This window comes from Necator americanus, chromosome III (genome assembly GCF_031761385.1).
Source record: "Necator americanus strain Aroian chromosome III, whole genome shotgun sequence".
NCBI lineage: Eukaryota > Metazoa > Nematoda > Chromadorea > Rhabditida > Ancylostomatidae > Necator > Necator americanus.
Genome location: NC_087373.1, coordinates 40,924,844 through 41,031,674, shown reverse-complemented (window position 1 = coordinate 41,031,674; position 106,831 = coordinate 40,924,844). Strand labels below are relative to the sequence as shown.

The 106,831-nt window shown below is 39.7% G+C and overlaps 12 protein-coding genes across 25 annotated transcripts; 4 read left to right on the top strand and 8 right to left on the bottom strand.

Annotated features, from left to right (window-relative positions):
- Positions 1-393: 393 nt before the first annotated feature.
- On the bottom strand, positions 394-10,651 carry RB195_012497 (uncharacterized protein; the record flags this gene model as incomplete). Of its 2 annotated transcripts, none has more annotated exons than XM_064194383.1 (13): positions 394-534; positions 649-783; positions 4,444-4,582; positions 4,819-4,922; positions 6,570-6,667; positions 6,730-6,813; positions 6,889-7,069; positions 7,959-8,045; positions 8,104-8,247; positions 8,317-8,415; positions 8,473-8,569; positions 9,547-9,725; positions 10,583-10,651. In XM_064194383.1, the coding sequence occupies 13 exons, from the start codon at positions 10,649-10,651 to the stop codon at positions 394-396; spliced, it is 1,557 nt and encodes a 518-aa protein (XP_064051966.1). The 2 variants fall into 2 exon arrangements, with proteins under 2 accessions (XP_064051966.1, XP_064051967.1); XM_064194384.1 differs by having other exon boundaries at positions 10,583-10,606.
- A 1,634-nt stretch (positions 10,652-12,285) lies between these two features.
- RB195_012496 (uncharacterized protein) lies at positions 12,286-26,810 on the top strand (the record flags this gene model as incomplete). 3 transcript variants are annotated; one of them, XM_064194380.1, is made up of 46 exons in its annotated part: positions 12,286-12,330; positions 12,562-12,686; positions 12,780-12,852; positions 12,905-13,049; positions 13,103-13,236; positions 13,311-13,367; positions 13,690-13,874; positions 14,059-14,164; positions 14,245-14,352; positions 14,409-14,503; positions 14,558-14,639; positions 15,173-15,299; positions 15,427-15,536; positions 15,619-15,699; positions 15,804-15,905; positions 16,102-16,248; positions 16,330-16,521; positions 16,796-16,915; positions 17,153-17,263; positions 17,419-17,583; positions 17,650-17,760; positions 17,993-18,064; positions 18,186-18,284; positions 18,341-18,431; positions 18,547-18,646; positions 18,882-19,008; positions 19,067-19,228; positions 19,279-19,400; positions 19,668-19,801; positions 19,869-19,980; positions 20,041-20,158; positions 20,521-20,602; positions 21,276-21,464; positions 21,527-21,618; positions 21,674-21,831; positions 22,572-22,717; positions 22,775-22,872; positions 23,946-24,386; positions 24,452-24,547; positions 24,603-24,797; positions 24,849-24,972; positions 25,542-25,657; positions 26,152-26,283; positions 26,347-26,457; positions 26,512-26,623; positions 26,806-26,810. In XM_064194380.1, 46 exons carry the CDS (start codon positions 12,286-12,288, stop codon positions 26,808-26,810), a joined length of 5,655 nt encoding a protein of 1,884 aa, XP_064051963.1. The 3 variants fall into 3 exon arrangements, with proteins under 3 accessions (XP_064051963.1, XP_064051965.1, XP_064051964.1); XM_064194382.1 differs by lacking the exons at positions 21,276-21,464; positions 21,527-21,618; positions 21,674-21,831; ... (9 more) ...; positions 26,512-26,623; positions 26,806-26,810 and adding exons at positions 20,882-20,939; positions 21,006-21,081; XM_064194381.1 differs by lacking the exons at positions 12,286-12,330; positions 12,562-12,686; positions 12,780-12,852; ... (27 more) ...; positions 20,041-20,158; positions 20,521-20,602 and having other exon boundaries at positions 21,332-21,464.
- Positions 26,811-27,389: 579 nt separating this feature from the next.
- Positions 27,390-27,716, bottom strand: RB195_012495 (uncharacterized protein; the record flags this gene model as incomplete). Its single annotated transcript, XM_064194379.1, has 1 exon — positions 27,390-27,716. One exon carries the CDS (start codon positions 27,714-27,716, stop codon positions 27,390-27,392), a length of 327 nt encoding a protein of 108 aa, XP_064051962.1.
- Positions 27,717-27,887: 171 nt separating this feature from the next.
- On the bottom strand, positions 27,888-28,223 carry RB195_012494 (uncharacterized protein; the record flags this gene model as incomplete). Its single annotated transcript, XM_064194378.1, has 1 exon — positions 27,888-28,223. The coding sequence occupies one exon, from the start codon at positions 28,221-28,223 to the stop codon at positions 27,888-27,890; it is 336 nt and encodes a 111-aa protein (XP_064051961.1).
- Positions 28,224-28,709: 486 nt separating this feature from the next.
- RB195_012493 (uncharacterized protein) lies at positions 28,710-30,667 on the bottom strand (the record flags this gene model as incomplete). Of its 3 annotated transcripts, XM_064194375.1 has the most annotated exons (4): positions 28,710-29,603; positions 29,733-29,872; positions 29,956-30,519; positions 30,622-30,667. In XM_064194375.1, the coding sequence occupies 4 exons, from the start codon at positions 30,665-30,667 to the stop codon at positions 28,710-28,712; spliced, it is 1,644 nt and encodes a 547-aa protein (XP_064051958.1). The 3 variants fall into 3 exon arrangements, with proteins under 3 accessions (XP_064051958.1, XP_064051960.1, XP_064051959.1); XM_064194377.1 differs by lacking the exons at positions 29,956-30,519; positions 30,622-30,667 and having other exon boundaries at positions 29,733-29,897; XM_064194376.1 differs by lacking the exons at positions 28,710-29,603; positions 29,733-29,872 and having other exon boundaries at positions 29,918-30,519.
- Positions 30,668-30,860: 193 nt separating this feature from the next.
- RB195_012492 (uncharacterized protein) lies at positions 30,861-36,618 on the top strand (the record flags this gene model as incomplete). The annotated part of the gene is made up of 13 exons (XM_064194374.1): positions 30,861-30,935; positions 30,988-31,080; positions 31,369-31,515; positions 33,360-33,508; positions 33,783-33,869; positions 33,922-34,066; positions 34,166-34,281; positions 34,463-34,552; positions 34,831-34,981; positions 35,040-35,192; positions 36,125-36,250; positions 36,362-36,526; positions 36,583-36,618. The coding sequence occupies 13 exons, from the start codon at positions 30,861-30,863 to the stop codon at positions 36,616-36,618; spliced, it is 1,533 nt and encodes a 510-aa protein (XP_064051957.1).
- A 500-nt stretch (positions 36,619-37,118) lies between these two features.
- RB195_012491 (uncharacterized protein) lies at positions 37,119-43,078 on the top strand (the record flags this gene model as incomplete). Of its 2 annotated transcripts, none has more annotated exons than XM_064194373.1 (8): positions 37,119-37,202; positions 37,386-37,550; positions 40,600-40,700; positions 40,788-40,834; positions 40,933-40,978; positions 41,528-41,590; positions 41,654-41,725; positions 42,964-43,078. In XM_064194373.1, the coding sequence occupies 8 exons, from the start codon at positions 37,119-37,121 to the stop codon at positions 43,076-43,078; spliced, it is 693 nt and encodes a 230-aa protein (XP_064051955.1). The 2 variants fall into 2 exon arrangements, with proteins under 2 accessions (XP_064051955.1, XP_064051956.1); XM_064194372.1 differs by having other exon boundaries at positions 40,912-40,978.
- Positions 43,079-45,592: 2,514 nt separating this feature from the next.
- Positions 45,593-63,330, top strand: RB195_012490 (uncharacterized protein; the record flags this gene model as incomplete). Of its 3 annotated transcripts, none has more annotated exons than XM_064194370.1 (11): positions 45,593-45,626; positions 54,006-54,132; positions 55,076-55,173; positions 56,341-56,440; positions 56,950-56,998; positions 59,871-60,014; positions 60,077-60,168; positions 60,244-60,325; positions 60,424-60,519; positions 60,576-60,710; positions 63,262-63,330. In XM_064194370.1, 11 exons carry the CDS (start codon positions 45,593-45,595, stop codon positions 63,328-63,330), a joined length of 1,026 nt encoding a protein of 341 aa, XP_064051952.1. The 3 variants fall into 3 exon arrangements, with proteins under 3 accessions (XP_064051952.1, XP_064051953.1, XP_064051954.1); XM_064194371.1 differs by lacking the exon at positions 63,262-63,330 and adding an exon at positions 61,653-61,925; XM_064194369.1 differs by lacking the exons at positions 45,593-45,626; positions 63,262-63,330 and adding exons at positions 52,571-52,616; positions 61,653-61,925.
- A 672-nt stretch (positions 63,331-64,002) lies between these two features.
- Positions 64,003-65,868, bottom strand: RB195_012489 (uncharacterized protein; the record flags this gene model as incomplete). 3 transcript variants are annotated; one of them, XM_064194368.1, is made up of 5 exons in its annotated part: positions 64,003-64,106; positions 64,209-64,260; positions 64,319-64,443; positions 65,664-65,802; positions 65,857-65,868. In XM_064194368.1, the coding sequence occupies 5 exons, from the start codon at positions 65,866-65,868 to the stop codon at positions 64,003-64,005; spliced, it is 432 nt and encodes a 143-aa protein (XP_064051949.1). The 3 variants fall into 3 exon arrangements, with proteins under 3 accessions (XP_064051949.1, XP_064051950.1, XP_064051951.1); XM_064194367.1 differs by having other exon boundaries at positions 64,376-64,443; XM_064194366.1 differs by lacking the exons at positions 65,664-65,802; positions 65,857-65,868 and adding an exon at positions 64,500-64,551.
- Positions 65,869-68,819: 2,951 nt separating this feature from the next.
- RB195_012488 (uncharacterized protein) lies at positions 68,820-94,138 on the bottom strand (the record flags this gene model as incomplete). 4 transcript variants are annotated; one of them, XM_064194364.1, is made up of 18 exons in its annotated part: positions 68,820-68,878; positions 69,454-69,510; positions 69,593-69,657; positions 69,757-69,835; positions 70,412-70,469; positions 70,558-70,653; positions 70,882-71,003; positions 71,640-71,750; positions 71,889-72,021; positions 72,104-72,253; positions 72,346-72,482; positions 72,900-73,074; positions 73,157-73,280; positions 73,371-73,489; positions 74,672-74,821; positions 75,699-75,845; positions 77,074-77,197; positions 94,104-94,138. In XM_064194364.1, 18 exons carry the CDS (start codon positions 94,136-94,138, stop codon positions 68,820-68,822), a joined length of 1,941 nt encoding a protein of 646 aa, XP_064051945.1. The 4 variants fall into 4 exon arrangements, with proteins under 4 accessions (XP_064051945.1, XP_064051946.1, XP_064051948.1 ...); XM_064194363.1 differs by lacking the exon at positions 74,672-74,821; XM_064194365.1 differs by lacking the exons at positions 74,672-74,821; positions 94,104-94,138 and adding an exon at positions 82,366-82,424.
- Positions 94,139-94,237: 99 nt separating this feature from the next.
- On the bottom strand, positions 94,238-95,474 carry RB195_012487 (uncharacterized protein; the record flags this gene model as incomplete). Its single annotated transcript, XM_064194361.1, has 4 exons — positions 94,238-94,276; positions 95,118-95,252; positions 95,306-95,370; positions 95,456-95,474. 4 exons carry the CDS (start codon positions 95,472-95,474, stop codon positions 94,238-94,240), a joined length of 258 nt encoding a protein of 85 aa, XP_064051944.1.
- Positions 95,475-95,532: 58 nt separating this feature from the next.
- Positions 95,533-96,669, bottom strand: RB195_012486 (uncharacterized protein; the record flags this gene model as incomplete). Its single annotated transcript, XM_064194360.1, has 4 exons — positions 95,533-95,618; positions 96,177-96,253; positions 96,518-96,603; positions 96,667-96,669. 4 exons carry the CDS (start codon positions 96,667-96,669, stop codon positions 95,533-95,535), a joined length of 252 nt encoding a protein of 83 aa, XP_064051943.1.
- Between the last annotated feature and the right edge of the window lie 10,162 nt (positions 96,670-106,831).

Genomic DNA, 106,831 nt, shown 5'->3' with positions numbered 1-106,831 from the left:
ACGGTAAACAACTGCTAGGGTAGACAGATAATAACACGTCTTACTTTTTTTTTAACAATAAAAAGGATCTAATCTTTCAGCTCTTTTTTATGATGAACTTGTTAATTGTATCACGAATAGTAGTAAAGCTCATAATAATGCAAACTAATACCTATGTCCTGTCTCCATAATTTCAAAATAAAGAAATAACATTTAGGAAAGAACACAAACCACATGCACCTAAAAGATTATCAATCAATTGAATGTAAAGAGAAAAAACACAAATAAACACTTTGGCTATTTAAGAAAAAACTTTGGTTGATGAGAAATGCAAATTGAGTGATTATGTCTGCTGAGGAGAACTATCGGAGTCACAACACGAAGAGACAAACATAAAGAGATTCGAGAGAGATTTCAAGCTGATTCGGTGACTGCACTAGTTCCAGCTTCTTTATCCATTTTTGTTTCCAGATTGGTGGTATCAAGTAAAGCCTGAGATGACGGTCCTCCACCCCCCATCTCGAGTGCAACTGGAGGCAACTTCCCCTCAGTAACCTGTAGAGATTTGTAAGTAATGAGATAACAATGCTGAAATCTATTCTAATACGATTACAATGCCAAAAATGTATTAAATATCCAATCGTTCCTGAAAATCGCGCAAGAACTTACGTTTGTTGAACGGTTCTTCAACGCTTTGAAAGTCATATGCACAGCCGCCCCAAGTAAAAGTGGTCCAGGTGTAAAACATGCAACAATCACGGGAATTACTGCTCCAATATCCGCATCCGGTTGTGCAAACGAGGCCTAAAAGAGTGAAATTTACGAACTTTTCTTAATTACTAGTTACATTTCTTCCTCTCAGTAACGAACCTTTGTTAATAACTTCAATAATCAATCGCTAGTACATGTTACGTAGGTTCTTTCACAGCAATTCTTGAAGGACTTAATCTTGGCATTTTGCTCAATTCGTTCAAGTAATCACTTTGTGTGTGTGTGAATGGTAATAATATCTGAGAAGTGTTTCCCATCATATGATAAATTCCGTCTATGGTCCTCTTTGACGCACCCCCAGTAGCATGTTTCAACTTCAAACGGATTTTTCAAAGATTGGAACCCGTCAATATTTCTTTTGCTTTTATTATTACTTATATTGTGTATTCCGGTTACTGGGGATCAACTCTTTGTACACTACTACTGTCCTCCAGTCTGTATTCTATTGAAAAGTGCTCACTATTGCAATTTCTGGGCTGACAAGGCCCCCGACATGTTACAGGGACACAGTAGCAGTGATATTTTCATGGTATAAAGAAATGTCAGAAAAAAATTGTTCGCATGGCGAAACACAGCAAATAGCTAAAAGCACGCCTTCAAGTAAAGTTCCACAGATTCTACTCAATTGGACATTCACGTATTGTTCTCAAACTCCTAACTGGCAATATAGGACTATTCTGCCGTTTTCCTAACAATTTCAGTAAATATTCGCTGTCAGCGTAAAAGAAGTGCATTGAAATCTTGCCAGCAAATTTCATCAACTTTTTGGGAATCCTCTTCTTTACTGTATTTTACTGGGTCACTGTTTCCTAGTCACAGTTGCAGATATTTGTCATTTTCTTGATGCTGCACTTTTTAAAAATTTTATTAGAAAAAGTGAAGGAAAGGGAAAAAGAAATCCAGAAGTCAACAGCGAACAATATGGAGAAAACTGCATATTAGAGGGTCATTCACGGGAAATCTCAAACGAGGAACGAAGATCCATTCTAGAAAACCCTCTGAATGACATTGCTATCATTCCAGCGCAACATTCGTAAGGTATGCGAGTAATTCCAGCACTATTGCCTCGTCGGCACAAAAAGCTATCATAGGGCATTAGCGTAATACCTACGTAATCCAGTTGCTTTTAGGGAAGAAAAAATGTCATTACTGTGAAGACATCTGACTTCCTGGATTCAAGCAGCCAATCCACATGCTAATTGGGTTCACCGTAAACCCGTAATCACTAATAATATATCCCTCTTGCTAATCCTCCTTTTACACCCCTCGGTCCCATGTGGGAGTGTATAGCGCGGTACCTAAGAGGTTCGCCTACAACTTCACATGATTCGAAACTCCATTTGTCTAACTTAGATTTTATCCGAGCTGGGTCGATAAATTCGTACAAGCTTTGTTTGGGGGGATAAGAGTACTGACGTAATACGTCAGCTTGCCTAACGAGTCATGGGATAGGCAACGCAGGTGTTCGAAAAGTACAAACTATTCATAAGAGACGTCTCAATGATTGCAATCAACTTCAAGGGCTTCTTTTTGTACTCATTCGACACTCATCCCTATTTAAGGCGAATTAATTTATTTCCGCATAGCGTGAGCCACAATCATTAAGCTTTCGACTAATGCCTTCCTCACTCGTCCACCTACATTAGTGAACACGCACGTGATCCAAAGCGAATACCTCACCGGATATATTAGGAATTCCACGCAAATATCATTAGAAATTCGTATCCACGGCAACTATTAGGATTGCTTATATTAATTGCAGGTGTTAGTTGCAGTTAGGTAAAAAGAGCTTAGATTAGAGATTCGGAGGCTGAGGCTAGCAACTAAATTCTCAATAAATAAAGGCAGTGTGCATACTAGACTTTTCTTTTTTGAAGAATTTATTCATTAGTTCGCAGTAGTTTTGTTAGTGAGTAGTGAACAACTGCCAACTGTGATGTGCTTCACCTGTTTCCAACACAATATGAAATTGATACGTTGCTTTCGTAACAAAATCCAACGGAAACGTGCGTAATTCAACAAAAGGTTTCCGTTTTTCATTGGGGTAAAAAGTGACTTCTTTTGCCGCACAAAGTACGCTTACTAATGAAAACAGACTGTTGCCCGTTCACATGAAAAAGGAGAAAAAACTAAGAATTTCTTATCAATACACTGAAACAAATCATTTATGTTTCGTGGTGATCAGACTGCATACTCGAAACAAACCAAACGATTTAGAATACAAGTAATTTTAATCAAGCTTTAACACTGAAAAAAAGTCCAGCGGTTCTCTGTATAGTCGCCAATACATGTTAGATGCTAGCTGTTGTTGTTGTTGTTCTTTTATAATCATTATCAGGGAAAATTCGTTGTAGTGATGACTTAAAATGAAGGCCCAGCAGTTTCGATCTCCTGAGGATATAATAGGTTGAACTCTACTAGAAGTGCCGAAAACAACGTTGATATTATTCTCTTTTTCATTTCCATACATTTTGCTTTCAATTAGATTTTTTTCCAAAGATCATGCATCAATGTTCTTATCGTGGAATACTATTTTTTTACACACGCATACCACTTACAGTTCCATGGTTTCTTAATCATGCACTGATCATCTGGCGACATATTCACCCTGAGTGTCTATCACAGTGTTCCATGTTTCTGGGAAGACTGTAGTCGCCACCGCGCGCATATCGCTGGGTACTCGCTCGGAGAAGGTCCTCCTTTACACTACTCCCCAGACTTCGTCCACCTCAAACTACCACTTGTTTCGGGTTCTTAATGGCAGCGCATCACGATTTTGACGTGGGGCGAAAACCACAGCGAAAGCGTAGGGTTCGGATAGTATATTGCGGAACTCAACGTGATTGAGCTCATCTTTCCCCAACTGTCGTAAAAAAACCCGGCCTAGAAGACGCCTTTTTTGAGGACGATTTCAGTTGCAACGCCCTACTCTTTGCAGGAGCCTCATCCAAATGCGAGCGATCGAAGATCAGTGACGTCTTCTCAGCAGCCCATTCGAGTGAAACCAGTGAATAGGCTACTGAGGGGACTGGAACACATACACAGAGCCACGTTCTAATGTATCTCGTACGAACTCAGCCCATTTTTCACGACGATTAAGGAAAGACGAGCGGAACCCAGCGTGGTTCCGCACTCTACTACCCGAACTCTACGCTTTCGCTTTGGTTTGCGCAGCACGTCGAAACGGTGATAAGCTTCATTTAAGTATTCCCTGGAGCAAAAACTGCTCAATCCTTTCACTGGCCTGAAATTTGCTGTTGAGATGTCCTTTCAGTTTCAGCCCACCACCTGGTTGCAGGGGATTTTACCCCACCCCCTATTTCATTTTATTATTTTATTTTAAAAAATTTAGAAATTTTAAATAGTGTGCGTGTGTAAATAAAAATAAACTAATAATAAAATAGCTTAATACTAATCAGCAACAGCCAAAAATTTACATTTTGGTAGATCCTTACTCCAATGAACGCCAATTTTACAAAATCTTGAATGTTTACTTGTTCAAATGAAAATGCTCACCGCCATTGTTTAGCTCTACAACTCTACGAATATTACACAATTCGCTTAGATAATTTTTTGTTTGAAGATACATGTCAACTAGATAAACAATGGATATCTTTCTCAGTAGTTCAGTTCTACTTATAGCCCTCTCCGAGCTGAGAATTTGCCCATCCTTTCAGCAAAACAGGTAAATACCTTCAGTACAAGGATCGCGATCCCCGTGTTCTGAATCCCGGTTTCTATGGCGATTGCTGTCACATCGGGAGGGGTACGACGAGTAAGAATTGACGCAAAACATCCGAACATAAATCCACACCAAGGAAGTAGAAGTCCACTAAATATGATTATTAACAGTCGAACAAAAATTTATAAGATATTCGACTTCCTTTCAACTAATGCTACATTACGAAGGGATCCTGAAGGAATGGCATTCAAAATTTTGATCACTCAGATTTTATAGTAAGGTCAATATCATACAGATAATTCTGCTTTTTTTAGATTTTAATCGACGAAATGATGTTGTCTGTGTAATTTGTAATCAATGATGTAATTTCAATAGTGCTGGCTCACCCCAACAATGCTGGCACTGTCATCATGCGAAACATGTACCAATTTGCAATCGCTCCAAATGCAATCACAAATATTAGCACAAATATGATGAACGGACGCATAATCTGTAATACAAGTAATAAAATTCATTCTTATATACACTAAACCTTTATGAACCAAACTTTTTATAGTTGTTACCTTGCTCTTAAACTACAGAAATTCAAAGCCTTGCTAATTAGATCAATTATACACACCTGCAGTAGTTACTCATGTCGGTCGCAAATTTTCTACATGTGAGGGTCATAGACAGAAACAGTTTTTAATTCCCAATATAATGAAATGTGTTGGGTCTAATTTCTTATGTAGTCGATATCAGCGCCTCCAATTCTGTGAATCCATCTCAAGGACATTGTTAAATGCAAATAAAATTTCTTTTCATGGTTTTCACCAACATTTCTCTATCACAATGTCTTTGTCTTCCTTCAACGAAGACCCGAAGAAAGTAATGAACCAAAAAAGAAAATAATAAGGAAAATAAAACAGACAGATTCTTCACATTTTTTCTGTTTTCCTGGTAGGAAAAAAAAACCTTTGGTTGAGTTCATAGATCAAACTGAATGGAGATGTGAATATATTCACCACAAAATACAGTTTCCAAAGAGACCTTATGACACTATGCATATTTTAAGAAGAATTAATTATCAAGCTGTGTTATCTTGAAATCAGCGGACATATAGTAAGGTCAAAACGACGTGAAGAACGCTACAGTTGTGTAAACGACAACACTCGGAGCGGTGCAGCGGAGCGTAGCTATTAGAATCTAGGGAAGATCCTTGCTGGCACCATTGCCTAGTTCGTGCTTACGCAACTGCACCGTGGTTCATGACATTTTGATCCTGCTATATCTCTATCTATCTATATGTATCTATGTCTTGGCACGACTTTCGTTCAACCAATACTTCAAAAGAAAACTTGTGTTAGAGAGCCCTGCTGAGCCCCTCGTGTTTATAGTAACGTGATTACATACATATACACACATCCGACATAAAATATAAGTAGAACCCTCTTTTCAAGTGATCGATTGATACGCAACCGCTTCAAGACTCATCAACCCTTTCGATCAGCCACTATGCAATTAGTCAACTTGTTCTCGTTCTGAGCGTGCAGTGAACAATGTTTTATTCTCCGCTCATCAATTATCACTAAACCAGAAATGCCAGGTCAGGACAATGAACAGTGTTTGTACATCTACACCTATAACAGTATAACAGTAGCTGAGACCCGAATTTCGCAGGCAGTTGGTCACAAAAAGAGGTCATAAACGACTGAAAGAAACATTGCATTCCTTCTGCAACGCTTTTTTGCGACATGAAATTCTTGATTTTTCTTTAAAGGCATCACCCCATGAGTCTGGGGTGGTACGGGTTTCATGCGAGTAGAGCCTATACAGCGTCGCAGATTGTGGGAAAGAGGGTGATTCCGTTCACCTCTCCCTGTATCAGTGTAAACGGACGACCCGGAATGCTGTTCTGTAAAACGAAAACCCATTCGGACGAATCGCAGGCGGGGTGATGCGCAAAGGTTCAGCATTGCAACAGAAACCGTCCTAAAAACAGCTCCGGGGTCGTCCTTTTACGCTGATACAGGGAGAGATAAACGGAATCATCCTCTTCGCCACAATCTACGACCCCGCATAGGCATTACCCGTTTGAAACCCGTACCACCTCAGATTCGTGGGGTGATGCCTTCAACAATTACTGCGCTAAACCAACCTTGCGCGACTTCGCTGCCCATTCTGGTTTCCATTTCTTAATGGCGACTCCAACGAGAAGTGGAAGAACTAGCGAAACTAGTGAGCGCGTAACTTTAGCTGTAACAGAACGAAATAAACAATAGAATATCATGAGCAATCAATAAGCAAGGACCACTCGCCATAAGGTATGAGTATTTTCGACTCTGTAGAGAATCCCTGTAGGAACTCTCTGCCGCAGACTGAAATCCAGAGAGGCATCATCACTGAAACGAGCAAAACAATCAGTTGCTCAACAAAACCACTCTGTAAACGTCGAAAATTAATCAAATATATCTCACCTAATGAGGCAAGTGTGGATACAAATGTCATTGTAACTGACAGATTCACATTTCCATCCAGAAGAAGCGTCCAGAAATTCGACGCACCACCTCCAGGCGAGCAGCCAGTGATAAAGACTCCCAAAGCCATGGAGAACAGCCCACGCGAGACGAATACTGACTTCGCAATTCCGTACGCAAGCTAAAAAAACTTTAGCAAAAATGAAAACGCTCCCACACTCTATATACTTAATTTTCAACTCATATAAAAATTTTCCGATTATTGAGCTGCTTATTGGCCTCTGTGTACCATTACACCAAAGTAAAAAAAAAAAATAGCATGAGATAATAACAAGAATAAAATGATAGAGATGAACCTGTTGTATCCTTGTTTAAAATAAAAGAACCGGAAGGTCAATAGCTTTTAATTATAAATGATATGGGATATAGTTCATAGGATACAAGCGCAAATCGGATAGGTTTTAGTAATTCAACGTTTTACAAAGATGATATTTAGAAATTTCAGACAATATACAGGGTACACACAGAGGTGGTACTCTGATTGAACGTAAAAGTGGCTCTGTCGAGTACTCGATATGCTATTTTTAAGAGCCTTGCGTAACCGCTTGCCTTCCACGAACAAATCACATAGTAAAACAATTAACAAATTTATGAATTAGCAAAGGAAACAGCATCGCTGCAAAGAAATAACTTGTTCAAAGCCATCTGCACAGATGTCCAGACTTTACTAACGTGAGTAGTTCAGAAGAAAGTGAAGCAAACTTCTGCGCTCATAGAAAATGTATGTGTAATAGCTTGAGTGCTGAGAATTGGAAGGAAAAATCTTAAGAATGCAAAGAACGCACATCCGGACAATTATACAAATAGAAATGAACGAATTGCGAACAGCTGTAGCAAGATTTTTACGCCAAAGGCTTTTGCAAGAGCCTGATAATTACGTGATTAATCGAAAAATCGAAAGAATATGCGGAAAATTACTGATAAATTGGAGAAAAGACAAAAGTAAAGAAGCTTATTAGTATATTAAGATAAACAAATGCGACTTCATCCAGAATCTAATAACCACTCACCACAGGCATTATGAGGAATTGGGCAAGGAATCCAATCGCAGGTGCAACTGGTCTTTTGATAGTGTTGAACACTGCGTTCATGTCCAACTGAGCAAAAATTCATTCATTCAAACTCGGTTTCTTGCCATATCTCGAATTTTCTCACCTCACATCCCATCAGTACGTTTGCAAACGTTATAAGTATCACGACAGATGCGACGAATATATGTGTTAATCTCTCAGATTGCAAATTCCTCTTCACCCACACATCAATCACGTTGATTTTGCTGCCATCCAATAATTCTGGTACCTTAATTCCTGCACTTCAGTGTCTCTCACAACATTTAAAGGGTTTGCAGAGGATGAGAAAAACTCCCACCTTCCACGATTCATCGACCTCGTCCCAGTTTTCTGCACGTACAAGACGCAGGCGCAATCCTGTTTTTCCAAGAGTCCCTCCATGAATTATTACCTCAGACTAAATGATAATATGAGTAATATAATGAGGTATGACGATAAGAAGAAATTGTCTCACATTTAATGTATAATAATTAGAAGCGTTGTCGTACTGAAATGATGACTTTCTGACTGCGATATGACTAGGGGACGAAGCAATGTCGGGATGAAACGATCTAGAATGTTTGCCTATTTAAAAAGAGGTTAGAGCTGCACATTAACAGGAAGGCCAAGACTAGGAGTGTATTAAGTGAAGAGGAAATTCGGTAGTAACTAAAAACAATCATATAACTTATTAAGAAGAGGAAGCATAAGGAGAATATAGAATATGCTGGAAAAAACATTAATTTACTCGTCCCAAGAAGACTTCAAGACTATCAATTATTTATGATGCGAATTTCATCAATATCTAGCACTTACTGTTCTGATTCTCAATTCACCTTATTCTATTCAGGTCAATGTACTATTTATTTCTTTAATGATCAACTCACAAATGAAGATCTCTGAATACCGCTCTACGTTGTGCAAAAAAACAAATCTATAGCAAAAAACAGCTTTACAGCAAAACATCTAGCAAAACGTGTGGAATCTTCATATGCCTTATACAAAATCTCACCAAAAACAAAAAATTCTGCCTGCTACTTTCCTTTGAGCATTCACATCGTTTGACCGAGCGGCTGCAGAGTTGCTGTGAAATTCTTATTATAAAAGAATAATTACAAACTACTTGGGAGATTACGTTGCAAGCTTTTGCAAAAACAACATTCATCCTCTACATATATTAATATAATTAATATAATAGAAAAATGCATAATATTTCTCTAAACCATCCGTTTGCATATACTACTACAATAAACTTTGTATTTTCTGACTGACAGCAACTGAAATTCCCTCAGATAACTACTTTCAGAAACCGACAAAACAAAATAATTTAATTTCCATCTTCTCTTTTTGTTTTCGATCGAACATCAACACCATGTAACTTAAACATTTTCAACCAACTCCTTAAACATCACAAAGACACTTAGAAACTTGTTTGTGGTTTACTTCTCACACGAATAAAAAAGAATTATCGCAAGGCTGTACAAAATAAATAGATATGGATTTGCACACTGCAGGGAAAAGTGCAGAGCGAGAAATGGATGTGACGTACCCTATACTCATCTGGTAGGTCCAGTCAGGTATGGAAGCGAACTCGTTTTGAGGAATTTTCAAAGCAACAGAAACCGTACGATTCCCATCTTCAACAAGATCATGTACCATCGGCGGCTCAAAGGTAACCACAACTGATTTTGCAAGGTGGTTCAAACTGTGAGCAGTGGTCAACGAGATCTGGAAAACGCTCGCCTTTATGAAAAACATTTCAGATCAACTAAAGTCACTTCACTGCCAGAAAAAAAGATAACACAGTAAATAACTTCAATTTCCTGTAGGATTTTAAATAAAGATAATTAAACAAGGAAACATTTATATGGCTTAAATGTGGCGTTAATGAAATGTCACCGAGCGAACACATTTCAAAGAAACAAGCAGAATTAATGCCAAACCGCCAAACCAAACCAAACAGCCAAACCTCTGATAAAAAGCCCATGATTACACATTAGAATTTCACGAAAAGACAGCCTTAAACACACTACAGAACAATCGCTCAATGTTTAAGTGTTAATAATGGAGACAGATGGCACCTTAATACAGGTTAATAAATTTCTTTTTAATTTAGTCTCAACACCACAATGTTGTCCAGAAGCTTCGCCAGATGTTAGGTTAAATTAAACTTGAATTTAAATTAACTATCGAGTTTATCATCTGAGGTCATTCTTTAGCACTAGCCCAAAGGTGTTACACTAAGGAAAACAAGACAGACAAAGAGTTGGGTTGGCAGTTTGTTGGTTTTTGTACGACAAATCTCAAATTTCTGAATATAATTTCATTTCAGCGAAAGACCAAACCAGTTTATCTACAACGTTCTCACATTCCTGAGGGTGGGAAAAAGCCGTGATAATAACACTAATCGTGAGATAACACTGGCAGTGACTAATAGCAAACGAATCCCCATAGACTAGTTGTCGCCTTATTACCGTGGTAAACATCTGTTTCACAGGAATAATACGACAGCTTGGGATATCAGAACATAAAGGAAAATTTGAGAATACGGGAAAGCTAGGAAATATACAAAAATTGTTTCTTACCTGAAGCAGAAGCTTCAACAGCATTAGAAGAGGGCAACCCTTTCGCCTAACAACAACGCCACAACTCATTGACGCTCAGATCTATCAAAGCACTGAAATGTTATTAGATTTTCAAGCAAGGAAACATATACGCGAAGAACATGTGCCTCCACAACGTACAAGAAGTGATCGACTGAATGGAACAAGTTTCTCCAAGGACGAGTGATCGCAGAAAATGACGCTAGGACAGGAAAATTAGTTAGAGCGCAGCGTTCGACCACAAAGTAAAGTGCCTTCCTCAAGATTACAATCATGGAAGTTGAAAGAAGCTAAAATCCGCATGGGATGTAATCCACACTCCAATCCACTACCAAAATATTAGTTCTAAGCAAACTTTCTATGAGGAGGTGCAAATACAAATACTAAATACGCCAGGATGAATGAATCCAAAAATTCCCTCATGGAGGACGATATCTTCAGATTTCGATCAGGAAGTTATATGCGCGGTGCATGCACAAGAGACGGACGGCCGTAAAATGCCACACGCGACAGCCGCCCTGGAGGGCGGAGCCTGCGATGACGTCACTCGTGCGCAGGTTCGACACTGACCCTAAAAGCGGCACATTCACGAGCTGAATGAACGAGTTGGCCAGTCCCGGGAACAACGTGTATGCAAATATCTGGAAAAGTCGCTTAAGAACGCAGCAGATATTGAGAAGACACCAAACGAGAAACCAACTCAAGCCACCCAAGTTAAAAGGATAAAAGGCGGTTGAGTCACTCACTCACAGGCGGTCTTATTTCTGGAAGTAAACAACTGAACTTGGGACCCTAAGATATTTATAGTAGTCTTAGAGAATCTACGATATATAAGCTAAAAATACTAAGGGAAAAGACGAAGTTGGAGTCTTCAGAGATAAGAGCGCCACAGAGTTCCCGTCTACAACTATATTTTCCCACTTAAAAAACCATCTCTAACTACAGCACTGGAAATCAATGTAGTTCTGATGCGCTTTCATTCCTAGCCCCTATTACCCTCAATTCAACACGATACCCACATCCAAAAGATTCGATCCAAAAGACTCGTCGAATTTATGTGCTGCGTACGTTACACATTATCACACGAGCATCTCGAATTCAAAATGAACTGGGATTCTTTCCTTGAGCTTTGAGCCGCTCTTTCGGAGCCGAGGTTCAGGGCCTATGGGTAGGGTTCATGGGGTATTGTAGTATGTATCAATTATCTATGATTGAAACCACTTTTTCTGTTTTATAGTCATGGTTCTCGTTGGTTTCAGTTGATTGTATTGCCTATGCATCCTAATAGTACTGTAGTGTAGTTCATGCTGTTGTAATTGTTCAGTGTTATCCATTATAGTTTTCATAGTCGAATGAGAACGGATGGCCTCATTTTTGCATGTTACCACGTACGCTCTAGATTTCGTTGCACTGTTTGCTGGTGAACTATGAAGAAAGTTTAAAAAAAAAGTGGGAAAAACCGTCATCCTTGAAAGTGAAGAGTTCTCACATGGAAATGCTATTGCTATTAAGATCAAAATTAAATAAATTCAACACGTACGTCTTGGCTCTGGAGTTTCATCGCTCTACTAATTGGTTTCTATTACGCCTAAATTTGTTCTTTATTCTAGCAGGTACGCTCTGAACCCATTTTCCGCCTAATAATAATTTATTACTTTGACCTACAAGACAAAAAACATAAAACGATGAGTGGAGGTTCGTCAAATGTTGCAAAACCAATGCCATCATACGTGAGTTGCTTGAAATCTTGTGCTTTTCTCCTTTTCAACTTCAGCCTCCCTTTCAGTTATACAATTCATGTTTTGTATCCTTTTTTACTTTTCCTAATATTTTGCTAGCCTATTTCTATTTATTTTCATTCTGTAGCTTAAGGAAGTTTATGCAAGATTTCTAATATCCTCATTTTTTTTCAACTGATGGCATCGTAATTTTATGATAGATAAGATCTGGTCTTGTGATAGGCTGAACTAGGACAAATGGTCACAGAAGGTTTCATCAACACTATAAATGACCCAGCCACACAATGGGATGTTCTCACTGACGAAGAGATTGCTATTATCAAGAAAAGATGCGAGGAGTTGTTGGAGTAAGTCGTGTTGTGCTTATACTGTCGAATAGGCTAATATTTTTCGGACTATGAAGTAAGCACTTCAAAGCTTTCCATTTTTTTCCGTTTTAGTTGGTTCACCTACTTAGATGTTGACGACATAACGGACTATGAAGTTGTCATTGGGAAAGAATATCTGAATAAGGTTCGAGTTTCTACGACCTGGTATTTTCAATAAGAGTAATTTTTGGTATTAGCGTCAGAATAAACCATGCTTCGATCCGCATATGATGAAAACAATCGCAGATCGTTTTGAAGAGCGAGGCGATGTTGATTTCGACAAAGAGTTCAAAATGACACAAGAGCAGTTGATCTTGGCAATTCTTTGCGCGACTATGGAAGGTATCGCCCTCATTTCTGACTCCCATCGTTTCTGTTTACGTTTAAAATTTAAGATAACAACAGACGAAATATAAAATTCGAAGTGTTATGTGAGGCGCTGCAATTCGATAAGGGCACCTACCACATGGTGAAGAAATTTCTCTGTGACAAAGTTGATCGGAATATAACGCCAAAGGATTTGATTTTGGTGTGATTTTTATAGTATTATTTCGTACTTTCTTGCATTTTCTGTGAAACATTGTTTGATTTAAGCAATTTCAGCAAACATTATGTACTCCTATAGACTGCTGCCTTGCTCTTACGATGGCTTATTGTGAGGTTAGTCTCTTTTATAACATTCCAAACTAGATTCTATCTTTTCAAACTCTCATTTCACATGTATTTTCGAAATATAAGTTGTTGTAGCACTTCTGAAAAATTGCAGAATATGCCATGGTTAAAAAAGAGAAACAAAGGTTCAGTCTGCTAGTTACTTGTTCGAGATAAAATTGTAACAGTGGTTTTTGTGTATATGTCCTGTTTATTTTTTTCTGCTTTAAGCATTAACTGAAATAAAATATGTCAGTTGTTTTATGCTAGCTTAGAAGACTGTGAGCAGAAATTCTTTTGAATTGTTCCTGCACGGGCCGTACTTTTGAAGGTGTGCGGATGGCCGTTCGCGTGTAACTGGGATGTGATAACCTATGCAAACGACACATGGACAGAAAAAGAACAGGACGAGTTTGAGAAGTTAACGCGAGACGAAGCAAAGAGACAGTGGGACGCCACAAAGGCGTTTCTTATGGATGGGACGTCGAGTGGACCTGAACCAAACGAACACTTGAAGTGAGAAATTTTACACAGCTTTGATTGTTTTCCTCATTCGAATCCGTGTCTTCTTTCCTTTTGATGTTCGTAAATTAGCTCTTTACTCATGAAAACTGTCTGCGTAAAGTTTTTGTTTTGTTTTCTAAAGAAAGGAATTCAAAACTTCAGATCTAATTCCATTCAAACACATGGACATTTACAGGCAATGTGCTATAATCGAGAATCAGCTGAAAGCCTCTCTCGCAACTGCGGACAAGATCCACACTGAAATGCAAGAACTGATTGCAGCTATGGATAGAAATGCGTTGGTCAGTGTAGAATGCACGACCATGGAAACTTATCGTTCAAATCTGTTTGTTTTACTCTGGGAGTTGATTTGTGAATTCAGCTAGAGAAGCATGACGTTGTTGTGAAGGAGCGCAAAGAAGCAATTGGAAATCTGATTCCGCCAAATTTACGCAACCGCCCGGTAATGACTGAAGAAGAGATTGGACAGGTGAAAACGGTGTAAGTTTGTTGAATCATCTGTGCTCTAAAGTGTTTTTTTTTAAGTTAGAGAAAGAAATTGATGGTGTTCGAATCCGTATGCAAGCGGTGAAGAAACCAAGTGAATGGCCGCCGCCACCAGCTGAAGGTTTACAGGGAAGGTAAGCCGTATGCTAGCGTTGTAGGCGATTTCCGGATGCTTTTAGCTATTTCAGGCTGCATCTGAACCAAGGAGAGCTTTGCTTGGCTAGGGGCGATGATAGCTCAAATCTTCTCGTGGCACAGGTTGTATCTAGGGTCGGTGTAAAGTTTTATTAACTTTTGTCTTCTACAAATTGACTGTGTACGTTGTGTGTAGACGCGAAAAGTTGTTTTTATGGTTAATTTTTGCGTTAAAGTTTTTTTTTTACAGAAAGCCTCTCTTTTTTCTAATGAGAAGTCCCAAAAAAGTAGGGTATTTGTGAGACTGAGGCTCTAAGAGTATTACTTTAGTGCTGCAGTAAGACTGAATATGGTGTGCTATTTATCACTTTCCATAGCATTTCATCACAAGAGCCGTATATGCAGTAAAACTGTACAGGAGCCATCAGTATTTTTTATGTTGTTCTATGAATGTTCCGTGAAGAAAAGTCAGCTATTAATAAGTCCATAGTGGTATGTTGGAAAAATAAAATTTTAGTTTTTCCAAGTTGATAAGTGGAGCGCCGGTTCTGCCCATACTTCTCATGTACGGTCTTTTTATCGGCGGCGCATCTATAATTTTTCCCTTTTTCTTTTCTCAGACGAAGTTTTTAAGTCTTTTAATAATTCCTAGTACAACATGCTTTCAGACCTCCTCAAATGCGTATTCTCTCAAATTTGCTGACAGTGAAGTCGTGGAAGAGGTAGAGGCAGGAGACATAGCCGTACCTACAGTACCTATGTACGACCCAGACATCAAGAGGACTAATTATATAGGTGGGTGTCAGTTTTGATTGTGCGAATTTCATTACATTATATTATTTTATTTTATTTTTACAATGTGCTTTAAGTTAATCCATGCATGACAGTGTGAAGTGACTGAGATTTTCTTAAATGTGTTCAGGATTGCGAGTGGCAGCATTAGTTAAGAATGCGTACTATTATAAAGGACCAGTATGGAGTACGGGAACGATTGGTACGTTACCAAATACAGCACATAACAAAGAATTTTTGGTGAGTGCTACGTACTGTAATGTGTCGGAGAAAGTTATGAAAAACATTGCCTTTAGAGTATTCAACAAATTTCTTTTTTAAGATTTTCTTCGATGACGGTTTTGAGGAGTACGTCCAAGCAGCATTTGACTCAAGCGATGACGTAGCAATGCGGGCCTCAGTAGTAAGTATTTTCTTTCTTTTTTTCTTCGATTTTCGTCAAACTTTCTGTACGTGTTTTTCATTTTTTTAAAGCCAGAACTTTCTTTCATCTGATTTTTCCTTCAGATAATGGACGACAGGACTGTTGTTCAACAATTCCGCGAGAAAATCAAGTTGCTGAAGATTTTACCCCTAGCAAGACAATCAATCGCTGCAAATGGGATTGATGTGAGCATATCATCCCTCGTGTTTATTATGGTTTATGATTATGCCTATCATTCTTAGTTGTCTTTTTTAAATGGATGACGAACTACATTTGTCAGGAGCTGTTGGCATTCTGCATAAAAAAAGACATTGAATAGAAAATTGGCATTCTTTTCGATAATGCTTCGTTAATGTTTTGGTATTATTTAACATATTTCAGATTGATAAAGGTGGGGTTTACCAATTGATCAGGCAGAATCCAGAACGTCGACGCTTCATTCAGAAATATTTCGAGAAGTATCCAGATTGGCCATTAGTTCGTATGAAGAAGCCATCACCTCCTGAAAGACCAGCGCAAGCCATCGTGGTGAGTATAGCTGCACTCACTGGACGATTTCATCGCTGATTTTGATCATTTCACGCGGAATAAAAGTGCAATAATTTTTAGGCATACGACCGTAATCAGGATAGAGTGACCGCCTATGTAGTTGCCACTGATAGGGCTTTATGTGTTCTGAGATTTCCACCGAAGAACTGTTCCGTTAGTGGTGCAAACTGTTTTGAATATCCTTGTACGACAACAGGACATGTACACATTGATGAAACGATATTCAGAGGATCGTCGAGGATTCATGCTGTTGTGAGTGAGCCGTTTTCTATAGCATTCGAGCCATTTAATCTTTCAATGAACTAAGAGGAACTTTTAACCAAAGAGAAAATGGTTCTGCCTTCTCTTGCGACACTCACAGTTTTTGAGATGTTCTTGAAATTGAGAACAAATGAGCATTGTTAATTTAGAATGTCCGAGGTGATTGCTTTAATCCTTCAGAAAAGAACGGTATTACTTTCGTGTGACAAAAAAAAATGCGGATAAAATATATTGAGGACGTTTGAATGATCTAATTTTGCTTCAGAATTTGGAACATTTCGGCAACAATAATATGTCGGCGAGGAGAATGGCGAAGAATCGGTCTCACTTTGATGTTGTTCAGCCCAGTCCATGCCTCGATAAATTGAAGACAGCAACGACGACGGTAATCCTCATGATTATATTTGTGTTCCTGCCACACTGCTAAAAGCAGTTAGAGTGGAGCGTCTTTATACCTACTTCCTAAGGTTTGCCTGAGGTCATGGATTGGCAATTTTTGCTGCCGTAATTCCGCATTTCTTAGGGAGGCCATGGAATAACAGCAGCCTAATTATATCGAATGTAAATTGGAGTGTATATTCTAAAATTTGCTCATGAAAACAATCCCCTTTCATTCTTAAAGGCAAGGAAATCTTCACTTCCTGTAAGAGCTGATGGAGGACCTGAAGGGGATGTTTTATCTTATGAAATGGATCCACAATCACTGGCCATCCGAAAGAAAAAGGAAGCACAGGTTTAAGCATTAATTCTCTATTGCGCTTAGATATGTAATAAGCCTATAGATTCTTTCTTTTAGTTCTATTTATTTTATTCTCTATAGATTTCATTGATTTTTCAGTAGATCAACAACCCTGTTTCCGTTTTTGTTCTTTAGAAAGATCATTGCAGTTTGAAATACTTCCATGCACAAGAAAACTTCCCCAAGTCAGTTGGCAGTACCACACCGAATGCTCTTCAGTTTGCCTTGGAGGATTGGAGCGCGACCCATCAGATCCACAATTCTACAACTGTTCTCCTCTTCACATCCCAATTCTCTGTGGGTGGAGAAGAATGGTAAGCTTTCATACACGTTCAGCAAAAAAGCAACAAGCGAAGTATGCTTATTTGTTGAATTTGCAGTTATACGTCTATGAAAGCTCTACGAGGAGAGCAAGCGACGGTAGGATCATGTACCGTGCACCATGTGGGCGTTCTTTGGCATCGAAAAGGAGTGTGGCCATTTACTTGAGGGTGAGATGCGAAATAGTTCTATGCCTCACTGTAGTTTGACTCCAATATTAAAAAGGAAGAAACAGCTCTTTCCGCTAAATCGGGAAGAAATGCTTGCCACAACAATGACTTGGATGAAGTCTTTTGTGTGCCCGTACTCCAGTCGTTGATTGTGATGTTCTTAATATGCACTAATAAATCCCCTAGATGTATTGTTGGTTGGTGTATTAGAATCCTCTTACATAGCTTTCAGGAAGTAGGCAGTGAACTCACTATCGACTTATTCTGCTTTGATCCTGTGGTAGAGACGAAAACTTTTGTTCATGTGAGTTTAAATGGTGCATGTTTCACTGCTTGCACGCTTTTTTTTTAATGATAATGCCAAAGAACTGAAGTTGGTATTACGACTTTGTTATAGAAGCATTTTTTGAAGACATTTGTTACAGGTAGCCGATTCAAGCTTGAAGACTCCAGATTTCACCCAAGGATTGGAGCATATGCCAATTCCTGCGATAAACACTGTTGACGATGAAGAACCGCCGAAGGTTCTTTTGTTAACTGTTTTCATTTCGAATTCTGACGTCTGAGGTGTTTGCTGTAGATGTTCTACTGTGCTCGACGATTTCCTTATAATCATCAAGTAGATGTGAAAACGATTTCGAGGGATTTCTGTTCGGGATGTTCGTGTACTGGTGAGTTACATGATCAGATTGCGCACCTACTTGAAGCTTTTGGTGTTCCTCATGAGCGAAAGAGTCTCGCACTACATTTAATTCTAGTATTTTTCTTCAATGTGAATTTTTGCAGACGATTGCTCTGATCCACTGAAATGCGAATGCCAACAGCTGACGGTGTCGAATGTGCAGAGGCTAGCTAAAAGTTTTCGGCCACCGGCAGGAGAGTATGGGTAGGTTTGGATACTTACGAGAGCCAAATATTATATGAGTACTCTGAATTTTTTCACAATCTTTAACTTTTCGAACGACATTTTTCGTCAGAATATAGCTGAATACAGTGGTGATGTTTTAATCAAGAGTTTTTTTTTTTAATTCAAGGACTAGAACTGCACCGCAGATCAGTAACAAAGTTTAGTTAGTTTTTTTCCTTCGTGATCCTTTGAACCCACAGTACCATCTTTTCAGGTACAGTTACCGTAATCTTCTCGGAAAAACTATCACAGGTGTCTTCGAGTGCAATGACAACTGTGGATGCCAACAGAAGCGTTGTTATAATCGTGTTGTTCAGCAACCAATTAAATATCCGATACAGGTAAAAATGATAATGCTTGCAGTAGTATTGGTACAGTAGAAGTATGTGAGTCTGTCAGATTTACAAAACTGCACAAAGTGGTTGGGGTGTTCGGGCGCTGTGTGACATTCCGGCTGGCGCATTTATAGCGAACTATGTTGGCGCCCTACTGACGGATAGCTTAGCTGATGCCCTCCAAGGGGAGGACGAGTATTTCGCCGACTTGGACTTGAATGATGCGGTAAGTATAAAACGCTGAACATGTTGTAAACGACAAGTTTTTTTTTTTAGGTTGAAAATGAGAAGGCAACAACTCTGGAAAAATGCGGATACTTAGATATGGGAATTGGGAGTTCAGACGAAGAAGAGGAACCGATGAAATCAGGAAAAGATGCTGACGATGATGGTTTGGGGTGGGTTTCTGGACCTTCGGTGCGTAATATTCAGTGAACAGATGAAATTTTTGTTGTGTGTATAAATGAAAATTTGGAAATTTATGTTAAATGTATGTAGTTTGCAAGGAAGATAAATTATTCCTTGCATAGTTTTGCTATCTTTTCTGCCTTTTTCCTCATTGATAGCTGTATAAAGATCAGACAGACACAAATTACCAGCGTTTTTTCATCAAGAAGGTCATTTTTTTAGAAGGCCTCTTCATCATTGATCGTTCGTTTTTGTAGATCGGATGCATCTTCTTCCTCATCAAACGAAGATGAGGAACCAAGATCTAAGAGAAGTCGCAGGCGTAAACCAAATGAAGAGGAAGGTGTGAATCCACGGCGTAAGAAGCTAAATGCAGCGGAATTAGAAAAAAGTGAGGGATTTGCTTCATTTAATCGTGAAATCCTGCTAATTTCGCCATTACTTTTTCTGGAATTTAGTTGATGCTGCTGCGGCAGTAGGAGATGACACAGTATTTAAATGGGCAGACTATTTTGGCGAGAACAATACACTTTTTGTTGTGGATGCCAAGAAGAAAGGGAATGTTGGAAGGTTGAAATAGTTTAGCTACGAACAATTTTTGGGGTGAATAGAAAAGGAGTTTCTTTTTAGATTCCTAAATCATTCGTGTGATCCAAATGTGCAAGTGCAGCATGTTTTTGTCGATACGCATGATCTTCGGTTACCATGGTCGTCGTTCTTTGCCATAAGAAATATCAAAGCGGGCGAGGTAAAGATTTCAATTTTTTAAAAATTAAAATGCGTGATAATCCTTCATTGTGTTCTCTAACTTCCTCGTACGTACGTGCAATGTTCCCGTATTTTTGTTCCTTAATTCTTTTTTTATTTTTTTAACGGTTTGTCTCACTCGTACTCTTGTATGTCAATTAGTATTCCTTCAATTGTTCTCCTATCATGCATTATTTATGTGTTCAAATTACTTCCTACGCCATGTTTGCCATGTCTTCCTCCCTGTTTTCTACATTGATGCGACTATTTCTGCCTGATTTTCGATTATATACTCAAAAAGTATACTGAATGTTGAAGAGGATTCATCTGACTACCTTCTGACTTTTATTTATCATTTTACAGGAGTTGTGCTGGAATTACGGTTACTCTCCTGATGCTCTCGATCCAGATCGTCCACGTCATCGTCAGCTATTCTGTAAATGCGGTGCGAATTCTTGTCGTGGGCGGTTACTGTAGACTGGAGTTGTTGAAATTCATATTGATATCCATTCATATAGAAGTTGGATCCAAAATTAGTACTATATTAAATAAATACTATCACAGGTTCTAGGGAATTCTTTCTATCAGTCCTCTCAATTTTTTAAATGGTTCCCAAATCTTTATTAGTGATTCAATCCCAAATATTTCCGTGATTAATTATTTCATGATGTCTTTGCATATTCTGTGAGGTAGTTGACGCTTTCATTTAATTGTGCGGTCACAGATCTGAGATGTTTATTCTTCTACAGGAAAGACTGTGTTTCTATTACGGTAAATTACAGGTACGGTATTGTGCTATCTAATTTCTCCCAAATATTCTCAAACTAAATATTTCTTCGTTTCTGAAGAAACAGAAGACTTCAGTCTGGTACCGCCGACGACTCTCTTAAATCTTGGACCAGTGCACGAGTTTATCTTAATTGACTGTTTGATAATCATGTTATTGATCTTAAAGGTTGTAAAATTGATATCGAGATCGTTATTTTTCCTTTACAATTTCTTCTGTTTATGTTACACCCTTCGAGAAAATAAATTTTATGTATGGATTCGATCGGTATTCATTGATCTCATGTTGATCTGCCTCTTAATATTGTATGAGCTGAAATGCTGAATCTTAGTACTTCAAATTGATCTCGAACAGATACTCCTGTCGGATGATCTATGCGTTCTAAGGATGCGACGATGTGCTATTAGCGCTTTGCGTTATTCTCCGATTAGTGCGGTATATGGAGCAATCAGGCCTTTAAGTGCATCATCTCTAAGATTACTGGCGAAGGTAAAAAAGAGCACGACTAATCCAATCGTTGGTGGGTTTATACTTAGCGGTGGTCTCGAGACTACTGTAGATTACTAAACTGGACCCTTTAAGAGAGTTTGCGTTATGAGCGAAAATCACCAATAGAACATATTCTTCTACGACCGGATACCTATGTAGGCTCTACAGATATATCTGAGGACACAGTGAGCAGTCAAATTCTGATCCTCGGGTCATTTGAAAGGGTGTGATGGGTTTCAGGATGCGTGGGTGGTTCGTGGCGATGGTCGGCATATGGTGCAAAAACGGTTGCACTATTCGCCTGCTTTATTGAAGATTTTCGATGAAATTCTTGTCAACGCAGCGGATAATAAGCAAAGGGATCCAGAAATGAATGAGCTCCGTGTAGATGTCGATCGGTAGGTTACGCGGCTACTTCTTAATTATATTTCAGTTATTGCTATTGAGTGGGCGGGTGTAGCGCAGTCGGTTAGAGGCCCGTTGTAGCCGCATGGTCGATGGTTCGAAACCGTCTTGGTGCAAACCAAGCTTTTCATCCCTCCGGGGTCGACGAATTCGTACCTGACTCTAGGAGGATAAAAGCACTGAGTTGATCAACGGTCGGACCCCGTAATTCGTTGTATAGGCCAACACGCGTTCCAAAACCTCAATGATTAGGAATCGCAGTAAAGCGCGTTACGCATCCCGGTTGGACTGACTGACCAGTGACTTTATCCCTTTGTCCTTTTTTGAATACGTTTATTTATTTACTATAACAGGGTGTGTATGGATAATCATTATGGCCAAGTAAGAGCTGACTTACTATGGACCTTTCATGAGATAGGTATCTGTTTCTTTATTATGTTCGCTCATCCCAATAGCTAAGCACAATATTACCGTTTTGAAAACACTTATTATCTACCAGCTGAAGAACGCTCATATATGATTATCATAGAACACTTTTGTTTTGCTACTTTCCGTACAAAATCTCTCACTATATCTTGTTTTTATTAATTAAAATGCCATTATTTACCGCGAAAACCTCGATTACTCCACAGTTGTCACTAAGTTTTTGTGCTTGCTTTTTGAATTTATAATTCTTGCAAGACTGTTACTATCGATGTGGAAAAACAATCATTACAACCTACTCCCATTGTAGAGAACGTGGGAAAATTACATTATTCAACAATGGGCGTGGCTTACCCATTGAAATTCATCCGAAAGAGGGGATATATGTTCCAATGCTGATTTTTGGAAATTTGTTCACATCATCCAACTATGACGATAGAGAAGTCAAAGTTGTTGGTAGGTGTACTATAACTATTGAAATATGCAAAATAAAGTCAGTTATTGATATTCTAGGTGGTCGCAATGGCTATGGCGCTAAATTGTGCAATATTTTCTCGAAAGAATTTGTGGTGGAGACGTGGTCCCAAGAGACTGGTCGAAGCTTTAAACAGGTCAGCTACATTAATTTTATTTCTATAGAACTTACATCACCCTTGAAAATACGTTTTAAAGCATTAATAGACATATTCGATCGCAGCTTTTTTTTAGCTTTTTTTAGCTTCTGTTTTGTGTTTGGTGAGAAACATATACATCTGATGTGGTCCATCTTTACTTTTCCTTGAATTAGTTGAAATAGACATGTTCTTTCCATCTTTCATGCTTTCTAGATTTTGATAGTTTCCTCGTAGTGTCTATTTTCGACTGTCCCTAATTGTTGGCATATTAAATGCGCATCTTTCACAGATTCGAGACGGAAAGGATAGTGCATTGCGATCACAATCAAATTAGTCTCAACCTCTCCAAGTTTTGATCTACGGGGCGGGCCGCTAGGGTCCCTCACAAAAGCCGTTCTGTCTAATAGTTGTGGTGTTAAGTGCTCTGCTATGTTGCAATTATTAATATCTTATGAGGTAAACAAGAAAGGATATGACAGTCACTGAGTATGGAAATTTAAGTGTGTTTAAGTGCTTTCTGCAGGATGATGAGGAGTTTGAGAGGATAAATCAGTTATAGCTTTGAGTTTCTCAGACTTCGACGAAGGCGATAACGCTGAAACGTCAGCTGTTAATAAAGATCGGTACTAATCTTGGTTACAACTCAAGCAAATTAATGGAAGTCCTTATGTAGCATTTCGAAATTCATTTGAACAATAGGGCGATACTTTGAAAGTGAATATCTCTCAATTTGCTACCACTATGCCGGCTTGAAAATGTGGGCCTCTTTAACGTCTTCTACTCTAAAATACATAGAAATTTAAGCTGTTGAATGGTAAATCAAATGTAGTACGCAGAAGTTAACTGATATGAAGCGCTCTGGAATGGGTGCAGAATTTGCTAGAGGATATTTTCTTTTCTTCTTTTGGAGGAGCACGTGTTGACTTCCCACAAAGAAGTGTTGTTTCTTTTCATTTTTAACAAACCTGACAAATCCCAATTTCACATTGTTATTCTCCTTCTTTTTTGGAGCAATCTTAGTGTATGTGATAAATGAATAAAATAGACACATAATTTGTCAACATATCTAGATCTGGAAGAATAATATGCGAGATTGCGATGAACCAGTAGTGAGCGAGGGTCAGGATCTAGTAGATGGCACGAGGATAACATTCAGTCCAGATCTGGCCAAGTTTGGCCTTTCTAAACTAGATGACGACATTTGCGAAATGTTCAAGAAGCGTACTTTCGACGTAGCTGGGACTCTCCGTGGGGTGGTCGTCTACTACAATGGAGAATTGGTAGAGGTAGGGAACACAACATTCAGAAAAATGAGATGGCTTACCATTATTTTCGTCTTTTGGGTGCCATCCTTTCGAGAATATGTCAACTTATATTCCGATGATTCCGATGACGTCAGTTCGAACAACGTACTGTTTGTGAACGCAAGTAAGCGATGGCAGTGGGCAGTAAAAAGATCTGGAGCTGGTTTCCAGCAAATATCATTCGTGAATAATATTGGAACTACTGGTGTAGGTCCTTTTTTCTGTATTCGGTTCAGTTTTTCTTAATGAATACATTATTACCTGATTTCCAGGGTGGAAAGCATGTTGACTACATTACCGATCAGCTTTTGAATATAATAAAACCGCTAGTTGATTCTTATCTGAAAACTGGCATAAAGAAAAATGCAGTACGTATTGCTGTTTGGGAAGAGTTTATCAGTTTGGTTAGGCAGATTTTTTCAGATCAAGAACAAGATCTGCGTTTTCGTTAATGCTCTCATCGAAAATCCAGCGTTCAGTAGTCAAACGAAGGAAATATTGACGACGGCAATTGCTGACTTTGGCTCGAAATGCATTTGTGACGTCACATCCGTTCAAACATGGGCGATGGAGTCAGGTTTGGTGGACGAGCTGACCTGTGAAGCCCTTGCTAAAGAGGTGCTCTTTAATAGATGAATGTTGATTCATCTTATTTTTTGTTCGTTTTAGGGACGTCCAGCAAAGAAGGTGAAGCCAAAGACCGAAGATTTGTCAGATATTGTGAAGCTGGAGGACGCTAACTGGGTTGGTGACGCCACACATTCACAAGACTGTCGATTGCTGGTTACTGAAGGTAGTGATTATATGAGAGGGAGCAGACTGTTCAAGAAGCAGAGAAGCAAGCAATAAACAGCCCTATCACAGCTACGAGATAAAGTGAGAAGTAATAGAAAAGTACAACTTGAGTACAAAAAAAAAGTTTGAGACATGGTGTGTGCAATGAAATTGAGCTAGCAATAATTCTTCACCACTGCAATAAAATTTTTGCTCAAGACAGAAATTGGAATGAATCTGACAAAAACACATGAAATGTAACCGTCAGGAGAAGTAGAAGCATGGGCAGCATTTGGATTGATTATTTTTGCAGCGAACTCGGATGGGTGTAAATGCAAGAATACGTCCTAAGAGGCGGTGGTAAACCGCCGCTGTGCCTCCGTTTTAGTATATGCGTTGAATATTCTGTAAATATTTTTCTGAACATGACTTCGATATCAAATACTGATCCAGCAGAGTTTAGTTAGTATGAACGGTAGGAGAGCGAATACTAGTAGGACAGATGTCAACATTACTCGACTTCCAATGGCGAGCAGTGATGAATCTGTGATTGACAAGGACTCAAACAGTCAAAAACAATTATTTCAGGAGATTCTGCGAAAGCGTTAGCCGTCGCTGGCCTGGAAGTGGTCGGACGTGACCGTTATGGTGTATTCCCTGTAATGGGGAAATTTATGAATGTCTCAGGCTTAAAGAAAGAGAAGGTATGACGTTTTAATTTTATGTCACTAATCCAATGCATTGTTTGCCAGATCATCTGGTTCATAGCCAGAATAGACACAGAAAGGGAGCGGAGGTGTGGAGAAAAGTGGTAAAAAAAAAGTGTTGTGGAACACAGAACCCTAGCAACGTTCCTCGATGATACAACAATTACCCTTCGTAGAGAGACAGTTCGAAGCTGGACACCTATTTTTGCTGTCAGCGATAAGAATTCGAATTACTGAGCATAGAAGATACTAACAGACTCCCTTTATTCCGCACAGAGGAAAATTATCGCATTTTTTGCTGCGAGTCACGAGATATTTAAATGATCAAATGATTGCTCAAAATAAATTAATAAGTATTACTTTCAAATTCTTATTAGAAGTTTTATTCTACATAAATAAAAAAATAAACTACATAAATGAAACAGGGATTTCAGGCATAGTTAGTGTTTGAATAATCTCAATTTTTAATTGAATCACCTTTTCTTGTCTAGCTTGAAGCAGCAGCTTCAAAGGAAGTGAATCAGCTAATGAGGATACTGGGTCTAAAATATGGTGAGGACTACTCTATCCCTGAAAATCGTGCTAAATTACGGTACGGCGGAATCATTATACTAACAGATCAGGTTTGCGTAAATTCTTAGCTGCAATGGTGAAACTATAACGTTACGCATTGTTTATCCATCTAGGACGAGGACGGGTCCCATATCAAAGGTTTAATTATCAATTTTTTGCACACTTTTTGGCCTGAATTGCTTCGCAACGGATTTATACAGACATTTATTACACCTCTGCTCAAGGTAAGAATCTTTAGATATCGCTTCAATTCTCCCTCGAGATAAAAACCTTCTAAGGCACGTCGCGGCTCGGAAAGTTACAGCTTCTACTCTATGGATGAGTTCAAGAAATGGGAAGAATCTACCGAAGATGCAGCGAAGTACACGGTGAAGTACTACAAGGGTCTCGGTAGGAGAACATTTTTTGAGTTTCTCCTATTCAAGGATTTGGTGGTAATAAATGCGCTTTTTCCAAGTTATGGAGGGGGTAAAAAAAAACAGCAAATATACGAAAAGCTATAGAAAATACAACAGAAAATTGGGAAAAAGACGGTCTTTCGGATTTCACCAACATTCTACGAGTGTTTTCAGGTTGAGTTTATATTTACATTATACGCAATAGAGTAATCCAAAAAAAGTGAATGGTGGGAAACATCATTATGTGGCAGCAGGGATTCCGTAAAAAAAGAATGTATCACGTCGTAGATGAACGATTAGTTGCCAGATTTATGGCATGCATCCTTAGCGGCTTCTAAATCCAACGACGAGGGAGCACAGTGATCGTAATCACACAGACCTTAGCCAGAGATGGATAAGTGGGGTTAAGAAACCAGTCTCAATCTGGAGCTGGGTTAGCGCGAACTCGCTTAGAGATCCACTAACTTTTTGTAACTTTTTGCACTATTTTTTTCTCTTCTCAAATTTTCGATGGTGTTGTGCACAACTGAACTCTGAACTTAGATAGACATGACCTCATCTCAGACTAATACATTAGTTTCTCACTAAATCTTCGCTAAATCGTGAAGAAACTTCTTTAATATTCCTTTACCTCTTTTCGAAGAGTCACACTGTTGTGTGTAAAAAATATGGCGACGTAGTAAATACAAACCACATCACCTTGATCACCTTGACTCCCGTTGACCTTCGAACTGGTCGAGCGGGCGCCAGTAATTCTTTCATTTGTCCCGATCGCGGGCCAGAGTAGCCCAGTGGTTCCTCCTTTCGCGTGGGACACGAAGGGCATCATATTTTTCTTTGAAGGACTTCGTGAAGAAATCTGACCATCGGGCCGGCGGTCTTCCTGTAGTGCGCTTAATATCGCGGGGAACCCAGTCGTTCGGCGCTCTGGTACAACGGTTGTCTTTGAGGCGCATCACGTGTCCGGCCCACCTTGCTTTACTTTCCTTGGAGAACGCGGCGGCGTCTCTAATCCTCGACCGCTGAAGTAGGGGAGAACTTCGAATCCCGTCCCTCACTTCCGTGAAACGGGATACTCCTAGCATCACTCTCTCAATTGCGCGCTCAATGACGCTCACCGCGTTTTCTTCCTGCTTGCGAAATGCCCAGGTTTCCGAAGCATAGGTCAAAGCAGGAAGTACGGTGGTGTTGAAGAGGTGAGCACGGAGCCGGGTGTTCCTGGTCTTCTTCACTACATCCTCGATGCTCTTGTACGCTTAACATGCCGCTCGTCTCCTCCTGCCCAGCTTGAGGGTCAGGTCGTTCATCATGTTCAGTTCCCGATCCAGATAAACGTAGCTGGTGCATTCGGATATGTTCGTTCCGTTGAGCGTGAATGGGGCATTCGAAACCCATCCGTTCCGCATGAACATCGTCTTTTGTAGATTCAGCTGAAGACCGATGCATCCACATGTTTCGTCGAATTCGGTCAGCATTGGTTCCGCTTGGCTGATGGTAGGTGTTATCAGTACGATGTCATCAGCAAAACGCAAATGGTGTAGCTGCCGACCATCAACCTTCACTCCCAAGTCGTCCCATTCCAACTTTCGCATTGCGTTCTCGAGGGTGGCTGTGAATATTTTGGGTGAAATTGTATCACTCTGTCGGACCCCCTCTTCACGTCAATGATGATGTTCTTGTAGAATGGCGAAATTCCGGTCGTGAAGTTACTGTACAACTCTCGAAGTACCTTTATATACTGAGTAGGAACGCCTGGTTGTCCAAGGCTTCCACGACCGCTTCCGTCTCAACCGAGTCGAAGGCCTTCTTTAAGTCGATAAAGGTGAGACAGAGCGGCATCTTGTACTCTCATGATACCTCGATGAGTTTCGAAACAGTGTGAATGTGGTCAATCGTACTGAAACTTTTCGAAACCCTGCTTGCTCGCATGGCTGTCCTTCATCCAAGACTTTTTCAATCCTATTAAGGATTACTCTTGTAAAGAGCTTGTAGATGACGGACAGTAGGCAGATTGGACGATAGTTGCCGATGTCATGTGGATCTCCCTTTTTATACAACAACACGGCCTTGCTGGTCTTCTACTGTTTAGGAACCTTGCATTCCGACAGATAACGTGTAAAGCGCCTCGCCAGGGTGTTGATGAGTACTGGCTGAAGGCTCTTCAGGTGTTCTGGTCTTATTCTGTCGGGACCGGGTGCCGTACGATTTCTTACCGACATGATAGCATGTCGTATTTCGGACAGGAGAACCTCTGGAATGACTTGTCCATATTCCCTCAGATGGTGAGGAGGCAAGTGGACATGGCTGTCGAAGAGATCAGAGTAGAAGTCGTAGATGATTTTCTCCATCCCCCTTCGCAATGCAATGGCTGTTCCCTTTGGGTTCCGGAGAGCAGTCATCCTCGTCTTGCGACTGGCGAAGTCTCGACGGGCATAGCGGATGCTTTTCCCCGCCTCTGCAGCTTCAACCAACACTTCTGCTCTTCTCTCTTTAAGGTCTTCCTTTATTGCCTCTCTGCAAAGCCTTGCGAGCTCGGACGTGAGTTCTTGGTTCCCTGCGGCTCGTGCGGCTCCACGCTGGCGTATCAGCTCAAGAGTTTCAAGAGACAGGCGCCTCTTGGTGGGTTTAAAACTCTCAGCCTTCTTCGCGCAGTCGTGAAGGTGTTCAACAAGCCGGTCATATTCCTCGTCGATGTTGTCCATTGCGGAATCTTCACAAAAGCCGGCTAGCGTAGCGAAGAGATCCCAGTTGATGGTAGTCCTGGGATTTCTCTCTCTGAACTTGGCGGCTTTCTCTGCTCTCCTTGTGAAGGAAAATCTTCCTCGAAGGAGGCGATGGTCCGATCCCGTATAGAACTTTGGTACAACACCGACGTCCGTCAGGCAGAACCTTTTATTGACGATGATGTGGTCTATTTCATTACGGTACCCTCCACCGGGTGACTCCCACGTCCAGCGTAGAGAGGAGAGCTTCTGGAATTGCTAGTTCCCATGGATGGTCTTAGTCGTCATGATGAACTCGGAGAGCCTCTCTCCCTGGTCATTCCATTGTAGGCCGTGGGTCCCGATGTGAAGTTCCTCCGGCGTTCTTCTCGGGCCAACCTTGGCGTTGAAATCGCCAATTATGACCTTGTAGAAGGCATGGTCTTCTCGGTAGAACTTCTCCAGGTCCATGTAGAAAGCTTCGACTTCTTCTTCTTCGTAGCTTGATGTTGGAGCGTAAGCGACGAAGATAGTCAAAGCTAGTGTTGGGCCACATCTTCTCATCCGCAGACGTCCGATTCGGGTCATAAGTTGTTCAAAAGAGTCGATGTTCTTTGCATACTCGTGTTGACGAGGACGCCAACTCCACCAACACCTCTACTGTCGCATGTTCCTAAGAACAGTTCTTCTCCAGTTTCATACACGGCGTTGAGAGGGTGACGTCGTCTCGTCTCGGTCAGTCCGATGACGTCGTACTTGATCTTCTTAGCTTGCATCATCAGATCTTCGATGGCCGCTTCCGATACAAGCGTACGTGCCTTATAAGTACAGATCGCCATCCTAGTCCTTTTCCGTTTTGGTAGCCTACATGACTCCTGCAATCCCATCCTACCTGGTGCTACCGTACCAGGCTTTCCTCCGGAATCAGGAGACTCTTTTCTATTACTGTATTTTGCATAAAATTTGAAACCCATGGGCAGGTTGCAATCCTCTAGTCCCATGAGTTTTTGGGAGAACTTCCGTTCTTTTGGAGTGGATATGTGGAGCTTATTTGTTGGAGGCGACTCCAAACCGCCTCCCTTGCACCTCCCAGTCACTTGATTGCAGGCTTTTGGCCGGACCGACGTGCGGGATACAAGGATGTCATGAGTCAGTCCTGGCTCAGCAGAAACAGGGAGTCCATCCCCTGAATCCACCTGCGTCTCTGGGCAAGCGCAAGGTCGCTTTTGGTCCGCGATTAGCCCCCTATCCGCCACCCAGGGACGCACCACGTAGCCTCGCGACTAACCGGGCTGTGATCCCTCTAGTGAGGGAGATCCGTGGACAAACCACATACTTAAATAAAATGGCGCTGTATTAACGGTAATACTGAGAAATTGATTGCCGTTACTAAGAATGACATCACGGAAAAAAATAGTTTTCTTAGGAACATCTACGTCAAAGGAGGCTCGCGAATATTTTTCAAATTTCGAAAAACACCTAGTGAGTTTTCGATATGACGGTGAGAACGACGATGAAAAAATCCGAATGGCGTTTGAAAAACGCAGATCCGACGACCGGAAGCGATGGATTAGCGAGAGGCTGCGGTCGGTGCAATCGCCAGTAAGGGGAGAGATCTTATCTGTTTTTCTCCTCAAGGTGAACTTTTTTACAGGAAGCAACGCAGAACGGTACATCTGCGAATGAAGCGACATTCTCAGAATTTGTGGACCATGAGTTGTTTCGATATTCACTGCTTGACTTAAAGGTTAGACTAGGTTTTATATTTCATATTTATTTAGTTATTTAATATTTTAATATTTTTACCAGGTTTCAGTGCTATTAGAGTAAAATTACTGCTTTTTGCTCAGTTAGTTTTCTCATTAGGTGGTCACCAAAGTTGCACCTCTTTGTTTTAAAATTTATCTTCAGTTGATCTCAACTAAATCTAGTGTGAATTTTAATTAGTAACGATGCTTTTTGGAGATTAATTGCGAAACTGATGAGCTTTTTGCTTTTCTACTTCAACCCTCCATTTGTACTACGTGGATTTCAGCGATCAATTCCCTCCGTTGTCGATGGTCTAAAACCATCACAACGAAAAGTGATGCACACGTTACTACGTAGAAATTCCAATAAGGAGATTAAAGTGAATCAACTTGCTGCGGCTGTCGCTCTCAACGAGGCTTATCATCATGGAGAGGTTGGTTAGTGAGGCAGAAGACTTGTGTTGGTATCAGGTTGTAGGGAAAGTTAATCTGAGAATAATGGTAGTGTTTGGACTTAACTTCCAATGTGTGTTTTTGTGATGTCGGCACGTGCTACTTTGTTTAGCAAAATATTTTTCATGGTGGATTACGATCTTGCCGGTGCAAGATGCCACATTGAGAGAATCCGCAGGGAATGCTAGAGATGTGGTTGTAGTTTGCGGGATCCGGGGTGTTTTCGCTCATTTCTCCCTAAACGGTGTAATAAACGGCGTGGGAACCACTTTGGTTATCACGAGGTACGTTAGAACAGTCCTCTATGGTTTTATTTGACCAGGCAGTCGAAGAAAACTCATAGGCTTTTGACTGCTCGATCGTGGATGCTGCGCGTTAGCGGGTTGCAATTGAAATCGTCGTAAAAAAAAAAACGGCACCACCCCGCAATCTAAATTCCCATTTCTAGCTTTTCCGGCGGGTTATCTCATTATGAGACGCTCTCTTTAAAAGTCCCAAACACAGAACGTTCGGAAGGACTCAAAGACAGTTCCACTACCCATCCCGGTTTCAAATAACGCAGTGGAATTTAACTAGGTAGAGCTGTCAGACTCATCCTGTTGATATACTTGCTTGTGTTCCATTTGCTCTATCAATTGCCACTGCAGGCACAGTGATGGCTACTAGAAGGATAGAATCTCAAAGAATGTGGATAAGCGAACAACGGGTAGAAGCCGTCGATTAAAGGTAGCGTATCACAAAATTGACGTAGCAGGGAAACCTCATGGAAAATGTATGAGCTCAGGGTGTTGATTACGAATATGAGCGTGACCACGCTCAGTTCCCTTGACCCTTTTAGCGCTTATGATGTATATGTCCGTCATGGAGTGCACCACTTTTTTACATGTGCGCCCCACTTAAGAGTTTACTCCTCCTGAAAAAAACGCCATGTGAACGGCGTTTGCTCCTACGCAAACGAGGTACGGGCCGCCTTATACACGCTCCGGTCCTCTCAGCAGCCCTTCCGTTGCTTTTGCTTGAATCGGCTGCTAAAGAGACCTTATCACTTTCGGACCGCTCGCACATGGATGTGGCGCGTACACAGAGATGGCACCAACCTACTTCATAGGAACGAACGCTGTTTTCTAGGACAAGTAGGGTTGAGCGGGACTACGCTCTTAATTTTAATCTACATTATAATTCGAACTTTATTATTATTAACTTATTCCAATCAGGTTTCCACACTACGTCGTACGCTGCCTTTAATTCTTTAGCATAAATCATGAGTGATTCGAGTAATTAAAATTCGTTTTTGTTTACACCTTAAATGAATGATTTTAAGGAACAAATTCATATGATAGGGTGGATTCCGACTGGTTTGATTATGAAACTGAAGCAGCATTGATTAAACGATTCGAAACGCTGCACCAAACAGGTGTAGGTTTCACTAGCTTCTTATTTTACCTATATTTATTCCCTGCAGTACTTTTCGGACTGAACTGCAACTGAGTAAACCAAGTGAGCAGAAATCGCGCATTTTCGTTTTATTTCCTTATTCCAAATTTAAATACTGGGAAAACCCATAACAGTGATCAGAAGGAGCACATCATATTTTTATCCATTTAAATCACAACGGATTTTTCCGAAGCTCTAGGTTTTAATAAGGCTCTCTTCAATTCGAATATTGAAGTATTTCCATGGAAAACGAAGTTCAAAGTTACATCCATGAGGGTCCCGTAATAATAGATAGAGATAGGTTCTGTAATAGAAGTGATAGATCCTGTATTACTTTCCCAACAACCTGATAAGTATCTGCCAAGTTCTGGACCGAATTTATTATTTTCAGGCAACTTTAGTAACAACTATAGTGAGAATGGCACAGGATTTCGTAGGGATGAACAATGTGTGTCTTCTGGAACCATTGGGGCAATTTGGTACCAGACATGAAGGAGGCGATGATGCAGCCAGTTCACGATATATCTATACTTGCCTAAAGTACCGTTGCGATTCATGACTTGCATTTTCGTTTCAATTTCTACCATTTTATTAGTGTCTAGTTTCTACTTCTCCGTGTGCTTTTTATCCAACTTTTATTTATTTATTTATTTGATTGCTATTTTCATTGGATCACAACATCATCAAATGGGAAAGGATAACAAAATTTGAAAAGTGTTGCTCGGAATACGACTTCAGATTTCAGCTGTAGCGTTGTGGTTCTATCGAAAAACAACTTTTCTTTTCCCCACTTTTCAGTAGACACATGTTACAGACCAATAACACGTTTGATTTTCCCAGCAGCTGATGACGGATTGCTCAATTATTTACAAGAAGAAAATCAGCAAGTCGAACCTGACTGGTAAAATATGCTCTACCACTATTATTGGTCAGTTGTAGATCAAATTGTGCAGGTACTGCCCAGTTATCCCCGTAGTTCTTGTGAATGGTGCAGATGGAGTGGCTACAGGCTGGTCTACCCATGTGCTAAGCCACAGCATCCTCGAAGTAATTGATAATGTTCGCCGTCTAATCGATGGAGATGAAATTGAGAAAATGGTACATTTATTGCTTTCATCTAAGGTGCAATGGTGCCCCTAGACAAAAGTTCAGGGACTATTAAGTCAATAATTGATGGCGTGATAATGTTAATTGCAGATCCCATCGTTCTCCGGTTTCTCTGGGAAAATCGAGGAGATAGGCGAGAATAGCTACGAAATTAGAGGAAAATTCAAGATTATTCCATCACATCGCAAAAATGCATCAAACCTGAGGTAGAAATCTATAAGAATTGCTCTTGTCATTGCTTTGGTAGCTTATTTCATTTCATTTTTCTTTTGGATGACCTTAACTATATAGATGCGAATCTGCTACTTTATAAACTAATATCAAAGTCTTAGTTCCATTATTCCTTGTAATGCTTATTAAATCCTCCTAATGTGGTGTTTATTTCAGCATTGAAATAACTGAACTGCCTGTTGGCGAATGGACGAACAGGTATAAACAAAACACTCTGAATGATCTGCAATCAAGAGGACTAATAAGGTATTTGCGACGATTTTTGATCTTGTACCAGTGCTGTTTTTGGTCTAAGTCCAAAAATGACTAGAGAAAATGAGAGAGATGTGGCCGCTGCAAGCATCCCAGTTCTTAGTTGTCAGCAAAAAAATCACGCAAGCTAGGCACAAGTCGTTAATAAGCAGTCAAAATGGTTAGATTCACTACAATTGAGAAAGGATCGGACTCACTGGAATTGAAATTTTCCGCTGAAAAGTTCCGGAAGAAGAGTCGTGAACAAGCAGCACAGGTTCTTTTTTTTTCAGTGGATTCAAGGAGTATCACACTGAAAGGGGTGTTCGATTCGTGGTGGAGTTAGGTAGAGATTTCACCGCGCGCTGTCGAAAAACTGCTGGTCGGCATTCGGAACTTATGAAAAAGTTCAAACTATCCACGACGATAACGACAAAATCGATGGTAGTGATCTATGCTTCATGTAGACCCCGCCTTAAATATATAATCGAGCACTTTTCAGGTCCTATTCGACCCATACGGTCATCTCAAGAAGTACACTTCAGTAGCAGATGTGATGCATGAACATTTTCAAGTTCGAAAACAAAAATATAAGGAAAGGAAACAGTACGAAACAAAAATGTTAGACGCTCAGAAGAGACGAGTTGAGAATCAGGTGAAAACTTAATCACTTATTATTAGGTTCTTTGATTTCACAACATTGAAAAGTCAGTGGTTAGGTTAATGACTGCTAGCAATGTTCGCAACATGAGCTAGACCCGTAGAGGTTACTGCAACCACACTTTGTCCTGTTGATGATCGTGTGTCTGCAAAGCCGTACAAATAACGCTCGCATGTTCCCGCCAATCAACATCCAAATTCGTTATCGATTGCGGAAGAATAATGGCGAGACGAACAGAGGAAGCCAAAGCAGAGATCGTATATTATCGCGGAATAATATCAGTAACTTTGAGAACGAACCAGAGCCCGTATCCTGTGTTCATCCTCGGCTGGATAAATACGAATGAACTGAAACCAGCTACGACTCCCTTTTACAACGTGATATCCATCACCACTTTGTCAATCTGCTGACCCACACACGATGCAATAGTATTTCGTTGCGAGACGACTGTTTTCTGGTCAAACGCCTTTAATGGTGAAACGATTGGGTATCTACTTCCGCTGCGTGACACACTTATTCGTGGACAAGTCCCTCATCATGCATTCTATTCAACTCAGATTTATTTATCTGTCAGAGCGCATTTCTTCAGCTTGTTAAACGACATTGAATATGGGCGCAGATTTCTTCCAGCGGATTCCGGTGGTAGTTTTCAAAGCCGCTATAAAGTTGCCGTGTACGTCATTGCACCAATATTTGTCAGAGATTTCAAACATTTTGGAATTTTGTGCTTCAGATAAGAGCAAGTCCTTCTTCACCTTTTTCATCCGATTTTTTTTTCGCAAATAGTTTGTATTTCCTGTAGTTAGCATGATGCAGTTAAAATCAGGTGTTGTGTGCACGGGAATTATTCAGACTATTTTGTCGCATACATGTATTTGATGATCAACCCATCGTGCTACCTTATTTATTGTTTTCTAAATGTTTAGCTAAGATTCGTAGAGGCAATTGTCAGTGGTGATGTTCGTCCAAGTGGAAAAAGCATGGCGGAATTGGAAAATGAATTACTGAGCTTGGGTTTTGAAGTAGATCCGATGAGAATATGGAAGGATAAGGTGGACTTGTTTTCTTTCTTGTGTCTTTTGTTTTTATTTTATTTTTCTATTATTGTTTTGCAGTTCAAGAGTCCTCTCAACTTTTTGAGACATGATCGGTGGTCATTTCAGGAAGGTGATCTTTCATATCTAACAAACCTACCTTTAAGTCGACTTACGGCAGAGGAGATAGACAAGCTCAAAAATCAAGTAGAGACAACACGAAGCAAGTTTGAGAAGACTGTCCAAACATCGTGGCAAGATTTATGGATAGCTGACTTGAGAGCTCTTCAACGGGTTTGAGTTCCTTGGCTTTGCCATGGTTTAGAAAATTTCTCTAACATTTTATTTAGGAGGTGGACAATTCTTCTCGAAACGCATTATATTGAAGTTGCTGCATATCTTTCTTTCGTCACTAGTGTAATTTCCTCATTTTTCTAAATTTCATCAACAGTCCTTTTTTTTATTCTGAGTACTTTGTTTAAAAGATTTCTGATCACTCATGATTTTCACTGATCTCAATCGCGACTTGAAAACTCAATCCTGTTACCTCGCTGAGGTGTATATGTGACTAGTTCGCCGGGTAATCCTTCTTTCTTAAAAAGTTTTTGAGAGTCATTTTTTACTCCATAGAGGATAACAGAAATTAGAACATGTAGTTGAATTAAATTAATTACTGTGACTTCTTTTTTGATGCTCTTTTTTTTTGTTGATTTTACTTGTAACTGAGCCTCAATTCTCGTTAATAAAATCTTAAATCTATATTCTTTTTTTTTTATTTTGATCAAATAGATGTTCAAGTCAACCAGGGGTAACCCTATAGTTCAATTGTGTCATGTCTGTTTTATTGTTTATTTGTCATTTTTGAACAGCTGCTTATTCCTAAAAGATGGATGAAGGAGATCGTACATGTTATGTTAGCAATTTCTCACAAGCAGTCACAAGTGATTTACTGGAGGAGCTGTTTACTCAGGTGTGTATTTTTCTATTACAGTTGCATAGGCTCCAAACTATTCCGAGAATACATTATTTATTTGCTCGTGTCTGTTAACTTAGCATGTCAGTCAGTGCTTGTTGTTGTTTCTTTCGTTTTATATTTACGGGCTCATCAGAGAGTACACCTCAAAGTTGTTGTTATGAAAGTCGACTCTTTAAGGTTGGTCCTCTTGAAAGAGTAGCGGTTACTGAAAAGAACGGTCACCGTTTTGCCATGGTGGTGTTCGAAGACGAAGAGAGCGTCCCATTTGCCGTTGAAACCCTCGATGGTATTCACATGTTCGACATCCCCTTAATGGTGAAGCCCAGAAATGGCTCGAAACATGTGAGTGAAGCGATTCAAAAGTTTTGCTTGACTTTTTTTTTTGTCAGTTTCACTTAACAGCATTCACTAAACTCATCCATCGAATTTTCTTTTATCATTTTTGTCCCGTTCATGCTGCATTTTAGTGTTGGAACTTCGCCGGATTTCTTTTTTGTGTAGTCTGTTTGCGTATTTGACTTTCCAAGTCTTTAGTTGTATAATAGCGTTCGCCAATTATAAAATTTATGTTGTATTTCTGAATGATAGGGTCGCATTAGCACAAAATCACTGGCATTAAATAAGCAAAGAAAATTAACAAAACCAAGTAAATAAAGCGGTGTGAAGTTGCAGAAGCTGCAGAGGGTTTCATCTTGTAAAGCAAACTGCGATCACTTTCTAATTTTATCTAGATCTCGTTTTAACTCCTTTCGCTCCCATTGATCCGAGATGTGTAGTTCTATTCTTATTTTTCTTTTTTTTTTCTTCCTTGTCCTTTTCTTTACGCAAGAGACGAGAAGTTAGTTAATTATTTACTCACCTTAATGCATCACTGATTCTCTTGTTTAGTACTTGATTTTCAGACATCTATCTACTAGTCATCATTCTTTCCTTCTCCGAAATGTGTTTATAAAAAGTTGGCTTCTATTTGTTTACAAAAAGCGATAGAATGTAACCATTCCTGTGCAGTTCTAGAAAGAGGTTAGGAACATTCACTTCTCGCTTTAGTACTCAGGCTAATGTAGAAATCATTGTATTGGAGGAACTTTTTTTTCGAGAATTTCTTTGACTTTAGTTTCGTGAGAAATCTCAACATCTTTGCTTAGCAGGGAATCCATCACCAAATACTGCCACGTATGGTTAACTGATGCCTGAAATTGAAATCTGTTTAAATGTTCTTCTAAATGATGCCTGTTTCTTCTTTCCCGTAACGTAGAAAAGTAGACAGGAGAAATTCCTTTGCTGTTCTTGAGCCTTTCGTTTCGAGTATCACAACAGAAAGCAATATTCTCTTGTCTAAAATTTCTTGAATAGTCTAAATGTTTCAAGTTGAAAGCAAGGTGTTAAACATTCGAACTTTGCATAACGCGTGCGATCATACAGATGAGTAACGTTGTTAGTATATTAGATTGGACACAACAATCGTAAAAATGTTTGTCATGATCATATTGATCACGATATCATTATCTCTGTTTATGATCTTGGCTGTAGGATAAAACAATGATGCTGTCATACTTTTTCGCACATTAAACCGTTGCTTTAATTTTGTATCTGGTTTGTCGTTGTTTTGGTTCATTAACACAGTTCTTCCTTACCTTGGCTAAACAAGTTCCATAGGTCTTTCTTGATACCTTCGTACTCGAAGAATTGCCCAAGACAATTCGATCGAAATTTGTCGCTTATATGAAATTAGTTATAAAGAACAAAGAAGTGTATGGTCGAATAACTAATCTTTAGCTTATCTAAAATTCTAACCGTGTTGAAGGTAAATGATTTTGTTAAAATAATAAAGTTTATGTTTTCAAATAGCGTGCCTGCGAGGTTTTTAGATGGAACTTTTATTTGCCTAACGCTTCGACCTTTTCACCGTCTTCAGGGGCACTGGATGAGTGTTCCACTGGATGAGATGCAGCTGATAGCGCCCACTGGTCACTGCTCAGTGACAAGCCAATCACATTACCGAAAACCTGCACTGTAAATAGCAACGTTACACGCGAAAACAAACTTTCTCTTTGTCTTTCCTCTATTTCTGGCAGTGTCAGTGCCGCTGTCCAGCGCATTATTGTTCAAGCACAATTACAAAATGACGTGATCCTGATAAATATCCCAAATGCGAACATCAAAAACCTGCTTGTTAGGAACAGATTATAAGACAGATACTGCATTTTTGAAAGATATGCTACTTACTCTTATACAAAAAACAGGCGACTGCGCACAAATAAGGAAATATACGAGTGCTTGATGTGCAATGCAACGTAAATTGGGGGAACCGGTAGTAATCTTGAAGTGAGGATTATTTAACATATGGCATGAAAACGCCGTAATAGTTTGATAACATCACTTGGAAGGTATAGACTAGATGCCAACAACGGAAACGATTACGATGTGAATCTGCTATACTGGCTCATGAAACAGAGATATCGACAAGGAACATGTTGGAGGCATTCTTGAAAGAAACCCTCAATGAATGATAGAACCGAATGCTCGCCGATGCCGAATGAGTTCTTGCCACTTGTATCGCTCTGTGATCTATGACAGCCTGATATTGTGTGTAGATCAAATAATCGATATCGTCCCTAGTGATCCATTCACAGCAATACTCATTCGCTGGTACACTAAGTAGTGACAAGTACGTGCTAACAACTCTCCCACATCCGGTGGAGCACTACGTTACACTATTTTCAGTGAATATGGGTTCCGTTTCCACTACCTACCACCTTCAATGATTATCGAAACACTGACCCAGGGTATTGTGCAACTGAACGGAGTAAGACTAGGGTTGTTCAATCAACCTCTATTTAGGTCTTCGAGAACGGTGAAAAATCGGAATGTCGGCCAAATAAAGGTTCCATCTAATAAAACTTCGCAGGCACACTATCAGAAAACGTAAATAGAAGCTTGCCGAGGTTTTGAGAGACGAGAAAGCTCAAACTACAATTGTTTTTGGTGATTACATAGGATGTACGAAGATCACTAGTCATTGCATTTGCATCGATTTGTTGTCCAATTACTTATTTTGTTTATCAATCAGTAAACCGATTCGTCCATGTCCACGCCGAAAAATCCAAAAGATTACGTAGGATATGGACCAATGCTGTTTCTGATAAACAGTTCGTATAAGGTCTTTCCTCTTACTTAGTTTTTATAGTCAGATAGTTTTTTTTTCTTTTGTTCTCCTAAACCGTCAATTCTTCCCAACTCACTCCATGGGGTGCTTATTTATTTTCAATTATAAGGAGTGAACTTTCGTGCATTTTCATGTCATATAAGGTTTACTAGTATTGCTTTCATAATCACGTATGGATGCATCATCTTTCCCATAAAAGCAACTGCAATGTATTCATTACTTCAGAGCACCTTATCTCGAAGGTCATTAGACTCTAAACGGCGGGAGCCTTATCCGGTTTCTCACTCATCCTCGTATCCGGGTAACCGTAGAAATGATTATGCAAGGTACACACTTGAATTTTTTGTCCAGGTTTTCGAAAAAGTGAATCACTGACGTTATGACTTATTTCACTATTTGAAGTTTTTTTTCAGACAAAACAGTTACGATGAACGTTGGAGCGGTCATTACCATTCCTCTCGTGAGTTTTTTCTTTTCATCAAATTGGTCTATAGAAGCTCTTCTGATATGTTAAATTAGAGCTAATTTTTTCTACAGCACAATCGCCCAGTGTTGCAGTGTTGACCCCACCGCCGCCTCCGCCTCCTCCAAATTCATATCCTAGGTTAGTTGAGATTATCATTCATAGATTCGAAGGTGTGTTATATAATGGTCCCGGGTGGCTAGTAGATGACTAGTAGATGAGGGTAGATGAGTTCTAACAAGTATTGGGTCGTAGGTCTTACATGAAGAAATTATGCTAACTAATCGCTGTGAATGCTTATTGAGTGATACAACTGGATGTAAGTGATTGTGAAGTTTGAATGGATACAACCCATATATCATATATTAGTCTAATGTAACGATTCAGATGGACGATGTATTAGTATCCTGGTTTAGAGAGGAAAACAGTAGAATGTAGAATGTAGAAACTTCCATCACGAAGCTATAATATGCAGTTGAGCGCACACTATAATAACGAGAAACTAGAAGTGAAAAAAAGGTAAAATGATTTTTATGGCTGAGATTATCATTTTCACCTCTCTGAACCTTCAACCTGTTTGCGAAATTAAGTACAGAGAGAAAAAAACTCCACTGAGTTTATACTAAACTAACTAAATTAATTTATACTAAACTGAATTCAGCGTCGAATTTCAATTTGTACGTGTTATAGCTTCAAAATGCGCACCAGCGCACCTGGACGTTTCGACACGCCTAGATCGAGTTTTTCAGGAAGGTTGTTTCTTAATAACTTTAAGGATTAAACCGTCGTGCCATCTGTAAATTCCACCACTTCTAGGCCAGGTGGTGAGCAAAGAAGAACATTTCCATCAAAGCCATCAGACAACAGAATGTTCGAAAGTGGCGATTTGTAAGTTTTTTTTCCCCGCAGTTACACTTAATTTTATATGAAGCACCTGTAGGTCTTATAATAGTCATACAGATTCCATTCAGTTTTTTTTTGTGAAGTTCAAGATAGTTCGTTCGCCTTTTGGTACGATTTTCCCAGCTGGTTAACTAACATCAAAACTGTGTTTGGTATATGACAATTTGATAAACCACCTCTTTCATAAGTTTTCAATGTCATCGTAAACAACAGCGTAATAGCTCAGTTAGAGCAAATCAGTCCATTCAGTGAAATTTATACAATTGAGAGAAGCCTTTCTTCACTGTTCAGCAGATACACTAGAAAAAAACCTTCCTTTATTAACCGGAGCTCATGGGAGCACTTTTAGGTAGCTCTTTTAAAGGGCCTCTATTTTTCTTTCGCATTCTGCAACCATTACAGTTCTGTTAATACTGATTACTTAGCAGCATTTTTTAAACTACACATCTAATTTGAAGTGATTGAGCTCTGATTTATCTGAGATCATGGTTGGATCCTCAGGCAGAGCAAGTATGCTTCATCCAAGTGGTGTTTCACATCAAGAAGAGACAAAAGGGTTTTCATCACGAGCAAATCATACTCCTAATTTCCTGTAACATTTAGCTGTCTTTTGTGCAGGAGGTCTGAAAAATTACCACAATTAGAAACTAAGAAATGGAGATGGGTGTCTCCGTACGCATCATTAGGTTTTCGGTTCTGGTATCTATTTACTCGGCTGTGTTGTTGCCGAGTTCAACAAGGTGTTTATATTGCTGAATTCTATAGTCGGTCTTAAACATTTCACTGGATCCCCACACATATATTACACATGTGTTCTATTATATTCGTTGTTTACGCTTTACCTCTTATGCATTCTCTATCCGAATTCGTCCAATTGTCCCATTTTAATTCACTCGGGTTTGAATCGATTGGATTTCGAGACGCGGACCTTCCTATTCTATTTGATGGATACAGAGTAGAAGAGTCTTTGTTGGTATTTCGCTTTACTTTTGCATATTTTCTCTCTTGTAGTCTCTAGTAAAAATACAGATATTTACAATATCTGTATTTTTTTTCTTTCTTGGTTTTAAGAAACTTTAGCTTCCCTAATGAACAGGCAGATTTGATTTGAATTGTATTGAATTGTAGCTGTCTTCATATCTGAACTTGCTAGGATTTTTTTTTTTGCTGCTGAAATTCTCATTGAAGCACGTGCTAAACAATGTCCTAATGCTTGAATCCAGGAGTAGTGGCGACAGATGGCGAGAACGTGGGAGAGATGGTCGTTACACGTACCGCAATACGAGCGTTTCAAGTGGATCAAGCAGTAGGTCGAGTCGTGAATACAGAAGATACTGATTTGTCGTTCGTAAATTCATTAAATTGTTCGATATTCTGCCTCTGTAACCGTTTTATTGCATTCGTGGATATTGTTAACTTTACGACATATCACAACTTTTGTTTTGTGATTTCTGAGCGGGTGTTAGAGGTATTGTAGCTTGTTTTGACGGTCGAGATAGTGTTAGAGGTACAAGGCAATCTTCATTATGTACTACCGCATGCAATGGAGTAACCTGTAAATCTGCAACAACAAATTTGGAGCTTCTTTCCAAACTCACCTAAGCCTAGAATGAGTACGCTGTGATCGAATCTATTGCATCCACCCTGTTTTCGATATTTCGAGTCAGTCTTCATGTTGATGTTCGAATTTGCCGTCTGTCCCAAAACTCGCTGCATGCTGACCGAGGAGACCGAAACTACCAATGAAATGCCATAAGATGAACGGTTGGGTGCTCAGTTTTAAAATCCGCTCATAAGCTGCACTGGATTTGGTTCATGCGAATGCAGCTCCACTATATCCCTCTGTCGTCTTGGATTGGTTTTATGGGATTTTGTGCTGATTTCTCAGAAATTGGTTTCTTGGGATTTTGTGTTGATTTTTTGGAAGTCGATAGAAAAAAAAACCATAAAAACTGGCTTTTGGTAATTTTTTTGTTGCGATTCTTCTCATATCCCCCATTATGCAATGATGTTACTCGAGCACTCACTGATAAATAATCGAAATTTGTTGTAGCTGAGAACCGTAGGAGTCATCTATTCGGAGTTCGTAACTCAAGGAGAATGTTCTCTCTGGCTTTTCACAGACACATGAATGCAGTCTCCACAGTAATGATTGTGATAGTAGCTTTCCAAAGGCGCTTCGACGAATACTTCCGACGTACTAGTCAGTCGAATTAAAGAAAAAGACGTAAAAGTTTACGTCTGTCTGCTTTTGCACGCCTGCCATCGCATTCTTTAGTAAATATAGCCGGTTTGGCAATCCACTGCTTCGTAATTGTCGCAATTATTACGTGTAATAATTTTTCAATTGTAGCAAAGAAGTGTAGGGTTTCCTATGCTGTTTGGTCAGTAGAGAAAGAGTTCCTTTTTGTAATTTTTCTGTATAGCACTTAAACGACAGTGTTCTTACGTTGAAGCTATGATGTTATTTCGTGCTGCGCAGTTATTTGCTCCATTTTAAAGGTTCATTTTGGACCATATGTGATTGAACACTCCAACTGCTACTTGGAAGAGCGGAGTCACAAAGAAAGCTGACCTGCTATCGAGTTCTGGAAACTCTCCTTTCCGCAGGTTTTGATTCTGAACTCTTTCTGTCCACTAGGGGTGGAGCCTAGATTGTTATTGAAGATTACGAAGGTGAAGAAAATTATCCTTTTATTCGTAAGATTCTCTCGTATGACGTTAGTGTCGGTTGAGGCTCCGCATTGAACCAGTGCTTTTGAGACACACTGCAAATTCTGCATTAGGATCTCTTTCAAATTCAATCAAACCTCCTTGCTCCAAAAATGCTTATGTCTCCTACTACCTTTTCATTTTTCCAACAGAAAAGTTGTTGTTCTAAACGTTCTCTTGTATTTGTTGTGTTTCGATCGATGTATTCTGAGTTCATCGTGTCTGTTTGTGTAAGCTGGAGCTCTTGCTATCGTCGCATTTCGTTTCACTTGCTCTATATATATGACTCACTGATAGCGGGTTCTCTGGCAGAACGCACCTTTACTCCCTCTAATTTGTATTGGTTTGCTTTGAACTACGTGGCTATTGCTTTGGTTGATTGATTTGATCACTATTAATTCTATTATTTTGAATAAACAGCAGATAACCTGTGGATGCCAGGATTGTTGCGGTATGGAGTGCATTTCCACTGGGAAATTGGCAATTTTCGCTGTTCCAGGAGCATTCTCGCTCTGGCGTGGTTTTATCGGAGGAATTTGTCCATCTAGTCCACGATGACGCAAGTGTTCCCACCTTTTTTCTTCCCGGCGCTCTTGTGACTACCGTATCTATTCTTGAGCTAAGCTCCTTAAAACTAATCCCAGAGAGTGGCTGAAATTCTACCTTAATGTCTTGAGGTCGCACGGATAAGTGAGTTGACGCCATCACACCGTATTTGCACATTTCACGTGCTGCCAGACAGTGCTAGCCGGCTGGGCAACAATCAGTGCTTTGAGCGAGCGTCACCCATATCGCAACATTCCAATTGCGCTACTTCACAGCAACTAAATATTGACCACGCATACGGTCAACAAATGACAAGTGTGTGTATTGATTAATGAGGAAGGGTGATGTTGCCCGTTGTACTATCTCACTCTTTTTGTTTCTCTTTCCACTTATCCGAATAAACACTGCTGCGCAGCAAAGTTTACTTCTTTTCGACTGTCTTACTAATTGTAGCACATTGCTTTCGATTCAGATTTCCAGATTTCTTCACGATTTTCTCAAATTACATATTTTCATGACATGCTTTTGTAGAAATTTCATTTTACAGTATAATTTAGTGGGAGAGCTACAAGACAAAAGGTCATGTTACGCTAAATGCTAGTGATGGCTAATGCTCTTCATGATTTAGGTAAGTTTACGGAGTTTACTGATTACTCATGTTTTATTCCATTTTATAAGTTGTTAAGCTATGCCGATTTACCTTTGAAATATTGGCTGCGAAGTTTTTCGGCCCTTAGCCAAAACATTTCTTTTCTGGAAAATTTTAATGCTATAGTATTTGATAAGTTATAGTGTTATTTGTTGAGCGAATCTCTACTAAATGTAAGCTGTCTTCTGGCAAAAATTTTCCGTTTAACTACCTTTTTGAGCATTTTAGAAGATGAATTTAAAGGCAGCATATCACGATTTTGACGTGGTGCGGAATCCATAGCGAAAGCCTAGAGTTAGAGTAATAAATTGCGGAACCCAACGTGGTTCCGCTCATTCTTCGCTAACCTTCCTTTGAAAAACGCCGTTGGAACCGCTTTAATTCCTACGAGGTGCGTTAGACTGCACACCTTTGTGCGCGGACCAGCCCGCTCAGGAGCCTCAGGAGCCTATTCATTGGTATTACTTGAATATACTAGTGAGATCTTACTGATCTTCGACCACTCGCTCGTGGACGCTACGCTTGCGCAGGGGTGGTGCGTTGCAACTGATTTCGTAGGTAAAAATGCAATTTTTCACGCCATTTTTCTGGCTAGGGGATATTGAGCGAATTCACGCTCGTTTCCGTAGTCTACAAGCTGAACTTCACGTTTGCTTTTTAATGCAAAATTGTCTTCACAATTTTGTGCATGATTCCAATAATTGCCCTATTGCTGTTTTGTTATGGTTAGGTGAGTTTTATTCAAAATTTCAAAACAAACACTAATAAGTAATGTTGCTGTATTATCATTGCTAGAATTGTTGTCTTATATTTTTTTGCTACAATATTACATGAGATACCTTGTGTGCATTTTCATCTGTCAGTTATTAAATGCCATTCGAAGTCCTTTCTTAGCTAATTTACAATCCCAATTCAGAATTTCTTCCCAACTCTTCTCAACACAGCTGGCCCTACCTGTCCGTAGTTAATTAATCACTCATTTAGTCTTTATGTTCGAGTATTTTTTGCTTTGTTTAATTATAGGAACTTCATTTATGCTGTACAAAGTAGCAATGTATAAGCAAAAAACCTATAAGAAGGGAGAAAAGTGAAAGAGGAATAAAAACAGGGTAAGTGTAACATGAACTGCTAAGGCTTATCATCATGCAGGATTTTTCATTGTGGGTTGCTATTCGCTTTTACATCTAAACAGATTATCCCATCACGAGAAATTTTTTTCTAGAAAGTACAGCTACGGTAGCAATTGATCGTTCAACCAACATTCTCCTAAAATTCAATGGGAAGCACGTCAACTTTTTTTTTAATGAACTACGTTTTAAATGTGTTAAATGTGACAAAAAGTTTGCTCTACGTGAACAAATGGCTTTGTCCAAGTTCGGATGTCTCTGCCACGGCCATTTGTTTTAGATGTTTAAGTGCTCCCATTGAAATTGTTTGGGTGTTATGGACTATCCTGCTTAATAGTGAAATGAAGTAGACGTGGTTTTTATTTTTGTGGCTCCTTTTGTCCTTTCTGTGTATCTATATTGCAATTAATTATTATTATTTTATTTTTACTAAATAGTTATCCTGTTTAGCACCAGACTGCTTCATGTAATGCCTCAGTCTTGATATCCACGTAATGACTCTGTAATTATTATTCTTGGTATTCACTTGATGCGCTAAGCATCTGATTCTCTTGCATTAAACTGTTGCCCTCTGCTTCTGCGGTTGCACTTATAGGTTTCTTAGCTTTATAATAATGATTATTTTCATAGTTTTGCAGAACGTGCTCCTCTTTTTTCATGTTCGATTATCCTAAAGAAGTGTTTGAGTTTTGTATGGGCTTGAATGCATTTGTAAAAGAATAGCAAAATGCAGTTTGGACAATACATGAAAAAGTAGGATACATTCAAGCTGTTTTTTATACCAGTTTTATTTTGTTAAGGAAGATTTCGATAATCTGCACACCTAAAATGAGATATGTTCATAGCACTTTAGCATGAAAGTAAGAGGCATAGAGTTTCAGCTCATCAGCTGTGTACAATGCGTTACAGTAACTGTTACAAGAATGTTTTTTGGAGGGGCGTGAATCAAAAATAGACGGGAAGATGCAAAGAAGATATGTGCTTTGCTAGAAACGGATCGACAAGCAAAATTAAAAGTGCGGATTAGGATAATTACATTGCAAGTATTAAAAATAAGAAATAGATGAGAACATTTTATTTGTATCACCCTGCAAAGTCACGAACTATGTTGCTCATTTTTGTTGACGAAAGGGATGGGCACCTTCATATCAATTCGATTACTACGGTTTGCCACAATGCGGCTTTTTTGTGGCTTTTTATGAAACTATTCAAAAAAGACGTGATCAGAGTTACGCTTGGATTAGCTCCGAGTCTTCGGAATTCTTTCTCAGTTAGTCAAATTGAATCATCAACAAATTCGAATTCTTTCGTGCTATTATATCCGGATTTTGCTACGTTCCTGGTTTTTTGTTTTAAAGATAGGAACAGATCGATTCTGCTGAAGGTCTGATCCTCTAGCGATATCGACGTGATGTTATCTCAACCCCATCTGCTGTGACTATTCATGTTGACCCAACGATTTTTGAGTTTAGCTTCTGGACTGATTCTTCGTTTAGTTTTTTTAGTCTCCCGTTTTTTAAATACGAAATTTATAGTTTTTGCCTACATGTCTACTCTTGTCTACTCACACATCTTGTCGATTAATTGTAATACATTGAGGGAAAACTCATTCTTCAACTCTTATCAAACAGGAAAACCACTGCAACTTAAAGGCATCATTCCACGAATCTGATGTTATATGGATTTCGATGGTCAAAGACTATACGGAATCGAAGATTGCAGAAACGGGTGGGATCCCGCTCATTTCTTCCTAATCGCCGTAAAAACGGCCCAGAAGATGGGGCTTCGAGCGTTCCGAGGCGCTATTTTCTACAACGGGTGCTATTGGAGCGCGCCAGCTTGTGAACGCGCCGCATCTTCGAAGCTGTTTTTTACGCCAATCAGGGAAAAGTGTACGGAATCACCCTCTTCCCCACAATCTACGTCCCTGTACAGGTATTACCCATCTGAAACCCGGAGCACCCCAGATTCGTTGGGTGACGCCTTTAGTCAATAGGATTCTATCAATAGGACTCCATTGTCTTTCTTCTCATTCCTCTCAACAATTTTTTCCTTCCGTTCAGCAGCTTTTTGATACTTATTGGATTTTCCGTGTGTTCTTTTTGCCCTTCTCTTTTTTAGTTTTTTTTCCAATCTCTTTTCTTCTTTTTTGAGGTTTTCATGTCTCATTCCATGTGTTGCTTACACAAATCTTTCATAGCAGCTCTAATGACTTTATAATCACTACTGAATGCAAGAAACCGGAGGTGTCAAAAATGCTCCATTTTGCACAGCTGACACTACACTTTAATAATCTGGAAGAAATAACGACCAGGAATCGACAAACTTGAATGGTGCCATCTTGCAGAGTGAGGAATTCTCTTTGTCGAACAGTGTATAAAGTTTTGGAAATATTTTTCGTTGTTATTTATTATTATTATTATTATTTAATAGTCATTATTGTGCATAGTAAGTGGTAGTTTTATATGTTTTCTAGGTGATGTTTCCGACAAAAAAGTTTCCGACACATTCTCATCCTCTGCGAAACCCACGTTAACTTCCTGGAAATCTCGCCAGCTCTGTTAGCATAGCACACAAGCGCATACAGGTGTACACTCTTCATTCACAGCCGCTGGCGTCATGGCCGCCGAGAACTTTTGTTGCGTCGACTACGTCACGCCCACGATCTCTCCTATCTGTAGCCGAGTCGGATCGGATCAAATATCCGTCTCCCTGCTTATTTCATTTTTTGCTGCTAATAAAAAAGCTGTCTCTACCGTTTAAACGTGTTTTTGAGTTATGTGACTCTGATAATACTTCCTCTTAGCAAGAGGGAGTATAAATGGAAAAAAAAACTGTAAAATGATATTGAAGAAGCCCTTGGACCACTATTACTTCTTTGGTTCACACTTTTCATAGGAATGTAGCTAGCTAATTAGATAAATAGATTTAAGTGGCGCTCTCTTCCTTCATTGTTTTTCGTGTACGAATTACTACGACGCAACTGACATCTGCTCAGTGAAGCGCAATCACTGCATGGTTCGCAGTAAAAACACGCTCGCGTCTCTTTTTTATCCGGTGCTTGGAGTGCCTATTAATGCATCTTTTCTTGTTGCGATTTGATTTGAATTTTGTGAAGAGGTCAACACGGAATTGCGATGCTCTTTTTGCTGCAATGAAGTGTTCGTGACCATATGCATGACACTCTCGTTTGACTTTCTTAGGTATTTCTTTTCACTTCCAGTTTTTCTTCAGCGCTTCAGCTTCTTCTTCTTTCCTCCATTTCCTTGTTTTAATTTTAAATTAGTAAACGAAACTAAGAAGAAATACATAGCCGAACAGTCAGTCAAAGCCGAAAATGAGTGAAGAACAATCTTCATTTGTAATCCGGAATAAAAATACAATATGTTGCCACTAAATGACCATTTTTTCTTGAACAGCAAATTTTGCTCCATCTTCGACTTTCTATAAATCTGTGCATGATGGCTATTATATATTTGTTTTCTTGGTTCGTGTTGGAACGAGCTCGAGCTGAAAGGTGAAATCGGAGGTGATTTTTCCGGTCAGACGTCCGATCCGCCCAACAAAGAAAATCTTAAATATGCAATCCTTCCTGCTGCGTTCACTCGTATTCATTACCATTCAAGAATGTTCAACAGTGTCAGTTAGTGCTCTCTCTCTCCTATTTATAATGATGAAAACAAAAAAACTCGTGTAGAATTAGTCGCCGGTTTCCGGTTCTATTGTTCTCATTTTAAATCATCATAATACCGGCATTGTTTATTTGGAACGACGCAAGTCAGGAGAAACTGTAAACAACGTTGGATGGGTTTTGTTCTTTTGAATTAGATCTAAGTAACTTTATGAGGTTCTTCGTGAAGAAATCGTATTCTGCTTGAGCGATATGTGTACTTTATTTGATCAAAAGTATATCACCTTGCATAGAAACGTCTAGTTGTTATTTGGATTATTTTTAAGTTCCGACGGAGAGCTGATGACGGGGGACCTGTGTGCCAGAGTACCGCATTATTAATTTAGGATTACCTGTATACATTTATAAACATTTACTCAACTACCCTGGACTCTTATTGGGATATCTTCCAAACCTCTAGTGGTGCGCTTTCGGGCATTTTTCGGATTGTTCAGAGTTTTTGAACGGATTAAAGGGTGTCTTCTGCGGAGAGAGAGGGCGATTCCATTTTTCTATGGCTACCAACTCTTTTCCTTGTAAATCCACTATCCGGTTTCTTCTAATTTTGTAGCACTGCTGTAGTTTTGTCGAAATCTCCAGGAAAAATCGTACGCAAATTCACCTTAGAATGAGGTGGAATATAATGGATCTGTGTCTAACTCTTGTCGATTATCCTTCATACCCTATTGTTTTGATGCACCAGCTCTCGTCTTATCCCAGTTGTTTAGCGTTCGTCTACTTGCTCCCTAGCCAATCAGCAAGGAATGAAACGTAACGCATAGTTTTCCAAATGAAATTTATGTTGATTCTTGTCCCTAATTGACAAAACACCTTAAATTTGTTATATCGATGCCTTTCTTTTAATCTGTCTTTGATTCAAGACCAACAGCTGTCCTGGTCTGCTGCCTAAAGAATCGTTTCTATGCATTTGAGCAGCACACCGTTGTTTGGTACATTAAATCTATCGGTTGGATCTTATTTTCCTTTTTTCGCGGGGATCGTATCATTCCAATTCCCACAATCATTGCATTTGTAATGTGGTTTTTTAAAAACATACTTTCTATCTGTCCTCTTCAATCGTATGTGTTTCTCCTTATTTCTTCCCGGTTACTTCTTTTCGTGTTCTTTTCGTTATTTTTTTTTTTTTTTTGCTTTTGCAAAATCTATACCATAGAGTACTTTATGTCGCGACTGCTTTTTTGGACTGGAATATCTCTAACTTAGACGGGAAGATTTCACACACATTTCGAGATAACGAAAATACAACATTCATTTTAAAGGCAAACTTCACTTCTGAAGTAGTTTTTTTTTCAGTGGAAATGTCGAAAAATATAGGTATTAGATACTGAAAGGATCTGTATGGAGAGACTTGATCGATGCATGTGCGTTCTGCTATGCACTGCTTTGCCACTGTAGTAAATTTCCAACAAAATCGAGTATATGTCAGTATTTTAAATGCATACTCAACACTCACTTAGGCTCGCTAATTGTCACTTCTAATTTCTATGTGCAGCCAGGTTGAGGAATATAGTGTTTTACTAGTTTTTTTTTAGAAAGCGATTTTGGCGTTCCTGTGAATCTTTTCGACTTCTGTATTGATGTCTAGAAATGTTCATGTATGTTTACGACAGCAGTTGATTAAAAATGTCAATTCTGTCTTATTTATAAGTGTTCTCTATTGACCAGCATTTTACTTTCTTTTACCTCTTACAACGAGTGACCCGACGTTTTTCTTCTCTACTAGTTACCAACCGGGTCACCACTCTTCTTTACGACTTAATGAGAGCTAAGAACTCATTACAGTTTTAGCTTTCCAGCTATACAAGACAGAATTCAAGCGGTTCTTTTGAAATTTCTTAACTACTTCTTGTATTTCACGCATTTTGTAACTTGCCAGCATTACATCAAGAGTAACATTACGTCATTTGATAAATCAATGAGGAAAAATGTGATCAATCACTAATCAATTTGAAAACAACCGTCCGTCTTCAGTTGCATCTGTTATTTATCGGTGTGATTTCGCTCCTCATTTGACCATTTCTTCTACCATTTTCATATTTTCTATAATTTTGTGAACTCTCTCTGCATTGCTTTCAGAGTAAAAGTAAAGTTATACTCGTTACAGTATGCCATCAGACGATCGCTTCGCTGATGCTGTGAAACCGGCACTAGGTAACTACCGTACTTATTAAGATCATTACTCGGTAATTTCGTCTTTTTCCTGAGAGCCCGTGTAGAAATGCTCGCAAGCATGTTGCTGTTCAACGCGCTTGAGCTGTGTTCATGTGTTGTTTTTGGAGTAAGGATAGAAGAAGTTCTCAGCGACTAGCGAACGGTGCGAAAAAGACAATAACTCGTTGCAATACGAAGGAGTTCTGAGTGAAAATTATTATGGTAGTTCACAATAAATCTCGTGAAGCATCACTAAGAAACGCGACACATAGTAAATGGAGATTGCAGAAAAATCGTTCCTTCCTGAGATGACTGAACTTCTACGCGATTTCGTTGATCAACATCCACGCTATCGATCTTAGAAAAAAGCTTAGAAGGTTTTGTATCACGCGAGGACTCAATTTGTGTTAGGCAATTACATTTCGTAACTTTCACTAAAATATTAAGTGAATTAAAATGTTCTGAGTGAATTAAAATGTTTTCGCTAGATGTCTTTAGTGAGCTAAATTTGGCGATGTAAATATCACATCGGGTCACACTACACGGCGTACGGGGATGAGTTTGGCAGTTATTACCTGAGGCGAGATGAGCTAATGGAGATCTAGGATTTTGAATGTTGGATGTAGTATTTATCTGTAAGAATTGCCTGTATAATTCTCCATAACTTCTGTAGTTCTCTCACTGATCTTCCTGAATTGACGTCATTAATGATGTTCTAAATAGTATGGAGTTATGGATGATGGATAAAAGAGTTTTTAGTGTTCTATTGTAGTTATGGATGTGCAGGGATATGTTTTTATCATCTTCTTTTCTCCAAATCCTTTTTTTTATGGTAAATATGCCACGTTTGTGTTCCACTTTCTTTTAGGTCCTTATGTTGTGAACATTGAACTTTAACATTGCTTAAATGATTTCTTAATTCGCTGTACATACTTCCTGTGGAATGTAAAGGTACTGCTTGCGATGGAAATTTATTTGCTCTAAGGTGCAGTCCTGCCTAAATTTGCTTATTAGCTTTTTCTGAGGGAATTAAAACAACCTGGATTAGAGATTTGTTCGCGTCGAGTTTGTGTAAAGCGCATGATGAGAGCATGCGAGAGAGAAGATGGTGCAGTAGTCGGCGCTGATGCTGTCATTCACCTTAGCAGATATCAGCTGATGTTGATTGATTTGAGAAAATCACAGAAGTTGGGTAAATTGTAGAAAACCGATGATTAGTTGAAATATAAATTAAAAAAACGCCCGTTAGTCTGCGTTAAAGATGTTAGCGTTTGTGATAGATGATTTGTCAAGGTACAGCATTTTGTATCGATCTAGGACAACTACCATGTCTGTTTATAGATAGTGAGGGTCCCAACAGTGTAAGGAAATAAGTTCTTTTGCTTCTAGAAGCTCTTCTATCGGATTTACAACATACGACCGAAGTGCTTAGACGTGCCAATGCCACTTCACCGGCAGCGCGTAGTAACGACATCGAACCGATCTATCAGGAGCAAACGAAACGTCCAACGGTCAAGTAAGTGGCTAGTTAGCGATTTCTGGAAATTAATCTAGGTTTTCTATTCGTAACTACCTGGAGAACCATTGTATCGTTTTTTCCTGCTCATTAGCAAGTACAAAGCGAATGCGAATTGAAATCGTAGCTGAGGTGAGAATTCACCCGATATTTTTGAAGCATGAACAGAGTTGCTGCCGATGCAGGGAATTTGTCATCACAAAGACAGCATATTTTTCAACTGAACGACGCGAGACGGGAACGAGGACATTGAACAATCAAAAGGTTGTAGAGTTGTGCGCTTTACAAAACCTACCAGTTGTGTTACTTGATTGCTAGTGGTCTCACATTCTAGCTGGCAGCGTGCCTTACCGTAGTTACCAAATTCGCAAAGCCACAAAAAAGCGCTGCACCTGCGGCCGTGAACTCTGCTGGCAGCCTCACTCAGTCGAAACTTGTTTTGAATGCGCACAAATCGAATCGAAAGCTGGGTAGAGCGAGGAAAAGCGAGAATATGGACATCTGTGTTGATATAAATCTGCGCTGCAGCTAGGCCGAACATTCCTAAAGTTTTGGCTGGCAAGCTACAGACTGAGGAATGACTAAGTACTGGTCAGGGCTAGCGACGTTAACGGATGCACAAAGCCACAACTCGAAAACTTTCAAATCTCCCTAGAATATGATGTGGGTCTCATTAAAAGATGTGTCGAAGTGTATTCATGGTGTACAGCAGTTGTTGTGGTGTTTTACTTATCGTTTTTATAATGCGCAATAGAATAGGGGAAACGCCGTTGTTGTGCCTCCGCCTTCATGAGATGTGTGCTGTAGTGAGCTGTGCATGAGGGGTGCCATTTCGGACAGCAGCCGAGCGAGCACTCATCGCCTTCATCGTCGTCGTCGTAGTCGTTGATTGAATGTCTCGACGCAGTGTATCGTTCAATCTCGACCCGGCATCTAATTCTAGATCTGCTCATTCTCAACATTCTGGATTGGATAGTGTGGAACAGTTGGTGAACAGCTACTCACTTGAACGGCAAAGAACTCGCAGACAAAGCTATGATGGTTTGGATGTTTGACATTTTGGTTTTAATCTTTTCTTCTCTTTTTTCTCGTGGAGTGGGGTGAATAACTTGGATCATGGATGATTCTCTCAGAGTTGGAGACTAGAATCTACTTGCGTCCGTTTGATATGTATTGATCGCTTTAAAGTTAGCGTCTTTTCCGTGCTGCCACATGTTTCGAGTACGTGAAGTGCAATAGGCCTTTGTTTTGCGCTCTCTCACTTTCGAGGTACCCCTTGCTGTCACTAGAGCATTTAAAGTATTTCGAGCTGTAATTACTTGAAGGACTCGATGAGATCAGTTTGAAGTCACTGTCTGAGGATGCCTAACAAAGGAAAAATACTATTCAAATAAATGTGGAAATAATCTACGTTCTAGTTCATGAAAATATCGAATGTTTCGTGGATTAACTAAACCTATCAACCACTGATGCCGATAAACAACCTAACAATATCCTTTGTGGTGCTTTGACTTCTCAGAATTTCATATCCTAACATACTCTGGAGAAGGACGGTATTTTTAAGCCTAATTTTTTTTGAAAACTGCGGAGCTCTAGATGGACTCAACTCGGGAACTGAGAGGAGAAATTTCGGAATATTTTAAAGCGAGATTAGTTTAGAATTTACGCAATCAAAAGTGACAAAATTTCAAAAAGTCGATTATCAAAGATGTACTAACGGATCTCATTCTTTCAATAGTTTTAGTTATTTTTAAATTGAAAAGAAAGAAAACTACTGTTTTATAATAGCGGTTAACTCAGATTTGATGGAAACAAGAACTTCTTTGTCTTTTTCATTTCTTCTGTTGTTCGTTGCAAATCGATTGTGTTACCTCCAGCTGTGAGAGAATAATCTATGAATTTATGAACTTACGCAAAGCTAGAACTAGTATTCGAAGGGATCGATTGCTCATAGATCTGGATATTTTGGAGCTACAATTGCAATGAAAACCCAAGTTCAGATTCAGTTGCTCATTTTAGAGTCATTTGGTTATTGACCAACTTTTTTAGCCTAAGTTTGTTTGAAGTATTGTCTCCAGCAGCTATAATTCTGTAGCTTCCAATATCCACATCTGCCAGGGAAAAATTCTCTGGTTGCAATGTCTATGTTCATGTTTTTATGTGTCTGAATGTTTTTTTGTTGTGAATGTCACTAGTGTTCTGTCCCAGATGTGGTCGGAAACAGCCCAAATCGAGCTCCACATGGACGGCCCTCAGTTCATAGTCTGTTCAGCCAACTCGAAATTGACGACCAAGGAACAAGTAGTGTGTGGGTGATGCATGTTTGTTTCATTTTTGGTTCCGTTACTTACCCAGCAGTCTTTATGTTGTGTCATTTGCAACGTTGTGCAGGAATATGTGGGGCAATTGCACAGCGGCAATTTCAAAGCGCAATGATACGCACACATCTACATCTTACACTAGTACTTTGTGCCGTTTTCTCTCTCACTTAGACTTTTGACGGGGATATAGCGAGCTTATGGCGTTTTGAAATGCCTGGCGCGTCGTGCTAGCGCTCTTTCTTTTGTTCGTTCTCCCCTCTGCTTACCTCCGAGGAGTCGTAGGATACTCGAAGAATCTAGTTTTGCCCGCCGCGGCACCCTTCCGATCATCCTCCGCCACAGAGCCCAAGGTGCAGCCGTCACCGTAACCTCCGCGACATCCTTCCTCGCGCCTACTTCTACCTTAAGACCGACTCTTGTCTGAGAGTTACTTTAAGCGATCAAACAAAATGATACGGGAACTACAGAACCGATTTGATCAGCAGAGTCTTTACAGTTCGAAGAGAAGCCTCGGACCGAGTCAGTCGCATTCGTACAATGATGTGGTGAGTGTTTTGGACATTTTAAACAAATTCTTTAGTTTTCTTTCTTTATTGGTATCCTTATAATGTCGATAAAGACATCCTCTTCTTCTTCTTGAAGACTAATATATTTCGAGCTAATTTTTCTTCTGTTTAATTAATTTTTTTAAAAATTTATTTTCTTTTCTTTTCCACCAGGAACCTACTTTCAATTCCCTTTGATAAAATCCAGCATAGGAAAATAATTTTTTCGAAGGCTTCAACATTCTCAAAGATCTTGTTACTCTTGTTTTTCTTGAGGAACATTGAAATTCCTTAGAAAAACTCAGCTTTTCTAAGAGTGTTGCTCTGTCTTTTTCTTTCTTGAGTACTAGTCTTTCAAATCTTAATTAAGATATCTGTATGATTTCCTTACTATTACGCTATTTGATTTTTGTTCAACTGCTTTATTTCTCTCACTTTCATTTTTTTTCGCTAGGTTACCCGCCACTTCCCTATCGGTTTTTGTTCCTTCGGATTTTCTACCTTGTTTTGCTATTTATTTGCAGTCATTTGGTTTCTTCTTCAATTGCTCACAAATTAGTTTCGGATGATTTACTCGCGGAATTGTAAACAATTTCGTTTTACATTCTTCATTCAAATAGTTCTAAATTTCAGATCAGTTAATTATTGTGGCGACTTGTAAAGTATAAACCAGAAAAATTGGAATGTGAAAAAAATCAGCTAATATCCACTTTAAGCTCCCGAAATTATGAATTTTGTGCTTTTTATTTTGTGATAAATTCCTCGTTTTAGCTTACTTTTTTTCAAACAAGAAATACAACCTGTCTTCTTTGCCTCTGTCATAATACCACTTCGTTTTCATTTTATGTAACATGTCATTCACTCACTTTTCTTCTAGTTGTCTTGTTCTTTTCACTTCCTTCGTTTGCTTGTGAAAAGCGCTTTTATTTAGAACTTCTATGCTCAGCACGGCTCCATTGAAATTTCTGTGTGAGCTGTTCCGGATCCCATTAACAATCGATTTCATGAAGAATGAATTTTCCCTGAAAAGTTCCCAGAACATGGTTACTTCATTTTCATAGTTCCTGCACTTTCGCTATAGATATGCTTGCAGATTCCCAAGCAAAATATTTGCTATGTGACGCACACACTCAGGGATCATTTGATTACAGTAGCTGAGTTCATATTCTCTCCGGGGTGCTTTGAGAATCCATCATTATACAAATATTTGACTCTTCATTGAAGCTTAGTTTGTAGGAGGAAGAAATAAAACTGATTTTTAGTTCCCAGGAATTTTAGTATGCCTTAATTTTATCGTTGTCGGTTACACCTGAATAGTTCTGGAGAGCTTTTTCTTTAATTTTTGACTTTTATGTTGTTGTTATCTATGGAGTCCGTCGTAATTAAGTCTGTCCAAGGGTGTAAGAGAGAGTCGCACGTAACAAGGGAAAACTTGCGCGGGCAGTGAATGCTGCTAACGAGGCGTATTGTTTGATGAGACGTTTTTACGAGCACTTCCGCGTATTTGCGGAAGAAAGTCAGCAATTCGAGACTCTTGTGCGACCCACGTTACGAACGAAGGAGCGAACTGAGGTGCTGGCATGAAGCCAGGATTTCGGAAAGCAGTGGATGGGTCAGTAAATTCAGCCGGGACCTTTTCAATGCTGATTTTTTGGAAGATTTCCTTGGAAGGATCATCTCATACCTACTTTCTTGCTTTTATGTATCACTTAGGATCTTGTAGGATATGCTTGTATCACTTAGGATCTGAAAATGATATACTGCACTCAAGAAATTTTGCATCTTTTGCTTTCTAATTATTGGTGGAATTTGTCGTGTATGGGAAATCATTTCATTATGTGTAAATCTTCTCATCTAGTCATGGAAATCTTGTGAAAAAGGAAAGCGACGATCCGAAAAGCGACCGCTGCTGTCAGCTAACTGGCCGGATGTGTGAAATAACATTTTTTTCTCTTCAGATCTTCGGAATTATTGGTTTATTGCTACGAGTCTTTATTGCATTGCCAATTAATTTTTAACTTCTGAAACCTTTTCAGAGCAACGAAAATATCATGAAATTCCGCTAAGATTTGTGATGTTGTTCGTTGCTTCTGCAAACACAGCATGCAATGTTTTGCCAGAGGTTTTAACAAATTCTCTGTGTTATTTGTTTTGTTCCTCCTCGTAGAAATTCTCACATTGTACAATTTGAATAGAGCAGAAATAGAAAAGTTATTTCAGCTTAGCGTTACGATAGACTGCCATTTCTCTGTGGTTACAGGGAAATGATTTTAATTTTTTTTTCTTTGTTTCAATTTTTTTCTGAGACCGTGCATTTACATACTGCTCTACTATAGCTTTGCTTTTTGTTCTTATATTTTAACTTATTATTTTCTTGTTAGTGCATGAGATATAATTCATTATGTAGGCTCTGTTTAGGTTAATGTTTCCATTTCTTTTCAGTTATTCAGCATTTACTATTATTATTATTATTTATTATTATTATTATTGATGCTTCTGTTTATTTGCATTTTTGTTTTGTTTTTATTAATAGTCGACACTTATTTGGCTGATAGTCGGTTATTTAATTATCTGAATTCTACTTTTGCATCATATTATATTCTTCTTCCATCTCCAAGTTTATGAGTTTTTATTAAGTATGCACTTTTCAGAATCGTGTTCGTTACTTGACTTAAAATTTCTTCGCGTATTGTAGTGAATATTAGTTGTTGTCGCTTTTCTTTAATACTCTATTCAGTTATTTAACTAGTCTAACGTATTTCTACCCATCGTTTCTCATTGATTTACTGTTTACTTACTTTTCAAAATTCAATTTTTTTGTTTTTATATTTGTGATATCTTCCTAAGACTTCCTTTGAAGTTTCTTCTTTAGCGTGGCGGGCGCTCACCCTCACGGGACCCACTCCATAGCGATTCCATGCTCGGCACGATGAACAGCGATTACAGCAGCAAACATGGAATCTCGACAATCCCGAAAGGGGATTGTGCGCAGTGCGGAAAGCCAATCATTGGGCAGGTGTGAACTATTTTTCCGCTGTGGTTTTCGGCACAACCGAAGCCGATGAGCTACTGTTTCAGGTAGTAATTGCGCTTGGTAAAATGTGGCATCCAGAGCACTACACATGTTGCGAATGTGGATCAGAGCTCGGACACAGAAATTTCTTTGAGAGGCGAGATTCTTTTCTATCAATTATGCAAAACGTTTCACTTAGTGCCTAGTCTGTGGAAATGTAGAATTTTTGTAGAAATGGCCGTGCATATTGCGAAGAGGACTACCACAATCAGTTCAGTCCAAGGTGTGCCGGATGCAATGGACCAATCAAGGATGTAAAGAGATTAATATGTGCTCTAGCTTAACATTATGAGATATTCGAAGATGTGTGTAAAAATGGGCCAGGGTATCTTTTTAGTATCTCTTATTTTAGCGTTGTGTTACTGCTCTTGGTAGAAATTACCATCTACAGTGCTTTACTTGTGTCGAGTGCGGTAGGGAGTTCGGTGACGATGGATTCCACGAAAAAGTATGTTTGGTACAGTTGTCTCGAATCCCACTATCTCGAAAACTCGAATAGTTTAGGATGGCCAAACTTACTGTCGTCGCGATTTCTTCCGATTATTCGCTCCGAAATGTAATGGCTGCCAGAATCCTATCACTAGTAATTTCATCACGGCTCTGGGAACTCACTGGCATCCTGAGTGTTTTGTGTGTCAGGTACGATTGCGTTAAAGTAGCTGGTTACTGGTTTTTGTTCCATGTAATCCTGTGGAGTAAAAATTGTATGCGGTGGTGTTTTCATTGATGCAATTTCTGTTACCAAAATTAGCATGAATTCTTTGTCAACTTTCAAGCTCACTTACTGTTAGTAGATTTGATTTTTTAGTGATATAATGTTTTTTTTTTGCTCGAGCACATTTCTGTGAGTTTTTCCACAATAACACCCAAATGGTTCTCGCTTTTCTCTTGAACACTGATGGCTGAACTGAAACCGTTAATGGCAGGTTTAAAGGGATGAGTTTCTTCGGGTTGCGTACCATATCTGTTGATCTTTGGTATCAGATATTTCCTTCTTTTTTCTCATACTTTTATTATACGCTGTTGGCTGTTTTTTTCGGAGCTTTTTTTTCGCCACCTATTCCTTTACAACCGATCCTAATAAGTGTCCCAAAAATCGCGCATATCTAGCTTATAAATTCGTATTTACACATTCATGTTTTGCTCGCAGGAAAAACATAGGATTCTGCTGGCAAGCCTAGACGGATTCAAGCACTGAGCTTTCCCCTTGCGGGAAATAATATACAGAGAGCTGGTTACTAGCAACGTAATCCTGAGATCGTATCTATTTTTTGAGTGGATCTCTTTCTTTGGAATGGACAAAACTTTAATTCGTTTTCCGCTACTATCTAATCCTGTGGTTTCTGCTTGTAGTCTGAAATCGGGGTATTACTGAGAAGAAACAAATAAACAGATGATTAGTTATGTTGTCCTATGTCTGTAGACCAGGCAGAAACTTCGCTTCCTGTTCCACTAAGATCCACTATTTTTGGGGTAAATCCAAGTCCACCAAAGATGTTTTATGCTTCAGCTATTTTTCTGTCTTGTTCTTTTTGTTGTGTGTGTGTTTGTGTGAGAGTGGAGTGTCTTATTTCTCTGCAGATGTGTGGTGCTTCGTTTGCAAGCGGTACGTTTTTCGACGACGGCGGTCAGCCATTATGCGAGACACATTACCATGAGCGTCGCGGTTCGCTGTGTCATGAATGCCGTCAGCCGATCTCTGGCCGATGTGTGACAGCTATCGGACGCAAATTTCATCCAGAACACTTCCGATGCTCGTACTGTAATAGACAACTCACGAAAGGCACATTCAAAGAAGTGGATCGACGTCCGTTCTGTCACAAATGCTACAATAACACCTATGCATTAACGTAATTTGTGCCATTTGGTTGCGCAAGATAATTGTGACGCCCCATAATAGATGAGCTTTTACTCGGTTCTAATCACTTAGAAATATATAAATGTTCGAATATTCTTTCAGCTGCTAGAGCGCAAAGAAGCAGCACTAGCGGGTAACACATCTGAAGTACATATCGTAGATTGAATTGTTGGAGTATCGTAATTTGCTTATTTATGTCACTGAGGTATTCACTGGCTGTGGCATGATCTGTGCTCGTGGCGGACAGGCCCAAACTAGCATAGTTTTTGTCAGCAAAAGAAGTTTACCAAGAAAAATCTGCTAAATCCACTGCAGTGATCGCAAACATCCTTCACTCTCATATGGCTGACGCCCTTCTGTACTGCCATTACGAAGTTTTAATTTCAGCGGCGCTTAGACCTTCATTTTTCCTTCTTGCTCAATAAAGTCAAATAATGGAACCTTTTCTTCAATAAATGCGGTTTATTTTGTTTTAAAATTCCTTTTTTCTGCCTTAATATTGGTTATATGTATTCATTACGCTCCTAGTACGAGTGGGAAATTTTACGATCGTTCCCATGAGACCAGTTCTCGCACAACGCGGAATCACCTGCGGCATTTGCTTCTTTGAGCTCTCGTTGGCTGCATAATTCCTTTTTTAACTGAGTTTACAAAGATGGGTAGTTTTGTAACTTTGGAATGACCTAGTGTTACTAGTACAATTCAGCATAGCTCGCTTATGCGTCAAACTTTTCACTTCTGATGTTTCTGTCTCTTTAACTGTATCTACCTTGCGAACTAGTTACTAGCTTTTTTTGTTACTTAGTATCACAAATTGGAATTAGAAATATTGGATTTTTGCGGTGGGCGTGGGACTGCTGTGCGATGATTGGCTGTGAGGTCAACAACATCCCGCCCACTGCCGAAGTGATGATCTGTGGGTATAGTTGTAAGTTCAATAGGCCTTACATAGCTTCGCTCCTTGTGTTCACTTCATCGCCAATAGATTACTATATTTTTCATGTCTTCAATGTCAATAGATTACTATATTTTTCATGTCTTCAATGTAAGTACTATTTCTTCATAATTGTGCATTAACTGAGCGAGTTATTGACTGATTGACTGTTTTTTTTTTCTCTAACTTTGTGCTCAATTCGGAATGGTTTGGTTAGTGGTGATGTCATATTTTTCACCTTGGTTTGTGGTGTTGTGAGCCTCATCACTTGATTACGTTCATTTGCGATCCGTCCGTGTCTATTTTGTCATCGATGAAGCGGGGGCGCAGACGACGAGAGTATCTGTCCTCTGCGTCTTCGTTGTAGCATGTATTCCTCCTTTTATCGTTCGATTCAGGGCGATGATCACTTTGCTCGCATGTGTCCAATGAGTGTAACATATTTCGAGGAGGAAGAGACTTATTGATTGATCGTCCTATAAATCAGTCGCATATCATCAAAATGTAAAGTGGTATAGGGTGAACGGACGTTCCTGTACTGTTCTCATTCATTTTCAGTCGTTTATTTTGCAATAAAGATATGCAACTTCTTCTGTCACAGGTGAACGCTTAAAGGCATCACCCCACGAATCTGAGGTGGTGCAGATTTCAGGTGGAGTATTCGTATACGGGATGGGAGACTACAGAGAGGGAGGTGATTCCGTCCATTTCTTGCTAACTGCCGCAAAAAACGGCCCGAAAGATGCGGCGCCGCACAAGACTGGCGCGCTCCAATCGAACCTCTTGTACAAAATGGTGCGCCAAAACGAATGAAGCCGTATCTTCCGGGCCGTTTTTTACGGCAATCAGGAAGAAATGGACGGAATCATCCCCCTCTCCGTAGTCTCCCATCCTGTATACGAATACTCCACCTGAAATCTGCACCACCTCAGATTCGTGGGGTGATGCCTTTAAGCAGTGGATAGGTCCCGCCCATAGATGGCGGAGATATCTTCAAACGCCAGTGCTTACACTATATTGCAACGTGAATCAGGTCATTTCAACCACAAAAAACAACTATTCTGCTGAACTTTCTATTTATACACTGATTTTTTCAAAAGAAATGTATCATTGCGAATCGATAAAGTCTTTTTTTCGTATTAGTTCTTCTTTTCCATCTTTAAGCGTAGAAATAGGCTGTATATAGTCAAGTCCATGAAGCTAGCGAATGTGCCATAAACAGCAATAGCTGATTTTTCTGCTCCTATAAAAGTAAGTGGTAAAAAATGGCTAATGTAAAAGTAAATCTTAATGGGCATAGGTTACTACTTTGCAGACATCAACCCCTCTTTGTGAAATGATGTACCTTTATATAAAGCGAAAACGGATATGGCTGCATCAAGTAGAATGTGGAGTACCTGAATTACATTGTTTATCGAATGTGTATAAGCTTAGCTTACTAGAAAACGCGGTTACCATTACAATGATGCAAACGCGACGAAATCTGAGATTTGCAAAAAGAACAGTGCACACCTTCAACAGAACTATAGCGGTAGAGGTAAGACATTGTAAATACGAGGAAATCATTCCGACACTGTTGTCTGGAAGATGATTTTGACAGATATTCCATCATATTGCAGCAAGTTTGTGCCGCCACCTGGCGTAATGTTACTTCGTTGTGAGACCTTTCCCCTTTCTTGTACAAACATTTGGAATTCTATGGCTGAATACGTATTTCCGCTGCATTTATCCACTTATTCGTGAGCGATTAGCCCAGTAGGATAAACGATGTCAGTTACGAACACAGACTGTACGCTTTCATGTGTATCGGACATCATTCATCCAGTTGGATAAATAATGTGACAAATGGATAAATGGCTCAAGCGAATTAATGAGCCTTGAATCGACAATCGCTATCAGAATAAAAAATTGTCCGCAAATAAGTGCATCATCCGGAGGAAAGGACCCGTCATAGCTCCGGAAATGTTTGTCGGACGAGAGGCTAAGTCGTAGCCTCAATTTGAGTGAGTAAATCGACGAAATAATATTGGATAGAAGGATTAGCAGAAGAAGATAGTTTTGTTTCAGTCCTACTTATCCTTCCAGTAATAAATATAGTGGATCTTAGAGAAGAGTAAGGGGACCTTTACTACAACTCTCGGTTATGCCCGTTAAAAAAATATTTAGTAAGTAGTCGGGCAAAAATGACAAATAAAGCTAAAAATACTAAAATACCGAATAAATAAAGTGCAACTGCTACAGTCCTCCAGCCTCATTTACGTGTTGCGTGAAGTGAAAACACTGATTGCTTCAGTCAATGTTTGGTTGTTTTAACCCGGTTATAAGTTGAATTGGCAGGAATGGACACGCTGGTCTCGAGGTGAAAACGATTGCGGTGATCGGTTATGTTCCGTGTAATTAAATCTAGTAAACGATTTCTAGAATTTTATTCTCACTAATTTAGGAGATAACAGGTATAGCGCAGTCGGCAAGACGTTCCGCTGTGTCTGTACGACCGGTCGAAGGTTCGAATCTGCCCTAGCGCGGCACCTTTCTTTCATCTCTCGATAAATCGGTACCAGACTTCATAGGGAGGATAAAAACACTGACTTGACACATCGGTCAGCCCCAGCAAGTCACTGTATAGGCTAGTTACACATTCCTAAACCTCAAGCGATTCTGAATAAAGGTAGCGAGTCCCGAGCCGATTAATTAACACCAAGCCTTCATCCTTTAAACTTATCGCTGCGTGTAGTTCAGTTAAATGAGGAACAGAACATTGAATTATCAATCGCTCAGCTATTTAATCAATACAACCTACCACGTAGAACCATACTCATATAAACCGCTTTTGCAACGGTATAAATAGAGGTGAGCACGCTGACTGTAAAGAAGATAAGAATTTCCCGTTTATTCCGTTCTCTTGACGACCGTGATGATAACGATGAACGCGACGATTTCTGAAGATTAATAACACGCCACTACCGCATAAAGGAGATAAGGAGAGCGTCTACCTTGGACAACATGACGCGTAGGAAATGATGTCTTCCTTCCCGTCGCTTCGTGTCGTTGGAGAATCATTATCGATTAGCGTTGATATCGATCGGTTGGTTGCTATTTGGATGGGTTACTGTTCAAGAACTGACATGTTACTTAGTTGAGCCCTCAGATTCCGTTGCGCATGGAAACTTATCCGAACGTTTCTTGAAAATGATGCTGTAGCAGCAGCACAGTAGCCTGACGTTATTCTTTGTAACGTCGCAGAGCTCTAAAATTGCAGACGCGTACCGCTCAGCCAACAAAGAACCTGCAGCGGTGTGTTCGTTAGGATTCAAACTTGGCCTTTAGTAGCGTTTTGGTCCATTGAGGAACGACACCATGGTTGTGGAAAGCTCGTGTTACCACATTTTTTCACCAATAGGTCCGAATCCGAATCACATATTGAAAGTAGGAGAAATACCCATTAAGAAAAATCTACAAAAAAAAAGTTGAAATTTGTGGAAAACACCGCTGCAGTAAGTTTAAGTGTTGAGAAGAACTCGATATCCACCCTAAATCATCTGAGTAAGGAAGCTGCAGACTGAGGGGTGCCTGAGGTGAGGATCACAGAAAGACTGAGGTCTTCGTTTCATGTTGCTTTCACCGCACAAACGGATATGGAAGTGTCGCTAGGCTGGATGCGGAATACTACGTCATCCGGATGGCTAATGCACAGGACAGGGCTCAAGCCGACCTTTGCTAATGCTTCTGGAAGCCGCTGACATGTGGGCGCAGCACGATTTCCAGCAGTAAACATATGGTATACATTAGTTGGATGAAGTGCCAACAGAAATCGTTCTTTCCATTCAAGATAACACTAGAAATTTCATGGAACAAAACGTAGGAATAAAAGTAAAACAACCATAAAAATTGCTACTTATCATATTTGTCAAAAAAAAAAGTAATTAGTGAAAGTTTTGTCATCAAAAAAATAATGTTCTTTGACAACTTGTTAGGGAACAGATTTTTGAATCTTCTTTACCTTGGAAACTGTAAAACGCTTAATAAAAAGTGTCTGACGAAAAGAATACTTGACTAGTTTAGCAAATCCTATTTATTTTCGAATTACCTTGAAACCTCTTAGAGATTGGAGATGAAACACTTTCAATCCTTGTCGATCCTCAAATTGAAGCGAAAGCCAAGATTGTTAACAAACTTTATTATTAATTATTTATTATGGTTAACGATTTGGCGTCGATTTCAATTTGACCATCGGCAAGTTGCAATCTCTATGCCAAGATTCAAGGAAGATCACCCTTTGAATCCTTTGAATATACAAACTCGATCATTCGAACATTCAAAAAGGAGTTGTTAAGACTTCTGTGACATTCTAACACTTAAGAATTTCCGATAAAGATCGAGGGAGATGGTAAAATTACGTGAGGACATGCACGATGACCTGAGACCAAAATTTTGAGGTGTGAAGGGTAAACTCTCGTGACATCGACATTGCTTTGAGGAAAATTCCTCAAAGGTTGGTAGGCGGGAAGTCAACAATGAGTATAAATATCGCTATGAAACACAAAACGATATCTTATTCTACTTCACATTCCAAACATACTGGCACATCATTTCCCTGTCCTCCTGCCTCCATCAATTCTTCTATACCTCTATCAGGATTATTCTCTGAGCTTCTGAGCAGATCTGTCTAACAGTTCTACTAGTCCTTCCATCCACACTATCCATCCTTTCTTCGTAGGGTCCCAGTGTAACCGCAGTGGATTTCACCGGGTTTTCCTACGACGGACGGACGGCATAGAAAACTCGCTGCAAAGTCCACAAGTGAAGATACTTTGGACTTCACACCTTAACTTTAGACACCGGATGCTTTGTGGAGGAGAAGTGAAGGATATCGTACTACTTCTGGTCACTACAGTGCGAGGAATTCGCTGCAGGATTCTTCGATGAAGCTACCATAGACTTCACCGGGTATTCTGGAGCGAATTTCGACAGACAAGTCCTAATTTCCTTGTGTTGTGATGTGCTGCTGATTGATATCATTCAAGTATAATCGGTGCCTTTTTGGGGTTTCATCGGTTCTGTTATATGGTTTATTTACTTTCTGTGCACATTAACACACACTTTATATATACATTATATTTATATATTTATATTTACGAATAGCTATCAAATTCACAATGATATTCTCTTCCGAAGATATGAGCAAGAAGAAATAAGAAATGGAAGTGGAGGAAGTCCTGATGACGCAACACATGCCGAAATCCTGTATTCTTCCGTGGTTTTAACATCAAAGAGAACAAGATAGTGCTAGTCTGAATGTTCACAGCACCTGAGGAAAAGGCGCGCATTCGATTTTTATTCACTTTTTGATTTCGGATTCTGATGCAACCGATCAGTTACTGCGTTCGTGATAAAAACAGCAGAAATACGCATTTTGCTTTGCTCTTTGCTGCATGTTTTGGTTTCTTGCACTGAGGCATAGTTCATTCCATTGGGCGCAGAGTTGATTGACAATGACATCTACATGATGAACACACATAGTAACAGCAAATCAATTCAGTAGTCAGTAAAATTACAATTTTCCATGCTTTGGGTGCTTCTGTTCATCTTCTATTCTGTTCATCTTCTACCAAAGGAGCAGTTGACGTGAGCAGGAGGCTTTATTTTAACAAGAAAAATAAAAAAAAAACCTAGTCGTGAAAACGTCACACGACACGTCGAGAATATGTGCAAAGCGGAACAACACATTGAGTCCTACTTCTGTACAATTACAGCAGAAGTGAAAACAAAAATAATAACAGCGGTGGGATCCATTTACGAATCTCCCGTCAAGAATATGGATGAAAATGCCTGAGCGGACTAGTTACATCATATGTATAATCACAAAATAATTCTTCATAGTTTCGAACGGAGAAGGGAAGAACTGAAATGCTAACACGCTTAGATTAAGCTCTTGTGAATACTTCATAAAACTGTTCTATTCATGAGATTTACATATGGGAACCGATAGTTCGTGTTCGAATAATACCGCACTCCCTGCAAATTTGAACATCAATGGATATGTTTGGTTTATATAATGTACCAATACCAAGGATGCTTCAATTCAAAAATGAACTGGCGTCTAATAAAAGAAGTGAGTATGGTCAAAACGATCTGAAGCGTTGTGCGGTTGAGGGAGCCCCAGAGCTGGAAGCGTTGGGGTGGATCTGGGGATTACGAGGAATCAGCGCTAGCTGAGATCCGCGTATCTAGCCCCACCTATCTCTGCAGCCTATAAGGGTAGAGTCTGCAATGGTCCCACCTCAATCGCAAGCACTGTCTCCGCCGCGTCGCTTCCAGCGCAGCCGTTTACGCAATTTCACCTGCCTTCAGCTTGTTTTGACCTGACCACAGCGCGTATCCGTAAGGTTAACAACATAGAAGAACAAACTGAATGGATGACGGCTTTCTGAGAAAGCAATTTTTGGCCGAACCGATCTCATCGGGGCTAATTTAAGAAAATAGAGGAAAGAATTTGGGATAGGCGTACCCGGTTCAGCTAACAACAAGTTAATACTGCAATACTACGAGTTGGTGCATATAGATCACACATGGGTGGCCCCGTAACATACATCGGCAAGACACAGTAGTGGAACTAGTCGAACACTTGCTTCTACGGTCTATATCTCCTTGATTAAGCAACATCTGGTCTGTCGGTAGTTCTGTTGATGTCACCGGATTGGCCCTGCATAGGCGGAGTTTCTGAATTACCTTCCGTTGTTACCGGAAGATTTCGAGGTTTCATTTCAGACGAGTTGTTTCGCTCTTCTTCCATGCTAAAAAAAATATCGATCGAGTGAAGATCACTTAACCACGCATTAGAAATTATCAGTCTCAAAAAAGATAATACTTGCTAGAGAGAAATTAAAGCATACCGCGCATAATCTACATGTGATCCGTTTTCATTTCCTTTTGATGGCCTCCTTCTTGACGACATGTTGCGTACCATTGTTGCTGAATTTTTTTTTTTTTCAATTTAGCGAGAAAAGGTAGGAGAGAAAAGGATAGAAAAGAGGGTTTTTTGACGGATTGATTGCAGCCGAAGCCTGAAGCCGCTGTCTTGTATTCCAATAAAAACTCTAACATAACACTGTAATCAGATCAGCAGTTGCATCAGACGAAATACAAACACTGCCCAATAAACAAAAAAGTGAAATAAACAGCCACACTGCTTATTTTGCGCACGGTATAGCGTTCTTATGTATTGCCGCAGATCAGTAAATTGTAAGTAATTGCAGATTAGTTCGATCATGTGATTGGATTTTTGATTTGATTCAACTGCTCATGTTACAATTCGTTGTAGAATTCCTTTTGATGTCAGGGTTCACTTGTGTATCTTGTAGCCTAGAAATATTTATAACGCTCGTAATGTTTTATTTCATTCTTTTCTTCTTTCTTTGGTATAACTACCCATGTCTGAGGAAGACCAAATCCAGAAATTATTGTCTTTGTACTGTGACAATCATTTGGATACAAGTAAATGCAAAAGCCAACATAAAGAGCAGCAATAAGCTGAAGTATGAAACTCACAAATTCGTCTCACAAATTCGCCAAGAGTCTCTTCAGGTTCTGGTTCGCGAGCCCATTCCTGCAAAAATGAACAATTTTTATAGTACAAACAGAGTGATACAGGTCATGTGCCGACTGCAAAAACTGAAAATAAATAAACTGTTCACCTGTACTTCTCCTTGAGCAAATAATAAGAAGAAAATAATGCCGAATAAGTCAACGCACATTGCAAGAAGGAAACAATATTTCCAGCCGCTGGGATTCTGAAAGGAAATTTGAAATTTCTCCACAAAAATTCAAATATCTTTCTATACATTTGTTCCCAAAGCTTCAAGCAAAGGATAAACTGAAAAAAAAGAAAGGATACACTGTAAGAAGAAGAATAAGGACTACGCCTTATGATGTTAAAAAAAACCGGCCTCAACAGAATCCACGCCTCTAATTTTTGCTGGAAAATTTCTCTTATAGAGACTTTCAATTCCAAAACTCACATTTGCTGTAAGATGCTGAGTGATGAAGCCTCCCATACCAGCTAAAGCCCCAAAACCATTGGAGAAACCCATAAGGATAGAAGCATAGCGGGGAGCAATGTCGAAGTGATTAACATTGAAACCTGAAGTAAACATCTGGCGGGTGGCATCTGGCATAAACGTATTTAATTGGCTATCAAGAAAAAAAAAGAAAAATGGATTTGATAGATGTCTACAAAAAATGAAGGGAAAGTATTTGAATAAAGGTAGCGTAGAACGAAGATGACTCTGTCTCTCCATGATTAGATTTGGAGTGGTAGAGATATGGAGTGGTACAGAGCGTGATCACGGCCAAGTTCGGGTCAGTAGTCCAGAAAAGAGGCGTAAGAGACAGCTTTGGTCAGTCCCATTTCCCCTAGGATGCAACTTCTTACGCGATAGAATGCGGAAAATCCCGTCGCCGTTCAACGTCCGCAATTCAACTAATATAACTCAAACAAGCAGGACAAGTTGTTCTTCCTCCACGTAATCGCAGAATCATTGAGATTGTTATCTTTCTACCACCCGAAATAGGTTGCATCCTTGGTAGACAAGAACATAAGCGCCACATAACATAGACTGTTTCATACACCTTAATCTGAATTAGTAAGGAAACTTGAACGTAATGGGTCTCTTATTCGTGAAATAGAACTCCATTTATTCGTGAAGATATCCTAACATCGTCTACTACGTGATTCTTCGCTGCCTTTAAAAGAACAATGGGGAACGATTACGCTTACCTGCAATACTCATTCCGCTAAGAGAGGCTGCGATAACCAAACAGGTGACGGCAAGAGTCGGATCGTGGATGAAAGCGAGCAGAGCGAGGAAAATCGCTTCGCCACCAAATCCTAAGCAAAATGTGCGAGTAGAACAATGAAATAATCGATTCTTTGCGTCTTCAACGAGAAACTCGTTCGTGCCTATTCAATCTTTACAGGGTGAATTCACCGTGATACAATAATAATTTCCAGGAAAAAAAGAATCACCTAGAGTATTAAACATCTTTCGAACTGGACCAGTGTTCATTTTTCCAGTTGATCTCAACCAATCAGCCATTTGACCAGAGATCAACACAACAATCGTCATCATGAACTGAGGCAATGCTGATATGAGACCGCTCTGAAAAATGGGCGCATATTTTCGAATAAAAATTTTGGAGACTGTGGACATGAACACAAGATCGATCTATTATTAAGCTCACATGTCTTATATCGAGATGGAGCACATCTTTCATGTAGGTGAGTTGATTGCCGAGAAGCAAGAAGAACGTCCAAGATCGGCAGAAATTACAAATTACAATAGCCCATACAGGAGGAGACATCAAGATTGTCCTCCATGGTAGTGTAGTCAACTGGAACGAATCAGGAATACGTTCTTCTTCTTCATTTTATAGCATTTCAGAGAAACGTTTAAAATTTGATAACAGATTTCCTTAAACCTCACCGTCATATTCCCCGTTGCGACCTTGCCGACTTTTTCTGTGATATACGTTCGTTCTTCGTCAGTGATATATGAGTGATCATTTGGAGATTTAGCAGAAACCGTCCACCATGTGAGTGACCAAAGAACTCCGACACAACCTAGAACATTAACAGTCAGCACTAACCACCATTTACTCGAACAAAAACAAGAAGATAAGGTAGAATTATATTCTGTTTCAATCGCTCTTCTTCCTGTTTTTTTCTTCGCCATATTCTATTGCTCAGAGCGATTGCTTTGCTGAGGTTATCTACGCAGAATTTCCATTTATAGACCGGGAACAATAATGAATTCAGGCCACACATGGCCAATAAGTGCGAGAAGATGTCAGGCGGAAAACTGTGCTAGTGCAATTACGTACGTCCGGCTTCACTCGCTCTGTAGCCGAAAATTAAATTTTTGTGAAGCTATTTGAGCTGTGAGCTATAATGCACTTTTTAGAAATTTTCACTATAACATTTCATACAATTCCCATGTCACTTCAGCGGCATACAGAACAAACTAATGAAACAACTTACCAAACACATAGAACGGAGCGGACCACGAAAGATAACTGACAAGAGCAGCCGACAACGGTAAACCAAGCATAACACCAACATAACTGCCAGTGAACGTGGTGGTAGCAAGCTTGGATCTTTCCAATGGAGGCGCCCAGTGCCGCCACACACCATGCATTGCCGGATAGGTTACACCCTGAGGGTTTTAAGAAATTAAAATAAAATCAAAATCGTAGTATTGTAGAAATACGTGTAAGAACGGGAAATACAAAACGAACCAGAGCCAGCCCTTGTATGCCCTGCATTATCATCACTAACACATCTGTAAACGGATGATACTGAAGAGCAAAAGCCACACCGACGTTCAGAACACTAGCAATCATCACACCGAGACAGAACAACCTGCAAAATGTAAGAATTGTTGATGAAGGAATGAGTATGCACAATAAGTCGCAAAAAAAAACTAAGAAGTGAAAAATTTCAACAACTGACTTGTTAGGAGCAAATTTAGCAGCAAGGACACCGGCTGGGATCTGTGAGGCAGCGTAACCGTAGAAGAAAGAGCTTTCCATCATCCCCAACTCAGTGGGCGACCAGTAAAATTCTGGTTCCTAAAATCCACCATTTCTATCCGATGCCATGAAGAAAGGCTAGAGGTTCGTCGATCTAGTTGCACGTGAAAAACATATGATTTAGTTTCCCAAGAAAATTTTATGCCTCTCTCAAAGTGATAAATTTCAAGACATCTATCGTTTAAGACATTTCTTATGGTTTTGCAAGTCATTTCGGTGATGATTGTTCGGACTTCTTTCAATTTCTCTCCCTACTTCTGCAACAGAATATATATATGTTTCATTATTGAAACCTTGAATGTTGGAGACCAAGATACATGCCACTGCTTTCGTCATGCACTTTTCATCTTCTTCTTGTTGCAAAGCTCTTCTTCTCTTCAAAAATGTTAGTGTCCATAACCTTCTAATTCGGGATTTCATTCGTGTAATGGGGCCACGTATAGGAGTCTGATTGCTACCCGCTCGTGGTGAACTTGGTTCTACCAATTGCAGTCGGCAATTGAGTATAGGTTCTGTGCACGTACCAGCTAAATACATAACGTGGACAGTTTTATGGCGGAATTTACCCAGAGATTGTTAAAAGGTAATTGCGAGACGATGACGTAAACTAATAGAGTAGTAGAGACAGCGTTTGTTTGTTTGCTTAAATTCTATAGAACCTCAACTGAAGGCTAAACCGTACAACACATACAGCCGGACCAAAACTAACTGAAGTCATCAGCATAAGCGCGCTGATGTACGAAACTGCGCTCCAAATTGCGCGGTGGAGCTGCGGTTACGATCGAGACTAGACCTTGGCCTGCTGCAGTCGAACCGCAGAGATGAGTAAGGGTCCCACCTTGATCGCTAGGGTCCTTTCGAACACAGCTACTCAAGCAACTGTTCCAAGCTTTAAGTTCATCTTGACATACATATGTCGCGGATACTAAGCCATAGCAGTGTTCACTGATTTCCATAGATATCAGAATCCATGAAAATAGCAGTACGTGCTAATCATTATGGTGAACATCTTATGGTGACAAATGTGTAAAGTAGCTCAGTTTCAGTTTGTTGGTTTGTTCCTTTATATGATTTTTCTGCCTGTCGATGCTCTTAAATACGCTCCTTCTGATTTTGGTTCTTTTTTTTGAAAAAAGTTGAAGTCTGAAGTATGCTCAAAGCTCTGAGGACTACCTTTCTAAGATTCCCCCTTAATGACAAATTCGAAGGATGTACACCCACCCTATAATTCGCCTGTCCAAGAAAGCAGGAACTCGAAGATAAAGTTTCCAAAAAATAAAGATGAACCTCTCCACTGTATAACGAATAGTTCACGATATTTTTCCACGGTTGCTCTACCTTTTTCACTCCCCTGCTTCTGGATGCGCATGCCTGTGTTCACATAGGTGGAATATGTAGGAGTTAACCGGGCAGGATTTCCAAGAATATATACGTCAAGCATAAAAAAATTACAAACTACAAGTCGTCTAGGACGCATTTCGACCTCATAAGTGCTTGCGCGCGCATCACCGCAGCGTCTCCATTCGCTGGCTGAGCTGGACGACAAGTGAACGATGAAAAATTACTGCATCCGCTCTTCCTAGGACACATGAGAAGGACGGTTCGAAGCAGTAAACAGTCATTAATTCCATTCATATGTATATTAAGAGCGGGTAGAACCGCAAAGAGAAGAAGGACCAGAAGCGTTATGTATAAAAATCGGTATGAGAAGAAACCCCCGATATTTTGTTGTTTCGTTTTGTCACTACTCCCTCAACTGTCGATCTCGTACCTCCTTCATTCAATATTTATATTTGCACATTCAAATCCGATACAACGTTAATTAATCCAATAAGGATAAAGGATAAAGTTCCTGGCGTTTATCAATCCGCTTGGGACGCGCCCCCACGTTCACTTCAATTCAGAATCGTTTGAGGTTTACGAACGTGTATCTGGCCTATACAATGACTTGCGGTGGCTAGCCGATGTGTCAAGTCAGTGTTTTTATCCTCCCAGACAAGTCTGGTACCAATTCATCGACCCCGGAGGGATGAAAGGCTTGATGAGCACGAAGGCGGATTCGAACCTCCGATCGATCGTGCAACCTCTAACCGCTACACTACACCGGCCCTAATTAATCCAATACAAAAAGTAAAGTCTCTCCGCTTTTTTTAAATAAAGAGATCTCTCCGGTCACAAACTACAACGTATCGTGTATACAACTGTTTGGTGCTGCAATAGAGATAACACAAAGAATACAGAAACTCACATGGAAGTCCCCCCACGCATCCGTGAAATTGCTGACCATTCGATTTTTCGCCACACCGAAGTTTGAACGGATACCAAACGAGATTGCGAATCCAATATGAGCAAGTATTGATATTTGCCATCGTACTTTTTTCAAAAAGAAACGATCCTAAAAGGAGAATTTAAAGGATGGAAAGCGGTTGAAGCATATTTACATATCGCTGAAAGGCGGCAACCTTTCCTTGCGGTGACTTGAGCCCAGTGATTTACAGTAGTACGCAACATAATTTACACTATGTTACATCACATGTTGTGTATTACCTATAGTCGGGTGAGAACGACATGAAGCACGGTGCAGTTGCGTAAGCGGTTGCGCTCGTTGCGGTGGGGCTGGAAAAGCGGTTGGAGTCGAGGTGGGACCATCGCGAGCTGCTGCAATGGACGTTGGTAGAAAGGGCTCTCACTCGACCCTGACCGCCACGCTCCATCGCACCGCTTCAAGCGCAACCGCTTACGCAACTACCGTGTCGTATTGACTCTACTATACAACATATTACTAGCTATTACATCACATTGCATATTGTATGCACTTACAGCATAATTTACAGTTAGTTATACGGTTGACTTTTAAAAAAAAAGTAGGATTTTAAGACAAATAGAAAGGACAAGAAAATGGAGGAGGCAGAAAGCACATTTTACCTATGCATGAACTAGTCTGATATTTTCTCGGAGGAAAATACGATTATAATTCTATTTATGCGCTGGTCTTTTAAACCAAGTATTGCGAGAAAATATTAATTTGACTTATGAAAAGATCTCCTTTCAGCTTGTTTCATAACTATTGGACCCCCGTCCAGAATCATTTCTTCAACTGGATAAACACGCTCTGGCGGACAAAGGGGTGTGAGGTGGAGACATCGCTACGTAGTAGAAACTCAAAAAATTATTACGGGAAATAGAAATTACGGGTCCCTTTCCATTGTATTATTGTATTTATTCTCCTGACGCCAAATATATTGGATACAGGGTCTGGGAAGCCCGATACATTTCCCGACACTCTCCAGAATTTCCTAAAATTGCTTGCTCTCCCCATACCTTTGTTAGCCTATGTTTGGTAGGGTTTTCTTCTCTCCGAGAGAAAACAGTGTATTCAAGGCCAAGACGTGACGCTAGCGTTTGTTAAACAGCTGTGTAATTGCGACGACTCTTCAAGACACAGAGAAACCAGCTAAACCGCAGAGGACGTCTTATAAATAAGGGTTCACCAAGACTTGTGAGTTTATCTCTCTCATTGCAAGCTCAGAAATCTGAAGCCGAGCCACCGTAACACAACTTTCTCCGTAGCCACTGTGTCGTACCAAAGCAACGATTACTGTAACGCTCGCTTCAACACCTACCGTTTCAGTAAGAGTGTGCAGTTGTTCTCTGTGCTCCCATTTCTTGGTTGAAAAAGTACGGCGAATCGAGTTTGACAGAAGCTCGCCCGCCTTTCTTAACGACCGTGTCGTAACCATACGTGAGCTGAAAAGTATCTCTAAATTAGTGGAAAAAGTTAGACGAAAAAGGTAAACGATTGCGCATGAGTAAATCGGCCGACTTATCGTTATCCGCGAAAAACTCTCTGCTGAACGAGAGCGAACGAGAAGTTGCAGATTGGTTTGGTTTTGAGAAAAAGAGTAGATAAGGTGGTTTTGAGAAAAAGAGTAGGTTAAGAGTTAATTGCAAGTCCAGTTTTTACACTGGATTTTTTGTGGGATTTGTTGCACTGTAAAATATGTTACTACGATGCTTTCTCATTCTTCAAGTATTGAACAGAAATTAGATGTAATCGCTGTTTTGCTTCAGTAACTTTCAACGTGAGGAGGTAATGGAGAGGTCTCTTTGTCGGCGGAACTTGTCAGAAACTAGAAAAGTTCAAAAAGAAGAAAATATGTATGGTACGAAGTAAACTTTTTAAATATCTCTGTTTATCGCGAAAGTTCGATGAAAATAGAGAAAACGGATAGAAAATTAACAAGTAGAGAGACGATCGCTACGAACCGAAAAAAAATCTCACGACAATTAAAAATCCTTCCAAATAGTTTTTCAGTGTTGAATGTTACTAAGGGAAAAAAACGCTGCATTTAATTAAAGTATTTAAAATGGCAGTATTTAAAATATTTAATGTCTCACAACGAGCTGGCTGAGTCTTCTGTGGAACTCTAATTCTTCGTAAACACTTTAAAAGAAACTTTCATGTCTAAGGTAAAATACCAACTAATTGATACCAAGGACTTAGAAGGCTCATTTCGGGAAAGGAAAGGCTCATTTCACCTAATTTTTTCTTGTATCTACTTATTGTACATGATTTACTTCTTCTTCACAATAGTGTACCTTGAGTAGAGTTCTAAATGTTAAGAAAAGTGATTTTATCATAGCAATGGCCGAAAGTCCAACTGAAAAAGAACTAGGAAGAACAGAACGGTGGCCTCTTGGCTTGTGCTCTTAAAGGCATCACCCCACGAATCTGAGGTGGTGCAGATTTCAGGTGGAGTATTCGTATACGGGATGGGAGACTACAGAGAGGGAGGTGATTCCGTCCATTTCTTGCTAATTGCCGTAAAAAACGGCCCGGAAGATGCTGCGCCGCACAAGACTGGCGCGCTCCAATCGAACCTCTTGTACAAAATGGTGCGCCAAAACGAATGAAGCCGTATCTTTGGGGCCGTTTTTTATGGCAATTAGGAAGAAATGAACGGAATCACCCCCCTCTCCGTAGTCTCCCATCCTGTATACGAATACTCCACCTGAAATCTGCACCACCTCAGATTCGTGGTGTGATGCCTTTAAAGGGGAGAGCAAGAGCATAGACGTAAGTTCCTGGAAGTAAGGAATTCTCTGTAGGAAATAGAGGAAACTAGAAAAGATGTGGGGGGAATCGGCAAAGATACAGTCATTTAGACAGCAATGTTCGCCGAGATTCCCTTTATTCGACCGAATGAGGGGCGCCTCTCAAAAAGCGGAACGACAGCTATCCATCATTCTACTAACACGCCCACATACTCGAGGAATCTTTAGAAGTTATGCGGCTCTTCTAGTACGGTACGAAGGCGTGGAACAAACAGCTATGAGCTCTCCTAAAAATCCATGTGAGAGGACAAGAAAAAATCGCAGGATCCTCCATAGGCTGGGATAATTACGCAAGGAGTGGTCAGACTAAGCTTATTCTATCTATAACGGATAGCCACTTCAAGAGAAGGGTTTTCCAGAAAGAAGGTCAGATAATCTGAGGTGGTCTGACGCGGAGCATGTTCGCCTCACAACTACATCCGGTAAACACGTCCTCGGAAATCTCGGGCTGAGTGAGGCCTAAGCTGCGCATGCTGTATTGGTCTCTGTAGCTTTTTTTCGAGATCTTTCTTGTTCCGTCGCATAAATACATTTTCATGAAGTTGCTAACAAAAATCCTGGAAGAGTAAAAGAGGCATATACCCAAAGAAAAGGATTTGCAACTTTGCAAATAGCTTTAAAAAAGATCTTCGTGAAACGGTCGGCGAAACGGTAATGAACCTTAATTACACTGGAGAGGATCTGCAAAAAATCAATCAAATAAATCATTTGATTAGCGAAGGAAGAATCACGCTTGTGATGTGATTGGAGGATCCGGTTGCGGACAAGCTGAATTAGGTTGTAACCTTGTACATTTGGAAGGAGGTAAATGAAGAAAGCCTGATTTTATCGCAAAAACCATGGAACGAGAGTAATCTGATTTGATGAAAAACCTCTAGAAGAGAACAAGGACAGGACGGTTGCTATTTCTGCTTGATGAGGGGATCGTAGATGGAACAGGTAAGAAGCCAAGCATAAATCGCAAAAAAATTGTAGCACTTTACATATTCATCTATTGTACTTTTAAAAAACTCGTTAGTAACTCTTTTTTTTTGCTGGAAATTTTGTTTCGTCCCTGTTTTTGAAAAACAGGTTTTCGAACAACTCTTCCCGTACTTGGATCGACACTGTAAAGAACCTATTTGTTTCGAAAGGAAAAATCGAAGAAAAAAGAAAGAGTAACGCAACAAAGTTACAAACAATGCAAAAAGCGCAGTGCAGGTGTCGAAAGTTCAAGTGCCGATTGGTGGCCCGTGCATCTGCATCTTCGTATGCTTATGAGAATCAACACATCCATTTCAACAATTTTGTTCGCAACAAGAAAAAAAAAAGAAGAAAAATGGGAAACCAGAAAAAGGAAATACTAGTTCCGCTCAGAGCAGAAGTATCACATGAACTCCATAATTTATTGATAAACATCACGCCCCGCTCACATCAATCCCAATAAAATGAAGTGGAAAAACAGAAATTGCGTCCGGGTATGAAACGATGCGCTGGAACGTTCGGTGATCTCAAACGCAGTCATTGACACTCTAGTCGGGTGCAAAACACCTGCAGCTTGGTGCAATTGCGTAAGCAGCTGCGCTCAAAGGCGCGGTGAAGCTAGTGGTTGGAATTGAGGTGGGACCATCGCTGAGTTGACTCAGACTACAGCTAGCGAAGGTCCCACAATCCTAACCACTCGGATCGGAGGCGATCCACCGCGCCGCTTCAGGTCGTTTTGACCCGACTATAACCTCTTCGTCATCGCTTAAAACCAAACCCACTCAGGTTCTACCACATTATGTTCGTTAGCAGCGTAAAGCACGCTACGAGGACAAGATCTATCTTCAAATCTTTTTCGACACAGCGCTTTTCACTCACTGCTAATTAGTTCCGGAAACATCTTATTGGTTTTGTAGTTGCGCACACTATTTATGTTGGGCAGAAAAGAAAAGCAAAAGATGAGGTGGAGCGTTGTTGTTTCCGCGGATCGAAGATTCCGACAAATTAACGAGACGCACTGTATCCGTCACGTAACAAAAAAAAGCAAAATTAGCGAACAGGATATCCGCATTGGGAAGACGCTGAAGCCAGAACTCCGAGGATTCCTGCAAGTTAAACTACATAGTCGTTCCACTCAATTGATCAACATGAAGTAATCCGTGGAATGTGATAAACATCGCAAAATTTAGTACATTCCAGTGAGGTTAGCCAAAGGCAGATTCGGTCATACTACAACGTTCCATTTTCAAGTTCTCACCTTCTCAGTCCAAACCTTCCTCATCTCTGGAAGACTTTTAGATGGATAGGACCTATAACGCCAGTTACTATATGAAGTACTTACTACACGCGGTGTCCTTCACAGTGCAGAGCGCGGGACAAGAATGAAGGGGGCGGGGTCAGAGTTGCCATGATTGGCTCAAAATGATCCTGTACCAAACTTATCCAGAGGTGGCACAACGAAATATCCAATCAAGACAACTTTTCTATCTTACCATCACCCGCAATACGTCACTAGTATGTCATTTCTGTAGGTTTGCAACCCCACGTATCACTATATATTAGTAGTATAACTAATACGACTAGTATTAGTCACTAGTATGACTACACTACTAGTATGAATGAGTAATAGGAGTAAAGGTGTTCTGTGGTGGTCGATCTGGATACACAGTTCGCTCCGTGACCAAAAAAGTCGCTTCGAGTGCTTTTGTAAGAAGTTGCGCTTTGTTTATTAGCAGTTTCGCGATTGAGCTGCCGGCCGAATTCAACGTGGACTTACTGGAACGCGGTACAAACGCAGCTGCACCATGTTTCGGGTCAAAAGGACTTTTCCTCTCCAAACCTCATCATAATAACTGTAAGCAACTTTGTAGCGTGACAGTGCGGAGCGCCAAACTTATCCAGAGGAATAAATAACAACGAAATATCCAATCAAGAATCGATCACCGATAACACGATACGAAGATTCTCCTACCGAGGCGATATTAGCAAAAAATGGATGATGCACATTCCTACACGTTGTGCAAAAGTGCTTACAACACGACCGCAACCGGTTAACGGGTGTGTAAGAAAACCTGTAGCACAAATGCAAAAAAAAAAACATTGGACGGGATTGCATTTGTACACTTTCAATGTTTAGAAGGCCGAATGTTCCAAAAAATTGAACAAAATAGCATAAAAATGCATCTTGGCACTATCTTTGTTATTTTGCTGCTATAGTACTTCAAAAAAATGAAGGACATATACCTTTTCTAAATCATTAATGTGCAATAATCTGACCAGATCTTGAATAAAAGGAGGAAATGACCATAACAATAAGAAAAAATGTGTCAAAATGCTGAAAGTCCGAAACGAGCCGAAGTTCTCGACATCCTTTATCCAGACGGCGTTGTGGAAGTTAACTTGTTATGTGATGGTGTGACAGTTTCTGCAGACAGTGCTTCCTGACCATTTTGCAACAATAAAGACAAGAAACTGCATCACATAAGTCATTCAGGCCGAACACAGACAGGTAGAGGAATATGGGTTGAATCAGAATTGGGAACTAGGAATGGAGATTGTGGAAAGATCGAAGTGATCTCCAAAAAGAATTCATAGCGTGCAATGCGGAGTGTTTGAGACGAACTGGAGGGATGCTCAGCTTGTGAGGTTGGCTGATAAAACGCGTGCTGGTTCGACAACACAGTAGGGTCGACACAAGCGTGAAAACGAAATGGAAATGAGCATGAAGTAGATATGCACTATTATAGGTCATGAAAGGGAAATATTTGCTAGAAAGAAATCGGATCGGCCTTTCGGTTCAATCAAAAATCAAGTGAATAACAAAAATGGACGCCTACCGATTTTGAAAGATTCTAAACCGTTCTTGGGCTCTGTGAGGTATAAGATTGTCCCACATGTAGCTCCTTAACGCTTTATCCAAACCCCCAGTATGTAGATTTCATTCATCTTGCTGAGAACCCGGTAAGGCGGTGGTTCACTAATTCAGCTACTAGTACTAACGGACACAGGACCGTTCGTTGGTAAGCATGTACGGTGCAGTCCGCTTTCTTTTTTTTTTAAGAAAAACGATAATGTCGAAAAATTAGGCGGTGAACGTAAGTTTCACGAGGATTTCGTGGGCGAAAGAAGATATATTGGATAGTTAGAGCACTCTTTTTCATCAAAGGAGCTTAACCTTTGTGTTCTACGAAAGTATTACGGTAAGGGCGACATGAGCAGAGTGAGAAGTCAATACTAGCGAATATTTTGAATGGTCCAAAATGATTCAGATGGAATTCTTTCGCCTATTTCAACAGCACTCAAAAATTCTTTCAGATCCAAAGTGTGGACAGATGACAATGCTTTGAAAATGAAGAGTGCTGCAAGGATTGTGGCAGGCGTTCAATAAACATGCCTATCCAAAAAGTATTTAAGGGAAATGTAGTATGAAGAAAAAATAAGAAGCTCCAGAACCGTTGTGAGTGGAGGATTTTGAACTAACGTCACCTCGCCGTTACTCCTCAAGACCACGAGAGAGAAGAGCGTGACAGTAATCACGATGCGATACCACGAAACCGTAATGCACAATTATACAAACGACGAAGAATAGCGTAAAGTTAAAAACAAAGATAGCATACGCACGACAGGCAGAACCGGTTTGTGAAGCTTTGCTGTAGTGGAAAACGCTATCACAGATGACTGTTGCCGGATGCTACCACGAGAGAAAAAAGAAGGTCGAATGCAAAGACTAGAAAATAGGAGAATAAAGATTTAGCTGCAGGAAAAGTAGCTTGAAAAGCTGTAATTTTAGGATGAATGCAATTGCATATTTTGTTTCATATTTGAACTCGATGAAGTTCCTGAGATTCAAGGGAAGATGAGACCTCCACGAATGAGATTTGGTACACGAAATTTCTCCCAACTAAGTCTCAAACTCACAACGTGACACATTTGCAGATTGTTGGTGTTAGTTTAAGGTCAAGACTGGCTTAGGCAGAGGGCATTAATAGATTAAACGCATACAGAGATTGGAAACAAGAACTAAGTCGGTAGTGGATAACTGCACAGTGCCCTAACTTTGTTGTTCCAACAAACAAACCTCCAAGTCAGGAAGCAGTCAGGTAAGGCCGTAGAGTAGAAGAATTGAAAGGAAGAACGGCACACTAGAGAAACCGCCTATTTACCAACATGATAATTCATTCCCAATTACCCGACTGGATTAAAAATACGGTGTCGTAGAGCAGAGCGATAATGAAGGAGGGATAAACGAGCAGTACGAAGAAAATCGGGAACTGAACTACTTGGTAGTAAATCCTTCGGTGGTAAAAAAGCCCTAAATAGGCGGCGCTTCTCTTCCTATGATTTATATGAGTGCCCGTAAGTGCGTACATCGCGTTTGTTCGCCAAATGATCACGAATGTACCACGGCGTGGCCTGTTTAGGACGGAAGAACGAGGTTCACCGAAACTACGTTGGTCGACGAGATCGGGCTGTACGCATCAACGACGTCCCTGAGAAAAAATTACTCATTGACTGGATTTCTAGAAAAAGAAGCATCTGTTTTGAAGATTACGCCCTCCTCCAAACATTGATAGATAAATTATTAGAAACCAACGTTTCTGGAAAAAAAGTGTGTTTGGTGTTTATCAGCAACTCTGGGATGCACCAATGCGTCAGAGGGAGTTCAGAGTCGTTTGTACTTTAAGGAAAAGAGTCTGGCCCATAGTCTTTGCGGGGTCAGAAAATGCATTAAGCAAGTACTTTTGTAATTTCCGACTAGTCTGTTGCCAATCTGTTGACCCTGGAGAGATAAAACGTTTGGTTCGCCTAAGGGGGTTTCGAACCTCCAATCATACAGTTACCATACAGTCGCAATCCCCTACCAGCCACATCTGTGCCGTAGGACGAATAACGAATGCAAAAGGAAAAATTTGTTGCTGCGTATCAGCAGTAAGCTATTTGGACAAATCGATAATCACAATGATCGACATCAGTTAACGCCTTAACCGAGCAAATGAATGAACTCAACGGAATTCAAGGCTCCGTGGTGTCACAGCACGGTTCACGCACGTGCGGTCGTGTGCACAGAAGTTAATATGATTATTGATCGAGACTATCGACCTTCTGAAAGATGTAGTTTTCGTGCTTTGTATGAGCTGTGCACAAAATAACTTCCTCGGTCTGTCTAACGTACCTTGTAGGAACTAACGGGTTCCCACGCTGTTGTTTTTTACGATGAGCAGGAGGAAAAAGGAGGCGGAACCACACGTAGACTACAACTCCAACCTCTAACTTTTCCCGCAGATCCCCTCACCACTTCAGATTCGTGGCACGCTGGCTTTAAGTCTTTAAGACTATACATAGACTATAGGAACTACAAGCTGTAACGATAGGAAGGAGGGAACTTATTTCATTGGATCATTCTCAAATCAATATAGTGGCTATTTATCAAGTCAATTTCTATTAGTTCCGACTATTTTTGACAAGTAGGGTAAAACAATTCACAGTACTTTATGCAATAATGATGAGAAAAACGTTAGCATCACCCCCAAACTGTAACTTGGTACGTTTTATGCATTTTGATAAAGCCAAGAATTGAAGTAAAATACTGTTCGTTAATCCAACAGTTATTAATAAACTTCCAAAATCAGCAAAATCAAATTCTCTACATCCAAATCGACTGCACGATTCTCTAACATTTTGAAGATTTTTTTTCAAGAGAAAATTACACTCTCAATCACCCTCTAGAGTTTGGAACATATTCAGCCCCTTCCTAAAAACAACTGATTGTTGTTGACCACGAAAGGTTTGGAAGGGAAATTCTTGGCTGAATTCCTAGGAATTTCCAGAAAAGAAAACTAGTTGATTGGCAAATATGGACAGCGTTAATGAAAAAAAGAACTGACTTGAACTAATTGAATTGTACTGTGGAAGTTTTAGAAAAACAGTTCCAACGTGTCATGCGTTGTGGGATCAACCAGTTCTATTCGCTGCTACGGTGGTGGAGAGAACGACTATCAATTAAAACGCAGAAAACAACCAAAACAATGGTTGTTGTGGAACTTATCATCGTTATAATTTGCGTGATTTCAAGTCCTTGTGGAATCTTTGGTCATTGGCATTCAAAGAAAAAAAGTAAGAAGATTATGAGGAGAATCAATCCAATAAAGAATTTTTTCACTTCACGCAAAAGGAGAATCAAAGCTCTGACTGCCTTACAAAAACTGCGAATTGGCTTTTTCTGCCCTTTTTGAGATCAAATAATGTTTGAAAGCAAAGAAAATATAAAGATAGATTGTCGAAGAGAAATTTGAGTAGCAAAACTCCTTAGAAATCCCGACGGGAAATCAATAGACATTTCGAAAAGTGATTTGCAACCAAATTGCGGTTTGCTACCGGTCATCAAGTTTGACCAGTGTGGATAAAATTGTGATTCAAAAGCAGTCTGTAAATACATATGGACAGACGACTTAATAGTCTAAAATTGGATACCGGGCAGCTTTTTGCGTCGAGTATTCATTCAAAAATTCATAAAACTTCCTTCCAGCGTTGTAATAGTCTGATGGGTGACGAAAGCTGAATATACATATTTTTTTCAAATGTTCGAGTAGTCAAATATCTCATTTTTTTGAGCTGCAGGATTATTTGCGGAATAGAATTTTACCAAATTCTAAAAGATTCGTTCACACACAAAATTATTATTATTAATAAATATGTGAACTGAAAGCCACTGCCTGCCTTGTTCGTGATGGAAGACCAAAGCGAGACAGATTTAGATTTTCAGTGAAAGTGATTCTATGTAGTGCAGAACTGTTTAAGGACCACAATTGTATGGTATTAAACACTATGCAAAAACGCAAGAAGCTGTTATAAATCTGCCTTTTCCTAATGTGTACCTCAAAATTCAAACTCAACGGGTCACATCACGCTTTGCTTCTCATCAATCCGTTGCGAGCATCGAGTTGTTTCGCTTCACTTTTTGTTCTCAAACAATATTGCTCATCATAAGATGCATTGTGTGGATGATTTGGTGTTTGCTGGATTATGATATATATATATATATATATATATATATATATATGTAGTAGAAGATAGATGCGATAGTAAAAAAAAGAGTGTGTTTTATTTAAAAGCAGTGAGGAACTCGTTTCGAGAAACTTTCGATGGAGTTCTTACCAAAGGTGGATAGGGTAATTGCGTAGTTTGTAGATATCACAACAAAACGCTAAACAAGTTCCATAAATCCGTCATAAACGTTAGGAATATCAGAAATATCAGCAAGGTCAACGATGCAAATCTTTTACGCCCTATGAGTAGTGAAATTCACTTTACGCAATCTATTTCAAAGGTTTAGAATTGTAACAACATGCATTGCTGCAAAATACATCCATAAAAATCCTTGGTGCATTTTGGTTGAATTATGATACGAAAATAGTATTATTTGGATCGAAAAGGATAGTTTCTCACAATTAAATGTGCACAAGAAGTCGCTCTACTTCAAAAAAAAAAAACCAATACTCCAAAAAATAGACCATCTCTCGGTCGGAATAGGCTAATGGTTCCTCGTTACGTATGGAAAGAAAGGAATGAATGTGAAGTAACTCTTTTTTGCTCCTACAGAACTGTGCGTCAAAAAGATGCGGATCGATTTCTTGTAAAGGTGCATGAGAATGTAAATGACATTCGAGTCACTCTGCTTTCTTTCTCACTCAAATATAAATTGCAGTAAATTTTCATGAATGTCAAATGAAGGAGGAAAAATGACATCCTAGAAGATTTTGTAAGGTGAAGAAAGATCATGAAGAATGCATGAGCTTAGCAGTAGATGCAAAATGAGATCAATCAAATAAGAAATGAGCATAGGCCCTGGATAAAAGCAAAAATAAGTTCCAAAAAAAAAGATAAGGGAAATTGGATCCGGTAATTTAGACGTTGGAAACCGACTACACGCACGTCTACGACTGATAGATTGCTATGATATTCTGAAAATAGAAGATTCCAGGAAAAATGTGGAATGAAAATGATACGTTCACACATTCTGGTTGTTTTTATTGAGTTGCCAGGAAAAAAATGAAGAAACTCAGCAGTTTGCTTGCTCCACTAATTTTCGTAAATTTTCGTTGAAGCAGGATTATGGACGTGTTATGATATGATCTTAAACTTAAATGTGCTGCGTTTGGAGGAAAAGAATGGAAATCCGATAAATTTCTTTGTGTTCCTGAACGTGAATTGTTCACTCTGTACAAGGTTTGTATTTGTTATTATACATTTCTTCGCAGAACCGATGATTCCTAGCTGATCGTTCTCTAAATTCATCAAAGAATATCGAAATTCTGGAGAAATATTGAAGAATAGACATGAAGAACCACTATTTTATGATGATTTATAGATTGTGAGGACGCGGTGAACTGCTCTGAAAATAACGTTACAAGAACCTTCTCAGAACATTCCAGAATTGTTGTCTGTAAAAGACAACACAACTGCAGTTAAAGTTCGGAGAAATGCTCAGGAAATCACATTCAAGATAGACCAATTAATATTAGTACCGTTTCTGGATGTGAAAGAACCAATCCTATCGCATTGTTTTCTAAAATTCATCAGAATTGCAATAAATCACTTCTTTGCAACCAACATCAACACCAGTGGGGACGGTTGATTTTATTGCCTGAATCAGGTGAGGATTTCCTTAACAGGTTCTCAACTCCATGACCAGGAATAGATTTTATTTCTGTTTCTAATAGAATATAAGGAAAAACAGAATCTTTGAAAAGAGTGAATATGTAAGTTCATCAAAGAAAATGCCGAGCATTCTTAGAATAGGAAAGTCGTTTGAGCAGCTCTAGGAACTTCTTCTTTTTAGTTGAAAATCGCACGGAAAAGTGTAGGCATGTAGGAAATAGCCCCGATACATTAGTCGTATATCTTGTGATGACACACTTTCCACAGCTCATACGCATTTGCTGACACATTATCATCTCACAATTTGTAATAATATTACGAATTATATAGCCGAATGCGGAATGAGCTATCGTCAGAAAAGGACGATGGGTACGAGGAATCATTGTAAAAAGGGCAACTATTGCAGAGCTAATAGGAAATGACGTCTAAGGAATAATGAAACTTCTTTAAAGAGCGAATTAACCTGGCAATAATATACAAATTAGACGGATTGAACTGAAAAATGATTTAAAAAAACAAAGAATGAAGTGTTCTACCTTAATCAATCCCTTTAGAATTCAATTCAGAACAATTACATACAAACTTTGAATTATGCGTGAGTGTCCAGCCCTTAGAGCGTTTTGTGGAGGACAACCGGAGTATAAAGCCAGTGTTTTCATCCGGTGTTTATTTATCAAGTGTCGTTAACACTTTTGGTTCTGTGCTCGAAGCAAAAAGCTTAAAGAAACCCGTTCTTTTCCCTGTGTTACCAATTTATGGACCCTGGAGGGATGAAGGGCCTGGTTGGCCAAATGCAGTTTCCGACAATCCACTGTGCATTTGCAGCAGATCTCTAACCAACTGCGCCACACCAGATAAAAGATCAAACAAATGATGGATGAAAGGAGGTCCCTTGCTGGATCCTTCTGCGAACTACATGGTCCAGAAATGGGATCACGGAGGAGCTCTCGGAATGACTGAGCTTCTTCGCTCGAGTAGCAGTATTCGATTGACGTCGACTATCATGGCAAACTGATGCTCAAGTGACTGGAGCGCTCCCGAAGAGGAGCAGTGCGGATGACATTTTCGAGGGAAATAAGTGTCGTAAATTCGCCTTAAAATCTATAGGAAAATTCGAGAAGAGAGTATTTTTGTTACGTAGGTCGGTTTCTATCATTTATCCACTTGTTCCGTTGAGAATAATATTCAATCTTATAAAATAAGTTTTCTTAAATCCATTACCTCCTGATTAATTGTCTTCTTTTTCGTGAATTAACACCAACACATTAGTCCAGAATCTCATAGTAAGGACATTGTTTGATAGTTCAAGATGCATTACAATTTGCCAATTGAAATTGGTTAAAACGAAATAAAACCGTTCAGTGATGATATCGCCGTGGCAGTGATGGTGTTTTCCTGATAGATTTTCCTGATTTTCCTGATGTTCCTGATATTTTTATGAGTAATGTGGATCACTTTCGCGCAAAATGAATTCTGGAATTCTGAAGAAAAATGTTCGCAAGCTCAGAAAATCACTGTCAAAGTGGAATTAACAACAATACATCCAATTTCTCTGTAATTTTTGCAAATGAAAAACGATCACGAATTATTCCTCAACTTAGTGATATAGGGTTAAATGGACCGAGAAGTTAGTTTAAGGGTAAGGGGAAAATTTGCTAAATTTTATCCTGACATGTGTCCTGGATCAATATGTCATTAGCAATCTTAGCCATAATCAGAGTAACCATCACTTGAACTGGGCCAAAATCTGAGAAGTACCTTAGTTATTTTAAGGGGTACGGTATACGAAAGGTCTACCGTATCCATTAGAAGAGAGAGATATAAAGAGTTCCCCTGTTATCTCAAAAATTCGAATTTTTTAATAAAAAAAATTTAAGCAATGTATTCCAGGAAACGGTAGTATAATTTTATGCTAATATACGTGCATTTCTACTTAATTTCGGCTACTCAATAGACACACTCAGAAACACAAATCAATGATCCTAAGTAGAATTCTCCTTTGAACCATAAAATAGTCCGGAAGAATGTTAAAAATTGGCTTGGAAGTAGGCGGTCTTTGCGTTTCGAGGATTACAGCCTACTGCTTCCGTGATTACTCTACTACTGCAATAAGGTCGGTCCAGCCGTATGAAAGTCCCGTTAAGTCTCCGTAGGATAATCTGTATCATTGGCCGTAAGGTCAAACGGATAATATCCATTAACATTGGTGTTCGGGCGGGTGTAGCGCAGTCGGCAAGAAATTCCTGTGTCTGCATGATCGATCGAAGGTTCGAATCCACCACAGTGATAACCAAGCCTTTCTTTTCTCCGGGGTCGATAAATTTGTACCAGACTTGTCTGGGAGGATAATGGCGCTCACTTGATACATATGCTATAAACTAATATATTCACATATACTCTATATACATGACTAGGCCTAAACAGGCACCTTGTGGCCATCTGAGCAGAAAATTGTAAGGATTTCCAGAGATTTTTTTTGCTGCCTGTACTTCCATAACTCTATGTCGTAACACGATCTACATAGTGTAGTTATTGCATAAAATCAGAAAGACCTTGATCTTCGCTTGTTCCCCTCAAACAATAGAACAACACGCTAGAACTGGTGTTTTTAAGCAATAAGCAATTTTGTTAAGAATCAAACCTGTTCTCTATCGAGTGTACTGTAATATACATGAACTCCCAACAGAACAAAAAAAGGAACAACTTTTTCGCAGAGGGCTTGGTGGTTTATTCACAATAACTGCTTACTTCTCTGATACATACCAACTTTCAAAATGTGCATGTTTTAAATCTACAATTGGATATTTGAAAAAATATATGGATTCAAAGAATGAGAGTAAAAAATCTACAACAACAACACAAAAACGTGGTTTGAAATTAGGTCTTGTCAAAGCCTGCCGAGTTGTGGAAGAAAAAAAAAGGAAAAACAACTGTCAAAAATGTAATTACAAAAATTCGAAGTCACGAAGGTCACTGGAAATGATTGGCTAAATTCCACGAACGTTGGAAAAGTTCGTGAAATAAGGAAGGTACCAAAGCATTGAAATCATTCACATTTTTTGAAATCTCCCCTAGTGGTTCTGAATGCTAATCAAATTGTTGTGATAGTGAGGTCCAATCGTTTGCAAGTAGGCGTAAAATTGAATTCAGTGACTTTTCGGATCCTTCGCAGCAATAAAAAAAACGATTGGGAGATGCACACATGCTTGCAGCAGATTAGCAATACATGTTTGGTGCGAGGATGTCAGTACTTGGGAGAATGGAGTCATCAACCTACTGACTTCTGCTCTACTTTTGAAAGATTTGAAAGAAGTGTACGGAGTGAAACAATTCCTTTGGGATGCGCCTACAACCTCCCCCCTAACAACTTCAATTCAGAATCTTTTGAGGTTTTATGCAGCCTTTAAAGTGACTCCAGCCCATCTCACAACTTAGTGCTTTACCCTCCGAGACAACAAACGGTTGGTTCCAGTTGATCAACCAAGAAGTAAAAGTTTAAATAAGAAAATAAATAAATAAGAGCGGTTTTGAACAATGCATTCGCAGTCTCTCACCGACTGCAACGCCACTACAGCAATATAGATCTTGGAATATAGCTGTAGGCAATAGATGTTTCAGGGACATTTCAAGGAATATTATTTTAGAGTTTCACCTTCAGGTGATGGATATCTGTTTACAAATAATCACTGACAAATTGAAGTGCAAAAAAAGACGGAGGAGCACTAGAATGAGGGCAGCGCAGTAGCTGAGCTTTTGAAAAAGAAGCAAAAAAAAACCAGACCTGATCTGGTCTTCCAGGGTGCAACAATGTTCAATTTTTTCTAAGTACTTTACAATCAAGATTGTGGGAACGAAAATTTTTCAGACTCTGAGTAGTAAAACAGTAGTAGGATTCCTGGTAACAGCAAAGCAAGCAGTACTACGCCGCTACTGAATGGAATAGTGAACAAACACATTGCTAGAATGAACAAAGAAGCTTGTGAGGAAGAGAAAGAAAACGAAAATTCCAGAATTTCCCCGGCATATTTACAAGGGAATGGGGGGTAATAGTAGCCCATGGGAGAGAGTATGAATCTCCAGATGTGATCTTGCACACATAGCCCGGATAACTTGTGATCCCCTGATATACGGACAACTTTGGGCGATGATATGTTGATTATCGTACGGACACTAGCGTCTACCACATTCCACGGTGATCAGGGTATACAGTGGAGCGCGCGTGGAGATCCGATATTTTTCATGGACACACGTGTGATCGACTAATGTGACCTTGATGAGAGGTTTGGATCGGACGGATGATTGCACTAAAATGTGCGACAGAACTCTTCTCTGAGATGTTTTTTTTCAGTCAAAATCGGGTAACATCAGCAGATCAATTGACCTAAAAACAATGCAACACAGCAGGAGCGAATCCGTTATCACCAACTAACCATACAGGATCAGCTGATGGGACTAGCAATATTAACAATTGTTTTTTCTTTCACTTAGAGAAATTCAAAGAATTTTTGGAAGGATCGGTTCGTCATAATCAGCTGACCGTATGAAGTTAGCTGATGTTGGCAGCAACCAGAACAGAAGTTAATGTTCTCCAAAATACTTCTATGGCTACACGTACATTAAAGGGAAGTATGTACATTAAAGGGAATCTCCTCAGGGTTTATATAGCGACTCCATAGAAAAGGGTGTTGATGTTAATCCCCGATCATTCTCCGAGCACAGTAATCGCCGATAAATATTTTTTTTTGCTGAGGAAACTCGTTTACCCACAGAATTTATGCAAATTTACATCCAAAATAACGACACTTATACGAAAGTGGCGTCACATCACTATAAACAAGCAATGAAGGTTATGTTTTTGCGAGTACTACGTCTCTCGTCTCTTGACGAAAACTAGTCGCTCCGAATTTTTAGAGATTCTTTGAACGAACATATTGTATATCCAGCGGTGATGGTGTAACCACTTGAAAAATAGCAGGTTTACACAGAAATGATATAGTAACTTCATAGATGAGTGAAATAATTGGAGAGAAATTGAAAAATGGATTATCATCTGGATTATCTACTAAATTATTGTGCAGCGCACCAATTTTAGTAGTTTTACATGGAACCTTACACATTTTAAAGCATATTTGATGGTTTATACAATCACTCAACAGTTTTGTGACTGATAAAATGAATAGTCGTCTCTTATTTTAGCAGTGCCTCCGAAAATTCATTTACTCCAGGCGAAGATTCTCGAATATTTCACTGACTAACAACATTTCGTCCATTTTCAAAAAGTAGAGCCTGTAGATAAAGTAAATATATTGATGTCAATATGATTGTTTGTTAAAGTTTGTTTATGGCGAAAAACGCAGTTACAGGGAATATTTGTAGCTTATCAAAATTATAAGAGAAAGAAAAAAGACTAGAATTAATTCGTAGGCACTATCCTTTAGTGTCTCTAAGAACGAAAGGACGAGATTTTTACAGCCTTACGTGCGAGCGGCTTTCACAAGTACGGAGAATTCGGCTGACCTGGTCGGCTCCAAGGAAATGCTGAAATGGCGCCAGCAGGCGCTCCGGAGAAAGCCGACAAACAACTTCATTACTTCATCGCAAAAGAAGAAACGAAACACGGACTTGCTTTGAACGCGTCTTCATGTTTCATGGGTTGAATGGTTCAAAATAGTGTCATTTAATGGTGCATGGAAACCTGGCGTCGTTTAGAGTTATGAGATCTGCAGACTGGATTGGAGAGATGAACTCATTCATAATAGATTATAAGGCTAATATACATGAATGATCCACCTAAGACTTCTCGAAAATTATAACATATGCAATATAGAAAAATCTATAAGGAAAAAGACGCTTTCAGCGAATAACATTCCACAAAAGAACGTAATCAGCAATAAAAATGAGTCATTGATAGAGATACCGGTTTGTGATCGGCTTGTGGAAAGAAGTCTCCATTCGATGACGGCGATCATCGATGAGATATTGCTAAGGTGTCGAACCGGCCCCAATCCGACGTCTCCGCCGAACTTCACTTCGGCACTGGTTGTCACCACGTCATGTCATGGAAAGCGAAACGCTCATCCACGACAATTCCTCAATTAGCAACGATAAAAAGATGTGACAACAGATTTCCTATATGCCTGGACAATACAGAAAGTTTTAGTCTCAGTCAACAACTCTATCTGATCAAGAGCTCCGCATTCTAAAAACTCCGGACGAGAAGACATCAAGTTCTCAGGTGACACTGACTCCAATTTTTGGCCTTCCATGCTTTCGAAGAAAATGTCACCAAGAATGACGTAACTTTAGAAAATTGTGGGAAAATCCGATAAAAATGCGCACACTTAATTTACTTCGAGTTCGTCTTTCGTCTTTTCCTTATCCACGTGAGAAAAGAAAAGACCACAGCAAATCAGAGATAAACATCTTCTATCGCAGCTATATATCTTTCGGATCTGACCACACCGGGTTCGGATTGAATCAGACACGCAGAAAGGTCGAGATATAGGCACTAGGTAATCTTTGTAATTTGGATCTGCTAAGAAAATCACGAGTGTGGGAGTTAGGGGTAACGGAATTCCATAGAAGATTAGTAAGTGAGAGATCCTTCCAACATTGATTTGATAGGCAATTTTTTAATTTCATTTTATTCATTCTGATGAATCTATATGAACAAAAAGAAAGATCCTTTTTGTTGAATTTGTTCCGAATAATCTTCGACAATTTTTGGCGTCGCCTGAGAACCGTAATCTCGTTGAAGAGTATTGTGAGGTACTTTGTAGCGCTCAAGGTGATCTGTATAAAACAGGCTTCATATAGGCGTAATTGACGATAATATATTTATCTTGAAGATTTCCTATTCACAAATCTGAGGGGTTCCTGTTGAATAGTCTCTTCACGACAAAAAATACAGTGTTTTAAATCGATTACTAACATCTGCGAGAAGTGAGCGGTCGATTACCAAGTGGCGGTAGTGGGTTATCAGCTGACCAGACTGAACGTCAGACTTTTCATCACCAATAATTAGCACAGAAGGATGTGGTAACATGAAATGAACGACATCATCGTACTGATAAAGGTAACGTCAGATCACGTAACCTGCTTACTACTGCTTAAGCAGACGTTATATTGCATACGTGTTTCCATCTTCTGAGGAAAGCATGTTTCCCATTTGAGGCGAATATGCACTGAAATAGACACGCGCAGAAGAATCATAGAGGAAAAACGCAGCATATATAGTGGCCACGAAACGGTTCATAACGTCTCATCTACCTCTTTGCCGAATCCTCATGAATTAACTGCCCGATACTACTGTACCACGACACACCAGTTCCACGTCGTGGGACCCGTCACACCTCATTTTCTGGCTTTCTGGCGCCGGCGCACCAATTCGACGCCATGAGACTCGTCTCACGCCAGACTGCATTGCGTTGTTCTGAAAAAGAGCGCCATTGGAATTTTATTGTCTTCTTCTTTTTAGAACCTCTGCAGAGTCAGGAGATCCACATTTTCTTGAAGGATTTTGCCCGCCAAGCGGGAGAGAATGCACTGCTCCTCGTCTCGTTTTGCACAGCCAGTCTTTAAGCTTCTTATGCTGAAGCTCCACTGGGTGCTGAAGACTTGCAAGTAGGGTGGAAGAAGAAATTCTTCTGAACAAAGCAGACAAAACAAACGCTTCAGCACATTTTCTGCAGACCAATAATTCCTAGATTTTAAACTCTCGTCGAAAGGTGTCTGATGTGATTCTCGTCGAAAGACCACCTAGGATGAAGATGACTCATCTATTTGGAGAAATTCTTTGGAAATTTTTTCCAGCATTGGAATGGCTAACTTAATAAAATGTTAGAACAGCATGAAAAGCTGGAGTATCGCTAATGTCTCCCATAATTCCAATATTTTAAAGTAAATTTCTAATGATCTTTCTCATCTTTTCATTCTCATACAGTTCACTGTCTTCTAACTTTCCATAATGATTTTTACGGAAATTTCTCACCTTGGATCTGTTCGTTTGAACCTCCATATTGGTTTCGGGAGTTTGCACGAAAGGTTAGAACAGCCACCCAGCCTTCCCTAAATGTTTCCGCTGCAATATTAGCAGAAGTGTGCTGACGCTCGAAAAGTTGGACATTTCTCGGAAACACATTTCTCCTTCCTCATTATACAATTCATGTTTGAACAACGCATCCAAATCTTTTTTTTAGGGACCAAGTTCGATTAACAAAAATCCTGATTCAAGCAATATTTTTGAAGAAAAAGTAGCAGCCAGTGACTTGTGGCGTATGATTTCACTCACATTCCTTGCATTCTTATCGATAACAAAGCAGAAACACTTACATCAGTCCATGCGCAACCCACTTGCGCAAAATCGGAATTCTATCATCATCGTTCATCCTAACTATCCACAAGGGCAGAAAAGATCCCTGAATACGACGAAGAAGTGGCGCTGGTAGCGCTTTGATGTGGTGCTTTTTTGAATAGAAGACCATTAGGAAAGAATGATGAATCTGCGGATTTCAGTTCGTTTTGCCGCTATTCCGTCTCCCCATCGTCGTTGGTTTATGGTTGTTTTCCTGAATGGATATTATGGCGAATTTACTGCAACGAAGAACAATTGATTTCTGCTAGTAGAAAGAAAACACATCAAATCTCACTTTAGAACTGAGAATCAAATCCCTGAACTGAGAATCAAAGAAGTGAAATAAAGTGCTAATATATGAAAAAAAAATCGCAATAGTTTTTCACTACGCCTTGATGAAACGTAGCAAAAAAAGCCAGAGAGAAACGTTTTCAGCTATTTTCAGCTGTGTTCCTCCTGAGTGAACATTGCTGACCTGTTCGCCCTCTCCCTTTTTCGCACACATTAACAAAGAACTGAACTAGAAGTGCGTGTAGTCGAAAGTAAAACCTATGAAGTTCTTGTCCAAAACACTTCGAAACACTTTCTGTTTTTTTCAGTCTTTTTTTTCATTAAAGACATGAAGTGAGTGAAGCCCGAGGGAAAATAGTCCGGCTTTGCTCCGCTTTGCGTCCTAAGAAAAATCCCCGACAACGTAAATGAAGAGTCGCAATGCTTCGAATCGCTCTTTTCCCTGTAAGTGCTTAAAATATAGAGTCATCACAAGAATTTCGGCGGTATAGAACTTCAAATTCCTGCATCTTTTTTAGCAGTAAATTTCAGTAACGAACTTCTCTATGTCGCACTCCTTCTAAGTTTTCATCCGACTGACGTCAATGAATCGTTTTTCTGTTGTGGTAATTCTTAGCTCTTCTGCTATACGACCATACATGTCTGCAAATATGCCACAAAATTAAATTTATTTGCCTCACTTTTTCGCCACCTTACTTTAAGACTGAACGTTCTTTGCTCCGTTCACTTATGAGGGTAATAGAACTCGGAGCCAGCTCCCTGAGGTTTTCCGTCCTTTGCAATTTTCCAGATTTCTACTGGAAACATCGTTCAGCAAGCAGAAACATCAGAGAACGAGGTCTGCACGAGATGTCCTCCAATATTAGATAAGCACGATATGTTTTCGTCCGATTTGCAATATGTAATATGCAAATGACCCCAATAATCCTTTATTCAAAGACTTGGTGGCTTAAGAGCAGCGAAAATTCACTTCCAAGTTGCAAAGCAGTAAGTTTTGATGGAGTTTGGCTTGCAAAGATAGGAATGTACCACGTACTAAGTGGGATTTGCTTGAAACAAGCAGTTTTGTTTGAAAATTGAAAAACTGTTCGATACCCAAAATTAAAACTGAATCCTATAGTTATTGGTGTAACCGTGAACTACTATTCAACACTATAATTGGTATAGGAAGAATGTGCTAGTGTCAATTCACAAAAAAAAAACTTTAATGAGGGTGAACGAATTTGGAAAAACATATTCGAAAAGATTGAATATTGGTTGCCGAAAGATATAGTCGATAAATGATCTGGAAAACTCTCTCCATTCATAAAATTTCAAAAGAAAGTTAATCATATACAGTAGTCTTGGAACAAGTTATTTTTAGAACATTATCCTGGACTCCACAACAGGAGCACTTTCTTCTGGAGCTTCTTCTCTAAGTTTTGATGAAATCTCACCCATCGTTACTTCAAAATATCCTCTGTATTACTCACTGTCGGTACTCCAGTCATCGGAGCATCCATTCTGCCATGACAGTCGACGTCAATCGGATGCTGCTACACTGGAGGGAAAGCGCAGTCATTCTGAAAGATTGTTCGTGACTCTCTTCCTGGACCACATAGTTTGCAGATGTGTTCGGATCCAAGGCTTTCTTTTGAAAAGATTCGCTTCATTCATTCATTCCATGTTACATGCTTGATATTGAGAGTGGTGATAAGAGACATGCGCGGTCGATGGTTTGAAACCGCTGAGAGCAAACCAAACACTTCATCCATCCGGGGTTGATAAATTGATGCCAGACCTGTCTGAGAGGGAAAAATCTCCTTTCTTTCATCCCTTATTGAAGCATAGAACTGAGTTCGTTAACTACAGTAGTTGACAAATAAATACCGAATAAGAACACTTACTTCATGTACCGACTGAGGTCCGCAAAAGATGTATAGGCTGGTCATGCACTCATAAACCTCAAATGGTTCTGAATTGAATTCGACCCATCAACTGAATCGTCACTCTTTATTCCTTTATGCTGATCTTCCGTGAATCATTGGTGAACTCCGAAACCACCTTTTTCATGAAAACAAATATGAACATTCGTCTAGTGGTTTAAAAAAAACAGTCTATGGAGCGAGCTCCTTTCTAACGAGGCACTTAGTTTTATGGTGGCTTTGTGCGATGTCTTTCCCCATGCATTTCCGATCAGCCGACATTCATCCCCAGACATTTTTTTTTTATCTCATTGAAAGGAACTACAGTAGGATGCTTTTAATCCGCTATTCTTTAATTTCTCTTCTATAGAAACATTCCATGGTTCACTAATGATGTGCTGTAAAGCACCCACCACCTCAACGCTCCATTATAATTCTTCTCCTTCCTCCCTATTCCCCATAAATGAAAGAAATAAAGAAAGTTTGCTATTAATTATTTAAAAAGTCTATGACCCTTAAATAGTCTCATAGGACCTTTTCATTCCTCTTTACGGGCGTAATAGGGTCGTGCCATGCTGCTGTCCATTAAACTTAAGCTCACAGACCTAATCTCCGCATAGGCATATGGTTTTATTCTTAATTATTTTGTTTAAAAAAATCTTGTTTATTTTGTTTCACATATTTAATTGTTTTATTGCTACTATTATTGCGCATTGACCATCTAAATCGTAAGACGTTATGACTGACAGAGCAAAAATATTTTCAGTTAAATGATTCAAATCAAGTCTAACGACCGTGACCAAAGGAATAAAATACTCGAAAGTTTGAGAGTTTAAAAGTGAAAGCAATTCAGTAATTGACAATTTCTCGGATGGTCTTTCTCTATGTAGATGTGAAGATTAAGAACAGATATCCTGTACAAACATGGAGCAGAAATCCGCAACCGTGTCACTTTTCCCTCCCTTTTCATCATTCCTCAGTGTTCTTCATTTTTTACAAACATCTCCAGCCCTTTTTTTAAATTAAGATTCCGCACTCAGTAAAATACAAATATAAATTTGAACATATTCTTTTCCATTAAACGAGTATCCTAGGAACCACTCATGCTCCGTGATCCCTCGTTTATTCACCGTATTTTCCTCTTTCTTTCTCCGTCTGCAAATCTGCGCTGTACATAGACATCGTAATTGCATGTCGTTCTCCAGGGAAATTCAGAGAATTCCCACTGGATAAAAAAGTGTATGACTTTCACCGATCACAACGGGCTGCTCTGCAAGAAAAAAACTACTTTTCTCCTCTTCTCAAAGAATTCTGTCTTTGCTTAATCAATTCACACAAAGTTTTTCAAACTGGTGGAGAACATTTCCCCAGTTGAACATTCCGTTATTCGCGAACCCCCCGTTTTTTTCCTATCCACTTCTCAGTTGCTCTTTGTGCTTTGTCCTCTTTCCCACTACTTAGAACACCATTATAACGTATAGTTATTGCAGAACAGTATTTTCTGCGGGAAGATTTGAAAAATTCGTGAAGAAACTTGGGGAAATGTGAAGTCCATAGTGATAACAGCAACAACAAATTAGGTAGGGAGAGTAAGTATTCATGGAAAGCTAGTTATATAAAGAAATTGCTTCAAATTACGCTGAAACGTTAAATAAGATTAAAATATTGGAAATCAATGACATTCTTTAGAAAAAAAAAAGATAATTGCACAAACTTGTCACTATTCAGCTATCCTACTTCACCCACTTATTCCACCTGATGATCGGAGTAAGCCGTAAAATGTGGCCCTCAAAATTTTCATGACTTATTGCTGCAGATCATTCCATTAAAGACTTTGGCTGCCATGGATCGGATACTATAAAAAGCCCGCATTGATCTTGGTTTTTGACGAAATTCTCCACAAAAACCATCCTGTTCGTTAATCAATCCAAAGAGTTGTCTGTTCAGACTTTTCGTGGCACAGTTCTCGTTCGTAGCCAAAAAAAAAATTTCTAGGATTTCAACTTATTATGAAGATTTTCACCTATCAGCGAACACACATGTAGTAAGTTGTGAATTAGTGGAATTTTAACCCTTCGGACTCAGTCTTCTCAGGCAGAAGGATTATTCCAGCACTTTTCCGTTACAAATGCTATCCTAACCCTTAGTCAAATATTTAAAAAGAAAGCAGAAAATGCATTTACTGGAATACTATTTATTTGTTGTAGACACAAGTAATAGTTAATTTTACCTTATACAATAGTAACAAAATATGTCAATGTCGCAATGTCGCACGCACGGCGGCAACGGACTGCAAAGGGTCAGAATTCTGGTATTTTTACGTGATCTTAACGGAAAATGGCTACTTTAAAAACAGCGTACCACAAAGTTGGAAGTGTTGAAATCTCCCCACGAATACGTACGATTACTGATATAGTTCACAAGCGCGGAGGAATAATTTGCTACTGGCGCTGTTTCACCGTGTCTGCTCTTGCGGACACTGCACCTTGTTAGGTGTCTCCTAGGAGAAACCGTTCCGACGAGACCTTCTTCACTTCTGGTTTCTCTGGATTTCCAGGGGAATTGAGCGTTATCATGCTCGTATTCTTGAACTGCGCCCCCTCCTTTATCTATTCGCCTACAGATTCCAACATCGCGATTTCCTTGATACTTTCCCTTCAATTCGTCATAACACAGTCACAGACAAATGATCTTGGTCTCGTTATAACATATCTCCTTATTCGCAGTTGTAGTTGGAGACGTGTATTATGACCTTCAGAAGCTCCCTTTTATTTTCTTATGAACCACAACTATCGACCGAAGTAGGTGATCCGTTCGAAAGAGTACAAACGGCGCTTAAAACATACGTGGAAGCTGACCCCCAAACTTAGTGTTCAGGAAATAGCAAGCACTCTTTCAGGCTATCTGTTCAACACTCCAAAGATCTCTTTAGAAAATTGAGAAGGTCTACAGAGAGGGTATATCGGTTCCGCATCTATTGTCGGAGATGAATAAAGAACAACGGCGTGCAGTTTGCACATCTGTATTGAGCAGACAGCGAATTGATCCGTTTTTACGATGGATTGTTGCTGGTGACGAGAAATGGATCCTGTACAACAACAACAAACGCACCAACCAACGGATTTCTCCTAATCAAACACTACTACCCACTCTTAAACCATCGCCCAGCTTAAAGAATGTGTTATTGGACGTTTGGTGGACCTGTAGTGGAATAATTCATTCGAATTATTGAAACCAGGAGGTAAAAAGTTACGGCTCAGTTGTATTGCCAACAACTCTGTAGGATACGCAGCAAATACTTGGCGCAAAACGGCCAGTTCTGGTCAACAGAAAAGTGGTAATATTGCACTAAGGTGATGCCAAGACGCACGCCCCAAGACTATCCAAGGGAAAAATAAGGATACTAAACTGGAAGGTTTTACCACATCCCCATATTTTTCAGACACAGCTCCACCTGATTTTCATTTATTTCTGAACATTTCGTAAAGAAGTGCCAGCTCACCTGGTACCATATTTTTCTTCGAAGGAAACGAAATTGTATGAACAAGGGATTGAACCTCTACTAGCAAGATGCCAAAAGGTCCTGGATAACGACGAAGATTACATAATCGTCTAAAGATGGATTTAAATGTGAGTAAATTCGTTTGTTTTCTGTTGCCACTGAAGTAGTTGATTACTTATGGGTACCCCTAATATAATGCTATAAATAATATAATAACCAAATAAATATATAACTAGCATAAGGGTGATTTCGAAAGGAAAAGGGTAAAAAGTGTTCAAATCGCTCATTTTCAAATGAATAAGCTGCTGAAAAAATTATTTCTGCTGAGGTTTATAAAAACCATTCACTCTATGCAAACTGTCCATGAATGGAACTGGATCTTGATGCGACATGTGCGGCATTAGGGAATTTGATGCTCAGTAATGAGAGTCTAATTTTAACATGAGAGCAAATAAGCTTCGGCATCTATTAATTGTGATGGATGTCTTCTTCCCCAAAGTCTGAAGATTTCTGCAGAATCACGTCTAATCGAGAAAATTGCAAGGAGTTTAGAATTTATTTCCAATAAATCCGCTGCCGGGGTCGAAGTCGTCGTCGCATCTGTCGACATCGCATCTGGCGAAAATCGTGACTGCCGGTGCTTCATTCAAAGAAGTTCATTGCTTAAATCACTGAAAAACAAATGCCCAGAAAGCATAAACGCATACGGCGAGCAGACGCACGTCACTTCGTCAAAATTGGTTATCGAACGTGATTTATCACTACGCGATCAGTTAGTTGGTGGTGCGTTTGCGAATCCAATTACACGCCACATCGGGTTGTAATTACATTAGCGTCATCGCCACTGCCTCAGGGATACACGCATAAGCTTCCTTTTATAGAAACAGAAAATCTTCTTCCCGCATTTGTCCATAGAAAAACATCCGCTTTCTCACAAATTATAATCATTTTCAATGCAATACTTCAGACAAAATTGATGATGTTATGTGCGCTCGAGCGCAGCGCAGCGTTTTGAGGCTGACGCTTGTTTAGACGTCATGGTGTACAGGATTTCCTTCGTCTATGAAAAAACGCTTCGTATGTATCCTACACATTTCCTGCATTCAGGAGTCCGCGATAGAGTACAAAACTGCGGGCGTGAATCCTTGAAAATCCTAGGTATGACGACGTTTTAATGAATTTCTAGATCATCCAGGAAAATGTAACTTCCTCTCTTCTCAGATCTCCAGACCTCTAAGAATGTCTCCTTCTCTGTTTACCAACAACGACAAAGACTGTGCGTTTGCCATTTTCGCGGCAGTCTCTCCCTATCTGATTTTTGCTTCCATTCATTCTTGCTTAACACCCTACGGCACTAGCTTGAGAGTGGGGCGAGAAGATCAGCGGCATCTGCTATCGCAGCTAGCTGCCATACACCTCGTCGTCATAACTAATACTATGCAGTCATTCGATTTCGCGATCAGCAGATCCCTGTTAGATGAGCTTGAAGGCGAAGTTCGGATACTGAGAAGCGAAAAGTGCGCAACTGGACTGCTTGCACCGGGTAGTCGCGTCAAAACCACCTGAACTGTGGACCAGCTACGAAAACGGTGGTGCGGTGGTGAGCGAGGTGGGAGCTTCTCCACTCAGACTGCAGAGATGAGACACCTTGACCGCAACCGCTGCTCCACCGTGCCGCATCGAATGCAGCTGCTTTCGTAGCTGCGCAAAACTTCTGTTTGTTCTGCCACCAATTCTTCTTCAGTGTTCGACATATAGTAGCCCTCAAATGTGCTCAAGCGGAAGAGGGCGCTACGCTGCGGCAAGGCGCGTTCTTCCTCTGTTCAACACGCTCCCTTCTCTATCTGTGCTTGTCTAGCTGCGGTCGTCCCGCTAGAGGATCCGGCGAAACTTTGCAGCACACGAAACTATCACTCCAGAACCTTAGAGTTCCTCTAGGAGTAAAGCAAACGAAAAGACAAATAGAAAAGGACCTTGACGAGACTATTTAACCTCACTTGTGCATTATTACACGGGAAAAGTGATGAAAAGCTTCCAATGGCATGCAAAAATCTGATTTCGAAGCAAACAGAGAAAGATAGCTCAGAAGAGCTCTTCGTGCTCACTGAGGTTTCATTCACCGTGAAGAGAATGTAACATGTGAACCCGTTCTACGTCTGCTGTATGTCTAAATAAGGAAAAAAGGCAACAACGTATTACCAGAAAAGAGTTGGTCCAGTCAAAGAAGTTCACAAAATTAATCAATCTATCCGGATGGGTCAACGCGTTCGATTTCAACTAAGGACTGCTTGAGTTCCATGAAGTCGTATGTGGCCTCTTCAGTGCTTTGCCAGGTCAGAATGATGTATCAGTTCAGTGTTTTGTTAATATTCCAGAGAATTCTGGAACCATTTTATCAACTCTGGAGGGATGGGAGGCCCGTTGACGAGGGGCGGTTCCGAGTCATCGACAGACGCGCTAAATCCGCTCCTAGATCATCCCACTTAGTCTAATCATTTCCGAAGTTTTTTTTTCATAGAAAAGATTGAAAATCTGCTACTTAAACTGTAATTATACACAACACACATCAGTTTCAAACTTGACTACTTTTTAGATTAGCCCTGCAGCTTAGGACCTCGCAGACAATTTTAATTACGCCAAACACCCCATCCGACGCTTAGAAGTGGAAACTTACAACATCAAAAAAGCTTTTTTTGCAAACACTTTGTTGAGAAAAAATGGCCGAATATAGGGAATATCACTGATCGGCAGATGATGACTATTTCTAGAGAATGATAGGGTGGAGTTCACAATCCTCCGGAGTCTTCTCTCCACGATTTTCTTCTTTAAACCGCAGTTTAAGAAGATGTTCGGCACTGCAGCGTATTGTGATGTCCGCTGTGCACAATGTACGTCTAAATTTTCTCCGTACATTTGCTTTAATCAACGTTCGATCGAAAATCGAGGTTAGACATCTGCACAGGTCTCGCCACCGCGTCAGGGAAACGTTTACGTTTGACCGTGGTGTGTAAGTAGTCCACGAATATGACCATGATCACAGCACATCCTCCTTATTGCTCCAGAAAATGGCGCGTGAGACAAATACTGTTGCACCAGTCCTCAACAATAGCTATTTATTACTTGCAATAGAACTACGACAATCGTAGTTGAGTTAACTTAGTTAATTAGAGTCAGCTGAACAATCGTAGTTGAGTTTTATTTGTTGGAGTGCGGACGTTGGACGAAGACGGTGTTGCCCGCGTTCTATCGTGTAATGTGTTGCATCGTTCGGGTTAATCCCTGCCTTTTTGCCTCCTAATGCGGAAGGTCACACTGGTTAATATCGCCGTGGCGTACAGCATTAACTGCAGCAGCTGGACATAACGTGGAGCCAATAATGATTCAGATTAAGAAGCATAGGAGGGGGAGGAGGGGAAGGGAACGGGATTGAAAAGGACCATCTAATAACTCAAAAAATGGCAAAGAAATATAATCTGTCTACCTTATGTGACGCATAGATGGAAACTCCAGAAATCCATGGTTACAGCGATGATGACCATTGAAATCTTTGGATCTTTTCCTGCAAACGCGGAACACGATGATCTCGTTTACTATGAATGTTATCAGTGGTTCGGTGGTAATCAAATCAGATTGAAATAAATGTACAAAACTGGAAGTGCTATGAAATAAAGAGAAAGAGAACAATGCGTTAACACAAAGGGCAGTTGACGAGGATTGACGAGGACTGTAGGTCAAAATGATGTTTGATTGACTTACATTATCTATTTTATCTTTATTTTATTTAGAAGCCAAAATACCAACCTATTTTCCTTCTTTTATATTAAATCTAAGTCCATAGTTTTTGAGCCAAAATTTCTATAAAGATTACCACAACAACTACAACAATAAGTTAATCAAATACGTACTCTTTGTTATTGTTACTAACTGCTCCCACTCCTAGGTTTGTCAATGCTGCTTCACTAAAAAAAAACCCGGGTCCAGGTAAAAACAGCCATCCTTGAGCATTATTTCTTAACTTTTGACAGTCAGACTCGCTTATGATACCCTCTCTGCACACGTCTCGAGCTGTCTCGAGCTGCGACTGCGGTGTTCTCGCATCGAGCCAAAACGAGTAAATATCGAAAATGGTGATTTTTGGCATCCGGACGGCCTATATTAGGTCAGACTTTTCAGAATTGTTCATGAGAACAACTGCAGCATAACCATAGAGCACCAAAATTTGATTAGAATGACCTACACACTTTGTCAAAAAGTAAACAGGTAGTTTTTGAATAAATGCAACAAAAAAACCCGACTTACTTATCTTACAACTGGACAACTGACCCCTCCGCATACGTTACGTTCACCCTGCCGTGAAAACGAAGCAGCACAGGATTTCCTCCGCGTTTCCCGTCCATTCTACCAACTCATTCTTTCCAACCGCATTGATTTAGCGCCGGCCATAACGACGGCCACCCTTTCGTTCACGGCCATTCCTCGTGAGCGGCGGCACGGCGGCATTTTCCCGCCCAGAGCATCGCTGTCCATGTGGTTCACGTTCAAAACTTCACATATGAAATTTTCTTCCTCAAGCTTTGTTTTGGAGAATTCAGGCC